Here is a 108,981-nt window from a genome sequence, read left to right as displayed (position 1 = left end):
CAACACAACATTTTAGAAAACAACCTGACATTTTTTAAAAAACAACAATTTAGAAAACACAACATGTTAGAAAACGTAACGTTTCACAAAACACAAAGATATGTCACAAATCATGTCGACAACATTTAGTGTTGTGTTTCCTGAAGTGTTTGTTGTGTTTTCTAAAATGTTGTTTTGTGACATGTCGCGTGTGTTTTATGAAAAGTGTTTTCTAAGATGTCGTAGCGTTTTGTGTCTGTGGGCCTCCACAAGTTTCTCTTGTTTTAATTATTGAAGAAATGTTGATTAAAGGTTAAAAAGTTGTTTACTGAGGTCTGACACTGTGATTGATTGATTGATTGGTATTTGATTGATCCCAGTGTGACAGCAGATGTGAGCTGGTGCTTTGTTCTCTCTGTGACCCGTTACTTGTGTCTGAAGGAGGCCTCTGGATAATGTCGGGACTTTGCAGGATTGTCCTGGAGTTGTGTCACGGAAGTGGCCGGAGTGTCCTCTGCGCCTCAGACCTGCGCAGTAGCGGACTGGGTGTAGTCTGGAGTCCCGTCTTTTCCTGCTGGAGTTTGGAGTTGGTGCATGGCGGCGGACACAAAGAGCTGAGGCCCGAGCTCACACACACTCTCACACACACACTCACACGGCACAAGCAGCCGGGACACGAGCTCTGGACGCGGCCTGGAGCGAAGACAATCCGCCGCTGCATGTTCTCACTCGGTGGCTGAAGCTGTTTCCTGTCGGTAACCGGATCGTTACCGCAAACTTTTGGACAAGTTCAGGGAGAGTTTTTTTTCTTGTGCTCGGAGACGGAGAGGACTGAAAAAATGCGGAGTGTGATCCGGGCTCTGGTGGCTTGGAGCTGGGTGGCGGTGGTGTGTGTGCGCGCTGCCATGGATGAGTGTTCGGACGAGCAGAACCGAGCGCAGCGCTGCATGCCCGAGTTCGTCAACGCCGCTTTTAACGTCACCGTGGTGGCGACCAACACCTGCGGCTCTCCGCCCGAGGAGTACTGCGTGCAGACCGGCGCCACCGGGGTCACCAAGTCCTGCCACATCTGCGACGCCCGGGACCCCAGGAACCACCACAGCGCCGCGGACCTGACCGACTACAACAACCAGCAGGATACCACCTGGTGGCAGAGCCAGACCATGCTGGCGGGCATCCAGTACCCGAACTCCATCAACCTCACCCTGCACCTCGGTAAGATCCCCCGATAACATCCCCTTCCCTCCGCGCGAGCTCCACCGCGCCGAATCTCACTGGGAAAATGTACAATTTAAGGTTTTCTCCTTTGTTGATAACATCATCCACACAGATCAACACTTTTACCTATATTTTATCATTTCTATCGAACCACTCTTTTATTCGGCACATACCCATTTACCCTCAAACCATACTTTCTGAAGTAAATTCCAACTTCTCAGAGCAGGTTTAAGCGCTGCCGCCTCACGTCTAGTTCACCTCAGCGGGCAGCAGTAACGCTGCAGAAGGGTTTGGTCTGAAAAGTTTACATATTCAGCGGCTTGTAAGTGAAGCAGCTGTGTGCCGAATAGAAGACAACGTTGTCACAGTTGAGAAATCACACGCAGTTGTGACATTAAGGGTGAGCACGGTTTCAAACAAGAGGGAACACTTTAAATTGGTGAAAGTTTTCTAAGGAGTCTGGTTTGACTTTCTGTTGTGCGGAGAGAAAAGCGGTTGCTTAACTCTTTCGGAGACGGTGCTCAGCTGAGCTTTTTTCTTACATGAAGGAAATGTGAAAGTCAAGCTGACAGAAGAATCTGAGCGAGTTTTGTGTCTGAACTTTACAAGCAGGTTAAAGTTTGAGCTGGAAATCAGTGATGTAACTTTGGGAATGAGGGATTTTTGCTGCCAGCAGTGTATCATGGAGGACATAGTTTTCATTGTTGGGGGTGGAGTGTGTGTGTGTGTGTGTGTGTGTCTGTGTCTGTGTCTGTGTGTAGGGGGTTGCAGCTATTTTCTGACCTGACTGTAGGGTCAGCCTCTCCCAGCAGCACAGTTGGAGCTCTGCTGCTCCTCCATCACACTCACTTTGTGATTTCCAGCGTTTGTTTGACAAACTGTTGAGACTGCGAGCTGCTCTGAGCAGGAGGTGTGAGGTTAGCAGACTGGTGTCCATCACCTCCACTCCGAGGTGTCCTCTGAGGACAGCTGGTCTCTCAGTGTCTCCTCGGGGACTGAAACAAGTGGAGTTGTCCTCATGAATCAGTTCCAACACATCAGTCAGTAGCAGAGGAAGTCTGCAGGCGGACGTATCGCATGAAAGTGTCTTGACTTTGGAAACAGTCGTTTGACGAGATGTGAGGAGGCGTTTGTTTTCCACAGTTACACATGATGAGTTTTAAAGGTCGATACTGAAACTTTGAAACTGAAATGATCTTAAGCTGAGTCCAGTTTTGACCCAAAAAAGTCACATTTCAATCAAAATGCCAAAAGTTTTAAACGTCCAGCTTCTCAAATGTGACGATAAATTTAACGTCTTCTGGTTTTGAACTTTTCGTTGGACAAAATGAGACATTCCCGTTTGGTTTGAGGGAATTTTAAAAGTGAGAAAAAGTAATTTTTAAACATTTTCTGACATTTTTAAACCAAATGATTCCTGGAAACTTCTTCAGATGAATCTGCAATGACATGATTTTCACTCGCCGCCCTGCGACTAAAATACATCAGATAAAACACACTGTCTTCGGTTTGTGGCGTTCTGCTGGGAGACTCTGGACTCTCTGAATATTTCTATCATCCTGCCTACAGCCTTGCAGAGTTCACTAAATGGTCTTTTTCTGGAGCTTTCAGTCACACATCATGGTCCTCCTCTAGCCCAGTCGTCTTGAGTGGTTACGTAAAAGAAAAAATGGAAAAATAAAGTGTCACTGTGCGACCTTTCATAAACTTCAGACTCTGCTGATGAAGGTCACAGCATGTGACTAAAAACTTAACAAGAAATCTAGTAAGTGGGCCTTGAGTTGAGAATCTGTCAAAGAGGAAGTGGTTTTTATCGTCGTGGTTGCAGCAGCTGCCTTGTTAGTCAGATTAAATGCTCAGGAATGTGAACAGGGTTTGGTTGGTGACGAATAAACACTCTTCGGTTTGTGGTGTTCTGCTGAGACACTCTGGACTCACTGAATATTTCTATAACCCTGCCTGCAGCCTTGCAGAGTTCACTTACTCGCCTTTTCTGGAGCTTTCAGTCACACATCATGATCCTCCTCAGAGTTTTCATGGAAGAAACGACCAAACACTTGCTGCTTTCCTCAGTTTCATATCTCAGCAAACTGAATATTTTTGGGTGTTAAATGTTGGTCAGACAAACTGAAACCTCTGAAGACGTCACCTTCGATTGTGTCGGACATATTTTTCATATTTGAAACGTCTTGTAGTCTGTACGAAGAATCCAGTCAGTCTTTCTGTGCAGCTCTTGTTGCAGCTCTGTTAGCCGTCGTCTTAGTTTTCCTGGAGCTCCGAGCCGGCCTTTTAAAAATACCTGTCTATTTGTGAAGCCGGTGAGCCTTGGGCCTCCCAGCAGCACTACTGTTTTTAACAGTGCTTGACATTCCTGAGTGGTTCAGTCATGCTGCCGGTCGGAGCTGAGCTGCTGTCTCTGTAGCCTCAGGTACTGAAGTCTGATTAGAGCTCAGCGCCTCGTTTTCAAATGGAAATGCGTTTAATTACACGCTGAGGTTTCTCTCCTCGGGGCCGAGTTTTCATTGTTGGGTCGCTGTTTGCTTGATAATTAGAGCTCAGGCTTTGTTCTGCGGCGGACGGATGATCTCAGAGGTGTAAAGGCAGAGCAGCTCAAGATCTGATTCAGCAGATCTGGAAGATAAAACTTAATTTATCCTGCGGGGAACCGTGGTGAGTCTGAACCAGTGCAAATGAAATCAACATTTTAAAAAGCAGCTGGCGTCTGAGGTCGAAACAGGAAGTGAGCGTCTGATCGCCACCAGCTGTGTCGTGGTCAGTTTGGTCACCGGTGGGAGAATCTGCTCCACACAGGAAGTCCAGAACTTTCCTCAGAAAGCTTCATGACAGATTTCTGGGTAGCGGAGTCGTCGTGGTTAAACTGAGAGTTTCCCTCCAGCTGTTGTCATTGTGTGATGACATCGTTCAGCGAGATTTCCTAAATATTTGTCGTCTGGACAGGAAGTGGTTCTGCAACAGTTTGCTGAAAGTTTAAGAGCTCGTTGAGTTTCATGTTTGCATCAAGAGTTTGTTTCCTGTTTGGGAGACGGTAAATATTTAGTCCTTTTCTGCCAAAATGATTTTTAACAGACGAACCTCAGGCGGTCAGTGGAGGAGGAAGACCCCCCGACGATGAAGGACACGAGTGCTTCAATCATTAACTCTTTGGCCAAGTATTTCATCTAAGTTTCCTCTGTTGTCACGTCGGTGAGGGCAGGCTTTGTTTCGTTGAGGCGGTCAGCCTCTGCAGTGACATCATGAGGAAATCCAGAGACAGATTTAGTCTGTCTATACAACATTTTTACAGGACGGATGTGTCGGGGCAGGAAGTGACCTTTAAAGTCGAGACACCTCAGGTGAAAACAGTTTTTTCATGCGCTGGTCAATTTTGAGTTTTTGGGTCATTTTGCTTCCATAAGGCGTTTCTGTCTGAATAAAGAAAATGTTCAAAATACACATTTAGGTTTATTTAGTTCTGATTTCTGCAAAATAATCTCCCGTGAGCTCTAAATAAATCTCCACTTCAGCAGCACTTTAAACGTTCCAGTTTCCTGTTTATATTCTGAGCAGTGTGTTCATGTGTCATATGTCACAGCCTGAGTTATAGACGATTTTATTCCTAAAGACATGGTGAAGTGTTTAATGGCTGTTGACAGTGTTGTCTGATTTATGGAGTGATAAAAAGAGATGTCCTGAATTCCCTCAGTGGAAACCTTTGACACGAATATGTCAACAAAATGAAACAAGAATTTTGAACCTGAAGTTTCTGTTCTGGAAAAGTAGAAATACAAAAGAATAATTGTCTTAATTCAAGTGTTCAACTGGAAAATATCTGTTAGTTAAGTTTTTCCATTTCACCTGTAACATGTCTCCTTAAATCATGAAACATCAGATCAGAGTCAACATGATCATGAATATGACAAAATATTCAGTTGTTTCCAAAAATCTCTTTGAGCTTCGACCTCACGCAGCAGTAACCAAACATGTCTCCACCCAGAAGGAAAGTGTTGGCGTTGTATATTTCTGCAGGTCACAGATACATTGGTACGTTTCAGACGTATCACATCAACGTTCCCAAAGTGACGCAGTATATTGGAGGAGGAGGCTGCGGACCAGCGACTGTTCAGCACCAACAGACAACACAATCATGATGTTTTGTCACTATGATCATGGCGTTTGTGCCTAAACCTCACCACACGTTAACCACAGTGTTGCTGGAACATTAAGAAACGTAAAGTTTCAATGTATTCGCCACATATCAACATAGAAATGTCACGTGACCATGGTTTGCAGAAACGTACGCCAACATTTATTCTGGTGTTTCGGTCGTTCACATCTTTGAGTCAGTGAGTTTATGTGAATCTCTGAAGCTGAGTCTTAGCGTCTCTGCTGCTGTGTGCATGATGAAGCTCACTCTGAGGCCTAATCTCAGGAAACATGATGTGTTTGTGGAGCTCAAGTCTGGTCGTGTTTCTGTGCGCTGGGGCTCTTTGATGCGGCAGGAAGGCGACGTGTCCGGACTCGTCTCAGACTGCAGAGTCGAGTCCGACATGAAAGACCCACACAGAAGAAACCTGCAGATGGACGGAGAGCGGCCTCCTGCATTCATCTGTGTTCAGCAGACACAGGAAACCAGCACTCACGCTCACACTACAGACGTTTACTAGTGTCAGTGGGAGTTTCTGCACCGACACTCAACAACTCACCCCACAAAGTAACTTCATCATTTCACAGAAGAAACCCAAGTTTTAAAATGTTAAATGCAGCTGCACAACGTACAGCCGAAAACCAGCAAGACTTTGAGTGAAGTCTGGTGTGAACAGAAAGAAGTAGTGAGCACGTTCAGAGCGGAGGAGTCGGTCCTGAACTGAAATCTAAACAAACACGTCAGTCACCTAGACTCAGGACAGAGTTCATGAAGACAACACTCATGAATCATTAAACACTGCAAAGCTTCAGACGCAAAGTTGTTCCCAATGAGGCGTCATTAAAGATCAAATCTGTCACATTTCTGCATTTAAATATGTTAAATATATTTATATATATATATATTCAGTTGAGTCCAAACGTTTGTTCAGCCACACAGATATGAACACGCTCCGTGTCATCTGGTCGCCTTCGCCTGTTGTTCACATGTCAGGGTCGTGTTCGTCTGCTGCAGGCTGTTATTAATCGACTTTATATCCAGTTTTAAGACACATTTTTAGATCGTTTTAATTCTGTGTTTTAACCAAATGAAGGATTTTAGTCGTCAGACGTCTGGATCTGAAGTTACCAGAGCAACAAGCTGAGCGAACGTCAGCAGCAGCTCGACTCCAGACCCTGATGTGACAAACTGCATCAGAGAAACACTGATATTTAACATGAAGCTGTTTTGTTGAAATCAGCTGGTGTGTTTGTGTCTGAGAGGAAGAGACCTCTGAGGATCATTCAGCTCCTGAACAGTCAACACTGAAGGAGCTGTGACCACGAGGAGCTGACGGCTTTGCTCCGCCTTTATATCTTCTGGTCGAGAGGCTGCTGCTTCCTTTACTCCCGTCAGCGCGTTGGTCACATGATCACAGCTTTCCAAAGTCTGTGGGTGCGTGAGAACAGCCTTAAAAACTACACATTCAATGTTAAAAAAAGTTTCATAACTTCAAACCGTCGGCTTTATTAACCCTTTAAAAACAGACGTCCGGCTGACGGCTGCAGGAGACATGATCTGATGGAAGCACAACCAACCTGGCAACAAAAGGTTGTTGTTATTAAAGGTTTATAACTGACGAGTAAATGATTTATTAACCCTTAATAAAGCCCTTAGTCTCAGTCTAATGAGAGTCTTGATTGATTCTAATGAAAGGTTCATTTGTCGTGAACTTTCAGTGTGTTTTATATTAATTACAGAGAAACTTAACAAATATGAGGTCACGTGAAAACAGCTGTCTGAGGGTGGAGGAGGAGGAGGAGGAGGAGGAGGAAGAGGAGGAGGTGTTACTCGCTCCAGTACCTGAGTGACTCTTTGAAGTCTTAACATGGAGGCAAAACATCCCGAATCCTTCAACAGATAAAAAAAGAACAGGAAGGCAGAAAGATATAAGATTAAAAACCTCTCAGATCTGTGGTTTGAATTCTGCTGTGAGATGTCAGGCCGACACGAAGCTGGAGGCGTCCACACCCGGAGGAATTTTAAGGGAAGTTTAAGGGTATTTTAAAGGGCTTCAGTGAGTCAGTCTCTGTCATCAGCTGCAATAAACCGTCAGTGGTTTCCACAGCCGATGGTCCAGCTGTGCAGCTCTCATAATCTCCTCACATCGCAGGTTCCCACGCTGAGCTCATTCCTCAGACTCAAAACAATGAGTCCCAACCAGATGACACCCCCCCCACGCCCCCCCTCCCCGTCCACACACACACACACACTCAGATTGGTATAATTTCCAACAGCTGGCCGCTGCAGAGGGACAGAGCATGGAGTTGTTGGGAAACCCTGAAGACGAGGAGAGAAACTCTCAGCAGGGTTTTCCCACACTGCACTGCTGCTGTCTCTGCTGTCTGAGACACACACACACACACACACACACACATACACACACACACACAGATAGACGTCTTCCTGTAAGACACGCTGCAGTCACATGAACACGTGAACGTCCATCAGCTGTTTCTGACAGAAAACCTTAATCAGATCCAGAAGCTTCAGTCGAACAGACCTCCACCTGTCTGACACACTCAGGTGTGTTTGCTCTGAGCACATGACCTCCATACTCGCCTCTGATTGGACAGTGATGTTCTGATGCTGCTGCACGTCAGAGTACTTTGTTTCCTGTTGTTCTTTAACAGAGCAGCTCAAAACTCTGCAGCACCTTTACTGCGTCTGCTGCTCCTGTTTGTCCTCCGTCCAGTTCTGATGCTGATCTGCACAAAGCGACGGTCGGTTAAAAAAAACATTTTCCAGGCCTTGAAATGGTTTGAAATGAACAGAATGTTCTGGAAGAGTTCTGAATAAAGATAGTTCTGGCTATAGTTTAAAATATGTTCATAAAAACCTCAAAACGTTGCAAAAATCTCGTCTGTGTTTCACTGAATTAAGATCTAGTGCTGCGCTGTGCGGCTGTTGAAACATCACAAGTATCACGTGATGCACACAGACCACACCGCCATCGTGTTGTCTCCAGGGCCACGCCCCCTTTTGGAAAAGAAGTATGCTGTCACACAAAGAAACTACAAAAGAAGGAAAGGACGTGACCTGTCGTATCTGTGCTGTTTCACCTCTGACTGGAAAATTCTTCCACCACATTAAAAACACATTTAACGTGACGCTGAGTGACGTTTTTATCTCTATGTGCACCTTTGTTTCCTTGTTACTGGTCTCCAAACCGATCACGGCTCTGTCCGTCATCACGGGAAAAGAACAGAATTGGAACCAAACCCTGGCTCCGATCCAAAATTGGAACATCGACACTGACGACATGTCGTTCCCTCCTTTATACTCTCCTTGGAGAGAAACAGGAAGACGCAGCCAGATAGCTGTGGTGTGGGTTTCCTCCGGGTGCTACGACATGTTCTCCCCTAGCCCCCTTGCACCCCATGACAGGACAATGAATGGATGAATGAATGAATGAGTGGTAAATGGATGAAGGGCACTGGTGACAGTTACTACTGATGGAGGGCTGACGTTAGCTGCAGCTCAGTCACACAGACAGACAAGTCGACTCCAACTAAATCTGCAGATCAGACAGCTGGTTATTTACAGACGACACTCAGCCTGACATCACCTGCTGAGTCCATCAGATATATATTTGATTGGATTGTCAGCCAATGATCTGGACTTCTATAAATGAACTATCTGCCCGCTGAGGTGGGACCTTTGGGACCTTTGGGACTTAAACGGGACATGACGGCGATCAGCCTTCTTTCAGTAGCGTGTCATGAACTCTCAGGTTCAGGCAAAGTCATAAAACATTCATCAGACATGTCTTTAAATCAAACATGTTTAACAAGAAATAAATCAATACAGATGTGTCAAATTGTGTTGACATCTATCTGCAGCATCTTTATTTTCTATCCCCCCAAAAAGGGGTGTGGCTTTGTCGTTTTGTGAGTGCCTGCGTGTGCCGCTTTGGTCGTTAAGCATAGACGTCTGAAGAGTGATCAGAGTTAGGAGGTGTCAGCAGTTTGCTGATCTGCAAATGACTCTCAATGTGTCTCTAATCTCAAACTTCTAACTTCACTAACTGGAAGTGACAACAGCTTTAAAACTGCCTTTTCTTCTTCTTCTTTAACAGCGAATTCCAAACCGGTATCGCCCAAAACCAAAACCCAAACGATACCCAACTCTAGTTTTGCGCGCACCAGTAGTACACTGCATTGTCCTGAGCTATGCAGTGTGAACACACTCAGTGCACGTCAAGTGTTTAGTACAGACACACTGACAAAGTGTGAGATTAATAATGTTTGACTCACTTTAAACCACACCAGTAAAGTCATGGAAACATTTTAATGGGAAAGTGATGGAAAAGGTTTGCAAATGTGTTTGATACTTTAGTGACTCTCAGACTTTGGTTTCAGGGCTGTTCAGTGTTTCACTCTTTGAAAAGTTGACTGAATGATGGAGAGAAAAATCAGCTGATTTTAATCTATCATGAAAATAATTGTCTGCGGCGGCCGTAAAGTTCAGCTCAGAGTTTTATTGTTTCAGTTGTTCGACCTCACAGACAGACAGATTTATGTTTGTGTCGTTCGTCTTCACGATCTCCTCCGGTGAAGCTCTGAAACGTTGCTGATAAAGTTCAGGTGATGGACAGTTTGTTTACGTCTCACTCAGGAGATTTTGACCTTTTGCACTCGTCACTAAAACTTTATGGAGACACAGAATGAGTCACGGAGTCGTCGCTGGGCGGATCAGCTTCAGACATGGTGTTATCTCGGGGACAGGTGGAGCATTCACCAGACAGACAGACAGACAGACAGACAGACAGACAGACAGACAGACCTGCAGCTCGTGCACTCAAACAGTTTGTTCTCAGCTTCCCGCTGCAGATCTTTCTGGAACAGTCTGGCTGCACTTGAGGTCTCCAGGGGCCTTTTATTGTTTCACTGACTGACACTTCAGGGGCCCCGAGTTGATCCCCGCCTCCATGAATATTCAGCCCTCTTCAGACGAGAGCTGCAGAACCCTGAGAGCTCAGATTGGAGCCAGCGAACAGCTTTTCTTGCTTCTTAATGTTCATGATGCTGAAACCACCGTTAACTCTGACCCTTTAAAGTCACGTCTGAAAAGACGGAGATCCTGATTTGTTCTGAAAGTTATTTTATAAACGATGAATGAGTGAAATGAAGGCAGAACAGTAACAGTGATCAGTTGCAGATGGATTTGTGTGTTGGTCCGTAGTGTCCCACTGTGAGGACAGTTTATACTCTGTGGGGCTGTAAACAAAGATGGCGGTCAGATCTCCTAGGCAGGAAGAGAGAGAGCTGCAGGTGGAATGTGAGGCCTTCAGGGACCCTCAGATATCTCTGTAACCTTGGAGCTTGTTGGCGTCTCAGGTCAGGATGACATGTTTGTCTGGTGCAGTCAGAATGAACATCATCAGCAGGGAGCAAACGTTTCTCTCTGACGTTGATGCTTCTTTCAGAGACCAGTGTTTGAAATAGTTTCAGACCCGAGGACTTCACAGCGAGCTCTGTCAGTCTGTAGAGCTCTGAAGGTCGACACGAATCCAACGTTTGATTCTTCAAGAGTTGTAGTGAACAGCAGCGCAGTGCTTTACTGTGTTCTACTAACTGAGTAATGTTGTTATTACTGATTTATCATTTGGTCTCAAAACAGTCGGGAAAGTGAAACTCAGAATTCTTTTGAATCTGAAAGTGACTCAGACTTCTTTAAAATGATTTCACATCAACACAAAGAAAAGCATCAAAGCTGGAAACGTCTCTGCCTGTAAAATATCTGTAATGATGAATCAATAATCAAGACGTTTGTCGATCGAACATGTTTGAGAGCCTAATAAAGTTTCATCAATAAACAGACTAATGAATTGGGGTGTAAGTTCTGCACACGCTCAGTAGCAGCCAGTTAATCACCTGTTTGATGATCCTGCAGGTGAATGAAAGCCCTGAGCCCGAGACGACATCACACTCTGTCTGAATATGAAACACTGAGTCACCAAACAAACACCTCCTCCTCACTGTGTCACCATCTCAGCCTGCAACTAACGAGTGTCTGTCGATTAATCAGCTGATTATTAACTCAGTCGATTAGTTGTTTGGTTAATAAAATGTTAGAAAACAAAGAGATGCAGTGTCCTGTCACAGGATGAAAGAAACTGGGAAATATTCACATTAAGAAGCTGCTGTCAGAGACTCAAACCTATTAACTGATCAGATTATTAGTCGGTGATTAACTCCATCGTTGAAATCAATAAATCGTTGCAGTTCTGTCACCTTCAGGTCTGAAACTCAAGTCAGGAATTCAGACTTTTCTTCAGAGCGCTCCTCCGTCATCAAAGGGAGGATGGTCTTATCAGGAGATCAGAGGCTCCTCAGACCTCACAAACCTCTTTGTCTTTGCTTTCTTTAACATGGAGGAGGAGGAGGAGGAGGAGGAGGAGGACTGTCCTCTGTCTTTGTTTCATCAGGTCCTTTTCATACAGAATCACAAACACCTAAACAAAAACCCTTTAGTGGAGAAAAATGGCTGAAAGTCTCCTGGTCGTGTGTGAAGTCACGTCTTCGTTTTGTTCTGTCCACACTTGAAGCTTCATTGACGACTGATGTTCTCGTTGCTCTTCTTACATGTGGAAGGAAATCCCTGCAGATTTGTCCTGCTGAAATTTAAACCTTAGAATTGTCCCATAAAGAAACTGCAACGCGCTTCTGCGTCCTTCTCTACATTTTGTTCTTCTTGTTGCTGAGTATGAAGACGTTTAGATGTGTGAAGTGGAAACTTCCCGTCACAGGAACTCTCAGTCAGGAACGTTTCCAGCTGCTGACGCTCCCCCGCAACAACAAACAGCAGCGTCCTTTTGTTGTGAGAGGAATCACCTCCTGATGTTTAACCTGCCGCTCTGTTCACTCATCACACGTCACTTTGAAGTACACACTACACATTCTTGTCACCGTGTGCTAATTAAAAGGCCTGTGGTGCGTTCAGGGTCACAGCTGGACCATTGTCATCAGGGCTGGATGATGCTGGAAGTTAAGGATTGGATGTTTTGTGTTGAAACCTATTCATCCATCGATGGTGATGATAGAATATGAACACATGACTGTGTCGAGCTGTGACGACGTGCAGCTTCACCTCAAACTGAGAGAAGTTGTGTTTAAATGAAACGTAAAGAGGAGCTGAGGCGCTGTTTCACACACTGAAGCGACATGATGCCGCCGTCGTTTGGTTCTTTGTGAAAATGCAAAGGCGGCGTAAAGACGGGACTTCAGCGGCTCTGTGGCGCCATCTCTGTGTAAGAGACACTAGTTTGTGGTTGTTGAAACTTTAGTGAGAAATACTGACGATTCATTGCAGCTTTGACGGGGGGGGGGGGTTGTAAATAAACAAGAGCATCAAATGATGCAACTCCAACAACATGACATTCGCAGTAACATCAGCGATGATCGCTAAACAAAACAACACTTTGCGAGATGGCTGAACTGTTACTTCCAGTTTTGAGGTGATTTGCACAGCAGTTGTGTATTTGTGATATTCCAGTTTCCCGCTGGACTTTACCGGCGTCATTTAGCGAATTTTAAAACAAATCCAGACACTTGATCTGTAAGCCCGTCACGTTTCAGAGGCGCTGACTGCTGGTGACTGACGTTAGATCAGAGTCAGAGTCACTAAACTGTCACTAAGTTAAAATGTTCTTGTCTGAGAAAAACTAAAAATGATTCACGCTGATGCACAATGATCGATGTTGGATTATTTTCTGATTATGAGATTTCTGGGATAATGTGTTGCCTAAATATGTATAAACAGGACATTTGAATACAGATTTTTTTTACGTCGATAATCATGACAACGATGGAAGATTCAAATTATTTAGGTCGGCCGTCCTTCCTTCACAGCATTCAGAGTAGAGATGGAAAATAATTGAAATAACTGAACACTTCAGCTCAGCGAGCAGTGACGTTAAACATATGTAAATCAGCATTTATTAAAGAGTGTGAGCATTTTATCATAGATGTACAAAGATTATAAAATCTATTCAACAGCAGTGTCTCCCATTAGAGCAACAGCTCCTCCTAAAAGTCCGTGTGTCAGCATCATGTTTATATTAATGTTATTATCTGTAACATCAGAATTCAAATCATATCCATAATATTAACGACTCATGCGGCACAAAGCAAAGTTTAGGTGAGCAGGCATCTGGAGAACAAAGAGGGGATTTAAAGTCCACTGGTGCTGACGGGGCTCAGCAGACAGACATGCTGCTCCACCAGAAACATCTGAAGGCTCAGCAGGGCGCCGATTCTACAGGTTATCACCTCTGATAGTAAAGAGCTTCATGTCAGCGAAGCAAAAACCGATCAGTCGTCTCTTCAACCATCGATACTCACCAATCAGCACGAGCCTGACATTTTAATTTAACTCATTTTAAAAGCAGCAAAAAGCATTCGGAGTAAAACTTAATTTAGTAGAATTTGTTTGTGATTACAGAAGTGTAAAACATCCCTATGGTGGAAAACCAGCAGCTATTGTGTCATGTTTTAATCAGTTAATTCAATCACTATTGATTAACGAGTCCTATAATTCAGTGTAAACTCACTGAGTCTTTGGAGTTTTGCCTGATGTGGACTCAGTTCAGACTCCGTTTGTTTGCAGATGACTTGTGAAACTCTGTTGGTCCCTGACGGACTCAAGGTCTCAGGTGACCTCAGCTGAGAGGAAACTGATCAGCGTTGGTTCATGTTTGAGCTCATCGGTTTCTTTGTGGCCCGTCGCTGTCGACCGTGCGACAGGTTGTTATTAAACCCAACTGACACCTGGATCAAACCTTGGCGGCGAGATGATGAAGTCACAGGAAGTTGCGAGTGCGGGTGTTCCTCACGACTGTAATTACAGCTTCATCTCCGCACGCTGAAACTTTTCCACCGGATGGATCCAGTCTGAGTTTATTGTCCCTGCAGGTCTCTCCTGGCTGGAGGCAGTGAACGCAGCACGCCCTCTGCTCACATGTTCATTTGGTCTGCAGGGAAAACATCAAATGACAGGCTGAATGTTTCAGTCATCGTCTGCAGGGTTCAGATCAGAACACACGGACGGCTGAGTTGTATTTGACAGCTGGAACGAAGCTTCGCCACGACCTCTCCTCCAGTGAGGAGCAAGAACATTCACAGTCCATTTTATAAAGATCCAAGTTGACATACAGACATTTAAGGTGTGGACATTTTATTAATGACATCAACTCTTGCTTCGAGTAAAGGGCCTGGTGCATCAGACCAGCTGTCAGCAGTCAGTCAGTGTTGAGGCGTCACCCCACTTCTTGCAGTGTGTCCTGCACCTTTGGCAGAGACGGCAGAGAATAAATCCCTCTGATTGTCAGGTCAGCTCAGCGCACCAGCAGAGAAACATCAGTGAGTTGATTAAAGGAGGAGCTGAAGTCCAGAGGGAGTGAGACCAGGAAACGTTTGTGCTGAAGAGAAAAATGATCTGACCTTATGGACTTTAGCTCCTCCTTCACTCAGCTCACTGATGTTTCTCTGCTGGTGTGCTGAAAGTCTTCATCTTAAAGTTGCATTTAATGTCACAGAATGAGGTGCATTCATTAGATAAGTGGTAAATAATCAAAGCTAGAGGACAGATTTAAGCGTCTCCCCATTAAAGGTGAAGTTCAGCAGCCTGAGGTTGAAGCCCGGGTGTCGGAGTGTCCTTGAACGCATGCAGAGGCAGTTTACAATGAGGTGTCGGCCTGCGGCAGTAACGTAGCTGCAACAAAGAGCTGAGTAAACACCAGAAGTCTTTCTCTCCGGCCTTGAGATTAGAAAAGTGAATGATGTTGGCTCAGACTAAACAGCTCAGATACAATCAGCTGGAGCTGAGCTGTGAGGGACGACGTTTGTCCTCTTATCAGGTTTCAGAGTCTCTGTGAACTTTGGTTTCTATAAAGGATCAGTCTGCTCCAGGAGGAACCGCAGACAGGAAGTCAGAGCATGTTGAAAGACGGACACATTGTTGGTTCGACTCCCTGCGAGGGATTTGTTCACAATTAGAAAAACCTCGAACAAGATCAAACTCATCCTTCACACAGACTCAGAGGAGAGACTGCTGGTTTCATTTTGTGAGGCGCTCACAGCAGGTGCGTTGGTGCATTCGAGGACCCTCCAACATTTTGAGAGTTCTGAGTGTCGGCTCTTGAAATTCACATGACTTGGTTTAGAGACATATTCCCCTCTGCAAAGCCCCTCACGGTCGCTCAAGGTCAGCAGCGAAGAGTGGACGGGCCCACATCTCCCCGAAATCCCAGAGATGCTGCGTTCAAGAGCAGTTAGTAGTTACTGGAGTTAGACAGGGATGAAATCTGGACGCTGTGCCGACCATGTTGTGATTTAAACTCTGGTTATTTTCCTGCTGACTCCACACAGCAGTTACATGTTCCAACAGTGTCACACAAAATGATGCAGTCATGTCTTGTTTAGGCCCTTTGTTTCATTACATGGTGCATCAAACACGCAGGATTCAAACAAGCAAAACTTGTTTTAAAAACACGTTTCATTACAGTCAGAAGCACAGTGAGCTGCACAGACTGAGGTAGAAGCCACACACACACACAAAGCCAGCGACCGACCGGAGAATAAAACCTCAAGGAACCAATAAACCAATAAAAAGATACAAAGACATGTGAGTCAGAAATAAAATATTAACACTAAAAGTAGAGCATTAAAAAGGAAAATACATGAGTTTAAAAAAATGAAAGAACTAAAAACAGAATAAAATAAGATGAACAGACCAATAAAAGCCGACACACGAGAAAACCACAGAAAGAAGACAAAATAAAGTGAAAGTAAAAGCACACCTGAATTAAAGCCAAATTAAAAAATTAAATTAAATCAAACAAAATTAAATTAAAAAAACGAGTCAAAATAAAAACAAACAAAAAAAAAAACCAATTGTGACAAGAAAATTCATCACCAAAATTTTGATAGAGACATTTTTTAAGCAAAAACATTCACTCTTGTTTTTCTGTTTTACATCATTATAAACTAAACGCTCGGACAAAACACGACAATAGATAAAATATAAATAACTTAAATTGGGACAGGGATTTTTTTATTGTTAATAAATCAGTGAATCTAGATTAATTTAAACTCCTCAGTTATTTGGTTCCTTGTAATGAGAGCGCCGCATATTTACACTCTGCTACAAACACCAGCAGCGTGGCGAGGCGCTGAGCGTCTGAGCGCTGCGTGTTTGGCCTTTTTTTTTCTGGTCGTCAAGAGCTGAAAAATGTTCAGCTTTGGGTAAAATGCTGCACTCGTCACCGTCACTTTTTAACCAGCAGTCCAATCACAGTGAAGGAGGGGCGGGACAAAAACCGCAAAGACCAAATGTCACATTTTATCACTCGCTCTTGAGAACAAAAGGACAAAACCTTTTTGGGTTTGTTAGGCTGGAAAATCAATTTTTAAGGATCAAAGTCTTGATTATTAAATGTTGTAACGGGCCGACCTCCCAGTGACTGAATGTGTTCTTGAATATCAGACATGACCAACGTCAGAGTTGGCAAAAAGTTGTATGTCTATTAATTTCACAACAGTCGTAGTGAGGAGACATTTTATTTTTCTCTTAATGCAAATCAAAAGACTCATTTTTAAACCATCGTTCCTCTTTAGTTTGGATTAAGAAGGCCTGCAGAGTCGACCTGTCATGGTTCAGACACACCTGATAGAAATATTATTTATTTATTTATTATTTTAACACATTTTGAATAGTTTAGAACTGTGAATGTTTGTCTGGCACGAGGCTGTTTTCTGACAGAAGTTAAATAAACATATATATTTTTATTAATCAGATTCATTTCATAGATATAAATCCTTTAAAAATAATGTTTCAACCAGAAACTAAACAAGCGAGTGGTTGTTACAGTGCAGCGTCATGTGACGAAGGTCCCGGCCTGACTCAGACCAGGTTGTGGTTCGTGGTCGACGTCGTAAACGTCTAACACAGTAGCTAAAAACGTTCTGTCGCCATCTTCCTTCAAAACGTGTTTTTCCAGCGTGGCCTCTGCTGCGCTCACTCACTCATAACTTCCTGTTTTGACGGAGCTGACGGTCTGTAGCGACCTTTGACCTTTGACCCGACTGTAAACGGACATGATGAAGTATTTCCTGTCCTGTGGGAAGAGAAACATGGCTGTGGGAATTGGGCTGGACACACTGGGCTCAGAGAGAAGCTGCTTCTGACCTCTGAGCAGAAGTGTGTTACGGCAGTGTGGGGGGGCTCCAGGGGGGCCGCGGTCCCGCTCCTGCTGAGACTCTGTGATTTGCTTTGCTCAGGAAGTGATTCAAGGCCCCAGGGAGAGCAGAGGGAGCAGAGAAGGGGGTTTTCTATTATTACAGACGGCGTAGAGTCTGTGAACGAGCAGAGATGCATTACAGGGACAAGCAGATGCATGCAGGGTAATTTTAGCCCTGCTCTGCAGGAGGAGGACCGGTGGTGGAGGAAGAGACGGAGTAAAAAGTGACTGGCTTTCAAAGCAGCGTGAGGGTAAACAGATAATTAGGGTGCAGACGTGTGGACTGATTTATGCTCCACTTGAAACGTGATCGTCAGGCCTTTGTTCATCTTTTTTCCACCTGAGTCTGACGGTTGCACAGAAACAGATCGTAGCTTTAAATCTGCAGAAACATGGCGGTCTAAAATGATTCAGCATCAACTCTTCGCTCCTTCGGCGCCAAGTTTAAACTCTTTTTTTCCCACTGAAACCTTTGTTAGAACTTCAAGACCGAAACCTTATTTTTCTCCTGGCCACACCTCCAGTCTGTGATGTCACATGAGTGACGACAGCCGAGGGAAAACCCCTCATGTGACATCACAGGTGGGTGTGTCCAAAAGTGAAACATGCTGTAAAGTTTTAACGTTACGTCAAAACTTAATTATCAAAGAAGACACAATCAGTTAATCATGAAGCTGTTGAAGAGCCGACAGTTTGAGTGAAATGTGATTTAATACACATGCGTTAAAAACCAAAAACTTGACAGCTTATCTTTTTAATTTACTTTATTTGCTACGTTTAACTTTGCTTTACAACTTTTATCTTTCCAACGTAATGAACTGCGTCTGACTTTACATCTTAACTTTGCTTTTAAACTTAATTTACGTTTGTAACTTTACAATTTAATGTATAACATTAATTTACAACTTCATTTACAACCTTTAACCCTACAACTTAAATAACAAATGAAAACATGATGACTTTTTGTGCATCTGTTTTATCTCATCAAAGCTGAGTCAGTTTTGAGGTGTTGGAGGAGGCAGTCTGTGTTTCAGGCGCGGTGCTCTGCCTCCACTGTCAAACACTGCGGGAAATCATGAAATAAAATACATGTAATATGAGGAGAATCATTAAAGTAGAAGGACAGTATCTCAACCTCCCAGCCTCTAAGGTTTGTGGTGGTGTCATCGTCAGCACCACTGTCACAAAGATGACCAGATCTCTTTGTGTTCTCCTCAGAGCGGAGCAGCGACACAGGACACACTGCATTTGGTTCCACAGTGACTTCAGTTCTTCCACCATCAGTCATTTCCTCGTGTGGTGATAATAACTGCAAACCTACACCGACAGTCTTTGGTGACTGAGGATAGCTCCCGATAGCGACCAGGGGAAATATAAGCACCATCCTCTTCCTGTTTTGGTCACACAGTGCTTGAGGCTTTGCCTTTGTGCCAGAAATGGAGCCTTGGTTCTCCCGGAGATCGTTCCTGGTGCCAGGCAGAGCTGAAGAGTGAAAGCAGGGAGCCAGTCTAAACACAGATGCCATTATTTTACAGCCATAACACTGTGCAATCCCTTCATAATGAGAAAGCAAAAAAACGTCTGCCTCATCTTTAAGGTTTAACAAAGCAATGCAGGACGAATGCAGCTGTTAGTGTGTGTCACTGTGTTGTCTTTGTGCTGAGCTTCCTCTCAGCGACAGTTTTGTGTAAACCTGCTGTTGCAACATAAACACGCGGCCACGCTTTAATTTGCAGGTTTTCACTCCTAAAACTAAACCAGACGAGTTCGGAGACGATCCAACTCCAGACACTGTAAATCAGGTCACAGAAACAAAGCTCACCACTTCATCACTCTTTATTTGTAAAGCAGAATGAATTATGTGCATCCTCAGACTCTGTAAGGCGGCCCAGACTTAATTAAATCTTTGATCACCTGGCGCCCTCCTTAGATTACACAGAGACAATCTGCGCCACGATCAGCGGCACATTTAGGTGTGTTTAGATTCCTTCTTCTCTCTGGTGGCAGGAGCAGCTGAACATCCTCAGGCATTCATTCATTCATTCATTCACTGATGAGGTTGTTTATGTCTCACAGACCTGAGACGCTCCACTGATGTGGGTTTTTATTTTCTGAAGAAGATTTCCAGATGTGTGTTTCTGTCTGCCGTGGTGGTTATTTCAGAGAACATAATGTTCCTGGTTTAATCCCAAAGACGACACGAGGTTTGGCTCGGGCAGACGGAGCGACCTCCAGCAGTCTGTTTCCTGGATGTCATGTTCAGGTTCATGTTCGTCCCCCCACCCCTCACAGCTATACACTAATAAAACCTGAATGAGACTCTGTGGCTGAAGAAGCAGCTCATGAGACTATGATAACAGTTTTTATTACATAAATAATTTCCTCCTGATTAAAGCGGGATATTGTTGAAACCTGAGTTGTGGTACCGACACCAAAACGCTTCCAGCAAAATGTCACAAAACTATTTTCTCTTGCTTGAAGCAAACCTGATACAGTTTATTAAACACTGATAAAATCTCAGTCCTAACTCAGCGTTTGCTGTTAAGGTCAGCGTGAAAATGAAACAATAAAGCTTCAGTTATCAAGAAACATGTCTTAAATTTCAGGTGTTCATTATTACGAGATATTCGCACTGTATGGAGACCAAAACGGTTACATTTATATTGTTGTATAAACTAGGGATCGGATCGGATATCGGCGCCGATCACGTTATTTTTACAAAATCGGTAATAAAAGATCGGAGGAATCAAAACAACAACAATGGCCAGGTTTTCATCTGTGTTGTTCACTGTTGCTTCCGCTTTCCAGTGTATAGAGTGTGGTGATCCTGTATATTTTATAAATATATTTTATATAAGACAGTCAGCTGATGGCTTGCTCACCTCCAGACACACCCACCGGTGCTGTCGGCCAGTGGGATGGCTCGATCAGCTGAGCCCAGGTAGACCGGCCCCTACATTATGCCGCTCCTGGCAGTATGGCGAGAGTCGCCGGCGAGTGAGAAATGAGCCAACAGTCCTCTGCGTATTCAGCCTACCACAGCATTTTACACCACTCAAAGTCCGCGAAATAGGTGCGCTTCCCCGTGGAATATCATCCATCCGGCCACCGGCCTCAACTCAAGGGATCCTACGGAGCCTCCACGCCCGAAACAATGCCGGAGCCTTATGGTATTCACACACGGTCCCGTGAGTTGGCAAAAGCCGGGGGTTACTTTCCGTTTCATTATTCCTTATTTGGAACATTCGGGCCGGGTTGATTTATCGTTTTGAGACTGAACTGAGTCAGAGCCAACAGTGGGTTTTCTTTACCTCCTTGGTTGCTGGAAAACCTGGGGTGGAGTTTTCTTTTGTTCAGCGAACTGTGTGGATTGAACTGAATTGAACTGTGTTATGTTATTCGGAAATCCCGGAGTGGAGTTTTTTGTTTGAACTGGATTGAACTGACTGAACGGAGTGGAACATTTCTTTTCTTTGGTGGAAAAAATATATACTTCCTTGAAACTGATTACTGTTGTATTTGTATTTTTGAGTATAATTCTTTTGTTCTACAGAAACCAGGTAAAAACAATTTAATTATGGTGTTGAGGGACCTGTTTTATGGGTTTTATGGTTTCTTTGTGGGGTTTGACTGAGTAAAAGAAAAATATTTGTTTCATGTGTCAAACCACTAAAAGAGATATAGGCCTATTTTGTTTGTTGAAGACAAGAAGAAGATGTTGACTTGGTTTATATTTTGTGCCGCTGAAACACCGATAAGCTTTTTGGATACTATTTAAATAAAAAACAAACCTTATGGGACGACTTGGATGCATTCATTTTTTTTCTTTCTTAATGCTTTGCAAAGTATCGGATTGGACTCGGTATCAGACTCGGTTTCAAAATAAAGGACTCGGTATCAGACTCGGTTTCAAAATAAAGGACTTGGTATCGGATCGGATGCAAAAAAATCAGATCGGGACATCCCTAGTATGAACACGAGCAGCTGTAAAAGAACTTTGACTAAAAGTGGAGAAATGAGAAGTTAGATCAGAAACTTTCTGATTGTTTAATGTTGATAGCCCCTTGGTGACGCAGATAGCGCTAGTGCTAATTAGCTTAGCTACCAAGCAATATATTAGTTATTGTTACATAAAACTTTCTCACTGTTGTAACTAATTAATGAATACTTTTCCTCACAAGTTAGTTGGATTTGTTGGATGTATTCATTAGTTTTAAACTTCCTGTGAATAAAATCCAATTAATCATGTGTCCACCTTTATTTTGTGTTTATCCTGTGTTGAGACTTTATTTTGAAAAGCAGAGGTGGTCACGTGTGTTCTGGGCTCAAAAACTGCTTCTTATGAACGATTAAAGGTAAAAATCAAACACTGATTGAAGAAAAATTGCTGCAAGGTATGAAGTCATTGGATCAAATCATAAATGGATGAAATATTTTTTCATTTATTCATTCGATCTTGACGCTGCTTTAATCACACATGAGTCAGACTGTGTGCAGAACTCAGATAGTGTGAAGAGTACATCGCTATCACGTCTCAGTTTTCTACTCGTCACTGAGACAGTTCGGCGACTACAGTGTGCAGAAATATTCCCTTGTCCAAATTTAGTGTCTTCACTGTAGTTTTAAATCTGAGTGCACTGAAACGAGTCTTTGAGGTAGTTTAGTGCCGTTCCAACACGTTCCTCTCTCAGCTGTTTGAACACTAACTTTTTATTGTATTTCGATATAAAAATGTGACTTTGACTTGAAGAAAAAGTGATTCTCAGGCTCTCAGCTGTTGAGAAATATAAATCCAGCATGTGACTTCACGTGCAGGGTTTGATATCAGCAGCTGTGGAGCCTCTGTGAGGTTTGCGGGGGGGCGGGGCCACTCTGCGTCCTGCTGGGACTCTTTGTCTCTGATAATGAGGGCTGTTTTCGTTTGTTCCTGACGTCCCGGTGTGGTGACACGTCTGGGCGGGGCGGCTGCTTCTTTGGTGGTCTCTGCTGTTAAATCTCTACCAAACACCCTGATGTGGGGGGGGGGGGGGGGGGTTCGTCCTCGGAGGAGATCACAGCTTCTCCCCCGCGTCGCAGCTGAGGCCTTAAGGTGGACTCCTGGACTTCCTTAAGTCTTGTTAACAGTAAACTTTCTCTCGTCTGTGCCTTCAAATGTAAGTGTGACTCTACTGATTTAACACATTAGCCATCGATCACATAATGAGGTTTGGTGATGAATAAATAAACTGTAGATATTAATTATGAGACAAAGTCAAGTGTCTCAAAAAGCTGAAGTGACAGAAAGACAAAATGCTGCCATCTGTAAATGTGAGAAATAAAACAGTGAACCTCTTCTTTATAAGTTTAGGGTGTATTATGGGCTGTCTTCTGGACTATATTCTAGAGCGTATTATATATTATATCATAGTGTATATTTAAAGGATATATTATAGAGTATATTACAGGGTACATTTAGGGTATAAAAGTGTAGTTTTGGCTTGTAATATAGGGCACATTATAGGGTTTATTATAGAGTGTATTAGAGTAGTAATAGTGTGTTATATATGAAATATTGGTGGGTACATTATTGAATGTAATAGAGTGTAGCGTATGTATGATGAAGCATATTATAGAGTGTATTAGAGTAATTAGAGGGTGTTACATAGGGTATATTATAGATTATATTATAGGATATATTATAGATTATATTAGATTATATTATTGGGTATATTATAGATTATATTATTGGGTATATTATAGGGTATATTATAGATTATATTATAGGGTATACTACGGGGCATATTATAGGATATAATATCGGGTGTATTATAGATTCTATAATAGGGTATAGGTATATTAAGCACCTTGTAGTGATTTCATTTAAACAAAAATTAATTTCAGCACTTGTTCAATACATAAATTGAATCTCATTAAAGATCAATTAACTGACTTTAGAGCTTAACTTCACCTTTGACCTTATTTCACAACATAACTCGCAATTTATCGTCCAGCTTAACGCTCCGGTAAATGTGTCTCAGTGGTCAGTGACACAGTTAGCACACACTCACAAAACAAAGATTCTGTTTTGAATAGAAATAATTAAAAACGTGTCATTGTCAGATCACATCCAGCGCAGTGTAATTCATCCTCTTACTTCACTCACATTAATGACCTGTGGCAGCGGTGAATGGATGAATGGGTGAATGATGACAGGGCTGCTCCTCAGCCTTTAAAACTATCTTTGCCTCCCACCTTCACTCCCTTCCTGCCCACCCTCCCCCTCACACATTTAATTGGAAATCCCCCCAGCACACACACACACACACACACACACACACACACACAGCATTATTCATGGCACTGAACACAATAACGTGTCTTTAAATGGAGATGTGAACATTTGTGAGTTTACTAAAGATTCACTGGATGAACGCTGGCGACGTCCCAGTTTTTATTTTTGGCTCAGATGTTGCAGAGGATCAAAAACCGTTTCCTAAATGTTGACGTGTGGCTCCATGGAGATGAAAACCTCACGATACTGATGTTTGTCTCCTGCATGTGTGCAGCGTCTCAGTTCTCTGGTGTTCAGATTAACAAACTTCTGACATGTTTTAATGACGGACTGAAGGTTGGTTTATCGTTGGGCGTCGGCTCTACGGCGTAGCCTACGCAAGTGGCCTACACCATTGTGAGCATTTATACTTGTGCGGTGGTGTGTCACTCTGCAGTTACACCTGAAACCATTTCCCTCAGTGGAAACAAAGCTTTGATTTACTTTAATTTACTTTAATTTCACAGATAAGAAACAATAAATTGTGAAGACAATAAAGCCTCCACACACTGTGTGTGATTTATCCTGGCTGAAATATGAGCAGAGGAAATCTCTGCTAGCTGCTAGGCTAATTTATACAATGTAAAATGCCATAGGCTTGTGCTAATAACGTTAGCATGTTGTATTTGTGGGGAAAACGTGTTTAGTATCAGACAGTTGTTTTGTCAGTGAACCTTGTGAGCTGTAATGGAGCTGAACTGTGTAACGTTACCTTTGTTAAATGTTGCTGTTGTCCCTGGCTTTACGCCGGGTGCACAACCTATTTTTCCTGTTTTAACGGAGCGTTTCTCCAACGCATTCCTCACCCCCACAACAACGCTGCGAGGTTCCGTCGTTTACTGAGCTGGCCAGATGCGGGCGGCTAGCTAGCGTGCTGTCTGCGAGAGCTGTTAGCGAAGTCACATCTGGCATTGAAATGTTATACTATTAAACATTTTAAAAGATGTTTAAAGGCTCAATTAATTGCTGCTTTATAGCTGGTTCTCTATAGCACTTTTGTCTTCGTTTGCTTACATGCTCATTCTTTGAATTTTTATTATTCAATATTTCTTTCATTACTTAAATGTGCACTATTTTAAATGGGTTGCTTGATGGGTTCTTTGTTGTTGTTGTTGTTGTTTTGTGTTTTTTGTTTGTTTGTTTGTTTGTTTAAATTTAATCCAGTGGTTTATTTAAATTTTTTAGGTAGAGGCTTCATATAAGCCTTTTTGGGCTTTCTGCCTCTCCCTACACTGATCTTTTTTGGTCATTTCTTTGTATTTATATCTTTTATAAAGTGCTAAATAAATAAATATAAATCTAAGTCATCTAGCAGAAGATCTAGCAATATCCTCCTGCGAAGATCTCTCATGTTGACTGACACTGTACCAACTGAACTGAGACGAGTTGAGTAGTGTACTATTGAAAGAGCTGATATATATAGAAATGAACGCGAAATTTGAAAATATAGTAATTATCAACCGCATAGAAATCAACCTATGGTCAACAATCACTTTTAATAGTGGAAAAAAAGCTTATGCTTATTTTTCTGTTGCATAAATAAATGAGATATTGTTCGTTTACAAACTGCGATTGCAATTTATTTCCTACTTCCGCCACCATTACGCTCCGTTTCTCCCATCTTGTCAACGCCCGAGTAGGAAAAATCCAACGCCTCCACGCACCGACGGTCAACGGAACCGCTGCTGTGCTGCGCGCTAGTCCGTTACTATCTGTCATTTTCACCTCCATTGGAATGAATGACTTCCGGTCAGCATCAATCCGTCACTGCGTTAGTATGAGGAGTCTGCTAGCTGCTAGGCTAATTTATACAATGTAAAATACCATAGACTTGTGCTAATAATGCTAGCATGTTGTATTTGTGGGGACAGTGTGTCCAGATGAAGACAAGTGTTTGTCTGTGAATGCTGCGAGTTATAGTGAAGCTGATTTGTGTTTGAAACTGTCTCTATGAAGCTTCGTGCTGCCAACTAGTGTTTTGGAGGTGTAACTGCAGAGCGACACAGACACACCACCACACAGGTATAAATCCCCCTTATGAGTCATCGTGACTGAACATTTGCTAAGTCGGGTCACAGCGCACGCGTCCACACACACAGCCTACACCGTGCATGGTGTTGATTAGGAGCAGAAGGATAAATCCCGTTCAACAGGAACGCAGCCGGGAGTCATTACAGGAAAAGACAGCTCTAAAATCAGAGCAGATGTTTAATAAAGGTTAGCTGTGATATATGGTTTAGATAATTTGCTGTAATGTGTTTATGCTTCATTAAAACAAAACCTCTGGTGAAACCCGTCAGCAGTAAATATGTAACAGCAGCTCTGTACCAGGTGTTGGCTTCACTGAGACTCTGCAGACTTTTATCACCTGAAGCTCTTATCGATGCAGAGCTGGAACCGACACACACACACACACACACACACACACACACACACACACACACACACACACACTATAATCTCCTCCAATCAGAGCGCACGGCCGGCGGCTGCTCTGTTTATCAAACACAGAAGAAGAGATTAAGGTGATATGAGCAGCATCCTGCAGACGCTGTACTGAGCGTGCTCACACTGCTGAAAGCCTCCAGCTTAAACTCCTCTCTGTTTATTTCCACATTCCAGCTGTGAGTGTGATTTATTCCTGCACAACGTTTCCAGATGCTCACACACAGATAAGTTCAGGTGTATGTACAGTATTCATGTTTCCTCGGCGCTGATAACAGTCTGACTGATATCCAGAGGGCCGCTCATGTGTGGAAACCAAACACACCTTTATGGTTGTGTGTGCATTCCTCTCTATAGGAGCAGGTTACACATTAACTGAGACATTAATGTGTAACTGACCCACTTTACATCAGCCGTGTTCACTCTGCTCACAGTCTGTAACAGGAGAATATGATTAAAATTCCTCTCAGGTTCATAAACGCAAGCGAGTGAGCAGCAAACAAGTTCATGAGAAACCAGCAGAAACAAACACATGACACCAGCGGGATTCTGGTGAAACTCTTAGTTCATGCACTGACTGGTTTACAAATAATAAAGAAACTAGAATAAGCCCTGTGGTTGCATGACTCCACCCAGTCCTCAGTAACCAGTCCTCTTCAGTCCAGGTGGACGTTTGTGCCAAAGAAAAGAAATTCCCTTGAGACGATTTTGAGATCTCATGTTCACAAGGATGGGGCGCACAGAGGGACAAGCCAAACACATAATGCCTTCGGCCTCGGCGTCGCTGCGGCCTGAAAACAACCAAGAAAAGCAGCAAATCCTTTCGTTTCATTATTTTAATTGTGATAGTCACGTGGCGCGCAGCACAAACACAACTGTAACAGAACGGTGGCACACGGCGCGGCTAAAGTACGTGTCATTAACATACAAAGAGCTGCACAGTAAACGGTTAACAGTGAAGATTATTCTCATTAATGTCGGGCTCTTTTGGCTTTTGCAGAAAGGTTAAATTCAAACTGACAAATTAATCCGAACACGTTGTTCTGCTGGCGTCCTCCTCGCTGTCAGGACGCTTCGCTGCTGATCTTCACATTTGTGGGTCAGAGTTCACCACAGTTCCTCTCAGCTTCACTCCTGCTGCGGCTGTTTGACTCCAACAAACTGATTTTACTCTGAAATGTTGCTGACGACATTTTACAGAGAAGGAAACAGTAGAAATCAAAGTGCGAGCCGCGCAGTGACTCGCTCCTCGTTTGAATGAAGTGCGTTTGACTCTCTGAGGCGGCGCCGGCGACCTCTGACCTCGGAGCAAGCGGACCGGTTCTCTGTGTGGGATCAGAGGAGTCTCATCAGTAAACTGTTTCATGTTCATGGAGTTTAAACTCTGCTCACATTCCTCACATTCCTCGCTCTGATTCGTTCAGTGTTTTTATCTTGTTGACCTCTGACCTCAGCACCTGCTCTCTGACGGTCCCACAGTGCTGCGCTGCTTCACTCTACTGCTCTGGACCTGACGTTGGTTTGATTTATCTGGTTTAAACACAGCTGGTGCTGAAATATTAATACATGGACTCACCCATGGAGTCAAAGCATTTGTTCCTCGTCTCTCTCTCAGCGTCTGATAATGTGAGACTTTGGTTTTTAAATGTTTGAAGTCTTTTAGACTCTTTTCTTGACCCCATTTCTTTTATCCTGTTTCAGGTTGCAGCTAACGATTGTTCTCTCCATCTGTCAGTTTGTCCGTCAGTTATTTTTCTGCATCCTGACTCTTAAACCTGCGCGTGTAAAAATCCTGGTCTGTCATTTTTCAAATCACATTTTACAACTTCTTTTTAGCAACTGCAACCCTGACATGTTTTGTTTGTCATGTGGGGATAAGGGCACCAAAGTCCCCTTTACACGTTTGGTAGCACAAATGCAGCTGGAAACACAGCTAGCTAAATGTCATCTGTTATGGTGACACAAATGCAGTGACAACTCGCTTGAAATCAACCATGTTTGGTGAAACAAACACTGCTGCAAATGTATGACAGCTTGTTAAAAATCATCCACATTTGGTTACACAAACACTGTTGGAAACACAGCGATGTGTTGCTAAAATTCCCCCATGTTTGGTGACACGAGCGGTGCTGGAAATGCAGTGATAGCTCACTAAGTGTCATACATTTCGTCTGACCCAAACACTATTTGAACTGCAGCGATGTGTCGCTAAAGATCACCCAAGTTTGGTGACACAAACAGCGTCGGCAACGCACTGACAGGTCACTAGAACTCACCCACGTTCAGTGAAGTGATCCTCATCATGCAGCGAGAAAGGATCCAAACTCCCTTTTAAAGTTCCTCAGTTTTATTTTGCGTCCCTCACAAATAACATGACTGTGATGAAAAATTTCAGCGTGAAAGCAGAAACAGCCGCCGTCAGACCCAAGAGTCATTTAAAGTGTTTGGACACTGACACATCTGAGTTTCAGTGCTTGAATATTAAAACATGAACTCAACCATCAAGTGAAACGTTTTGCTGTTCGTGTGTCTCACAGCTTTACAAATGTGTGACTTTAAATTTTAAACAAAATGTTTTCATCCCACAAACTTCTTCCTTTCACCCCGTAACGATTGTTCTAGTCAGTTGGTTTCTGTCACCATGTCTGTCAGTTATTTTTCTGCATCCCGACTCTTGAACCTGCACGGGTTAAAAACATCTTTAGAAATCACATTTTACAACTTCTTCTTTAAACAGCTGTGACCCTGTCATGTTTTGTTTCTCATGCAGACACACAGGCACCAAACTGGCTCTGAAAATTTGTCGGTTTTATTTTGCATCCCTGAAAGAATAAAAGGACACGACTTACATAACAGACACATGACATTTCTAATATTTTGTGTCTCCTGGACATTTCGGTAAAACAAAGAATCCAACTTTCTTGTATTTTAAGGAACAGCCATCTTCAGCGCCGTGTCGTTAGAGAGATGCCGTTAGCAGATTGTCAGAACTGATACCAAAACAATCATTCCTTTGATTTTAATAAGACTTCAAAACAAAGCAGGACTTTAGTCCAGTGTGTTTGTGTGTGATTAATGAGTTTTGTGCAGCTCAGAATAATCCGATTACTGAAGCACATGTAAACGCAGAGTGGCGACCTTTGACCTCTGCTCTGCTTGGTACCTGTTGTACTGTCAGTGGCGTCCTCGCTGTGAGTCGTGGATCCTCTGCAGATGATCTTCTCCAACTGGCCACTCGGTCGTGCCCACGCGTTCAAAAGTCAAAGCGGCCATTGTTCGTTCCTGAGGAGAAGAATGCGATGAGGTCATGGGAGGAAATTTAATTGGGCCGTGCTGCGAGCTGGGGCGTTCCCCCTGGACCTTCATCCCCTATCCTCCTCCTCCCCCCTCCACAACAACTGTAACCCCCCCTCCCAGCCCTCAGGCCGACCCCGAGGCTCCGCTCCACCGGCTGGAAGACGATTCACAGGAATGTACTGTGAAAAAACATCCGTACCAACAACTCGGTCTGAATGCAAACTGTAAGACTGATTTATTTTGAAATCTAAAACTATAAAAAGATGTCGGATCTGTGGTGAACTGGTGCCACGTGTTCCCACCGTCTAGAAATAAATCAGTGTTTTGAATCAGTCAAATCTAAACTGAATTAAATTTATGAAGAATCTAAATCAGGTTTATTGACAAGTCTTAAAGGAATCTGCCTCTGTGCTGCTGCTGCCGCATCAAAATGAAAAATATTCAAAGAAACATCAGAACAGAACCCAGACTGATTTTAATAATGGATAATAAATGGATCGGTTAATTAACGTAAAATGTTTTAGCAAGAAATCTAAAAAAAAATATTTTTTTAAGTGAGGGTTAGTTTTCTGTGTCATAAACTAAGTGTCTGAATGTTGTGTTGTGGTACTGCAGTGTAACTATGGAGACGTTTGTCCATCATCTCTGCTGATGACCAAACCTGCCTAATCACATAAGCTCAGCCAAATGATGCATCTCATCGATGACGTCAAACTTTATGTATCATGAGGGAAACAGCTGCGCAGCAGGTGTATTCGGTGACACAAACGATGCTGGAAAAGCAGTGACAGCGCTCTCTAACAAACACCCATGTTTGGTGGCACAGTCGTCATTGGAAACACTCACTTATATTACAGCTACAAACACATAAATGCAACGTACTCGTGGTCTGCAGAAACGTGCAATGCAGCTTTTCCTCCGGAGACTGTGCAGCTCTGCTCCTCTTAAATGTAATGTTGGTTGAATATTTATTGTTCTTCATGTATAAAGACTTTGGACATCATGTGATCTGACACACAAACTGCCTGGAAAGAAATGTGATGGAGTCTCGTACGTGTCGGTGAAGTCTCGTCTCCAGCAGCTGCATCTTTACATCGAAACCTTAAAGATTTCCTGTCTGACATTGTAAAGGACGGCAGAGCTCGTTACTTCCTCTCAGGAGTCGTGTTTGGACTCTCAGAGCTGAATGTGGTGTCTCTCCTCCTCCGTCCTAATCTGTCCTCCTCAAGGACGTCTTCCTCGTTAAAATAATCTGCCTCCTCTCCGTGGGAAGACAAACATCTGCTTCTCTGACCTCTGTTTATGGAGAGCAGGTCACAAGATTCAAACTCCACACTCATGTATAGATATTCTGTTTAAACACGTACACATGATTTGTATTAGTTCAGTGGAAAAGCCTGTAAAGTGACTCTGACCGCAGGATGATGGAATAAAAAGCTCACATTCTGTAGAAGTTATTAATATAATAAGGTTATAAGTTATGAAACATCGGCCACGTCCTGCCAGATGATCAGTTTCCTCCCTCAGCGTCGACTTTTAGTTCCTTGAAATGAATATTTGATGATTATTCCTCCAGCAGACCTCACTGAGTGTTTCCTCCGTCATTAATGAGCAGTATTTGTCCCATTTTGGACCTCTTGTGCGTTTGAGTCTTTCCATTATCAAACTCTTGTTCTGCTGATTGAATGAGCGTCTGGTCTGCTGAGGTTCTGTCCTCCCGGCATGTCTCGACACGTCGCTGTAACGCAGCTCTGCGGGTCTGATGACAGGACGGATGGCGAGGACCAAGAGTCGAGACAAGACGAGACATGTGGGACACTGCAGCTTAGCTTACTCTTCTCTAATCTCATAAACTTCTCATTTCCCCTTTTTAACATCCAGAGAAGTCGATTCACGGTTAGAAAAACAAAGATATCAGAGTTTAAATGTCTCATAAAGCTCTGATTAAATATATATCAGAATCTGTTTGTACATGTATCGACCAGGAAAAAATGACACTAGTAAAGTCTACGGAAGCTGAGAGAGGCCATGATGGTGCCAGTCAGGTTTAAATCCTGTTACCTGAAGCTCATCTTATGATCACATGTTCATGAACAAATTCAATCACTCGTCACAGTCGAACCATTTTGTAACGCTGTCAAACAAAAAGCCGTTTTCCTCCAAAATAACAACATCTCACTATCTTTCAAAACAAAAGATACATTTTTGAGATGTTTAAAATAAAGTGATTTTATTCATATCTCACTTTTCTAGTTTTACAGACGAGGAGGATTTTGTGAAAATTAAAAAAAGTAGAATACTTTTGATAAAATAAATAAATGATCTTGGACATGATGTCTTTGTTATACTCAGATAAGGAAACGGCATTTTCTTGAGATCCAAAAAACATTTTGTTTTCTCGTAACATCAAGATGATTATTTTTAGAAATTAAATCTCATTTTCTCAAGAAAATAAAATGTTTTTGTTTTTTTAATTCTCGTCTTGTAAAACTAAGAATATCTTCGGAAATGTTTTGTTTTCTTGTAAAATCAAATAATAAAAAAATTAAAGGTCATTTTCTTAAAATAAAATAAATGTGTTTTTTTTAATCTCATCAAAATGTCGTCGTTAGAAATAAGAATATGTTGAGAAACGATTTTCCTGTAAAATCAAATAAATAATTTAAAAACTAAAAGCCATTTTCTCGATCGTTTATTTCCTTTTATTTCTGTGATTTTCCTCAAGAAAAAATAAAATGTCATTTAAACAAAATTCTCTCTCACACACACACGCACACACACACACACATATATATATATATACATATATAATTATGATATATAATTCTTGTACAATCACGATAATTATTTAGAAAAGAAAAGTTTGTTTTCTTTATCCTTGCATCTGTTTTACCTTCTTTTATCTCAGTAATTTTCTCAAGATTTCTTCTAAATATTTTATTTTTTCTTTCTAAAAATGTTTTTTGTAATAATGAGAATGTTTTGCAAAACTTGATTTTCTTTTTTTTGGAGATAACCAGAAATATTTTTTCTATTTTAAGATTTTTGTCTTAAAATAAAATCTGATTTATTTATTTCATTATTTTTGTCTTTGCATTTTTTATTTCACAATAAAAACAAAAGTTGTTGTTTGTTTGTTTGTTTGTTTGTTTCACACACCCTGTAGTTTTTAAATGTAGGCGTCTACTAAACGATTGAGAGGTGACTTCATGGTGAAAACAGAAAGACAAAATCACAGTTACAGACCGACTACTGGCAAAATGTCAGCATATGAATATCTGTTAATTAGGATTACCAGTATGAACATTATGTCCGTGGATTTATTCCAGACATTTACTTTTTTTAACTTTGATTTTGAGATGAATGAATCAGAAATATATTTTTTCCTGTACAGTGAGTTGAGTTAACATCCATCTGCTCTCTGTGTGATGCGTTCAGGGGTCAGAGGTCATGTGACGCTGCTCACTTGAACCTCCTCCTTGGACAGAAAACCGCCTCATTCATCTGCAGCGTCCTCTGCTCAGTCGCTCGTCATGTCTTCCATATCTGGGCAGGAAAAATCTCCCAGCAGCCCCCTCTCTCTCTCTCTCTCTTTGACATGAGCAGCCTGTGTTGCTCGCTGGCCCTCTTTTCTCCTCTGTGGTCTCTTTCTTCCTCCGTCCGTCCATCGGGCGTCACTCTGCCCGGCGGAAACACATTCCAGCCGGTTCATTCCTGCCGTCACTGTGCCCCCCCCCCACCGTCCCTCCCCAAACAGCCTCAGAAAGAAAAGCTCCTTCCCCTGAACGACTGGAGGCTCTTTTCATGTTCAGACCTGAGTCCGGCCCCCCGAGGAGAGTCTCCTGGGGTCAGCGCTCCACAATAGACCGGTTAGCTCCGCTTAAAGCAAAACCAGCTAATTGACGACGTCGGCGTTGAGGTTCTTAACTCCAGCTTAAATCTGAAGAGAAAGAGAGGCTGTTCAGTGTTTGGCTTAAAGGTTGAGTTCACCGTTTCTTTAACAGACTTTATTACAGAGCCACTTCCTGTTTATCAGAAGAGGAAAACCGCTCGGAGAGCTGCGTCAACAACAACAACACTTTTCTTTTTCCTCCAGAAATGTCTCTGTGTTAAAGAGATGCAAAAAAATCCAAAGTTTAATTTCTACAGCAGAACTTATGACCTTTCACCCACAACAAGGAGCTTTAAGAGCAGCAACAAGTTCTTTGGAAAATAAATATGATCATTACAACCCAACGTTACACCCTTCATCCAAACATGCAGCCCAAACACAGACAAAATAGAAAAACAGAATTAAACAGAAGTAGATCAGATTTTGCCAGACTAAATGATATAACAATATAACAAAAAGTAAGAAAACTGATAAATAAAAGTAAAAAATAAAATAAATAGGGATTAAGAAAAAATAAAAACAATGATTAAACTCCAAATTAAAAGCCAGATTTAAAAGATAAGTTTTAAGTTTCCGGTCAAGTTTTGTCCAGTAAAATTTGTGGAAAACTCTCAGGACCACGGCGTGTTCTAGAAAATGATTTAAATGTGACACTGTTTAATTATTATATTATTTAATTATTATATTCCAATTTGTGGGCTGGTAGAAACAGTAAGAACAGCTGATGATGCTGTCTCGTATTCTGAGCTCATTATAAAGAGCGCTCAGTGTTTCTATTTGTCATTTTGATGTCTGTGATGCGTAATAATCCCTCTGTAGCTTCTTTTATTTAAATTTTATTTATTCTCAATAGTGTAGTTTTATCGTCTTCTTGGCGCTCTGCCAGGGCCGTGGACCTCACGTCGCCTCACGTCGCCCTGTGTCAGTTGCATTTGAACACACTACACGGACTACATCCGACGGCCAAGTAGCACGTACGTTCTGCGCCTGCGTGAGAGAGAGCGGAGTGAGAGAGTGGTACATCCTGTCAGCCGAGGGGTTTCCTATCTGTGCAGCCGAGCACCGCAGCACCTCCACGGACTATTACATCCAGACGGTCCCGGTGTTTCCTCCGCAGGCTCCACTTCACTCAGCTGCCCGATAAACCCGCTGCTTCTTCCCACTTTAACCTGAATAACAAACCAGGGCTCGGTGCTCCGGTTGGATCCAAACGGAGAGCCGGGGCTAGCTCAGAGACTAGCGGAGGCTAACTGGCTGTGCTTCCCTCCGGTCATGCTGCGGCTAACGCTCCGCTAGCCTCACAGCTGGCTCCGGTTTGTTATTCAGGTTAAAGTGTGAAGAAGCAGCGGGTCTGTGGGGCAGCTGAGTGAAGTGGAGCCTGAGGAGGAAGCACCGGTTAGCCCCGGTTTCACTACAGGCAGATTCACTCGCTACAGGGGCGAGGAAATAAAACCTGAACAGCCAATCAGAGTGATCTCTCTCACCGACAAGCTCCGCCGCCGATTCAACATGCTCAATCGGCTGAAAAACCGCCGACACCGAAGTGCCGACGGTGCGGGACACACTGCAAAAACTAGGGCGACAGACGCTCACAGACGGCCCGACTTTGGTCGACGGCTGACCGTCGGCTTGGTGTGTCAGGACCTTTAGGGTCTCATGTACCCACACAGATCTCTGTTTATCTGCTGACAGCCTCTCACCCTCAACCAGAGCTACAGACAGTACCCTCTGCCTCAACATGGCAGCAGCTACACACTGATTAACAGTAGATTGATGACACAGGAAGGTCAGGGTGAGGAGGTGATGGGATGGTTGCCTGGCAACAGTAAAAAGATGCAGCAAGTGTTTTTTTTTTTTTTCAATTGAAAAAAAAAATAAAAACACATTTTGGAGGTTGAAGGACGTCTGACTTCACTGTGACCTCAGAAACAACCTGAAAACCGTCAGCTGTGACTTTGTTCCTCTGAGCTGCAGAAACACAAAGGCACAAACACAGGCTCGTTTGTGAGCTTTTATTTTGGTAAAAACTTAAAACCATGGTGTCCTTTCCTGTTAACGTTCTGTTTTGGGGACTCAGGTTCATCCTGGCTGTGCTGCAGCTGTTAATAGAATGCAGTCTGGTTTAGAGTCCGTGAGTCTGTCCTGCAGTGCGTCCTGCCGGCACTCAGCGTTTCTGTGTTTTCTGAGGAGCTGCTGTAGAGTCAGCAGGTCGTCCGTTTCCCTGCAGAGAGTCTTTTTGTTCTGTCGTCATATGGGACGAGGACATAAATGCATACAGCGCGCTCTTTGTTTGCGCTCTCGACTGTAAAATTCTTCCTCTCATCAATACGCCGATTGTTCTGGAAGAAGAGACAGAATTCCTCGGGGCTTCACTTCTGCTGCAGACGGTCGGTCACATCGGCGAGACTCATGGGCTCACTCCTGACCAAGCTGCGCTGGAAAAACACAGAGATGAACAAACAGGGCGTCTCTCGTCCGTCTGTGGCTGTCAGACATGTCCTCAGCCTCTGGTTTACACCCTCAGGGTTGTGACACAGACTTTACATCAGGTGCATGATTTTAAAAACAATCTTCCTCTGGTGTTTGTTGTCTGACGGCAGCATCATTTCCTCCCGATCTCCTCGTCCAATCAGAGTGTCCCGTGGCCACCTGGGCTCAGAGCTGAATGTGTCTCTGTTGTTTGCCTCCTGATCACTGCGCAGACAGATGCTTTTGTCCTGTGTGTGAGGATGTGGAGGCGTGGACGACAGAGGGGCTTCCTGCCTGCTGGTGTCTGTCCTTCTCTCTGAGAGGCCGAGACTTTGATCTGAGGCCAGAGAGTCCTCAGGGGCGAAAAGACGCTTCAGATGTTCAGGAAGAAAACTCTTAAAACTCCCTTTTATTCTGAAACTCCTGCGAGCTGCCAACAAACCATCAAACACAGCTCACTGTGCTCCTTTAACCGAGACTTCTTTTCAAAGAAACCAAATGTTGAGTTTCAAGTCTTAAACAAGTCGTCAGTGTGCATGGACCTAAAATAATATCACAATATTTCAGGGTATTTTTGTGCCAACAGTTTTGTATATGTATATATGACACAACATATATATATATATATGTAACAAAATCAGTGATCTAGTTTTACAGTTCGCCTTTAAATATTCAGTAAAAACTAATCAGACGATCGGCAGCTCCTTCAGTCTGCATGTTGAAGTACCCTTGAGCAAGATACTGAACCCCAAACTGCTCTGATGGATCCACCAGTGTGTGAATGTGTGAATGTGACTCGTGGTGTAAAAAGCGCTTTGAGTGGTCGGAAGACTAGAGAGGATCTATACAAGTGCAGGTCCATTTACCACTTAGCAAGTACAACGTTAAACTGATGACTGAGGAGAAATCTGCACCAGCTGGGAATCACTGCTGTAATGTGAAAAGCTTGGTTCAGTTGCATTGTGGGAAATGTAGGATCCAGTGTTTGGGGAGTTCTCCCAACACAAGACAAGAAAAGTCAGAATATCTTCGACTCTGCTGCGACAGTGACACTTGACCATCATTTCAAGGAGTGTCGACACTCCGAGACTCGACTTGCTGCAACTCTTGATGACATCATTCAGGCAGGCTCAGCCAATCAGATGGCTCCAAACCAAGAGCACGTTTCTAGCACATAATTTAGTAACATGAACACAGTAATCAGAGTTTTGAAATCCAGTGTCAGAGAGAGGTCGAACGAACCTTCACACTCACAGAGCCCTGCTGGTTGTGCTGAGTCACTACTGGTTGTGCTGAGTCACTGCTGGTTGTACTGGGTCACTGCTGGTTGTGCTAAATCATTACTGGTTGTGCTGGGTCACTGCTGGTTGTGCTAAATCACTACTGGTTGTGCTGAGTCACTACTGGTTGTGCTGGGTCACTGCTGGTTGTGCTAAATCACTACTGGTTGTGCTGAGTCACTGCTGGTTGTACTGGGTCACTGCTGGTTGTGCTGAGTCACTACTGGTTGTGCTGGGTCACTGCTGGTTGTACTGGGTCACTGCTGGTTGTGCTGGGTCACTGCTGGTTGTGCTAAATCATTACTGGTTGTGCTGGGTCACTGCTGGTTGTGCTAAATCACTACTGGTTGTGCTGAGTCACTACTGGTTGTGCTGGGTCACTGCTGGTTGTGCTAAATCACTACTGGTTGTGCTGAGTCACTACTGGTTGTGCTGGGTCACTGCTGGTTGTGCTAAATCACTACTGGTTGTGCTGAGTCACTGCTGGTTGTGTTGAGTCACTGCTGGTTGTGCTGAGTCACTGCTGGTTGTGTTGAGTCACTGCTGGTTGTGCTGAGTCACTGCTGGTTGTGTTGAGTCACTACTGGTTGTGCTGAGTCACTGCTGGTTGTACTGGGTCACTGCTGGTTGTGCTGGGTCACTGCTGGTTGTACTGGGTCACTGCTGGTTGTACTGGGTCACTGCTGGTTGTGCTGGGTCACTGCTGGTTGTGTTGAGTCACTGCTGGTTGTGCTGGGTCACTGCTGGTTGTGCTGGTTGTGCTGGGTCACTGCTGGTTGTACTGGGTCACTGCTGGTTGTGCTGGGTCACTGCTGGTTGTGCTGAGTCACTGGTGGTTGTGCTGGGTCACTGGTGGTTGTGCTGGGTCACTGCTGGTTGTGCTGGGTCACTGGTGGTTGTGCTGAGTCACTGGTGGTTGTGCTGGGTCACTGCTGGTTGTGCTGGTTGTGCTGGGTCACTGGTGGTTGTGCTGAGTCACTGCTGGTTGTGCTGAGTCACTGCTGGTTGTGCTGGGTCACTGCTGGTTGTGCTGGTTGTGCTGGGTCACTGCTGGTTGTGCTGGGTCACTGCTGGTTGTGCTGGGTCACTGCTGGTTGTGCTGGTTGTGCTGGGTCACTGCTGGTTGTGCTGGGTCACTGCTGGTTGTGCTGGGTCACTGCTGGTTGTGCTGGGTCACTGCTGGTTGTGCTGAGTCACTGCTGGTTGTGCTGAGTCACTGCTGGTTGTGCTGGGTCACTGCTGGTTGTGCTGGTTGTGCTGGGTCACTGCTGGTTGTACTGGGTCACTGCTGGTTGTGTTGAGTCACTGCTGGTTGTACTGGGTCACTGCTGGTTGTACTGGGTCACTGCTGGTTGTGTTGAGTCACTGCTGGTTGTGTTGAGTCACTGCTGGTTGTGTTGAGTCACTGCTGGTTGTACTGAGTCACTGCTGGTTGTGTTGAGTCACTGCTGGTTGTGCTGGGTCACTGCTGGTTGTGCTGGGTCACTGCTGGTTGTACTGAGTCACTGCTGGTTGTGTTGAGTCACTGCTGGTTGTGCTGGGTCACTGCTGGTTGTGCTGGGTCACTGCTGGTTGTACTGGTCACCTCACCAATCAGCTCCCAGTTGATTCCAGTTTCATACAGTTAAATAGTCGTGGCAGTGATTGTTTGCACGGTGCTGTAAATCTCCACCCTGCAGCTCAAATGTTGCAGCTTCCTGTTAACCTTGACCCATCACACACACACACACACACACACACACACACACACAGCGGGAGGAGGAAGCCGGTGTGTGTTTGCAGTCGCTTCATTGTTTCCTGTAATAAACTGCAGCCTTTTGTGAACGTCCCCTCGGACCTATCAGCTGCTTCACCTTTATTTGCCGTGGACACAGAGGGGCCCCCGGGGGCCGGGCCCCTGTCAGCACACTGTTTACAGAGCAGATTCTTTGGCTGAGCAAACAGCCGTACCCCCCGCCGCCCGGCTCAAACATGGCGGCGTTCCTTCACACGCTGACTGACGGCTCCTGGAACATTTATTCGCCGGCCTGCTCAGACTCGTCAAATATGTGAAAGGGGGAACGACCAGCGGACACACGAGTGTCAGGAGTTAAAGGACCAGAGCGCCACGTTAGCGTGTTCCAACGACACTTCGCATTCCTGCCCAGAGTTTCCACAGTCGACACTTCTTAGAGAGACACTCTGCTGTGTCTCCAGGAACAGCAGCTCACACTGATCTCATACTTCCTGTGGAGACACAGTGATAACACGCCATCACAGCCAGGCCTCAGTAAACTTTACCTTAATGTCTGAGATGTGTTTTCATCTCGTGAACACGCAGCTGCTCCGTCAGCACGAACTGGAAACATTTCAATCTGAACTCAGGATCTTCAGTGTTTTTAACGTCACATTTTTGATTCAAGATGAGTTTCAGCTTTCAGCAGCCAATAGAAACGCAGCAAAGGAAATATGATGCACACACACACACACACACACATACAGAAGATATATGAATGAATCAAACCAGCAGCCAAAAACAAAAACAAACAGCTTCAGGAAGAATCGTCTTTTTCTTGGTTGTTTTTTTATGTTATCATTTGCAGTTTTGTCCACGTGACGACAGGCGACGTCCAAAAACCTGAAACAGATTCTATAATAACTCCAATAACTGTCCTCTGGGACTTTCTCAGGCTGGAAAATTATGTTAAGTTATATTCAGAGAAACATCATTCAGTTTGTGTCATTTTGTTGTCTCCTGTCCTCTGTCAGATAATGTCCTGCTTCCTCAGCTTCATGCGTCACTTCTCTGTAGAGCTTGGGTACGGCTGTGAGGGGGCGGAGTCACATACCTGGGTTCACGTGTTTTAAGCGTGTAACAAAAGCCTTGGTTTTCAACAGCGCTGTATGGACGCAGATCTTTGAGCAGGAAGTAGGTGATGGACTGTGTTATTTTCTGGTGGTAGTTGTGTCGAGCTCAGTGTGTCCTGTGTTGCGTGATTTTTAGCGTTAGCTTGGCCGTAAGCGGCTAACGCTATCTCTGGATGGTGGCCTGTGAGGTGAGCCCTCATGTTCGTAGTATTACAGAGTATTTTATTCTCACGTGTCTGATCCAAGTCCTGATGTGTCCAGATTTCTGATTTCTGTCTCTGGTGCCTCCATCTTTGTTTTGATGAACTTCCTGCTGAATGGCGCTGGCATCACATCAGCACCATTCTCGGACCAAAAGTTGGATTAAAATGTGTATTTGCAAAAATTAGTGATGTAAATAATACAGTTTGATACTTGGCGCCTGTATCGACAATATCGCCACGCAAAATATTGTTATACTCGGCTGTATCAACCCCACAGTAAATAACAAATAACTCAAGACGCCTTTCTTTATCCATTTTTGCTCACGGAGGTTTGTGTCTGCTTCCCATCCACAGCGTTACTGCTGCATGGCCTCCTGATTTCCCAAACTACAGGGTGGGCTGTGGGTCATAATTACAGACTGTACGTACTCTAATCACTCGTCAAAAAAACGAGTGGCGTTCAAAGGAATATGCGTTAACTTGTTGTTAACGTGTTATCTTTGACAGCCTTACTGAATTCATTATGTTCTCTAATCATGTCACAGACTTTCTAAGATAAATGAAACAGAAGTGTGGAGGTGCAGATTTGTCACAAGATGACAGGAAATAAACTACAGTACGCTGGAAGTCAAAATCTTCTGTAGTTCTTTAATAAAAACGAAGGAACTGAGCTTCATGATACTTTTTACATCCTTCGCTGTTTTGTTTTGAATTGTTTCTAAAAATGTTAGAAATATTAAATAATAAATAATAAATTTAAATTATAAATAATAAATTAAGAGAAAGTCAAAATGACGCCTGAGGATTAAATGTGTGATCTTCCTGTCCTCTGCAGGGAAGGCATTTGACATCACCTACGTGCGGCTCAAGTTCCACACCAGTCGCCCGGAGAGCTTCGCCATCTACAAGCGGACCAGCGAGGGCGGCCCCTGGGTGCCCTACCAGTACTACAGCGGCTCCTGCGAGAAGACCTACCAGAAGGTGAACCACGGCTTCATCCGCACTGGAGAGGACGAGCAGCAGGCGCTATGCACTGATGACTTCAGCGACATCTCGCCGCTCACTGGAGGAAACGTGGCCTTCTCCACACTGGAGGGACGACCCAGCGCCTACAACTTCGACCACAGCCCCGTCCTCCAGGTGAGCACTCCTCAGACTGACCGTGAAATTCTTTCCCTCTAAACTTCAGGAAAAGCATTTAATCAGAGAAACGTCTGGAAGATTTAAAAAAAAAAAAGTTCTTATATTTTCTCTTTTTTTTAAATTGTTTATATCGTTCTGTAGCCGTACAGTGTTCCTGATGGATCCAAATCCAAACATTCAAATTGTGCTCAAAGTGCGCACATTTCTGCATCAAAACACTTTCCCCCAAGTCCTTCTCAAAATGGTTTCCCACTTGACCTGACGTAGGTTCCTGTACGATTTCATTCCTACATATAAACCTACGTACTGCTGTGGGCGCCACGTTAGTCCCGCTGTGCAAGACGCTCAATAACACTAACAAACTAAATGATCGGGGCAGCAGTAAACCAGCAGCTCCCGTGTGCTGTGATGTAGAATTACTGTTGTTGTCAGTGGAGTCTGGTGGCTTCGAAGAGAGCGACATAACAGCTGCAGTTTGCTGTCAGACAGGGCTGTCTGACGGCACGGTGAAGTGGTGCACTGCTAACAGCTGCTGTTCTTCTTCTTTGAGTTAGCTGATAACTGCTAACAGCTGCTGTTCTTCTTCTTTGAGTTAGCTGCTGACTGCTAACAGCTGCTGTTCTTCTTCTTTGAGTTAGCAGCTAACTGCTAACAGCTGCTGTTCTTCTTCTTTGAGTTAGCTGCTAACTGCTAACAGCTGCTGTTCTTCTTTTTCTTTGAGTTAGCCACTAACTGCTAACAGCTGCTGTTCTTTGAGTTAGCAGCTAACTGCTAACAGCTGCTGTTCTTCTTCTTTGAGTTAGCTGCTGACTGCTAACAGCTGCTGGTCTTCTTCTTTGAGTTAGCTGCTAACTGCTAACAGCTGCTGTTCTTCTTTTTCTTTGAGTTAGCCACTAACTGCTAACAGCTGCTGTTCTTTGAGTTAGCAGCTAACTGCTAACAGCTGCTGTTCTTCTTCTTTGAGTTAGCTGCTGACTGCTAACAGCTGCTGGTCTTCTTCTTTGAGTTAGCTGCTAACTGCTAACAGCTGCTGTTCTTCTTTTTCTTTGAGTTAGCCACTAACTGCTAACAGCTGCTGTTCTTTGAGTTAGCCACTAACTGCTAACAGCTGCTATTCTTCTTTTTCTTTGAGTTAGCCACTAACTGCTAACAGCTGCTGTTCTTTGAGTTAGCAGCTAACTGCTAACAGCTGGTGTTCTTCTTCTTCTTTGAGTTAGCCACTAACTGCTAACAGCTGCTGTTCTTCTTCTTTTTTGAGTTAGCTGCTAACTGCTAACAACTGGTGTTCTTCTTCTTCTTTGAGTTAGCTGCTAACTGCTAACAGCTGGTGATCTTCTTTTTCTTTGAGTTAGCCGCTAACTGCTAACAACTGGTATTCTTCTTCTTCTTTGAGTTAGCCGCTAACTGCTAACAGCTGCTGTTCTTTGAGTTAGCAGCTAACTGCTAACAGCTGGTGTTCTTCTTCTTCTTTGAGTTAGCCACTAACTGCTAACAGCTGCTGTTCTTCTTCTTTTTTGAGTTAGTTGCTAACTGCTAACAACTGGTGTTCTTCTTCTTTGAGTTAGCCGCTAACTGCTAACAGCTGGTGATCTTCTTTTTCTTTGAGTTAGCCGCTAACTGCTAACAACTGGTGTTCTTCTTGTTCTTTGAGTTAGCCGCTAACTGCTAACAGCTGGTGATCTTCTTTTTCTTTGAGTTAGCCGCTAACTGCTAACAACTGGTGTTCTTCTTCGTTGAGTTAGCCGCTAACTGCTAACAACTGGTGTTCTTCTTCGTTGAGTTAGCTGCTAACTGCTAACAACTGGTGTTCTTTTTCTTTGAGTTAGGGTCAGCATCACTGTTTTCTGCTAACAGCTGAGTTACCTTTTAAAAAACACAGAAAAGAGCGCACGTGGACCCGCCCTTTAATCTTCCTGCGACTCCTCAGATTGAACCCGGGGCCGTCTGTTGGGGCCCCGACCCTCAGGTTGGGTCCCCGTGCTCCTGGAGGAGGTGATGAACAAACTGTTGTGCAGGATGAACGTGAGAATAAAATCTGTACCATTAGTGTGTCAGTGAGGCGAACGGCTCTGATGATGAGTGACGGAACACAGTGAGACTCCTGATCTGGGAACATGTGAGCGTAGACACAGTATCAGTCTGCAGGATCTGTGCGCCGCGCTGTGACGAACATCATGAACTGTGGAGAACATGTTCTCTGTTCTATCTTTAGATCCAGCGAGACACATCCCATCACAAGACAGTTGAGTTATTCTGTGCCCCTCAGCAGCGTGACTCCCGTTCACTGCTTCATTATGTCACTAACGAGGGATTCACACAACGCTCGGCCTTCATCCTATAAAGCTCGTTATCAGGTCGTTAAATCCAAACTGAGACCAAACGCTGAGCAGCTCCACATTTTTTATTTCCTCAACACAACTTTATTAACACCGTAAAAGACTCTGAATCGATTTAGGCTCGTCTGAGCGTCGCTGCAGAGCTCATCAGTCCACTTTCTGTCTCCTGTGTGGAGATTCCCTCCTCCTCGTTCTGCTCAGGAACAGAACCGTGTGATGGTAGTTGTTGTTTTTTTCCCAGCAGGCCGTTCTGCAGGTCAGGTTGCAGGTTTGATGCTGCCAAGTGTTGCGACATGTTGCTAGGCGACGCCCCCGGATTTCCCACTGCAGCAGCAGCTCCGTTTGGCTCGACTGACCTGCAGCTGGACCGCTTCTTTCCCCTGAGCTCTCGTCTCCTCCTCCACCTCCTCCTCCTCCTCCTCTTCCTCCTCCTCCTCCCTCAGTGTGTTTGTGTTTCCATGTTTCTTCACTCTCTATGGCTCGGAGGTTGTTGCTTAATAACTGGAAAGACTCTGTTTTCATTCTTCCCTCCTCACAGTTTGTTGTGTAACGCCGCAGCAGATTCTTGTCTCCTCCGCTCAAAGTCTGTTTTTTAAATGTGGAGAAAAACTTAATTTTGTTCCTCCACAGCAGAGACAAGAGGGAGCTCTGGATCCACCCAGTGTTTCCCACAGTTTACGTCAAAGAAAATATTCTCAGCATTAAAACATGAGTGGCATTAGAGATATTCAGTCCGCAGTGGGAAACAAGCGTCTCTCAGTGTTCCTGTTCATCAGACTGACTGCTGCAGATCTGCAGGGAAAAAAAACATACAAATACTTTCCATAGATTTTGCAGGTTTTTATGCCTCCGTACCACCGACAGCTGTCACCAGGGGCATCATATTTTTGGGTTCATCCGGCCGTCCCATTCTCATAAATGCGACATCTCTAGAACACCTCAAATTTGGCAAAAACATCAACTTGGATTCAAGAATGAACTGTTTAGATTTAGGTGGTTAAAGGTCACTGTGACCTTCCATCTGTCTGATTCTAATGAATGTGATATCTCAAAAACACCTTGAGGGAATATTTTTCAAATTTGGCACAAACATCCACTTTGAGCTAAACAATGAACTGAATATATTTTGATGGTCAGAGCTCAGTGTGACCTTCAATCTGTCTCATTCTCTCATCTCAAGAAGGCCTTGTGGGATTTTTTTAATTGGCACAAACGTCCACCTTGACTCAACAATTAATTAATTTAGATTTTTTTGGTCAGAGGTCACTGTGACCTTGGATACGTCTCATTCCACACCCACTTTGACTCAACACTTAACTGATCAGATTTTGGTAGTCAAAGGTCAGTGTGACCTCACAAATATGTTTTTGTCCATAACTGAAGAATTCATTCACTAATTCTGACCAAACTTGACATAAATGTCTGACAGGATAAAATAATGAAGGTCAAAAGGTCAAAGGTCAGCTTGACTGTGACATCATCATGTTTTAACGTCATATCTCAGGAACAGAAGGGGAGACATTTGGTCAGATACTGAATTGGTGACTCTAATCTTGAAACTGTGCTGATTGTATAGATCTTCTGTGTGTGAAGCATCCATGTTTTCACTGACATGGATGGAAACCCTGATATTGATTGTGTGTGTGTGTGTGTGTGTGTGTGTGTGTGTGTGTGTGTGATAGACCACTCTCTTGAATAAAGATAGGAAAACAGCTCCGTACAGCAGCAGTGATGGCGAGGCCTCCCTGGCTCAGATTTAGCTCTGCAGCTCAGCTGTAAACTTCCTTATTTGACTCGTCGGCATGAAGCTATTTATACCGAAGCTGGGACTCTTTTAGGAGGCGTCAGACGGCTGTTTGTCGCTCTCTCACATTCCCGCTGTCTGTCATCTCTGAGCTCCGAGTGGGAAATAACCACCAGCTGAGACAGTCCACCTTAACAACCAGCCATCCACCTTAACAACCAGCTCCCTCTGAGTTTTATTCTGGAGCTGCTCGTGACCCCTCAAAATAAAGGCGAGTCACAGGTGTCACATCTCGATGAGACCTCTCAGATTGTGTCATTTGTATAAATACTTCAGCAGTGTGGAGGAAGCACTCAGGCTGCAGTAAAATACTCCACTACCAGTGAAGGCCCTGCAGTAACAACCCGACTGAAGTCAAAGAAACTTGTGCGTCAGAATTAAATTAAAAACAAAAAAAGTGCAATAACAGTCTTAAATGTGGATTTATTAAGCGTCACATGGACCTGTGATGAGTTTCTGTCGGGTTGAGTTGTTCAGTTTCACAGACTCTAAAACTCCTCAGCTTCCCTCTGACCTACACTGACCCCTCATATACTGAACGCTGTACTTTACAGGGGGACTTAAACTGCCCACGAGGAGGCCTTTTTTGGATAAAAACCAACCTCCGTTCACACAGAGCCGTCTGACCCACCTGCACACAGGAATCAGCTCAAACTGCTTCACATGATTTGTCCTCAAAGTCACTGGTAACTCTGTTGGGCTGAACCCAAATGTTCGCACTTCTCCACACCTGCAGACTCGTAGACTTTGTGGGCGCGTTCACGGGAAGTCTGGGAGTGCTGAGGGCTCCAAAGCTACAATCCGTCCAGTCCACAGGGGCCTCAAGTGGACTTTCTGCAGACTTCACTGATTTAATGATTTAATTACCCACAGTTCATTGCAATACAGACGTGACATTGTAGGTTTTTCAACTGATGGAAAAAATGTGTTAAATAGTTATTGATAGTTAGGTCTGTTAAATGTTAATCACACACCACATGATGATAGAGACATGTATATGTACAGGCTGTAGAGGGACCGACCATACGTTTATTATCACAGCCTGTCAGACTGTGTATCAGGCTGTGATAGGCTGAACAGCAGATAATGAGACAAATAATTCCTGCACACTTCCAAACTGTCATGTCTCCAGCAGTGTGTGACAGGTTTAAGGGCTGATTTACGAGCACACACTTACTGATCATCATTTGAAAAGCTCAACATGTGTCTATTTATGCTCTCAACAAATAACTAATGTGAGCCAACTAGGATTTGTCCCCAGGTTCATTGTAAACTCTGACTTATCCATGTGACTGTTGAGAAGCAGAAACATAACTTGTTTCTTCATGTGCAACATGTTAGTCTGGAGGTTTAAACTGGTGTCCTCTCACAGAGTTGGTGATTCAAGCTAAACTTTCATCTCTGTCAGAGAAAACTGATCTGAGTTCAGACTGTTTACTTACAGCACAGCTACACTCACAGATAACTGAGCCTCCTACCTGCCTGTCAAACACCATCAACCCACAAACCTTCTCCAGTCCGGACTGAGTGGAGTCCTGCGGGGTGAAGCTGTGAAGGCTGCGAGTGGAGCTAGCTGCTAACAGCCACCGCTGCAACTAACAAACTCCACAAATCCATTCAGCAGCTCCACCATCCACAGTCAGACACACACGGCTGATTATTTACTGCTGAGTTACAGCTCACAACTCGCACCAACCCAAAGATCCTGGTGCAGACTATTTACTGGAGTTTACCAGCCTGTCGCTCATCAGGCATCTGAAGATCATTACAAGCTGTCAGTGTCCGACAGTCCACCACCAACAATTACATCACGTCTCGTCAAAATGAAACATAGATTTCTATTGTCAAGATTTAATGTGGCCCTTCACTCAGAAAACTTTGGACTCCTGTGGCATAAACCAGTGGGCTCTGAACCCAGCTGACTGCTGTAGTGTGTCATTTGGAGGTATAAATAATTATTATTAATCAACTAGTGATGTGCTGGTCGACCTGCAGGTTTAACTAGAACAGATCAGTAGTTCAGACTGACTAACCTCAGACTGAACTACTGCAGTAAATGTACTGGGAGAGTGGTGGACAGTGTGAGCTGGTTCCCAGCCTGCAGTCTGCTGCAGCTCAGCTGAATCTCTGTGATTCTCACAGGACTTTCTAACGTCAGGCAGCATTCTTCCTTCTAGAAAACTCACGTCTCTGCACAGAGCTGCAGATGATTGATGGCAAACAAATGTTCACTTCAGTTTAAACAGCGTCGACTCAGCCGAGGACCTGCACCAGCTTCCTGGACCGCTGCAGCTGCCGAACGGACGGACGATACGAGTGGATTCTTCATGAATCATAAAGAGAGACAGAGTCGGGCGTCAGCGAGCAGCAGGAAGCTTTCAGAGAGCTGCAGATAACTGACCAGCTGAGAAAGCAGCTGCTGCAGCGTTCTCAACAATGACCATCCTTCATCAGAGCCGCATGTCAACCAGGAACAGGATATCTGCCAGTAAGCATCAGAGTTTGGCCACAGACGAACTTCACACAGCTGAGAGCTGAGCTTTAACGCTCCCTCAGTCCTGACTGAACCCAGTCAGGACGTTGGTCAGATTCTCACTTTGATTTACTGATCAGATGTTTCCTGATTTAAACACCAGAAAACAGCGATCACACGCCTCCGGTCTGTTTTATAAAAGCAGTTTGTGAGCACATAGTGGCAGCATCGTGTCCCACCAGTGACTGTCACTCCCAAATTAAAACCCTGCAGAGCTCTCACATGTACAGCATTTTTCCTCGACCGGTAAAACGTGATCAAATGAGCGAGAGGACCTGAAGTCGCTGCTTGCATGTTGCAAATTCACAAAAAACATGATCTGAAGTAACAAACCCAGCGAAGTGGGCGACGGGCTCGGACTTGTAGTCGAGAGGTTCCACAGGGGTCAAGCAGACGCACATTAGTAGTAATAGTAGTACAAAGTAGGATAAACAGTTTGTTTTGGAGTATATCCAGAGACAGGGTGAGGTGCTCCGACATCCAGAGCCACAACACACCCCAACACACACACACACACACACACACACACACACACTCCCTCGTTGCAGTGATTGTAATGCAGTTGCTCTTCTATCTGTGGGTTCGTTCACAACACAGGAGAGTTAAGTCGATATGAGCTCTGAACGCAGCGGGGAAACACTTATCACTTGCAGCTGACAGAAGGATCATCACATCTGTGAAAAGGAGACCCAGGTTGTGAAGAGGTCACCGTATTCTGTCAGGTCAGCTTCCTGCTGAAGACTCTGGGTGAAGCGGTTCACTGTGAGTCACAGCTGAGGGCAGAAATCTGTTCCACATTCCCAGCAGTTATATGAAGATTTAACATCAGCGTGTCAAAGTCACAGGAGGAGGCAGAAGGCTTCCTGAGTAGGAGGATGAATGTACAGTACATCGGACACTGAACATATCCTGAACAGTCCTGCTGCGTCCTCTGTGACGTTTTACGGCAGATTTCTTTCCTTCAAACCGTCTTTTGTTTGAATCTGTCCTCTCTTTGAATCTTAGAAACAGATCTGACAGGAGGCCAGTCGGCTGGCAGCAGATATTTCAACACTTTGCCTTCGTTTTTATTTTTTGCAGAAGAGACATTTGGAAACTGTCACCATTAACATTAACATGGATTAACGTTTCTGCACGTGTTCTGTGAGCAGAGACGTCCGGACAGACCCGGTGGTTTCTGTTCAGATCTGTGTTTGTCCTCTAACAGCTGCTACGAGCTCTCACTCCGCTGAATAAAAACCTTCGGGGCCTGATAAGCTTCCTGCTGATACTGAACAAAGCTATCTCTGGCCTTCACTCCCAGTTTCCCATGAGCCTTTCACACAGGCGCGATGTTGAGTAACTTTCTTTATCCTCCTTGGCGATGGCCGAAACTAAACAGGTGTCCGGCAGTAAGTCTCTCCATCTGGCGCTCGTATCGTGACGCCAAGAAAATAAATTCCACTTCACTAAAAATGTCACAGTTTGAGTGTTTGCGGTGTTGCGTCAGTGTTTCCCACAGCCTGAGAACTCGGACCACCTCCCTGTTTGCAGAATCCTGATCCAAACTTTTAGCAATTCACTGAACGTCCATATCTGAAGAAGATTTTACACATCTGTGTTTGCTTCAGCTCCGGGGACAGACGTGTTGGTCGGCTGCTTGGCTCGGACCGAAGCATCCCAACAACTATTGGCTCTAAAATCTGATTCATCATTCATGTTCCCCTCAGGGTGAGAACTGTGTAAGAACTGTGGCCCTGACTTTCCATGCAGCGCCATCATCAGGTCAGCACGTAAATCTGTCAGACTCTTGAGTTTATGAGCAAATACCTGCAGAACTGACGACTCACATCAGCCTCAGCTGGACTTTATCCTCCTTTATCATTGTAAAGGTTCACTCTCTGTATTCTCTGCTTATACACTCAGTTATTGAGCTGTTTCTGTGAGTTCTGAACTCTCATCAGAAGTAATACTTGGATGCATCCATGTCATTATGGAATCTTTGATCCGTTCTGTTCTAAAGGAGGATGAGGCTCTGCTGCAGAGTGATGTCACAAGAGCTGATGCTACGTATTCTGAGTTGATGCAAACATTATGAAAACATGACGATGGTCACCTGATGGTGCAGCGTATACACCTACACCATGTTCTAGATTGCCATTAAACGTCAAATACAGAAGTACGCCTACCAGCACGGGGAAAAAACAACCCATGGAAGCCTCCACCCGTCAAAAAGAAGAGTTTTTTTCCTGACACTGGCGTATGTTTTTAGTGCTTTGCATTTACACTCTGCTACAAACACCAGCAGCGTGGCGAGGCGCTGAGCGTCTGAGCACTGTGTGTTTGGCGTTTCTTTCAGGTCGTCAAGAGCTGAAAAATGTTCAGCTTTTGGTAAAATGCTGCACTCGTAGCTGTCACTTTGTACCAGTCCAAATACAGTGGAGGCGGGGCAGGACAAATACCACAAAGACCAACCGTCACATTTTATCTTTCCCTCTTAAGAACTGGGACAAAACCTTTTTGGATTTGTTAGGCTGGGAAATCAATTTTTAAAGATCAATGTCTCGATTATCGACACAGAGTTTTATATTTATTCATGTCCCAGCAGTCGTAGTGAGGAGACATTTCATTTTTCTCTTAATGCTGATCAAAAGACTCATTTTTAGAAGAAGGAGAAGAAGAAAAACTTAATTGATCCCAGAGTGGAAATTCAATTTTTTTTCACTCTGTAGTCATATACACACACATGAAATACACACACACACACATACACAAACCGGACTTATACATGTATTAAATGGAGAGATGTCAGAGTGACACTGACCATGGCACCAGTCCAAGCTCCATACTTGATCCGGACGGGGACTTGAACTGGCGACCCTCTGGATTCCGAGCCAAGTCCCCACGGACAGATCTACCGCCGCCCATCAGACCATCGTTCCTCTTTAGTTTGGATTCAGAAGGCCTGCAGTCGACCTGTCATGGTTCAGACACACCTGATGTAGCTAAACCCTTTTGTTCCTCATCAAATCATGTTTTTGTAGAAATCTGACAGAGCTGACAAAAATCTGGTCTTTAAACAGTTTTATTAAAACAATGTTTTAAAGCAAAGACGATGATAGCAGCACATTTTGACACCAATGTTCTCAGTGCGTGCTGTTAGCTTTAGATTTTGGAGGCTTTCAACACATTTTTTATTAGTTTAAAATTGTGAATTTTTGTCTGGGACGAGGCTGTTTTCTGACAGGGCAAGTTAAGAAGTTAAATAAAGACAATATATTATTAATTGTATTCATTTCATACATGCAAATCCTTTTCCTCTTTTTTTTATGGGACAGTAAGGGCACAGAAATATGTAATATGTCATACTGAAGGTTATATGTGCCGCGTGCTCTCTGCCAGACTGTCTGTGTTTGCTAAATGACAGGCCTGGTGTCTCTAATGTTGTGTCCACGTTGTGTCTGTTGCAGGACTGGGTGACGGCCACCGACATCAGAGTGACCCTGAACAGACTCAACACGTTCGGAGACGAGGTCTTCAACGACCCCAAGGTCCTCAAGTCCTACTACTACGCCATCTCTGACTTCGCTGTGGGAGGACGGTAAGGAGAGATTTCATGAATGCAATCTGAAGTTAGTCTCTTTTGGGCGTCGTCAGTGACCCCATGAAGTCCATATTGTGATGAATTCTGCAGCTCCATGGTGCGTGTTGAGAGTTTTATCTTGTGAAGCACTCCGCCACCATGAGTAGTCCCACTGTGATTAGATTAACAAGTTTGAGCAGCTTCATGAGACCTGCTCAGACAGAGGAGACTCTCCTGAATGACTGAGTGTGGTCAGGTGGTTTTGTGGGTGCTGCTCTCGATGTGTCACTGTGTGGTCTGCTTCCCTGTGGCCTGGGCAGGAGTCCACACAAGAACTCCTTTTCCTGCACGTCTGGGGGAAAAAAAGGTTTCGACAGGCATTACAGGAGTGTTAGACAGGCTGCCGCTGCACAGCCTCCACAGCCATAATCTGTTTGAAATGTGGAGCAGATTTCCATTACACAGCCAGCATTCCAGGCATTCCTGGCCGGCAGGGCTGGATTACAGGGAAACCAGAATGGGGCGGACCGACCGACATGACGGGCGGAAGAAAAGGGAAGAGTCCTGAGCTGCAGCACCTGTCAGAGCTGCAGAATTCAGCCTTTATTTATCCAAGGAGGGGTTTCTTTTCCTCTGTTCGCTCCAGTGTGATTTACCTGAACTTGTTCACCTGGAAGCTGAGTGGGACAGCCAATCACAGCAGCTCTGACATATCCAGGCTCTCTGCTTCAAGACGCCCCGTAACTGTCCCAACATTTTTTAACTTGCAGCCCTGTGTTAGACGGGAAACTCAGAACAAGACTGGTTTTACTCTCAGTCTCTCAGCAGAGAGCAGAATCTCATCCAACCATCCAACAAAGATCATCAACCAACACACAAATAAAAGTTATGAATAATAACAGAAATGTGAAGAAACAACCCGTCGGGGCTTTATTCTTTTTTAACCCTGTGAACTCTGCTTTAGAAACTGGGCATATGTTGGTGTTTTTGCCTTTTGTGACGTCATTTTATTTTTAAATGCTTCATGTCGCTAAGATCTGCGCGACCTGAGCTAAATCGTTGCACAAGTCAATAAACCACAGTAACTGGTAAAAGTATTAAACTATGTCATAAATGTTTTTCCATCAGATTTTAAAAAATAAAAACACAAATCAAATTCATAAAAAAAGATTTCACACTCATTCCTAACAGGTGGGAACAACCTAACGCATTACTTTGTCCCACGGCCATGACGGGTCAATACGGTGGTGTCAGTGTTTTAACCATCTTTTTGACATAACATAATGATGTCATCACACACATACACGTGATGGTGCAAAAGGACGAAGTCTTAAGTTTCTGTTGCAAACAGAATGAGCACACCAGCTCTTACAGTTTATTTATTTTAGATCAGTTTAATCAGGATCATGAAATGACGGCACCCTGCAGACGTCTACAGTCCAGCTGCACAAAGAGGGACGACAGTCGTCTTTTCTTTTCAGGTGCGAGCTCTTCATTCTGCCTGAAGGAGGTTTATTAGCATAAAAACTCGACTGGAACTGCAGACGGTGACTCACGTAGGTTTGTGGCCGTCCAGCAGCACGGTGTTGACAGCCTCAGCTTCAGTCTTGCTCCTCGTCGTCAGTTTTTCCAGCACTCTCTGCCAAGAAACACCTGAGACAATAACTGAAGGTGGCTGCTGAGCAAGTCCTGTCCTGTAGCCAACCCCCCCCCCGCCCCCCCCCCCCCCCCCCCCCCCGAGGAGGGTTAGCAAAACATTTCCTCAGAGCCACCGAGCGGAAAAACCTCATCAGAACCAAAAACAGTATCACAACAACCACACCGTGTGCTCAGCGTGAACTCTGAGAGTTCAGATGTGAAATCTAAAGTTTTTAAAGCTCTGTGGTGAACTCTGTGTTGTCTGTGTTTGTGTTGTGTGTTTAACGTTAGCTGAAGGTGACCTTACTGCTGGTTACAGTCTCATGGATGTGTGTAGTCCAGGTGTAACAGGTGTGTCTCTGTGCCGTCAGGTGTAAGTGTAATGGCCACGCCAGCGAGTGTGTGAAGAACAGCAGAGGACGGTTGGTGTGTAACTGCAAACACAACACGGATGGCGACGACTGCAACATCTGCAAACCGTTCTACAACGACCGGCCGTGGAGGAGAGCGACCGCCGACAATGCCAACGAGTGTCTGCGTGAGTCTGCTGCCACTCAGCGGTGTCGCTGCTTTACTGCAGCTACTGCTGCTTTACTACATCTACTGCTGCTTTACTACATCCACTGCTGCTTTATTGCACCTGTGATTACTGCTAATACTAGTATGAGTCTAGTGCAGTTCACATATCCACCTCTCAAAGTACAGCCATGACTTCATCCACTGTAAATCATCAAACTTTTCTTCTTCGCACCAGCTGAACAAATCAAATCAGCAGCTTTAACGTCCAAAAGCTGCAACATGGAGACACAGAAACAGAAACAGAGGAGTAGAAAGTTCTGACCTTCAGAACAGATCACATGATGACGTCCTGCAGAGGGGAAACTTATTAAAGCCTTAGTCACGGCAGTCTCTGGGGGATTGTGGGAGCTGTAGTTCCTGTCAGCTCCTCCTTCACATCACAGTGCAGATGCATGACTAACAGGGTCCGGGGAATATTTTTCTCCCACAGTCGAGTTAATCTTTCCTGCAGCTCTCACGTCAGCACAGGAAGCTGCAGCAACCTGATCATACGTTGACATGTTGAAGAACAGCTGAGTTTTCACCTCATTTAACCTGTTTAATGCTTCAGCGCAGTTTTTATTCACGTCGTTCAGCACGCTCATACTCAGGCCTGTGTTTATGTGGTGGGACGACAACGAGTGACCCGACGGAACTGGATCTGAGACTGCTTTACTGCTGCTGAGACTGCTTTACTGCTGCTGAGACTGCTTTACTGCTGCTGAGACTGCTTTACTGCTGCTGATACTGCTTTACTGCTGCTGAGACTGCTTTACTGCTACTGCTGAGACTGCTTTACTGCTGCTGAGACTGCTTTACTGCTACTGCTGAGACTGCTTTACTACTGCTGAGACTGCTTTACTGCTGCTGAGACTGCTTTACTGCTGCTGAGACTGCTTTACTACTGCTGAGACTGCTTTACTGGGGCTGAGACTGCTTTACTGCTACTGCTGAGACTGCTTTACTGCTGCTGAGACTGCTTTACTGCTACTGCTGAGACTGCTTTACTGCTGCTGCTGAGACTGCTTTACTGCTGCTGAGACTGCTTTACTACTGCTGCTGAGACTGCTTTACTGCTGCTGCTGAGACTGCTTTACTGCTGCTGAGACTGCTTTACTGCTGCTGCTGAGACTGCTTTACTGCTGCTGAGACTGCTTTACTGGGGCTGAGACTGCTTTACTGCTACTGCTGAGACTGCTTTACTGCTGCTGAGACTGCTTTACTGCTGCTGCTGAGACTGCTTTACTGCTGCTGAGACTGCTTTACTGCTGCTGAGACTGCTTTACTGCTGCTGCTGAGACTGCTTTACTGCTGCTGCTGAGACTGCTTTACTGCTGCTGCTGAGACTGCTTTACTGCTGCTGAGACTGCTTTACTGCTGCTGAGACTGCTTTACTGCTGCTGAGACTGCTTTACTGCTGCTGCTGAGACTGCTTTACTGCTGCTGCTGAGACTGCTTTACTGCTGCTGCTGAGACTGCTTTACTGCTGCTGCTGAGACTGCTTTACTGCTGCTGAGACTGCTTTACTGCTGCTGCTGAGACTGCTTTACTGCTGCTGAGACTGCTTTACTGCTGCTGCTGAGACTGCTTTACTGCTGCTGCTGAGACTGCTTTACTGCTGCTGAGACTGCTTTACTACTGCTGAGACTGCTTTACTGCTGCTGAGACTGCTTTACTGCTGCTGCTGAGACTGCTTTACTGCTGCTGAGACTGCTTTACTGCTGCTGAGACTGCTTTACTACTGCTGAGACTGCTTTACTACTGCTGAGACTGCTTTACTACTGCTGAGACTGCTTTACTGCTGCTGAGACTGCTTTACTGCTGCTGAGACTGCTTTACTGCTGCTGAGACTGCTTTACTACTGCTGAGACTGCTTTACTACTGCTGAGACTGCTTTACTACTGCTGAGACTGCTTTACTACTGCTGAGACTGCTTTACTACTGCTGATACTGCTTTACTGCTGCTGAGACTGCTTTACTGCTGCTGCTGAGACTGCTTTACTGCTGCTGCTGAGACTGCTTTACTGCTGCTGCTGAGACTGCTTTACTGCTGCTGAGACTGCTTTACTACTGCTGAGACTGCTTTACTGCTGCTGAGACTGCTTTACTGCTGCTGAGACTGCTTTACTACTGCTGAGACTGCTTTACTGCTGCTGCTGAGACTGCTTTACTGCTGCTGCTGAGACTGCTTTACTGCTGCTGAGACTGCTTTACTGCTGCTGAGACTGCTTTACTGCTGCTGCTGAGACTGCTTTACTACTGCTGAGACTGCTTTACTACTGCTGAGACTGCTTTACTACTGCTGAGACTGCTTTACTGCTGCTGAGACTGCTTTACTGCTGCTGCTGAGACTGCTTTACTGCTGCTGCTGAGACTGCTTTACTGCTGCTGCTGAGACTGCTTTACTGCTGCTGCTGAGACTGCTTTACTGCTGCTGCTGAGACTGCTTTACTGCTGCTGCTGAGACTGCTTTACTGCTGCTGAGACTGCTTTACTGCTGCTGAGACTGCTTTACTACTGCTGAGACTGCTTTACTGCTGCTGCTGAGACTGCTTTACTGCTGCTGAGACTGCTTTACTACTGCTGAGACTGCTTTACTGCTGCTGCTGAGACTGCTTTACTGCTGCTGAGACTGCTTTACTGCTGCTGTCATAGTACTACTCTACCTGACCTGATAGAACCACCTCAGAACTACATCTACTTCACTGCTTTCCTGCCTCTGGTGCTAAAGTCTTACTGCTCACTTCAGTGCTGTAACAACAGAGCTGACGGTGATTCACAGTAGGCTGGACTTCACTATGACTCCCGTTAACGTTTCACTCTTTCTGTCTCTCAGCCTGTGACTGTAACGGGAAGAGCGCCGAGTGTTACTTCGATGCAGAGCTGTACCGGGCCACAGGTCACGGAGGTCACTGCAGGAACTGTGCCGACAACACCGACGGGCCCAACTGCGAACGCTGCCTCGACAACTACTACAGAGACCCGAGCAGCAGCCGCTGCCTGCCCTGCGGCTGCAACAGTGTCGGTGAGTTGACATATTAAACAACATCAAGTGCTAAAAATAGCTGCACAAAAAGGCAAATCATAATAATCCAGTGCCTGGTGTGGCTCCATCTGCTGTTATTTAAACGTTTTATAGACGTAGATATAAATGAGTTTTCTAACCTGTTGTTGAATCTTCTCAGTGTCCAGAGGAAGAACAGCAGCTCTCAGCTGTGACACCACACATCTTTGGCCTCTAGATAAACAGATGGGTCAGGATTAGGCCTGGAAATTAACCTGACCCCTGTCTGACTGCTGAGCATGGACATGGACATTTCCTGTGTCTGTCCTTTCAAAGTAAAGTTTTGATTTATTTTGACAGGGCACAGCTCTCACGTTTTACGTGAAAAATGAAATCTTGCAGACTAATGACCTTTGTGGTCGACTGTTAGGGGGCAGCCCTTACTCACGGCCAAACTTCGGTTTTATATGCACGTGTCCTGAGTTTAGACACTGACAGGATGTTTTCAAACCGTCACAGGGTCATACATGAACTCAGACTCTCATGTTGGAGTTTGTAGAAAAACTCCCACTGTCTGTCTAACCTGCACAAATAATGATTTTAATGCTGCAAGGTTTCCCTAACTTGACCTTCATCATTGGCCCGTTCTCTTCGTGAGCTCAGATTTGAGACAAATATGCTGCTGTGAAAACGAGGAACCATTAAAGAATGTGTCATAACTGTGAAAACACTCCTCAGCGTGTGAGCGAGTGCACATGAAGCACAGCGAGAGTGAAAACATGTGAAACCTCTGCTATGAGCTCTGTGGCTGTGGTGGTATTTAACCCAAGGCAGCAGCAAACCGCTGGTTAATGTGAAGCAGCTGCTGTGTGAGTCCCAGTTACACCAGTTGTAGCCTGTAATGGTTTGTTAATGGGAGCTGATTGTTTGCACGTGGTGTGTGTGTGTGTGTGTTTTCAGGCTCGGAGTCTCCTCAGTGTGACAACAGAGGTGTGTGTGCGTGTAAACCAGGAGTGAGCGGAGAGAAGTGTGACCGCTGCCAGCCAGGGTACCACAGTCTGACCGAGGCCGGCTGCAGGTAACAACAGCTGCTGCTAAACCCACTAATGACTGGGCTTTGATGATGATCAGGTGTGTGACGCTGATGTTTTGATGTCCAGAGAAAATGTTTCACAGTCCTGCTGTCGGACCAACGCTCAGTGATCCGGCTTTAAAGGAGCAGTATGACATTTCTGTAAATCCTCCACATCTCTGCCTCCAAATGCATCGGACGAGGAGAAGGATTTTAGTTTAGTCTGCAGCAGAGATGAAACCATTAATCACTCAGTCAGTCTACAGAAAATGTATCTGCAGCAATTAATAATCACTTAATCATTTGACATTTGAGTAATTCTTCTGAGCAGGAACAGTCTGTGGCTCCGCCCCTCACTTTTCTCTCCTCTCTCTGATTTTGTTCTGAACAAATTAAACAAGACGTCACAGTTAAACTGTACAATAAATAAATAAAGAGAATAATCAGCAGATTTATCAATAATCAACACAATGTTTAGCTGCAGCGCGAGCGTCCAGTGCAGAGGTCCAGGATGTGTTTAGCCTAGCTTAGCACAAAGACTGGAGGCACGGGGAAACAAGACGACACAAGTCACTGAAGGTTTCTGCATATCTGGACAGTTCACAGCTGTTTGGTGGAAACGTTATCACACACCCAGTGTTTCCTTTGGGTGTCCTAAAGCAGCCATTTAGAGTCACCAATTAACCTGCATGTGTTTGGACTGTGGGAGGGAGCTGGTGATGATGATGATGATGATGATGATGATAATAGAAACGTATGAATCAAAAAAGTCAGGTTTTGTCCCAGTCCTCAGGAACAAGAGATGAGTCGCTGCAGCTCTGAGATCTTTGTGTCAGATGAAAACAATGTTCCTGAACTATGTTTGATGTTAATCATGATTCACTCAGCACAGACTGAACTCTGAGCGCCCCCTGCTGGAACAATACAACATGTTGCAACATTATTAGATCTTCATGATTGTCTGCTGGGCCTCACACTCTCCTGATGTTTTATCATCTGGCTCATTGACTTCCTGTGTGTGTGTGTGTGTGTGTCAGGCCTTGTTCTTGCTCGCCATCTGGCAGCACTCAGGAGTGTGACGTCAACACGGGACAGTGTCGCTGCAAAGACAACGTGGAGGGCTTCAGCTGTGACAGGTAACACACACACACACACACACTCACACAGTGACGACATCTGCTCAGTGACGCCATGTAGCTGTCAGCGGGTTTTAATTCACCCTGTGATGTGCAGTTTATATATGATGAAGATGACAGTGATGATGATGTGACTCAAGTTTTATAATCAGTGTGTTTTCTTTAGTGTTTAATCAGCTGAAAATAAGAATCGTGCTTTTCGTTCCCTCAGAATGAGACGTTTATATCTACACAGGGAGCAGGTCCTCGTCTACAGAGATCACCATGTTGCACCGCCATGTTTCTACAGTAGCCCACAAGGGACAAACCAAACACTGACTCTAGATCAAGACATTCAGGTCTTGTATTTTCAGATCAGGCACCGTAGTTAGAACTCCTCTGTGACGAGCAGCATCTGAAACACACTGATTTTCTTGAAGGTGAAACGTTTTTATTCAGAGTGTTTCCTGGAGTAAATCAGCTGGTTGTAATCTGCGATCGTCACAACATGATAACACTAACACCCAAATTCCACCAGATGCGTGTTGGTTGCGTCTGCGCTCCAGAACGGTAGCGGCGCCAAACTGTTTCAATTCTAGTCAATGTGTGTGCTCCGTCTCAGCTTGTATTTTTGCCGGACGCTGGAGCACAACGCAGCAATTAGCACAGAGCAGATCGTGCGGGGCAGGAAGTCGTGCACAGAAACAAAATAAAACATCCGGTTAATTTTCAAAATAAAATACACAGTGTTCACGGCGGATCATATTTCCCTGCACTACACCTTGAAAATGTCATAATGGGCGGAGGCAGGCCTGAAGTCAACAGGTCAGAGGTTTTCAGATGTCATTTCACCCCGTTGACACCATGGACGAGGAGATGTTAATCATGGAGGTGCACCCAGATGTCTTCCTACGACTCTGGTTTTGTGTTTCTGTTCATAGAAACTACATCTTGTTGTATTGCCCGATTAGGCGTGAATTTGCGAGATCTCGTGGGTCCTCGTGACTCCCGCTGTCCTGTGGAGCTGCACCGCTCCATCCAGTGGAATTCCAGCGTAAATCCGACACACTGGACCTTTAGACTTCATAAAAACATAACCTGCAGACGGAGATATTTCTGTGTCGGGGTAAAGGTTAATTACTTATCCATTTTCACTACATTACAGACAGTAGATGTCAGTTTGGAGAAGCAGGCTGGAGTCTGACGTAGAAGCTAAACAGTATCCTGCTGTGGAGGAGTCAGCAACAAAACATATGTTAGCCACCTAAAAAAATCAGTTGAAGTGTACGCTGTATTTAGAATATTTTCACTGCTTCACCTGAATCATGTCAGACTGATTTACAACAGGAAAATGAAACCATTACATCGCTCTCCTCACAGCCAGACTCCACTGAGAAAACCAGTGATTTAACATGAGTGAACACAGAGCTGCTGGTCTGCTGCTGCCTCCATCTGTTAGTGTGTGTCACTGTGTGACTTTGGTGTTTAAAGGGTTAATTCAGATTCACCAAAGTCACACAGTGACACACACTAACTACCTGATGGAGGCAGCAGTCAACCAGCAGCTCCTGTGTTCAGTGAGCTAGAATTACAGGTTTTGTCAATGGAGTCTGGCTGTGACGAGAGCAAACCCGCTGCTGCAGCAAGGACGTTGCCTTCATATAAAAGACGCCTGCTCTGCCCACCAAGCCGCTGGGCGCCCTGACCGCTTGTATTTCAGATGTGGAGGGAGTGATGTTTGTCTGTTTCTCTCCGTCAGGTGTAAACTGGGTTACTTCAACCTGGACCCCAACAACCCTCAGGGCTGCACCCCCTGCTTCTGCTTCCAGCACTCGTCTGTGTGTGACAGCGCCGAGGGCTTCAGCGTCCACACCGTCACCTCCTCCTTCTACAGAGGTAACGCCCCCTGCAGGCGACACGCAGGGAAACAAACTGAGGAGAGTTTCTAAGTGTAACCACGGTGATGTGTGTTGCTGGTGTAAAGTGCTGTAACGTGTGTGTGTGTGTGTGTCAGATGATGAGCAGTGGAGCGGTCAGCAGCGTGATGGTTCCAGTGTCTCCGTCCAGTGGTCTCCCAGCGGACAGGAAATCTCCCTCATCTCAGACGACTACTTCCCCATGTACTTCGTAGCCCCAGGTACACACACACACACACAAACGTGTCAGTCGTGTGAGTCTGTAGCCGTCTCTACAGTTTGTGACAGAAGAGAAGAAGAACCAGCCGCTCCACCAAACTTTAACGCTGAGCTACACCTGGGAAACTTGAACCTGATGTGAGCACTCAGGTACTGGCCTCAGGAAAACTGGGAGGGGAGCTGAGATCAGAGATGTTTGCTCATTTTGAATATGAAAATCCTGCCTTTTAAAACATCACCATGGAAATTCCTGGAAAACTTTTCCAGGCCTGGAAACAGTTTGGAATCAACAGAATGTTCTGGACGCTTTTGGCTGCACATTATTATGGCTGTTGTTCAAAATACGTTCAAAATATGTCCAGCATCACTAATCTAAACTGTCTGACCATTTTGTTTTATGAGTATCACGTGACACCAACACGTTCTCATCCCAACTCGTCAAACATCATAGTTTTTACGCACTAGGTCTCCTCCTGCGTCTGTTGACGTTCCGGGGCGGCGTGTGAATGTACACCTCTTACATGTATCGTGTCTTTTCAAAATAAACTTGTGTTTTCACAGGAAATGTGCAGTTTCTGCTCGTTAGACGCAGACAGTCTTTTTCAAAATAAAGCTCTAACGTCAGTAAAACACAGCACATTCACGTTCATTTGCTTGTGCGACAGAAGCAGGTGGTTAAGTTTAGAAAAAAACATCTTGGTTTGGCTTGACATTGTTACAGAGTTAAGTCCAGCGTTTGTTGGACCCGTCCACCTCCTCTCCCGCCGGCCCTGTAGGGACCGTTAGCCTCTTATCTTACATTGTTACCGGCAACATTTCAAACTGATGCCATCTGGAGGCGTATCAGGAGCCGCTGAATGAGTTCCCTCTGAGCGCTAAGAAGTAAAACATTCAGGACGCCACAGTTTATTCCACACTACTGAAGCTGCTGCTGTTTTTGGAACCACCAAGGAGTCGCTGATCTTTTTGCTTTCCGTCATGCTTGTTGTTGCCGTTGGTAACAGTATGACAATATGTAAGCAAGTCCAAGTATCACAGTATGAATTTTTTATATCTTATTAAAAATTATTCCAGGATTATCATCATCAATATGACGTGGCACACCTCTGGATGTAACCACAAGTACCAATACTGTGTTGAATGGAAGCCGAAGTGTTGGCGATAATGCTCCACCGTCTGTCGGTAATTTGAGGTTTTTAAGGAGACGAAGAAGAAAAAGAGCAGAATGATGTGATTTGAGACTCACTCTGACTTTGTACCTGTGGAACCAGCAGTAAGTCTTCAGACATGGTACCTAGACCCTGGGTGTGTTCAGACAGTCCTCTTAAATGTGGGCGGGGTTGTTGTCACTCACTGCTCCGTCCAGCACTCGCTGTATTTCCTCATCAGCGGTGACACAGATGGAAGTCTGCACCTGGTTTATCGTCCACAGAACGAGGCTGCACGCCCACATTTTCACAACAAAATAGAACAGGCTGCAGTGAGAGTCTCTCTCCATGGGATATTTAAAAATAGCAGCTTTGTGCATTTAGTCCTTCTCAGGCAAGCTCAGGGGTTTAGTGTTGCTGTAGCCCACAGGAAGTGAGGATTAGAATATATGACCTTCACATAATCCGCTCCAAATTCATCTATATTTTTAAAGTCATTACTAAAAGTGTGTGTCATATAAAAACTAAAGTGATGGTCAAAGTTGTCACAGTGAAATTTAAGGTGTGCTGATGGATTCACGTCATCAACTCATGCATTGAGTAACATTACAAGTTAACGTTCCACCTTAAAAGTTGCCGGCAGTCGGCCCAGTGAATGAAGTTATTTTTTCTCTTTCATTTTATAGTTGTAGTTTACTGATGTATGAACAGAGGTTACATAAAACCAGAGTGACCGTCCTCTACTGACCAATCAGACTGCGGGGTTTCTAGCTCCACCTTTTAGTACCAGATCTGTGTGCTAGGTACCCCAACAGAGGGGGGACCAAACATGGGGACGCTAAGGAACGCTTCTGTTGGGACCATCCACAACTTTCACTGTGGGAACAGAAACAATGTGACTGAACTGAACTGAACTGAACTGAACTGAACTGCTCGGTGGAAACAGGACTTTAGTTTCATTGGATAAAGCTCTGTCGTCTCATAGCGAGAAGGTCGTAGGGTTAAAATCCACCTACAATCAGTGAACCACTGCCTCATTTGAATCCTAATCCTAACATTAATCTTAACCCCTGAAGTGCGGACCAGACATGACTGAAGACATAAAATTCGGACGTTTTAAAGTTTACCTGACCAGCTGATGTTCACTCAGTGTTTCACATCCAGGTGTTTTTTTTTTGTTCGTCACAGAGAAGTTCTTGGGGAACCAGATGTTGAGTTACGGACAGAACCTGAGTCTGAGTTTCCGGGTGGATCGGCGGGACACTCGGCTGTCGGCGGAGGATCTGGTCCTGGAGGGCGCCGACCTGAGGGTGGCCGTCCCGCTCATCGCCCAGGGCAACGCCTACCCCAACGAGAACATGCAGACATACGTGTTCAGGTGAGACCAGTCAGATTATCTGATCCGGTTTGGGCCGATGTTTGCAGTCGTTTGTTAGTCTGATTTTAAAATGTGGTGACAGATTTTTGGTCATAATCTGTGAATTAATCTGCATTGTAAAACATTTTAGTTAAATTATGTGCAACTGAATTAAGTTTTCTTTATATTACCCATTGTTCATCACTAGTCACGCGCCACCAGTTAGACTATATCTGGATTATTTAGTTCAGATTTAGGATGGATTTCAGACATAATCTGAACACGCAGTTTTAAAATATGATAATGAATTTGTTAATCTGGATTAAATTTGATTTTCTTTTCATGACTGATGTTTTAATGTGTTCTAATAATCTGTTACTGAGGATTTAGTTGTTTTTCTTTTTGTCATAATCTGTGCATCCAATTTAAAATTCTGTTAATCTCTACAAATATAATCTGGATTAAGATTCGATAAAACCATCTGTAATACACCACACAGATTGTTGTATGCTTTGTCTGTGTGATGATCTGATAATCTGGATCAGTTTAACAGATTATTGGCTATAATCTATTCATCTAGTTTTAGATTCATCTGTAATCTGGATTAAATCCAGACTCATAATCTGTGTTGTTGTTGTTTTGTGGTTCAGGCTCCATGACAGCACAGATTACCCCTGGAGGCCGACCATCAGCCACGCCGACTTCCAGAAACTTCTTCACAACCTGACCGCCATCAAGATCCGCGGCACCTACAGCGAGAGGAGTACGCAACACAAACAAACAACAACCAACAATATAAACATAAACAAACAACAACACCAAACACACAACAAAAAATACACAAACAGCACACACACAGTAAAAATGAATCCGTCTCTCCAGGTGCCGGTTACCTTGACGACGTCTCTCTGGTAACGGCGAGGCGGGGTCCAGGTGTTCCGGCCCGCTGGGTGGAGCGCTGCACCTGTCCTCAGGGTTACCAGGGGCAACACTGTGAGCAGTGCACCGTGGGATACCGCCGCGCCCGACCGGAGCTCGGAGCCTTCAGCTCCTGTGAGCTGTGCAACTGTAACGGACACAGCGAGGCCTGCAACCCCAACACAGGTAACACTACTGGTTATACTGGTTATACTGGTTACTGACTATAGAGGCTCCCACCTCTGGTTTGTTTACTAGTTTGTTAACTGTTTGTTTACTGGTTTATTGACTCATTTTTTGACTGATTGACTGGTTTGTTAACTGGTCTGTTTACTGGTTTGTTAAGTGCTTTATGGACTGGTCTGTTTACTGGTCTGTTTACTGGTTTGTTAAGTGCTTTATGGACTGGTTTGTTAACTGGTCTGTTAACTGGTTTGTTAAGTGCTTTATGGACTGATTTGTTAACTGGTCTGTTTACTGGTTTGTTAAGTGCTTTATGGACTGATTTGTTAACTGGTCTGTTTACTGGTTTGTTAAGTGCTTTATGGACTGGTTTGTTAACTGGTCTGTTTACTGGTTTGTTAAGTGCTTTATGGACTGGTCTGTTTACTGGTCTGTTTACTGGTTTGTTAAGTGCTTTATGGACTGGTTTGTTAACTGGTCTGTTTACTGGTTTGTTAAGTGCTTTATGGACTGGTTTGTTAACTGGTCTGTTTACTGGTTTGTTAAGTGCTTTATGGACTGGTTTGTTAACTGGTCTGTTTACTGGTTTGTTAAGTGCTTTATGGACTGGTCTGTTTACTGGTCTGTTTACTGGTCTGTTAACTGGTCTGTTTACTGGTTTGTTAAGTGCTTTATGGACTGGTTTGTTAACTGGTCTGTTTACTGGTTTGTTAAGTGCTTTATGGACTGGTTTGTTAACTGGTCTGTTTACTGGTTTGTTAAGTGCTTTATGGACTGGTCTGTTAACTGGTCTGTTTACTGGTTTGTTAAGTGCTTTATGGACTGGTTTGTTTACTGGTTTGTTAAGTGCTTTATGGACTGGTTTGTTTACTGGTTTGTTAAGTGCTTTATGGACTGGTTTGTTTACTGGTTTGTTAAGTGCTTTATGGACTGGTTTGTTTACTGGTTTGTTAAGTGCTTTATGGACTGGTTTGTTTACTGGTCTGTTTACTGGTTTGTTAAGTGCTTTATGGACTGGTCTGTTAACTGGTTTGTTTACTGGTTTGTTAAGTGCTTTATGGACTGGTTTGTTTACTGGTTTGTTAAGTGCTTTATGGACTGGTTTGTTTACTGGTTTGTTAAGTGCTTTATGGACTGGTTTGTTTACTGGTTTGTTAAGTGCTTTATGGACTGGTTTGTTTACTGGTTTGTTAAGTGCTTTATGGACTGGTCTGTTTACTGGTTTGTTAAGTGCTTTATGGACTGGTTTGTTTACTGGTTTGTTAAGTGCTTTATGGACTGGTTTGTTAACTGGTCTGTTTACTGGTTTGTTAAGTGCTTTATGGACTGGTTTGTTAACTGGTCTGTTTACTGGTTTGTTAAGTGCTTTATGGACTGGTCTGTTTACTGGTTTGTTAAGTGCTTTATGGACTGGTTTGTTAACTGGTCTGTTTACTGGTTTGTTAAGTGCTTTATGGACTGGTTTGTTAACTGGTCTGTTTACTGGTTTGTTAAGTGCTTTATGGACTGGTCTGTTTACTGGTTTGTTAAGTGCTTTATGGACTGGTCTGTTAACTGGTCTGTTTACTGGTTTGTTAAGTGCTTTATGGACTGGTTTGTTAACTGGTCTGTTTACTGGTTTGTTAAGTGCTTTATGGACTGGTCTGTTTACTGGTTTGTTAAGTGCTTTATGGACTGGTCTGTTTACTGGTTTGTTAAGTGCTTTATGGACTGGTTTGTTAACTGGTCTGTTTACTGGTTTGTTAAGTGCTTTATGGACTGGTCTGTTTACTGGTTTGTTAAGTGCTTTATGGACTGGTTTGTTAACTGGTCTGTTTACTGGTTTGTTAAGTGCTTTATGGACTGGTTTGTTAACTGGTCTGTTTACTGGTTTGTTAAGTGCTTTATGGACTGGTTTGTTTACTGGTTTGTTAAGTGCTTTATGGACTGGTTTGTTTACTGGTTTGTTAAGTGCTTTATGGACTGGTTTGTTAACTGGTCTGTTTACTGGTTTGTTAAGTGCTTTATGGACTGGTCTGTTTACTGGTTTGTTAAGTGCTTTATGGACTGGTTTGTTAACTGGTCTGTTAACTGGTTTGTTAACTGGTCTGTTTACTGGTTTGTTAAGTGCTTTATGGACTGGTCTGTTTACTGGTCTGTTTTCTGGTTTGTTGACTGGTTTGCTGTTTGAGCTGAAAACAAAGCTCAGGGTTTTGTCTGTCTGTCTGTCCAGGAGCGTGTGACTGTCGGGACAACACGGCCGGTCTGAGCTGTGAACGCTGTAAAGACGGTTACTATGGTGACGCCACCCGTGGGTCGTCAAGCGACTGTCAGCCCTGTCCCTGTCCGGCCGGAGCCACCTGCGCCATGGTCCCCAAAACCAGAGAGGTGGTCTGCACCAACTGTCCTGCAGGAACCACAGGTACGTCACCTGAATAATCCCACTATGACCACATCAGATCCAGAAACCCTGAGGTCACCTGTGACACTCTGATTCTGACGACAGGTAAGCGCTGCGAGCTGTGTGACGACGGCTTCTTCGGCGACCCCCTGGGTCAGAGCGGCCCGGTGCGAGCCTGCCGCGCCTGCAAGTGCAGCGACAACATCGACCCCAATGCCGTCGGCAACTGCAACCGCGAGACCGGAGAGTGCCTCAAGTGCATCTACAACACCGCCGGCTTCTTCTGTGACCGCTGCAAGGAGGGTTTCTACGGCAACGCCCTGGCCACCAACCCCGCCGACAAGTGCAAACGTAAGAGGAAGTTCCCAAAGGTTCATCCGTCTGCAGCTGTTGATACACGTTGTCTCCAGCAGCAGCTGTTCAAAGCTTCAGTCCAACAACATCAGACTCTAAATACTGTCCCGACCCCCACCAGAGGGCGCCAGCGCTTCACGGCAGGGGAGGGTGTGACACAGTACACATGGTGTAGTGTAACTAAGTGCGTTTAGCCAAGTACTGTAGAGTACTTAAGTAAAAACATGAGGTACTTGTACTTTGAGTATTTTCTTTTCATGCCACGTTAAATTTCTACTTTACCACATCTCACAGGGAAATATTTAAATTTATTTCCTGCTCTACATCATCTGAAAGCTTTAGTTTCTGATTACTTTACACTTTAAGACTTCAATAATTTTAAGGGGTTTTGTGTGGGTGATTTCTTTTAAATTATTTTGAGGATTTTGTCGGGGGATGATTTTTTAAAATAATTGACGGGGATGGTTTAGTTTAGTTGTTTTTCAGGATAGAAACTTTAAAATAAAGCTCACAGGACGAGGTCACAGCGAAGACCAGAACGAAACCGTGCGCACAAATGTTTCAGTAGAAATCTGAGATTCATCAGTGTTTTCTTACATGAATTTGTTCGTACTCTGCGAACACGCTGAAGCTGCCTCAGATCATACGTACGCTCAAGTGATGAAGGCCCGGCTGTCTCAGCAAATATGAACCTACACCTTCTAATGAAATGCATTTGTAATAAAACTGTTCAAATAGACTTTAATAGACGATAATATTTGAAACTATTAATCCGTCAATGCTTTTTGCTCTGAGCTCTCTGATTGGTTGGTTTCTGTCCTCAGCCTGCTCCTGCTCTCCGTTCGGTACGGTTGGTCGACAGACGAGCTGTTCTCAGGTCACCGGTCAGTGTCAGTGTCTCCCCAATGTGGCCGAGCGCGACTGCAGCGCCTGTCAGCCCGGCTTCTTCAACCTGCAGAGCGGCAACGGCTGCGAACGGTCAGTTTGCTGCACTGACATCACAGTTACATCACAACAACATGAGCATCTTCATGCTTCTGACCTCCTTCCTATTGGCTGTTCCTCCGCAGATGCAACTGTAACCCGATTGGCTCCACCAACGGTCAGTGTGACATCATCACAGGACAGTGTGAGTGTCAGCCTGGCGTCACCGGACTGCACTGTGAGCGCTGCGAGGTCAACTTCTTCGGTTTCAGCTCGTCCGGATGCAAACGTGAGCGCAGTGACATCATTGATGATGAAATAATAATAATATCTCAGGGTGTGTTTAATGACCTGTGTGTGTGTGTGTGTGTGTGTGTGTGTGACGTGCAGCCTGCGACTGCGACCCCGAGGGCTCCCAGTCAGGTCAGTGTAAGGAGGACGGGCGCTGTGAGTGTCGGCCCGGCTTCGTCGGCGCTCGCTGCGACATGTGTGAGGAGAATTACTTCTACAACCGCTCAGCTCCGGGCTGCCAGCAGTGTCCCTCCTGCTACAGTCTGGTCAGAGACAAGGTGAGGATGGACGTTAGAGACAGACAGAAGGACGGACTCGTGTGTCTCTGCACAGTGATGCATTCAGGTGTTGTTTGTGTGTCCAGGTGAACCAGCAGAGGCAGAAGCTGCACGACCTGCAGACTCTGATCGATAACCTGGGCTCGGGTCAGGACACCGTCAGCGATAAGGCCTTCGAGGACCGGCTGAAGGAGGCGGAGCGCGCCATCATGGAGCTGCTGGTGGAGGCGCAGACCAGCAAAGGTAACACCAGACTGATTGATCTTCTGAAAACCATAAAGAAAACAAATTTAACCTTAAGTTTAATCTCACAAACGTAGCCGCCATAAAACAATCAGAACAGTAACATTTTATTCATGAAGCCGACACCAAAGCCTGACTTTACCTGTAATGGTATCAGACTCAGAGAACTGCCCCCCCCCCATCCTAACATGGTCCTGAAGCGATACCAGAGTACTTCATTGTCTTATGAATGAAGCTGTACACGAGCTTACAGGACTTCAGAGGCTTCGTAAACTTTAAATGAATGAGAAAATGTTGTGCTCCTGCTGACATGTCAGGAACGACGTGTCAGGCACAAGCTCAGCCCTGAGATCAGCTGTTTAACTGACTTAAAACTGACTAACCCGACTGACCTTTGACCCTGCAGACGTGGACCGAGGTCTGCTGGATCGCCTCAACAACATCAACAGCACTCTGACCACCCAGTGGAACCGACTGCAGAACATCCGCAACACGGTGGACGACACCGGCACGCAGGCCGACCAGGCCCGCCACCGAGTCCGAGACGCCGAGAACCTGATCGACCGAGCCCGGCAGGAGCTGGACAAGGCCAAGGACGCCATCAGCAAAGTGGTGAGTGATGGCGCTGCTGTTACAGCAACCGTCTACCGAAACAGAGCCCTGATAGGTTACTAACAGAGCTGATGTTTGATGTCTGTCCGCAGGACATCAAGCCCCCCAGCGGCACCGGAGATCCAAACAACATGACGCTGCTGGCAGAGGAGGCTCGGACGCTGGCTGAGAAGTAAGACCGCAGACTGGGAGGGAATCGTGTCAGATGTCAAGTTTTTTATGAATGAAGAAGAGAGTTGAGATTAAAAAGCAGAAGCAACTTCACAAAGTTTTGATTCTCTGAACGGGGTAAAAATAAGATAAATATACGTCTCCAGATCAGAAATCTGAACACTGTATAAAGTCAGGTTCAAAACTCTTGTTTCATTTTGTTGACATAGTGGAGTCAAAGGTTTTCACTCAGGGGATCTGTTAGAATCAGAATACACTGTCAACAGTCATAAAAATCTGTCCCTCCAGGATCTGGTGGGCTGTTTTTGGGTTGTTGCCACCTGAAAGGTCTGATTCCATGGCAGTTTAGCAACAGTTGAAGGATCAGCTGTTCCTGCTGTTTGATGCAGCGTTAAAGGACCGTCTCTGTGAGCTGCTCTCTGCCCAGTTAGCACAAGCTAACACTTCACAACATGATTCATCAGCACTCATCATGTTTCGGCACTTGGGCAGAAGCCTCGCAGCAGCGGCTAACACGTGACACTGAGCTGTTAATCTCACACCGACATCGAAATGACTTGACTCTGTTATTAAACCTGTTCATAACCGTTGGGTAACGTTAGCCATGTGATGCTAATGCTGCATTCACACTATGAGCGACACGCAACAGGCTACAACTCATTTTCAGTAAAAGTCAGTAGCCCTTTTTAGTTGGAACTGTGCAAATTTGCAGGAAAGCCCAGTCAGTGTTTTTTCAGCATTGGCAGTATAAAAACAAAATCAGGGAGTGCAGCAAAATGCCGCCTACCTACTTTTGTTTATACAGAATGTGCCTTTTTCGGGGCAATGGGGGGCGTGAGCAAGTAACAAAACGTGTAGCTCAGCGTGTGACGTAAACAGTAACTAAAAGGGCTCCACCAATATGTCTACCCTACGAGGCAGAAAATTGGGCACCTCGGATCAACTCGCCAATCCGGCTCTGTGTGTCTAAACGCTCGCAGCTTGCCGGCAAAACGACCCAACATTCGTGGAAAATCTGGCAGTGTAAAAGGGGCTATAGACACAATGCTACAAACTGACGCCTGATACTTGTGGTCAGGTGTGACGTGCTACCATTGGAAGTTGAGCTGGCCTCAACCTTTTTCAGCGCTTAGCATCATTAAATCTGTTAATAACCGCTTGGTAATGTTAGCGGTGTGATGCTACAGTTAGCCCTGTCACTGTGTGCGTGACTGAGCTCATGATGGTGAACAGTGAGAGGAGCTGAGTGAAGCTCTGCAATAAAAAGACTTTACCCGTCAGATTTGTGGTGGTTGGACAAAAATCAGTTGTGCAGAATTCACGGGGTTCCATGATTGGTCAATATCACACGGACTACAAACAGCCTACAACTGGAAACTCAGGGCTCTTCCACTCTTCTTCTGGAGGCAAGATCTCTAGGGTTAGCCTACAGACTCTACATTCACTGAATGTATATAGAGACTAAATTTGCGTTAATTGTTGTGGTTGCAATAGTTGAGTCAGAGCTATACGGCCTGATGATAGACAGCAGGTTGTCAAACTGCCCCTGAGTCGTCCTAAAATCTGCCTGTAAACATCCATGATGGAGGAGAAGCTCCTGGACCAACTGGTGGTACTCCCCATGATCCAGCCTCTTTTTTAGGGTCTCATGTACCCACACAGATCTCTGTTTATCTGCTGACAGCCTCTCACCCTCAACCAGAGCTACACACAGCACCCTCTGCCTCAACATGGCAGCAGCTACACACTGATTAACAGTAGACTGATGACACAGGAAGGTCAGGGTGAGGAGCTGATGGGTGGTTGCCCGGCAACAGTAAAAAGTTGCAGTAGGGGTCGTCCACCTGTTGCGTCCTTTGTGTCCTCAGATTCAGTGTTTTTAATGTAGACGTGCAGCAGGTGCACACAAACGCCAGAGCGCCTGTTTTTCAGGGTGTGACAGCAGCGCCTTGAATATACAGAGTTCAACTTTTGGAACGCAGCAGCTTGCACTGCATGTCATGTGACGAGGACCAGCCAATCACAGGCCACAGATATCTTTCCTTCTTCAGTAAATATCAGTGTGTGATAAACATGGAGGAGGAGTTGATCATGTTAGTGCAGCGCTGTCAGAGCGTCACATCTGCTCCTGGAAGTAGATCAGCTCTGCACTCAGGATTTCAGGTAACAGGTTGTGATACGGTGCTGGTCAAGGTCGCTTAGCAACCAATCTGCCGCCGCACTCGACTGCGCCCAACCTCACATTTTCCAGGCGGTTAAAGACGCAGCATGTGTACGGCCCCCTAACTGCACCACAGGCTCTGTGGCAGCCGAACTGACTCTCTGTCTGTCATGTGTCTGTGCTCCTCTCAGGCACAAGATGGACGCCGACCAAATCGAGAAGATCGCCAAAGACGCCAACGACACATCGACCAAAGCGTATAACCTGCTGCTGAAGACTCTGGACGGAGAGAGCAGGACAAGTCAGGAGATCGACGAGCTCAACAAGAAGTACGTCTCCTGACGGCGCCCTCTGTGACCTCATTTATAAACGTGTTTCCTTCTGTCTTTAACCGCCAGCTCTCGCTGTAACGTTCAGGTACAACGAGGCGAAGGAGCTGGCCAAGAATCTGGAGAAACAGGCCAACAAGGTTCAGGCCGAGGCCGAAGACGCCGGAAACAAAGCTCTGAAGATCTTCGCCAACCTGACGAGCATCCCGCCGTTTGACACCAAAGCTCTGGAGGTGACTTCACATACTGCACACAGGAAGTGATTTTTATCACATGTATTTAGACTTCCTGGATGACTGAGTGGTCTGTTTGTATTTCAGGATGAAGCCAGTAAGATCAAGAAGGAGGCGTCGGACCTCGACAAGCTCATCGACAAGACGGAGAAGGAGTACAACGACCTGAGAGACGACCTGAGGGCTAAAGAGCAGGAAGTGCGCAAACTGCTGGAGAAAGGCAGAAGTGAGCAGCAGGTACATGTGACGGCGGGACGGGTGGCTTCCTTTATGCTAAGCTAACTAAGCTAACGGACACACCGACGTGAGACGTAATAGAGACATATGTTATATGTTTGGATGTGTTTTGTTGTTGTTGACGTCTGGCTTCCTGTTTCCTGTTTCCTGTCACCGACAGACGGCAGATCAGCTGTTGGCTCGAGCCGATGCTGCCAAAGCTCTGGCTGAGGAGGCGGCGAAGAAGGGACAGTCCACCTACAGGGAGGCAGAGAGCATCCTGGACGACCTCAGAGGTACCTGTCTGTCTGTCTGTCTTTACATTACATTATAACATTACAGGTACCCTTTAATATGTAGTGAAAGGACCTTTATGTTTTGATTGATGTGCAAATTTGGAATCAATGAATAGATGAATTAATATTATATATATAATACATTAATTTATTACTGGAACATCTCCTCAGTTTAAGGGTTTTTAAAGCAGCAAAACAAATAACACAACAGTATAAACACTGTCCTTTGATATAAACATTTAATTGTCTTAATTAAGGTGAACATTCAGGGATTTTCACACCATTGAATCAGTTTGCATTTTAATGGAAAATGTAAAGGCCTCTAATTAAGAATACGGTGCAAACGCAGCAGTTACTGTAATATTACGCTGTGAAACACAAATTTGTGATAATAGATCCAAGCAGAAAACCCCTTAATATATTATTCATAATGTTTCTATTAATTTAGACCAAATCTGTGAAATACGTGTATAAGAAACCTTAAGATATCATTAGGCCAAGGTCCCTTAACCTTAATAACATCATATACATTAATGGATTTGACAAATTTTTCACATTAATGTGTGAATTAAGGGGAAAGTCATCGAGCCTTTAAGAAAGACTTAAATGTACTGTTACTTAATTACTGTTTTAAGGGTTTTGTTTTTCAAATTAATGGACATCTTAAGAGATTTTTGTCTGCCAAACTGAACACCTCGTTATAAATGAAGGTGTTCTGGGTGAATTAGTGGTTTCATAGTGACTCAGTTACTGATGTAACTTGTGTTCTCGTCTGGATTGTTTTTGTTTCATTCGTAACTTCCTGCAGACTTCGACAAGAGAGTCAACGACAACAAGACTGCGGCTGAGGAAGCTTTAAAGAAGATCCCCACCATCAACGCCACCATCATAGCCGCTAACCAAAAGACCAAGCAGGCGGAGGCGGCTCTCGGCAACGCGGCCGCTGACGCCCGAGAGGCCAAGAACAAGGCAGAGGAGGCCGAGAGGATCGCAGGCAACGTGCAGAAGGTACGACGGAAACCCACCTGACGTCTGCAGGTTTAAAATGTGTTGATCAGGTGTGTGAACACAACCTGTGTGTCCTCTCAGGGCTCTGCCAAGACCAAGGAGGACGCAGAGAAGGCCTTCCAGGACACCACCAAGCTGGACAACGAGGTGAGCGACATGATGGACCAGCTGGACGCCGCGGAGCAGGAGCTGGCCAGGAAGAAAGCCGAGGCCGACCAAGACATGATGATGGCTGGAATGGTAAGAGCCGGTTCCAACAAGCTTCAGCGTGATCTGTAGAGTCAGTTTTTGTGTTGGATCATCACTGTTTACTTTTCCTCAGGCGTCAGACAACGCGAAGGAGGCGGAGGACAACGCCCGCAAGGCCAAGAGCGCCGTGAAGACGGTCCTGAGCACCATCACTGCCCTGCTGGATCAGCTGGGTAAGAACAGACTCTGTTACGCTCTGTAAAACTGGTCTGAAGTCCCAGTAAAGTGGTTCATTACCTCCTTGGTCTCCTCTCCAGGAAACATTGACAAGGTGGACCTGAGCAAACTGAACCAGATCGACGAGTCCCTGAAGAGGGCCAAGGGCAAGATGGGCGACAGCGAGCTGGACAGGAAGCTGACGGAGCTGAACGACGTGGCGCGGACTCAGGAGGACATGATCAACGACTACGACCGGCAGATCCGCGAGATCCGCGCCGACATCGCCAACCTCAACGACATCAAGAACACGTTACCCGATGGCTGCTTCAACACGCCGTCTCTGGAGAGGCCTTAACCCCGCCCTCCTCCACCTCCAACACTCCCCCTTCACATCTAACACTCTGGCGAACATGCCAACTTTTACCAAAACAGTTTTTAAACCTTTTTGTTTTGTTTTTTTTGTTGTTTTTTTTTGTTCTCAGATTCTTGTCTTTGAAGCCAACATTTCAAGCCACGTTCACGGTTTTTAACAAAAGAGAAGCAGCTGTTTTGTTTTGTTTTTAGTTTTTGTTTTGGAGACGCAGTAACGTGGTTACGGTAGAATGAACTAAGCGGCGTAGAGAAGCCGTGCAGAGAGGTGGAAGAGCCTCGGAGAAAAACCAGAACCACAAACCCGACGTGACTGCACCCGTCTGCACAGACAGGAAGTTCCTCTTACTTCGAGGAGTGTCCGCTCGTATTACCCATCATGCCCGGGACACGCCAGCTACTTTTACAGTTTTCAGCCAGCTGAATGCACGGCTACCCACTGTTAGAGCGCCGCTGTCCTCGGCGTTCTTTTTTTGTTTTGTTTTTGTTTGTTTTTTTGTTTTCATTTTTACACCAACCGTGTTTTCAGAAACCACAGTGAAGGAATCCTCTCTTCTTTTCTCCCAAAGCTTCGTGCCTGACACACAAACAGCAGAGGAAGAGTATTTTACTTCTCTTTTCTTCAACAGTATTTTCGCCTCCAGTGGGTTGTGATGTCGAGTAAAGCCACGCCCACGCCGCTGGCGAATATGAAGCCTCTGAAGCCCTGAAAAAATCAGTTTATAAATCTTGTGTGCACAAGACAATTTAGTTTCTTGTTCCTAAGTGTTCTGGAGCCGAAGGTTAGAAGATATTTTCTTGCGTGAATAGATATCAACGTGCGCACACAACTTTTGGATCGTGTGGGAACAAAATAGTAACTTGTGCATGCAAATGGGACGTAAAATGGTATCATGTGATCATCATACGGATCTGAGTTTAGAGTAAAAGATAATGGATTGTTCCCACAACATATGTTTCTTCCAAGGTATGGATCTTGAGTTAGGGTTGGCAGATACTGTCTTGCACGCTCAAGATATTTACCTGTTCCCACAAGATATGGATGTTGTGGGAATGATATTGTCTTGTTCCCACAACATCATTGTCTTCTTTCATATCTCATATCACAACCTGCATGTCTTGTGGGAACAAAATTGTAAATTGTCCGTAAAGGTTATTAAGTTGTATGCATAATATATGGATGTTTTGGGAACACACTAAAGGCCCGAACATACTCGGGCGTACTATAAGCGGAGCAGACTCTGCGAGGAATGTCCGCAGTCATTCGGGCTTTCATAGTCGAGCGCACTTCCGCGTTGTAGTTTCCTGTAAAAATGTCCGTGAAAAATCCCCGCGATGTGAAAAATACATGCCGAGCAGTCACTGGTGCGCAGAGCGGAGTCTGCGTGGTCGTAAAAATCTGAGCTTTGCGCGCACAGGGCTTGCGGACGTCCACTTTGAGTCCAAGCGGACCTCCGCTGAGTCTGTTCCGCGTATGTTCCGCCCGAGTATGTTCGGGCCTTAAGTGAATATCTTGTTACTCCAAGATCCCACGTGTCATTGGGTTAGGTTTATAAGTCATTATCTTCTATGCGTAAGACATTATCTTGGGTGCCAAGTTACTATTTGGTTCCCAAAAGAATTGGATGTCATCTTAGTGTTAGAGTTGCCCGTTGTTGTCTTGTACATGCAAGATATGAAATTGTTCCCACGGCGAACATATCTTGTGGGAACAAGATAGTAACTTTCTCGTAGAGGATATTAACTTGTATGCACAGTCTGTGGATGTTTTGGGAACAAGATGAGTGAATATCTTGTTACTCTGAGATCCATACAATTTAATATCTTGTTCCCACATGATGCAGGGTTACGTTTACAAGTTACTATCTTCTATTTGCAAGACATTAGCTTGTGTGCCAAGTTACCTTTTTGTTCCCAAAAGAAATGGAAGTCATCTTAGCGTTAGAGTTGCCAGTTATTGACTTGCGCACGCAGGAAATTTGCACCTCGCTGCACGTCGTGTGCACACAAGGTAAAGAAAAAGCTTTCAGGACGTCAGCGGCTCCGTAGGCGCGTCTTTCAATCAGCTCTGACACTTGTCACCGTGTTCAAACACCATTTGATGTTCTGATGTTTTAACACCACGGCCTTTTTCTTGTTCTTGTCCCAGAAGTTGCTGCTTATCACTGGTGTTTTTACCCATCACACATTAACATTTCTCTTCCAGGCTAAATCCAACACTATGCAACTTTGTACATTTTGCGTAGCGAGAATTTTATCTGATACACTGGTGCTAATAATTATTTCAAATGTTATATTTTTGTGTGAATGTTTTTTATTATGACTTAGAGTGAGGAATTTGTTATTTGTGTAAATATATGCTTAAATGATTCAGGACTGGCTGATTCCAAGAAATAAAACTCCAACATGCAAACAGCCACATTATCACAATCAATCAACTGAAACCTCCAGGTTAAATCTATATATGAATATCTATGATAACGTCTGTGGTATGTCATTATTATAATATGCTTGCTTGTATACAAGGCTCCGTGTTGCTGCCTCATAGCGATGCCAATATTTGTGTTTTATTGATTCTCTGTGAGTTTTCACAAGTTAATTCACCCTAACTGAATTTTTTTGTTATGTTTTGACCCTTTGACCTATCAGGACATCACATACTGAATTTTATTGGCTTGACTTCATGGAGATAACGAGAGCGCTCACACGTTGCTACAGTAGTTAACTGTTTTTAATTAGTGCTTTTGTGCCTTAATATAAAGTTTGGTTGTAATCACAGTCCCGTCGAGGGGCGTCCATGTTGTATCTCACAGATATGTCCTCGTCGTCTTCGTTCCCTCACGCCGTCTCCTCGTGTCGGTACTAAAGCAGGGTTATTTTTTTTAAATCAGGTCCTGAACACAGAAAACTGCAAAAAATCTTCACCGTCAGCTTCTGCAGAGAAACAGCTGATAAAACCTGAAAAGTGTCTGACTGACTGGTGAAAGAGAATCTGACATGTCGACCAGGAGAACTGGACTCTCTCTGACTTGTTACTGTCATTTTATTTTCCTCCCTCCATCCAGACGGCCGCTCTGCAGGACGTGCAGCTCACACACACACACGATGTATAAACAGTATTTTAAGTTATAATGTACCAGTTATTTGTATCGTAACCCCGTTGTCTTAGGCGGTGATGTGTGTGTGCTGCTCAGCCTGCAGGCGCCGCTGTGCTGTGTTTCGTGACGTCATTGTCTCCAGCCCTGTGAGGACCTGAGTGAACCCTGTCTGTCCCCATGTGCCTGTAAATCCAAACTTAACATTTGAGTAATAAAAATTACTACAGGAACCAGTTTGTGTGAACGTGTGGTGTGTGTTACAGATCACTGCAGTGTGAGTTCATCTGTTGGACTTTACAGCAGCAGGAATTATGACAGATGGAAGATAGCCTCAAGAAGGGACTTTAAGAGATCAGTGACTCGACTGACCTGATCTCCTCAGGCAGATTGTTCCAGAGCCTCGGCCCTGACAGTAAACACTGGCCCCTTTATTTTTTTAGCCTCTGGAACAGACAAAACACCTCTGCTGCCCGAGGACCTCAAAGTACATCCTTGTGTGTCGGCACTAAGAGGTCAGAGATATAGCTGGAAGAGAGGCCATGAGGAGCCGTACAAGTCATCAGTAAAATGTAAAAATCTCTTCTAAAACATTCTGGGAGCTGGTGTAAAGAGGCTACAGTCTGCAGCTGAATAATAGAGTTTTTATATTAAGAGGCTGCTGCAGTCGTCCAGGTGTGAAGAGATGAAGGCGGGTAAAATCCCTAAAGTTTAAATGGATCGTATTTTTGAAAGATTTCAAAGATAATGAAAACATGACTGCACAAGCTGCTCGAAACTTAAACTACTGTCAAACCAGACTCTGAGATTTGATATTCTCCAACAGGAGACCAGCCAAAGGCAGAATTTGTTGTGTAATGTGTCGGGGCTCGATGACAACAAGCTCTGTTTTGTCTGAGTTCAGCTGAGGAATTTTTTTTTTGATATCCAGCTTATATTACTATAAAATGAAAGAGAAAAAAATCACTTCATTCACTGGGCCGACTGCCGGCAACTTTTAAGGTGGAATGTTAACTTGTAATGTTACTCAATGCATGAGTTGATGACGTGAATCCATCAGCACACCTTAAATTTCACTGTGACAACTTTGAGCATCACTTTAGTTTTTATATGACACACACTTTTAGTAATGACTTTAAAAATATAGATGAATTTGGAGCGGATTATGTGAAGGTCATATATTCTAATCCTCACTTCCTGTGGGCTACAGCAACACTAAACCCCTGAGCTTGCCTGAGAAGGACTAAATGCACAAAGCTGCTATTTTTAAATATCCCATGGAGAGAGACTCTCACTGCAGCCTGTTCTATTTTGTTGTGAAAATGTGGGCGTGCAGCCTCGTTCTGTGGACGATAAACCAGGTGCAGACTTCCATCTGTGTCACCGCTGATGAGGAAATACAGCGAGTGCTGGACGGAGCAGTGAGTGACAACAACCCCGCCCACATTTAAGAGGACTGTCTGAACACACCGAGGGTCTAGGTACCACGTCTGAAGGCTTACTGCTGGTTCCAAAGGTGCTGGACTGAAAGGGTTTGGTGGAGACGGAGCTTAACAGTCAGGTACATCTCTGTATCATCAGCATAAAAATTATATATTTACCATCTCAGCTTAGCTTTTTGCTTGTGCTCCCATTTCTCACATGTTTAAGTTTAAGATCTAAGACTTTTTCATGCATTCAATACATCAATTCTCTTGAAATCTGTCAAACATTATATCAGTGGAAGTGAGCGCCTCCATCCAATCCATCCACCTGGCAGGTGCACCGTATCAAGATGCTGATTAAGTGAAATTCACCTCTTAAACAAGTCATACCCAGAGTGAACTGAAAGCCGTTCTTCCTCCATTTTTAGTACATGCATGGTCTCATTTGAAAGGCAACACCCTGAAGTTTTTTCCCAACAGTCATAATCACTGTGAGTGCGTCTCTCACAGAGTTATCCACGTTTCAACACACTGAAATAAAATGCTTAGATTTTTTTGTTTTATCTTCGCCTTAATATTTTCTTGAAAAAAGATGCTACAGATGATCAGAATGGGCAAGTATTAGCCGGAAAACACAATGGGACCATAGCATGAAGCCTCACACCGTCCAAGTTTAAAGTAGATTTTACATGTTTGTCTTCGGTGTTATTCAGGTGCTTTTCAAAGAAAAGAGGGTAAAACAATGAACTAAATGTGTGAATATAAGTGAAAAACTAATCAACACAGACAGACTGTTCATAAAAACACTTCTAGAAAACTTTTATTAATTATAGCTGCTGTGCAGCGATGGGTTGGGTCCGGGCATTTTTAGGCAATTCTGAGCAACCTCTGGAACCTAAGACGATCATCTACTGCTCTGAGCTAATTGGCAAGTAGCAACTCAACAGTGGCTTCACAAACTGAGTAAGCCATTCACTGTTGTGTAGGAAAGCATCCGTGCATGGAAAGGCAGATTTGAAACCACTGTAAAAAATTCAGTTATTAAGACAAAAATCTGAAAATACACATATTGCATCTAGACAGCATGGAGATGTTGGTAATTTGTTTGTAACAATGATTGATTTGCTCCATAAGTGAAAAACTGATGTTTAAAATTGCCATTTTTACATTGACTCCAATTGTTCACATTAGAGCAAAATTCAAAATGCTGTCAAAAATTCAGTTTGTGAGATAAAATTCTGAAATTTGCCACACATCATCTACCATGACTCTAGAATTTTGTCTTTTTTTCATGAACATTGAAGATTTATTTAGCAAGAATTTGCATGTATATGTTTACAGTACCGTTTACAGTCAAACATTTTGATGCACTGTAGGCTCAATTTTTGATAAATCAAAAATCTGAGAAACATAGTTTGTGTAGGACAGTCTGAAGATGCTCTGTAACAAGTTTGGTGTCAATTGAGCAAAAATTGTGGGAGGAGATAGGTTTAAGAAGTTTTACAGTTTTTGAAAAAGTCCCCAGAGTGAGACCAGAGTGCAGGCACTAGGACCCAGAGTGCATCTTACTGCAGGCACTAGGACCCAGAATGCATCTTACTGCAGGCACTAGGACCCAGAATGCATCTTACTGCAGGCACTAGGACCCAGAGTGCATCTTACTACAGGCACTAGGACCCAGAATGCATCTTACTGCGGGCACTAGGACCCAGAGTGCATCTTACTACAGGCACTAGGACCCAGAATGCATCTTACTGCGGGCACTAGGACCCAGAGTGCATCTTACTACAGGCACTAGGACCCAGAATGCATCTTACTGCAGGCACTAGGACCCAGAGTGCATCTTACTACAGGCACTAGGACCCAGAATGCATCTTACTGCGGGCACTAGGACCCGGAGTGCATCTTACTGCGGGCACTAGGACCCAGAATGCATCTTACTGCAGGCACTAGGACCCAGAGTGCATCTTACTGCAGGCACTAGGACCCAGAGTGCATCTTACTGCAGGCACTAGGACCTAGGACTAGGACACAGTGTGCACTCCTTGTGTGTGTTTTGAACAACTAGATAATGATTACCTGATCAGTTCACAGTGACACAGCTCAGTACTGTCACCTGACTGTTTTATCTCATCTCATCTATCTTCTTTTTTGGCTCATTGCCAGCAGAGTAAATGCTGTCTCCACTCAACTGAGTGTCATTAAACACACCAGCTTGAACCTGTATGGATGGATGACAGTTTTGGTGGGGGTCAGATTTCCCTTTGTCATACATTGGGGGTGGGTGTGACCCCGTGGAGATTACGTGCATGAGCTAACAAGTATTTAACAACTGAACACTGGAGTGTTTTCAGACGGGGAGCAGGTTTGAACTGAGGCTTCATTTGAAAGCAGGAAACAGAGTCCAAAGTGCTGCTGGTCTGCCTGGAATCAGCCCTCCCTCCTCTTCCTGCTCTCACACACAGCCAGCTCCACTCTGTTCCTCCCCTTCACATCTGCACTTTATAAATGGGTGGAACCAACATGGTGGTGACGTGACAGAGCTGACAGGCTGCATTCACTGCCTGATCACATGATGCTGAGATCAGAGCTCAGACTAGTTTCACTTCTCAGGAAGTGAGACTCACACAGTCACTGCCACGAGGTGAAATGGCGCAGCAAGGAGCTCAGCTGGACCCCCTAAAGTTCTCTTGTTCCATCTGTCTGGATCTACTGAAGGATCCGGGGACTCTTCCCTGTGGACACAGCTACTGCATCAACTGTATTCAAAGCTTCTGGGATGGAGAGGATGAGAAGAGAATCTACAGCTGCCCTCAGTGTAGGCAGAGCTTCACACCGAGGCCTGTCCTGATGAAAAACACCATGTTAGCAGATTTGGTGGAGGAACTGAGGAAGACTGGACTCCAAGCTGCTCCTGCTGATCACTGCTATGCTGGAGCTGAAGATGTGGCCTGTGATGTCTGCACTGGGAGGAAACTGAAAGCCTTCAAGTCCTGTCTGCAGTGTGTGGCCTCTTACTGTGAGAAACACCTCCAGCCTCATCGTGACTCGGCTCCATTACAGAAACACAAGCTGGTGGAGCCCTCCAAGAAGCTGCAGGAGAACATCTGCTCTCGTCATGATGAGGTGATGAAGATGTTCTGCCGCACTGATCAGCAGTGTATCTGTTATCTCTGCTCTGTGGAGGAACATAAAGGCCACGACACAGTGTCAGCTGCAGCAGAAAGGACTGAGAGGCAGAGAGAGCTGGAGGGGAGTCGACAAAACATCCAGCAGAGAATCCAGGACACAGAGAAAGATGTGAAGCTGCTCCAACAGGAGGTGGAGGCTATCAGTCGCTCTGCTGATAAAGCAGTGGAGCACAGTGAGAAGATCTTCACTGAGCTGATCCGTCTCATGGAGAAAAGACGCTCTGATGTGAAGCAGCAGCTCAGATGGCAGCAGGAAACTCAAGTGAGTCGAGTCAAAGAGCTTCAGGAGAAGCTGGAGCAGGAGATCACTGAGCTGAAGAGGAAAGACGCTGAGCTGAAGAAGCTCTCACACACAGAGGATCACAAGCAGTTTCTACACAACTACCCCTCACTGTCAGCACTCAGTGAAGCCACACACTCATCCAGCATCAACATCCGTCCTCGCCGCTACTTTGAGGACGTGACAGCGGCTGTGTCAGGAGTCAGAGATAAACTACAGGACGCTCTGAGGGACACATGGACAAACGTCTCACTGACAGGGACTGAAGTGGATGTTTTACTGCCACAACCAGAGCCCAAGACCAGAGCTGAGTTCTTCAGATATTCACGTCACATCACACTGGATCCAAACACAGCACACACACTGCTGTTATTATCTGAGGGGAACAGGAAAGTGACAGTAATGAGACAACAACAGTCTTATTCTAAACACCCAGACAGATTCACTGACTGGTGTCAGGTCCTGAGTAGAGAGAGTCTGACTGGACGTTGTTACTGGGAGGTGGAGTGGAGAGGAGGAGTTTATGTAGCAGTCGCATACAAGAATATCAGCAGAGCAGGGGATGAATGTTTATTTGGACACAATGACAAATCTTGGATGTTATATTGTGACAATAACAGTTACAACTTTTATCACAACAAAGTCCACACTCCCGTCTCAGGTCCTCGGTCCTCCAGAGTAGGAGTGTACCTGGATCACAGTGCGGGTATTCTGTCCTTCTACAGCGTCTCTGAAACCATGACTCTCCTCCACAGAGTCCAGACCACATTCACTCAGCCTCTCTATGCTGGACTACGTCTTTATTTTTATGATTCCACAGCTGAGTTGTGTCAAGTCAAATAGTCAGAAGTCATTTAAGGGTTAAACTCTGTGTTTGGTCTCCATGTTTGTTGCTGACAGCTGATTGTTGTGGCGTTTCTTCACTGCACACAGATCAGCTGTCAGTCAAACATTGTGGGCGGGACTTTGACATCTTCTCCTGAGTTGTTGTGTAAATGTTTGAGTGTGTGTAGGTGGCGCTCCTTCCTGTGTGTGTTCAGCCATGGAGGCTCTCACTGCTCATGATGATGTTTGTTGAGCTGAAGTGACATTTCTCTGCATGAAAATAATGTGGACTTCTCTGGGCTCTAAATGTCTGATCAATCTTTGTATTGATGTGTTTGTATGTTGTTGTGTGTGAAGAGAGAAAGCAGCAGAGCTCCTTTATCCTCCACACTTTGTTCTCTGTGCAAAGAAATGTATGCTCACATTGATTTGTTTGGCAGAGCAGAGGTTGTAGTTGTTGTTGATGATCCTGATCAGAATCAATAAGGAGATGATTGATTCTTTTCTTGTACATAGCTGAGATTCTTGTGTGGATGAAGTGAATGTGAACATGAAATCATCGAACAGACTTTACTGATGGGATGTGTGAACAAACTGAAGCTTTACATGATGAATAAACAAACATGAACAAAGTCTTTTCTTCCTGTCTTCATTCCAGGGTCTCAAACAAAGCTGATGGAGAAAATGTGACACTGATCTGAGAGCACAACTGACGCACTTTTCCTCCTCAAACACCACAAAGTCCAGTGTTGATGTTTACAGCAGAAGAGCGTTTGTCAGTCGCTCTCTGTCCTTTAACTTTCCTCACTCAAACAGCGTGGTCACACAGACATGACACCAGTTTTCTGAGGCTTTTTACAACCCACACTTTGTTTAGTCAGTGAAGAGGATTTATTACACACACTTCAAAGTCCTGACACACACATTAGACAACAGATACTGTGGAGCTGATTCTTTACATTTGCTCACAAGTGTTTCCATGTTGTTTGATCACAATTCAACAAGTCAGAGACATTTGAACGTACGGCCTCAGATCTCACATTCCCAAATACTGTTTTCAAGCTGAGAGCTGAAACTCTTCTCTCCCATCTTTCCCATGTCACCTGAATGCAGCATCAGTGTTTCAGGGTGTGACTCCTGTCAACAAACGCACACAGTGTGATATTACACATATTGAAATGTCTCTTTGCTGATGTTATGTGAAGCTGGACTTGTCTTCCTGCAGTGAACATCACAGCAGGTGATCAAGTGAAATGTGACAACTGATGCTCAACACAAGAGGGCGCCTTCATCCTGCTAACCAGGGAGGTAGAGGCGGTAAAAGCTCCTCAACTCACTTTAGTCCTTCTTACACAGAGATTGTGCAAGAAAGTCCCTTCATTACAACGCCTCTGTTTCTTTATCCAGAACCAAACACGTGGCATCACGTCGCCCTGCTGTGTCAACTTAGATAATATGTCGGCAGCCTTCATTTTGGCAGCTGTTCGTCTTTAGAGGAAACTGCTTTAAGTTTGAGTCACACTTTGGTGGTTTTTATCTTTCAGAGTTTCAGTCGACGACAGACGACAGTCTTTAACTGATGCGATTAGGCTGATGCAGAACCTGGAATCAAGGTGACAGGTTGTATGAAGGGTTGACATTTCATTGAGACGTCTTTATACTTTGAGTCATTGTAATCATTACAAATTACTCTCAAAATGAAATACATGACACATTACTAGTTACCTTCATTTTAAAGTAATAAGTTACTTTACACATTAGAGAGTAATAAGTTAAGTATTTCACTACTTTTGTGTAACTGTGACCAAAATGAGCTCAGAAGAACTGATGTTGATTTGAAATGGATGAGATCATGTTGTTTATTACAGTTCAGGTCTGACACACAGTCATGTGTTCACACACAGTGTTTATTACTTTGGATTAAATTCACCTGCTTATATTAAAAACAGTGTGACGATAAAGAACCATTAAGTAACTAAATGAATGTCCATGGACACAGGGGGGGTCAGGCAGAGGATCAGAGTCTGATCATTATGAGGTATGGATCAGTATCTGTGGGTCTATGATATGAAACACAACACACAGAATGGTGTGTGAGTCGTCACTGTGACGGGTGAAAATTAAAACACCAGAGGTTAAAGATCCACCTGCCGGTTCCAGGTGTGCCAGTCAGCTCCAGCAGCACCACAGAGAGAGTTATGTGTAAGAACAGGACTGTGTGTCAGCGTCACTCTGCAGCTGTAGGAGATGTGGAAACATGTTCAACATGTACTGACATCACCCAGATGTGCCGATCACCAGGACAAGGAAATAACAAACCGGAGCCCAGCTCCTGATCCCCGCTGCTTTCAGACAGCCTCAGGACGCAGAAGCAGAGGAGACACACAGGACAAGATAACACGCAGTACGCCATCACTCAGATGTGTCACTGGCACCCTTCTGTAATGTAGTCTGTAATCACATGACTGGACACAACAACCTTCGGATGATATTCTTTCTGGTGGCGCTCTGGTTGAAGTGGAGCGGTGTGGGTCAGTGTGGATGAATGAAAGATGAAACAATGAACAGTTTATTTCAGGTGGTAACTTGTTACGTGACGCTGTAAATGTAATAATATTACCCACAATCCTGTTGGTAACTCGTTATGTAACTTTGTTACTGCTCAAACATAATATATTACTGTAACACGTTACCCCAACACTGCATGTTGGCATCTTGGAAGCAAAGGAGACGTGATGTGTAACACAACAGCGCTGGTCTCTGATGTGACATAAACACATTAGCAGCACTTTATAAACAATAACAATGACGTCACATGTCAATAACAACATCATGTATGGTCCCCTTTACGTGGCGGCTGATCTCGTCCTCTGCTCGGATGGGAAGGAGCTCCTGGACCTCATTGTTTTCACTATTTGTGGACATTTTCTGCTGCTGTTCTTTTGCTGAGAGTTAGCCGCTAACTGCTATCAGCTGGTGTGTGTGTTCTATGAGTTAGCCGCTAACTGCTAACAGCTGCTTTTTAAATGTCTGCAGCGGGTCGCACATATAACACGTCATCAAAATGTCACACCCCTCCAGTCCATGGTCCTGTCCTGCCGACTCACACTTTTCACACTGACGCTGTTACTCCCTCCTCTGCCGGCTTAAAGGCGAGACACCTCCGTCCCTCCAGTCTGTGATCGTACCTTTTATACAGAACAACAAAGCAGAATAATGCTCTGACGTTCCTGCTTTGAACAGACAGTGTGAGAGGAGCTCTAATCTGCATGTTTTACACATGTGGTCTATAAACCACATAGGATCTGTCTAACTGTGTCATCCATCATGGGCAGTGGTGTCAAAAAGAACAGAAATATATATTTATTCATATATTTGAATGGTTTTATCAACATGTCTCCGACACAAGAGGAGCTGACTTCCTGTCGTTACCTGTAGAGACCAGCAGGTGGGGACAGAGTCAAAGTCAAGGACAGAGACAGGGACAGAGACAGACAGGGACAGAGACAGACAGGGACAGAGACAGACGTCATCAAACCCTAAATATTGATGTGCTCAGTGATCACAGTGCAGAAAAGTTCCACACACATTGAGTCAAACTGTTTTAGTTGATGTCAGCAGAGAAAATTAAAACCAGGAGGAAAATAAGATGTAAATAACTCCACAGATACACTGATATGTTTTATTATATTCTTTGATTTCATCACATGACAGAGGCTGACTGAACTCATCTTGTCTTTGTCATTTGTAGACGAGATAATGAGTCACATTTTGGACTCTGTAAGAAAAAATAAGACGCGTCAAAACTGTGAGACCCGTCCATCATCTTCATCCTCTTATCTGAGGTCAGGTCTCTGAGGCAGCAGGCTGAGCAAAGCACCAGACGTCCCTCTCCTCAGCTCCTTCCTCCAGCTCCTCCAGGAGGATCCTGATCAGATGTTGAACCACCTCAACATGAAGGAGCAGCGGCTCTACTCCGAGCTCCCTCCAGATGTCTGACTCCTCCCCCTATCTCTAAGGCTGAGCCCAGACACCCTACAGAGGAAACTCATTTCAGACGCTTGTATCTGTGACCTCATTCTTTCAGTCACTACCCAGAGCTCATGACCATAGGTGAGGGTTGGGACGGAGATGGACCAGGAAATGGAAAGCTTTGCCTTCTGGCTCAGCTCCCTGTGAACCACGACGGCCTGGTGTAGCACCTGCATCACTGCAGACCCTGCGCCACACCGCCGATCAATCTAACACTCCATTCTACCCTCACTATGAACAAGACCCCTTTCGATGCAAAGGAGCAGCTCTACTCCAAGAGATACAGATGCAATCCACCGTTCTCCAGCAGAGAACAATGACCTCAGATTTGGAGGTGCTGACTTGCTTCACACCGCCCCAGGTCATGCTGGAGGTCACGGTGAGATGGCGCCAACAGAACCACATCATTTGCAAAAAGCAGAGATGTGACTCTGAGGTCCCCAAACCGGACCCCTTCCTCTTCCCGGCTGCACCTCGAAATCCTGTCCATGAATATCACAAACAGCATCAGTGACAAGAGACGACCCTGGTGGAGCCCAACACCCACTGAGAACATGTCTGACTTCACACCCAGTATGTGGACGTAGCTCTCACTGTGGTCATACAGGGACCGGATGGCTCATAGCAGCGGGCCCGGTGCCCGGTAATCCCGCAGTACCTCATGTGGTCGTAAGCCTTCTTTAAGTCCACAAAACACATGTAGACTGGATGGGCAAACTCCCACAACCCCTCCAGGAGCCTCGCAAGGGTCAAGAGCTGGTCCACTGTTACACGGCCAGGACGGAATCCGCATTGCTTCTCCTGAATCTGAGGTTTGACAATTGGTCGGCGTCTCCTTTCAGGCACCCTGGAGTAAACTTAACCGGCTGAGCAGTGTGATACTATAGCCCCTTTTACACTGCCAGATTTTCCGCGGATATTGGGCCGTTTTTCTGGCAAGCTGCGAGCGTTTAGACACACAGAGCCGGATTGGCGAGTTGATCCGAGGTGCCCAATTTTCCGCCTCGTAGGGTAGACATATTGGAGGAACCCTTTTAGTTTAAACAGACCGAGGTGGCCTTCCACAACGGGAGGGGCTGTTGAAGACTTGTGGGAGGAGCTGTTGATGACTTGTGGGAGGAGCTGTTGATGATGCCGCACGTGCGAGCCACTGGCGGTGGATAAACAGGAAACAGCTGATAGCAGGAATTAGCGAGCAGCTAGTAGCAAGAGGGAAACACAAACCTGACAGACACTGTAAAGATGAGCAACTGGGGAGACAAGGAATTGTGCGCCCTCCTTGTCCTCGCAAACGAAGAGGCCATTAACCGTCAGATGACGGGGACGGTGAAGAACGGGCCGACTTACGAGAGAATCGCCGAAGGACTGACCAGCCGCGGCTTCCCTCCCACGTCACTGTTTACGTCACACGCTGAGCTACACGTTTTGTTACTTGCTCACGCCCCCCATTGCCCCGAAAAAGGCACATTCTGTATAAACAAAAGTAGGTAGGCGGCATTTTGCTGCACTCCCCGATTTTGTTTTTATACCGCCAATGCTGAAAAAACACTGATTGGGCTTTTCTGCAGATTTGCACAGTTCCTGTTTAAAAGGAGCTTCTGCTTTGGAGCACACCCTCCGGTGCACGTTTTTGGAAATGGGGACCACCACCCGGACTGCCACTCCGCAGGCACCGTACCCGACCTCCATGTGACACTGAAAAGGCGTGTCAGCCAAGACAGCCCAGCTGACGTCAAAATACATCAAATTCATGAGGAAGTAAATTAAAACTGAACGGTAAATTTCAAAGTTCTGATAAAATGATGATTTTGTGAATCAAAGTCAGGTGAAAGGAAATAAAAATGACATGATATTTATATGGATAATAACATGTAAGGCCGAAACTTTGCATTTCATAGTTCTTAGTGATCATGTCATATTTTTCCAACATTTTTAGGTCAAAATTTAACTTTTGAAATCATAATAAGGAGATGTAGGAAAAAATAAAGGCTACTGTTTTTAGCCTCAACAAAGTTTCTACTGATTCATTCAGTCAGTGTGAATTTAGTCACGGCACCAAATACATAAAAATATGCAAACTCAAACTTCTCATTCTAGGGTTTTTGAGGGGCCCCTCCCACTGGGGCCCCTGAGTACTAGAAGGAAGGAAGGAAGGAAGGAAGGAAGGATGGAAGGAAAGAAGGAAGGGATATAAGTAATATTCTGATATGTGACTTTAACTTCTACTAAAGTCATTTTCTGATAAGGAATCTGTACTTTTACTTAAGTAACATTCAATTACACGAGTTTAACATCTGATCTGTTCTTTTATCCAAGTAATAAGTAATAAGTGACTTTATCTTTTATTGAAGTAATATTCAATTATATGACTTAAACCTCTAGATCTGTACTTTTACTCAAGTAATATTGTAATATGGGACTTTAACTTCCACTAAAGTCATGTACTGGTTCTAAATCAGTACTTTTACTCGAGTAATATTGTAATGCGTTACTTTAACTTCCACTAAAGTCATGTACTGGTCCTAAATCAGTACTTTTACTTGAGTAATATTGTAATATGGGACTTTAACTTCCACTAAAGTCATGTACTGGTCCTAAATCAGTACTTTTACTTGAGTAATATTGTAATGCGTTACTTTAACTTCCACTAAAGTCATGTACTGGTCCTAAATCAGTACTTTTACTTGAGTAATATTGTAATGTGTTACTTTAACTTCCACTAAAGTCATGTACTGGTCTTAAATCAGTACTTTTACTAGAGTAATATTGTAATGCGTTACTTTAACTTCCACTAAAGTCACTTACATGTCTTAAATCAGTACTTTTACTTGAGTAATATTGTAATGCGTTACTTTAACTTCCAGTAAAGTCATGTACTGGTCCTAAATCAATACTTTTACTTGAGTAATATTGTAATGCGTTACTTTAACGTCCAGTAAAGTCATGTACTGGTCCTAAATCTGTACTTTTACTTGAGTAATATTGTAATATGGGACTTTAACTTCCACTAAAGTCATGTACTGGTCCTAAATCAGTACTTTTACTTGAGTAATATTGTAATGCGTTACTTTAACTTCCACTAAAGTCATGTACTGGTCCTAAATCAGTACTTTTACTTGAGTAATATTGTAATGCGTTACTTTAACTTCCACTAAAGTCATGTACTGGTCTTAAATCAGTACTTTTACTTGAGTAATATTGTAATGCGTTACTTTAACTTCCAGTAAAGTCATGTACTGGTCTTAAATCAGTACTTTTACTTGAGTAATATTGTAATGCGTTACTTTAACGTCCACTAAAGTCATGTACTGGTCCTAAATCTGTACTTTTACTTGAGTAATATTGTAATATGGGACTTTAACTTCCACTAAAGTCATGTACTGGTCCTAAATCAGTACTTTTACTTGAGTAATATTGTAATGCGTTACTTTAACTTCCAGTAAAGTCATGTACTGGTCCTAAATTTGTACTTTTACTCGAGTAATATTGTAATATGGGACTTTAACTTCCAGTAAAGTCATGTACTGGTCCTAAATCAGTACTTTTACTTGAGTAATATTGTAATGCGTTACTTTAACTTCCACTAAAGTCATGTACTGGTCTTAAATCAGTACTTTTACTCAAGTAATACTGTAATGCGTTACTTTAACTTCCACTAAAGTCATGTACTGGTCTTAAATCAGTATTTTTACTCGAGTAATATTGTAATGCGTTACTTTAACTTCCACTAAAGTCATGTACTGGTCTTAAATCAGTACTTTTACTAGAGTAATATTGTAATGCGTTACTTTAACTTCCACTAAAGTCACTTACTGGTCTTAAATCAGTACTTTTACTTGAGTAATATTGTAATGCGTTACTTTAACTTCCAGTAAAGTCATGTACTGGTCCTAAATCAATACTTTTACTTGAGTAATATTGTAATGCGTTACTTTAACGTCCAGTAAAGTCATGTACTGGTCCTAAATCTGTACTTTTACTTGAGTAATATTGTAATATGGGACTTTAACTTCCACTAAAGTCATGTACTGGTCCTAAATCAGTACTTTTACTTGAGTAATATTGTAATGCGTTACTTTAACTTCCACTAAAGTCATGTACTGGTCTTAAATCAGTACTTTTACTCGAGTAATATTGTAATGCGTTACTTTAACTTCCAGTAAAGTCATGTACTGGTCTTAAATCAGTACTTTTACTTGAGTAATATTGTAATGCGTTACTTTAACGTCCACTAAAGTCATGTACTGGTCCTAAATCTGTACTTTTACTTGAGTAATATTGTAATATGGGACTTTAACTTCCACTAAAGTCATGTACTGGTCCTAAATCAGTACTTTTACTTGAGTAATATTGTAATGCGTTACTTTAACTTCCAGTAAAGTCATGTACTGGTCCTAAATTTGTACTTTTACTCGAGTAATATTGTAATATGGGACTTTAACTTCCAGTAAAGTCATGTACTGGTCTTAAATCTGTACTTTTACTTGAGTAATATTGTAATGCGTTACTTTAACTTCCAGTAAAGTCATGTACTGGTCTTAAATCAGTACTTTTACTTGAGTAATATTGTAATGCGTTACTTTAACGTCCACTAAAGTCATGTATTGGTCCTAAATCTGTACTTTTACTTGAGTAATATTGTAATATGGGACTTTAACTTCCACTAAAGTCATGTACTGGTCCTAAATCAGTACTTTTACTCAAGTAATATTGTAATATGGGACTTTAACTTCCACTAAAGTCATGTACTGGTCCTAAATCAGTACTTTTACTTGAGTAATATTGTAATGCGTTACTTTAACTTCCACTAAAGTCATGTACTGGTCTTAAATCAGTACTTTTACTTGAGTAATATTGTAATGCGTTACTTTAACTTCCACTAAAGTCATGTACTGGTCCTAAATTTGTACTTTTACTTGAGTAATATTGTAATGCGTTACTTTAACTTCCACTAAAGTCATGTACTGGTCCTAAATTTGTACTTTTACTCAAGTAATATTGTAATGCGTTACTTTAACTTCCACTAAAGTCATGTATTGGTCCTAAATCTGTACTTTTACTCGAGTAATATTGTAATGCGTTACTTTAACTTCCACTAAAGTCATGTACTGGTCCTAAATTTGTACTTTTACTTGAGTAATATTGTAATGTGTTACTTTAACTTCCACTAAAGTCATGTACTGGTCCTAAATTTGTACTTTTACTCAAGTAATATTGTAATATGGGACTTTAACTTCCAGTAAAGTCATGTACTGGTCCTAAATCAGTACTTTTACTTGAGTAATATTGTAATGTGTTACTTTAACTTCCACTAAAGTCATGTACTGGTCCTAAATTTGTACTTTTACTTGAGTAATATTGTAATGCGTTACTTTAACTTCCACTAAAGTCATGTACTGGTCCTAAATCTGTACTTTTACTCGAGTAATATTGTAATATGGGACTTTAACTTCCACTAAAGTCATGTACTGGTCCTAAATCAGTACTTTTACTCAAGTAATATTGTAATATGGGACTTTAACTTCCAGTAAAGTCATGTACTGGTCCTAAATCAGTACTTTTACTCGAGTAATATTGTAATGCGTTACTTTAACTTCCACTAAAGTCATGTACTGGTCCTAAATCAGTACTTTTACTCAAGTAATATTGTAATGTGTTACTTTAACTTCCACTAAAGTCATGTACTGGTCCTAAATCTGTACTTTTACTCAAGTAATATTGTAATGTGTTACTTTAACTTCCACTAAAGTCATGTACTGGTCCTAAATCTGTACTTTTACTTGAGTAATATTGTAATGCGTTACTTTAACTTCCACTAAAGTCATGTACTGGTCCTAAATCTGTACTTTTACTCAAGTAATATTGTAATGTGTTACTTTAACTTCCACTAAAGTCATGTACTGGTCCTAAATTTGTACTTTTACTTGAGTAATATTGTAATGCGTTACTTTAACTTCCACTAAAGTCATGTACTGGTCTTAAATCAGTACTTTTACTTGAGTAATATTGTAATGCGTTACTTTAACTTCCACTAAAGTCATGTACTGGTCCTAAATCTGTACTTTTACTCAAGTAATATTGTAATGTGTTACTTTAACTTCCACTAAAGTCATGTACTGGTCCTAAATTTGTACTTTTACTTGAGTAATATTGTAATGCGTTACTTTAACTTCCACTAAAGTCATGTACTGGTCTTAAATCAGTACTTTTACTTGAGTAATATTGTAATGCGTTACTTTAACTTCCACTAAAGTCATGTACTGGTCCTAAATTTGTACTTTTACTCGAGTAATATTGTAATGCGTTACTTAAACTTCCACTAAAGTCATGTACTGGTCCTAAATCAGTACTTTTACTCGAGTAATATTGTAATATGGGACTTTAACTTCCACTAAAGTCATGTACTGGTCCTAAATCAGTACTTTTACTCGAGTAATATTGTAATGCGTTACTTTAACTTCCACTAAAGTCATGTACTGGTCCTAAATCAGTACTTTTACTTGAGTAATATTGTAATGCGTTACTTTAACTTCCACTAAAGTCATGTACTGGTCTTAAATCAGTACTTTTACTTGAGTAATATTGTAATGCGTTACTTTAACTTCCACTAAAGTCATGTACTGGTCCTAAATTTGTACTTTTACTTGAGTAATATTGTAATGCGTTACTTTAACTTCCACTAAAGTCATGTACTGGTCCTAAATTTGTACTTTTACTTGAGTAATATTGTAATGCGTTACTTTAACTTCCACTAAAGTCATGTACTGGTCCTAAATCTGTACTTTTACTTGAGTAATATTGTAATGCGTTACTTTAACTTCCACTAAAGTCATGTACTGGTCCTAAATCAGTACTTTTACTTGAGTAATATTGTAATGCGTTACTTTAACTTCCACTAAAGTCATGTACTGGTCTTAAATTTGTACTTTTACTCGAGTAATATTGTAATGCGTTACTTAAACTTCCACTAAAGTCATGTACTGGTCCTAAATCAGTACTTTTACTTGAGTAATATTGTAATGCGTTACTTTAACTTCAACTAAAGTCATGTACTGGTCCTAAATTTGTACTTTTACTCGAGTAATATTGTAATGCGTTACTTAAACTTCCACTAAAGTCATGTACTGGTCCTAAATCAGTACTTTTACTCGAGTAATATTGTAATATGGGACTTTAACTTCCACTAAAGTCATGTACTGGTCCTAAATCAGTACTTTTACTCGAGTAATATTGTAATGCGTTACTTTAACTTCCACTAAAGTCATGTACTGGTCCTAAATCAGTACTTTTACTCGAGTAATATTGTAATGCGTTACTTTAACTTCCACTAAAGTCATGTACTGGTCTTAAATCAGTACTTTTACTTGAGTAATATTGTAATGCGTTACTTTAACTTCCACTAAAGTCATGTACTGGTCCTAAATTTGTACTTTTACTTGAGTAATATTGTAATGCGTTACTTTAACTTCCACTAAAGTCATGTACTGGTCCTAAATCTGTACTTTTACTTGAGTAATATTGTAATGCGTTACTTTAACTTCCACTAAAGTCATGTACTGGTCCTAAATCAGTACTTTTACTTGAGTAATATTGTAATGCGTTACTTTAACTTCCACTAAAGTCATGTACTGGTCTTAAATCAGTACTTTTACTTGAGTAATATTGTAATGCGTTACTTTAACTTCCACTAAAGTCATGTACTGGTCCTAAATTTGTACTTTTACTCGAGTAATATTGTAATGCGTTACTTAAACTTCCACTAAAGTCATGTACTGGTCCTAAATCAGTACTTTTACTCGAGTAATATTGTAATATGGGACTTTAACTTCCACTAAAGTCATGTACTGGTCCTAAATCAGTACTTTTACTCGAGTAATATTGTAATGCGTTACTTTAACTTCCACTAAAGTCATGTACTGGTCCTAAATCAGTACTTTTACTTGAGTAATATTGTAATGCGTTACTTTAACTTCCACTAAAGTCATGTACTGGTCTTAAATCAGTACTTTTACTTGAGTAATATTGTAATGCGTTACTTTAACTTCCACTAAAGTCATGTACTGGTCCTAAATTTGTACTTTTACTTGAGTAATATTGTAATGCGTTACTTTAACTTCCACTAAAGTCATGTACTGGTCCTAAATTTGTACTTTTACTTGAGTAATATTGTAATGCGTTACTTTAACTTCCACTAAAGTCATGTACTGGTCCTAAATTTGTACTTTTACTTGAGTAATATTGTAATGCGTTACTTTAACTTCCACTAAAGTCATGTACTGGTCCTAAATTTGTACTTTTACTCAAGTAATATTGTAATGCGTTACTTTAACTTCCACTAAAGTCATGTACTGGTCCTAAATCTGTACTTTTACTCGAGTAATATTGTAATGCGTTACTTTAACTTCCACTAAAGTCATGTACTGGTCCTAAATTTGTACTTTTACTCAAGTAATATTGTAATATGGGACTTTAACTTCCAGTAAAGTCATGTACTGGTCCTAAATCAGTACTTTTACTTGAGTAATATTGTAATGTGTTACTTTAACTTCCACTAAAGTCATGTACTGGTCCTAAATCAGTACTTTTACTTGAGTAATATTGTAATGCGTTACTTTAACTTCCACTAAAGTCATGTACTGCTCCTAAATGTGTACTTTTACTCAAGTATTGCCTTTGTTTACTTCATCCACCCCTGGCAACGTATCCGATTACTTCCTCCACCGCCGCTCGTGCTTCAGTCAGACTTTGAGGCGCGCTCCCGCCTCTCCTCTCACACGGGAACGCGCCCGGTCGCGGGCTCGTTCACGGGTCGGTCGAGTGGACTCCGGGAGCAGCGGTGGTGAGCGGCAGCAGAGTGAGGGGCAGCCAGCCGGGGACACACCGTGAGTCCGCTCACTTCCAGCGGCTCGTACAGGATCTAACAGCGGCTTCTGGGTGGACGCTTGTGGGGCAGGACGGAGAGGGGCTCCCCACTTGTCCCGGACGCCAGTTCGTCGGGAGTTGAACCCCCGCTAAGCTAACGTGGGAGAGCGGAACAATGAGGGAGAGCCAGCCGGGCTGCCGGACCGCCGCCGGCTGCTGCCGCCTCAGCTAACGGCTAGCTAAGAGCGACCAAACTCTCCAGTAACGGATTACACACCGACTTTTTTCGCTTCACCGCGACCACCAAACACTTTAACTCACATTTACCGGGTTAACGTCCACTTCTGGAGGGTTTATTTCAACGGAAACAAGTTTTCTTTTTGGATATGGAGACGGACTCCGTGTCAGGCGACGTGGAGTCTCTGCACGGCGGACTGAGCCTCCTGGATCCCCTGGTGGACCGGATCCTGGTGGACACCGTGTCCCAGCAGCAGGGATGGCTCCGGGTTTACGGTAAGACTAACCCACACACCGGGGAGGGCAGGGCAGCTCGGAGCCCGTGTTACCGAGCGGGTTACATGAAGGGAGTCAGCAGGTAGTGTGGAGGCTGGTTACCGTCTGGAGAGCCAGGTAACAGCCGCGGGCCAAGGCCGAGGTCATGGCGGCCACCGGCTGGATGGCTGAGAGGAAACCGGAGCTGCTGCCCGGTGTGTCTGCTTCTTCTTCTTCTTCTTCTGCTGCTGCTGTTATCACTCACACTGCCAGCTCTCAGTCCTCCAGAGAGGTCAGGGGTCAGACACAGAGCTCGGGTCAGGGTTTACTGCTTTACCCCTAAAACACTTTGAGGGGTTTGGACCCCTTAAGGAATCCCTTAAACTTCAGTTTTCATAGACTCTCCTCACACTTATTTATTCAGTCCGTATACCAAAGGTTTTACTTCTGTTTAATAAATTCTGTATTAAATTATAAATCATCACTTTTATCTTAATCAGTGTGTTTGGTAGCCAGAGATCCTTTAACTTGTCCATTAATAAACCCCTTAAAAACATGACTGTAGTGTGTGCATGACTGAATGTACACACCAGTTTGTGACAAACACCATTAATGATTGATGAGTTTAAGGTGCTATCAAGGTTAAGGGAATTTGGTTTAGGTCAGGGTTTGGTTTAATTTCAGCTGCAAACTTAATGAGATTTTAGGGGTATTTCCCATGTTTACCTGATTTGGAACATATTATCTTTGTAATGGTTCAGAATATGTGTGTATTGAGGAATATTGGAATTTAAATGAAGGAGAAACTTGTTTATCTACCTTTTGTGATTAAGGTAAGGCAAAAATAATGAGATTTTAAGGGATTCTCATTGAGGAATATAACATGTTAACCAGATAAGGGACACATTAATGGCTTTTATAATGATTTGGAATATGTTTTTGTTTTGTGAGGGGTATTGTAATTTGAATTAAGGAGAAACTCATATCTTCTTTTGGAATTAAAATAAGGCAAAATTAACAAGATTTTAAGGGATTCTTATTCAGGAATTGAACCAGACTTGGAACACGTTAATTTCATAATGGTTCAGAGTATGTATCTTGTGAGTTTTTTTTTAAAACATCTGTGTATTTACTTATGGAATTAGGGTGTTATAAAGGGGTTAAAGGGGGTAAAGATGCAACAGGTGTGAGAAGGCATTAATGAGATCTGGAAAGTTTATTAACATCAGAAAGTATTAAGGGACTTAGTTTGGTGAGCTCATGGTGCAACACAAAAACATTTAGTCTCCAACTTTTTGACTTTTTGAACTTCTTTAGGATGATATCTTTAGTTTTGAAGATTGCTGCACCCCTCGTTTACACGATGATTTGTTGTTTCCATCACTGTCCCGACCTCTGTGGTGTTGTCTGCAGTTTAAATGTTTAACACAAGCATTATAAATGTTAACATTGCAGGAGACGGCAGCATCTTTACTGTCATCAGTTTTAACAGCTCATAGATATTATTCTCATTTTCTTATAGACTTGTGTAATTTAATGATTTCTTCTTCAGTGAAAATAAGAGACTAATATTTCATGTGGAGGTTTAGATGTGAGCGTGGTGCCAGAGGAAAGGTCAGGGGTCAGTTTTTACCTCGTCAAAATGTCCGTGTTTCAGCAGACGAAAGCTCCTCGCGTCATTGGGATTGTAAGGAAAATATGACATGTGACTGACCTACAGGCTGAAAACTGGGTGAAGTGACTCAGAGTTTTGACCTCTGCAGTGGACGCCAGCTGCTGTCTGTTGTTCCCCTCCAGAACTTTTGTTCCTTCATTTAAAATCAAAGTTTCCGAGAGCTGTGAGACTCGTGCCGAGTGACAGTACCTTGTCGTGTTTCCCCGTTTGGTTCAGCTCGACAGGAAGTGAATGAACTCCGGGTGACTTGGCGGTGGTGTTGCTCAGAGTCTGAGAACACAGTGAGTCACAGCGGGTGACTGCAGTGGTGATGTAAAGCTGTTCTCTCACACACACACACACACATCTGACCAGTTCACCTACAAACACACTCGACCCACACAAGAGACTCACGTCAGGAGGATACCTCCACCTGTGCTGCACAGTGTAGATATTGCTGTTGTAAAATGTGAGCGTGGAGGTGTCACTGCTCCTCCTCAATAACAACTGATGGACCTCCCAGTTGTTTCGACTCTTGCAATGAATGTGGACGACAGACTGATAAATATTAGCTTATTGCAGGTGAAGTGATGGAGGTGTGTCAAAGATGCATTTGAGGTCATTAAGAATCAGTTTTTAGGTTTCAGTTTTCTAAACTATAAAAACTATTTGCACATTTAGTCAGAGGGCACTCTGTAACTGTTAAACTTGGTTTGTACTTGTGTTTGAATCTCTTTCTTTGTACCATGTGATTTGCTCTGTGTACTGCTGCTGTGACGTGAATTTTCCCTTGATAAGTCATCCATCCATCCATCCATCCATCCATCCAGCCATTGTACCTTGTTTATTTAAGCAATGGTCAGTGTTTAAAAAAAATAATCACTTTGAAAATAGGTCTTAACCTGTTGATGCATATATTAATCACACCGTTTGTTCCTTGGTTTTTATATTAATTGATTTGTCTGTAAAATGTGAAAAACAGCGTACATTTTCCTTTTTAATTCTCCAGAATCCGAGGTGTTGTATTCAAGTTGCTTTTTTTTATCTGGCCAGCAGATTTCAGTTCACTGTTCAGTCCCTCCAGGGTTTGTTGAACCATTTTTGGGATTGTTGCAGCCTGAAATGTCTGATTTCAGCTTTTCTAAAGAGCAGATCAGGAGGATCAGCTGTTGCTGCGCTGAAGGACCGTCTCCGTGAGCGTCTCCTCCTGCTCTCTCTGACCAGTTAGCACGAGTTAACACAACCCAGCGTGACCTCATCACTACTCGTCATATTTTGCCTCTTGGGCTGAAACCCAGTGTCACGTAACACGTGACACAGGGCCCTTTAACTCACACCGACACCAAAATGACTTGACTCTGTTATTAAACCTGTTCATAACCGCTGGGTAACGTTAGCCATGTGATGCTAATGCTGCATTCACACTATGAGCGACACACAACAGGCTACAGCTCATTTTCAGTAAAAGCCAATGACGTGATGCTACAAACTGACACCTGAGACTTTTCACAGCATCTGCGTCGATTCTAGAGACCTATGCTGTAGCTTGTTGTGCACCTCCTCAGAAATGTAACTCCACATCAAAAGCCCTTTTTAGCTTGGAATTGTGCAAATTTGCAGGAAAGCCCAATCAGTCTTTTTTCAGCATTGGCAGTATAAAAACAAAATCGGGGAGTGCAGCAAAATGCCGCCTACCTACTTTTGTTTATACAGAATGTGCCTTTTTCGGGGCAATGGGGGGCTCAGCGTGTGACGTAAACAGTGACGTGGGAGGGAAGCCGCGGCTGGTCAGTCCTTCGGCGATTCTCTCGTAAGTCGGCCCGTTCTTCACCGTCCCGTCATCTGACGGTTAATGGCCTCTTCGTTTGTGAGGACAAGGAGGGCGCACAATTCCTTGTCTCCCCAGTTGCTCATCTTTACAGTGTCTGTCAGGTTTGTGTTTCCCTCTTGCTACTAGCTGCTCGCTAATTCCTGCTATCAGCTGTTTCCTGTTTATCCACAGCCAGTGGCTCGCACATGCGGCGTCATCAACAGCCCCTCCCACAAGTCATCAACAGCCCCTCCCACAAGTCATCAACAGCCCCTCCCACAAGTCATCAACAGCCCCTCCCACAGGTCATCAACAGCCCCTCCCACAAGTCATCAACAGCCCCTCCCGTTGCGGAAGGCCGCTTCGGTCTGTTTAAACTAAAAGGGTTCCACCAATATGTCTACCCTACAAGGCGGAAAATTGGGCGCCTCAGATCAACTCGCCAATCCGGCTCCGTGTGTCTAAACGCTTGCAGCTTGCCGGCAAAACGGCCCAACATTCGCCGAAAATCTGGCAGTGTTAAAGGGGCTTAAGAAAAGCTACACAGTTTTGGCATCTTTGCTTCAAAAGTGACCAAAACAGTTAATCGATTAGCAGAATAACTCACGTACCTTACTATGTTACTAGCAGTCTGTAAAAGTTGTCCGCACCGGGACCACCGGGCAGCACGTGGAAAACAATTCAAGAATTTTGTGCACAAAAGAGTTAAAGTATGAAGACAACACTCGGCCTCCTGCAGGATTTACAGTTTGGGTTTGAACTTAAATTATTTCCTGCGAAACGTCTTATTCAGAAAAAAAGAAAAACTTGAGACACAAAACAACCACTTAGTTGTTTTACATGTGCAGCAGTGTTTGTTCCCACGCCCCCTGAACACAGTGCTGGTATCTGTGGAAGCAGGACTGTGTCAGGATGTTTGCTCTGCCTCCCTCTCTCCCCTCCCCCCCCTCGGTGTTGGCAGAGTGTGATGTCAGCAGCCAGTTTGTCCGGTGATCTCACCCGGCAGGACTCCGGCTCGCTGCCATCCACTGCTCACATACCTCAAATACATCCAACAATGGCTGCTGCCTTCAGGAGCACCGTGCTCAGTCTGAATGTACACACAAGGTCTCTGAGCTGTTGGTGGTTCAGTCACATCCACACGTTTCTGAGGTCAGCAGTGATGATGATGATGATGATGATGGTCATCTTCCTGCTTCATCAGTGTGAGATCATCATATTTACGGTAGAGGTGGAGAAAACATCAAGATGAGGGATGCTTATTACCGACCAAATTTAATCCTCCAAAATTTGCACGTGTGTACGTTTTTTTAAACAAGGTTAAACCTGCTGAAAATATGTGATAGACTCATTTCCCTCCGTCTGTAGCTCAGAGCTGTGTGCAGCAGATGAGAATGTCTTTCTGTGTGGCTCATGGACGGGCCTGGGAACAGGTTAGTAAACAGTAGAAGGTGGGAAAACTGTTAGCCTAGCTTAGCACAAAGACTGGAAGCAGGAGGAAACTGTTAGCCTAGCTTAGCACAAAGACTGGAAGCAGGAGGAAACTGTTAGCCTAGCTTAGCACAAAGTGGAAGCAGGAGGAAACTGTTAGCCTAGCTTAGCACAAAGACTGGAAGCAGGAGGAAACTGTTAGCCTAGCTTAGCACAAAGACTGGAAGCAGGAGGAAACTGTTAGCCTAGCTTAGCACAAAGACTGGAAGCAGGAGGAAACTGTTAGCTCATCAAAAGAGAAAAGTATCCACCCTCCACAGAAACGTTAAAGATAGTGATCTTCCAGCTTTCTGTGGTTCATGTGGAGATGAACGTGTGATCAACGACCTTCGCTGAGCTTCACTGTGCAGAGTGTGCGTGCAGTTTAAATCCATGTGTGTGTCGGCTCATTGAAAGCTCCGACAGAGTGTGTTATGTGGAGAAAGGCTGCAGTATATAAGCCTATTAAAGCTGACTGCAGCTAAACACAGGATTGATCCTTTTTTCTCCTCACCCCCCGCTGACTGTGGGCGTGAAGTCATGAGAACATATGTTGTCTCGTGACTGACTTAATCCTGAACCCTGATGTGTTCTGTCACTTTAAATATGAAGCCGTGAATCTGACAGGTGTGTTCACAGTCACCCGACACCTGACCGTAAACATGATGATTAAACGTCACACTGGAGATCAGAGCCGTGTCGTAGCTCTGATATAAAGATTATTAATGTTTTAATTATAAATTATTTCTCTGCATTCACAGGTTGGATTTAACTGTGTGATTGATTTGTTTTAGCAGCTTTCATTGAAGTTTGATTCGATATGTAGAATCATAATCCTGACATTTTTAAAAATGATTTCTTCCCAGCAGTTTGAGGATCTCATTCCTCTCTGTTTCTGGCAGGTTTGATTTGAACCTCCTGACTCACAGCAGCTTTTAAAAGGACTGAACACATGTAACTTATTGTTTTCTGTCTTTCTGTCAGGGTTGGAAATCAGCTCCAACCAAATGCTGGTAAAATATGCAAGTGGCTGCTGGATTTGCGTCACTTACCAGACCAAAAATGTAATCTGTGGAGTGGTTGGTAGAAGTTGAAATCCACCAGCCACATTAGCAGGTGGAAAATTAAATTTCCAACCCTGTTTTCTGGACTGTAAAGTTTATTGAGGTTTGTTACCAAAATGCTGAAAGGTGCCAAGCAGCACATTAATGTCAAGTGAAAAAATACCAATCACAACTTTACAGAGTCCAAAGTGACGTCTTCAGATGTCTCATTCTGTCTGGACAAAAGTCCTCCAAAGTATTCAGTTTACTGAGACAGACGACAACAGAGGCAGAATATCCCGTCATCACAGAATCTGAAACTTCATTATTTTTGTTTGAAAAATGACCCAAAGGATTAATCTGCAATAATCTGTACGGCTCGCGGCGTTGATCTGAAGAGGCTCCAGACTCCCTGTGGAGGGTCAGAGGTCAGGACAGGAAGGTTTCCCTCCATCTGTTGTGCAGCAGGATGCCGTTGCTGGAGCCCGGCAGCCTTCACATGTTGGAGCTGACAGAGGATGTTGGATGTTGGATGTGACGCTGCCCGCTGAGATCCTCCGCCGTCATATTGGACGGGGGATTGTGGGAGTTTGTTGTCTTCGGGCCAATTCACACCTGAGATCTCTGCTGGATGTGACGCGTCCGGCTGGAGGATTGGACCGCAGCCAGACCGATGCTCGCTGCGTGTTTCCTCTTCACTCTGTTTACTGCTGTTTTCATTCCTCTTCCTCCGACATCAGGATTAATATGAACCGTTAGAAAGCCGTGTTTTTAAAGGTCATTTAACCTTCTGAAAAGTTTGGTTTAGGAGGCTTTAATTTAAATACTCATTCCTCAGTTAATGTAAAAACAGCTTTAAGATAAGATAAGATAAGATAAGATAGATCTTTATTCATCTGGTGCGAAATTTCTGTGCAGCAGTTGCAATACAGAGTTAAAGGAGAACTGATACGTGCAGCAAGTTACACAAGGACTAAAATAACATAATAGAGAAGCATCATCATCAAATCAATGATCTTGATCCCAAAAATTGAATCAACTATTATTCATCTGATGCAGTTTGTCCCAACCTGAGGGTCAGGACTCCAACAAGTGTTAGAAGATGATTAACAGAAGAGAAAAGCAACACAAAATTATGCTTAATTTGTTTTTTCAGTAGCTCAGAGGGTAGAGCAGGTGCCCGTGTACAAAGGTAGCCTCTCCGCACCTGGATTCAAACCTGTGGCCTTTTGCTGCACGCTAACCCTAACCCATGATTGTACTTTTTATTAAGAACGGCGAGACGACATAACGGCGTGAGATTCCCACCTTAAACATTCTGTGTTAGAGGGGCTTTAGTCCTTGATCAAAGAGAAATTTGTCTTTATATTCTGAAAAGATGTTTGTCTCTGTTCTCCAGCCTTTCTCTCGGCAATATCCCCAAAATTATTGTTGCATTAATATCAAAATTCAATAATTTGCTCATTTCTTTTTGCATAACTTCCCAGAACAGTTTTAACCCTGAAGGGACTAAACAGTGGCATGATCTTTTTGCTCCACAATTATTATCTTGGTCCTGCGTGTCGGCCCCGTGCAGGTGAGTGGGTTCAGGTCTTCGGGACAATGGGGGCTGATCAGTGGAGGAAATGGAAAGTTGCTCACAGGCCTGGCTGTTATCAGGATGATGTGGGGGGTGGGGGGCGTAGAGACAGGATTTCCCCTCTGAAACAAAACAAGAGTCGAGCTTCACTGGACAAAAATAAGCTGCTGTCTATTTCAGGACAGGCAGTGGAAAAACACGGGCGGAGGTTTCCTCTTATCGCTCAGGTCTTTATACGTGTAGGTCCACACCAAGATGAACTCCTGAGGCTGCCACTCAGTTTAGTTTTTATTTGTTTGGATGTTTGGATGTTCATATTTCTGAAACACATGACGTTAATCAGCTCGAGAAGTTCTGATTTAGCCAGTTGATTTAGTTGAAATTAAATGTGTGTGCTGTGATCAGGTAGAAACAGAACAGAAAGAGTTTGATGTAAAATCTGAGACTGTAAAAAATCTACTGTAGTTAAACTGAGCAGTGAGCGCTTAATGCACTAAATAGTTTATCGTCGGACCACCCTGATCCAGAGCTGCCATGCAATAAATAAATTAAATAAAATAAATAAACAAATCTATGCGTCTGTGTCTGCAGCAGCCGGGGCCGGAGCTGTTATGTTTTCAAGTTTTCCGAAAGTCTATTTGTCCAGCCGTCTGTCCGTCCCATGTTTGTGAACACAATATCTCAATAATGCCGTGAGGGAATTTCTTTAAATTTGGCACAAACGTCCACTTGGACTGAATGATACCTCACAAAACATGTTTTTAGCCGTAACTCAAGAATTAATACGTTAATTATGACAAAACTTCACACAAATATCGAACAAGATAAAATAATGAATAATATCCAAAAGATTTGTTTGTTTGTTTGTTTATTCAGATCCCCGTCAGCTTTTGCTTTGCAGCAGCTATTCTTCCCGGCTCTACACAGTGACACAGTGACAATACAAAATATACAATCTCACTACACAACACGATACACTAAATCACACATCATAAAGCACATCCACCGTGAATGAAACAGTCAGTTCACAAACAAACATGAAACTCTATCAGGAGCTGCGCCTTGTCAGAATAAATCCAAACCTATATGACTGGAGCATGTGTGAGTTTACTTTGAAAGGACAGACACAGGAAGTGTCCACGCTCAGCAGTCAGACAGGAGTCAGGTTAATCTCCAGGGCTGGTACCTGTGGTTATTCCACAGGCTAGTTAATAACATGTCGGGCAGGAAATCCAAAGTGTGGGATCATTTTGAGAAGGTGAAGGACGAACCCAAGGTGATATGTAAACTCATCTTCATTGGTCGACTACAAACATGACGTATCATGTGAAACATGGAAGTAGCTACATGCCCATTAGCCCACAGCGTCATTAACAGGCGGCTCGCTCAGTGTGTGACGTGCACTTGGAGATAAAATATAGGCCTATATTAATGAAGGTTCATTAGTACGGTTTGTATTTCTCTGTAATGTAGCACAGTGTTAACAATGTTACTGATACTATTCTTTCTCACACCTTCAACTCAAACCACCAAAATATATCAGTTAATCATTACATTCATATCAGAAACATGCAGGAGACTAGTCCACTGATGGACCCTGATGAGGACTGTTTGTCCACTGATGGACCCTGATGAGGACTGTCGGTCCACTGATGGACCCTGAGGAGGACTGTTTGTCCACTGATGGACCCTGATGAGGACTGTCGGTCCACTGATGGACCCTGATGAGGACTGTTTGTCCACTGATGGACCCTGAGGAGGACTGTTGGTCCACTGATGGACCCTGAGGAGGACTGTACCATCATTAGAATAAAAATGAATCTAACAAATAAAATAAAACAATAAAATAATAAATCAGATTAAATGTTGTGAATAATAGTGTCTTTTTTAGATTATTGTGTTGTATAAGTTTTTCATTTGGCATCTTCCTGTTACATTCTTGTTTACCTGTGGTGTCAGGTATCAGCAGGAAGTAATCAGATTACTTGAGTGTGCGCTGTATCTAGAGGAGCAGAAGTGGATCAGTGTGATGGTGACGGGCTACAGATTAAAGGTGTGACTGTAAAGTGGATTAGATGAACTGTGACTGTCCTCTAACTGTCCAACACTGCTGCTGCTGTCTGAAGGAGAACTGACATGTCCACACGACTTTTAAACCATCATCTGTATTTTACAACACGTCACAACTCACAGTGAAGATCTTAAAGTGTCTCTTGTGTTGAAAAAGAAAACCGGACACACTGATCTCCACTGTGTGTCCCTCTGAGTTTGCCGTAGGACAGATAAAATTTTTGGGGAACTTGTGCAGGGAAGCTGTTGTGTAGAGGTTTTGGTCAAGAAATAAAAAGGCAGCAGTTGCTGTTTGAGGTTTTACATCATTTTCTATCCCGTTTATTGTTATCATTCATATTAATTATCCAGTTGGGCCGAACACAGACGCTTGGCTGCAGTTTTTGAAGTCGATCAACAGGAAGTAAATCTGCCATTTTAGACGAAAAAATGCTAAATATTCTTTTTGAATGTGATGATTTGATGCTTTTCTCTTTTCTGTTTGGTGGTAAACTGAACCCTGAGGAGCTGTGAGCTTCAGATTTCTTATAAATTAGGAAATATAATATAACCAGGGTGACTGTTGGCTGCAGGTGTTTGAATCAGACGAACTCAGACATTCATCCTCAAACTGCAGCGTTTTCTTCAAAGCTGATGTTTTGGCAGTTCAGAGCTCTTCGTGTTCCTCACAGTGACGTCCGCTGAGTTTAAACTTCCTGTCTGTTTTTTCTGGAAGTGTCTTCTGTGACGGCAGTGAGCGCCCGGTCGCCCTCCTGCAGAGACTTGTGGGAGATTTACCCAGGATTCCTGAGGGCCGTGTCCCTCCCTCGGCTGATTTATAGGTCTCTTTTATGGCCGCTGGTTATTTTTAGCCGGAGGCTGCTGCTGCTGCTGCTGCTGCCGGGTCTCCTGGTTTCCGGCAGGATGGAGATGAGAAGTCGACAGAGCGGCTTCTAATGGAGCAGCAGATTTAGTTTCTCTCCTCGTGCATCACAGACTCTGAAACTCCTCTGTCATCCTCTGACTTTCCACCTGATTAACTTCCTCCCAGAGTCCCTGTTTGTCTCGTGTTGTTTCCTCCCGCCGCTCACAGTGATGTTCAGCTGCAGGAATGTTTGGGATTCATGCCAGGAAATGTTTTAGATTCCAGATTTTCAGTCAGATTCAGGCGGGGTCAGAGTCCTGCACGAGTCCAGGTGTACCCACCCTCCACCTGCAGAGAGGACTGCTGGTGCAGGCAGTTTCCTCAAAGATTAATCTGATCTTAAAAGATAAAAATATCCAGAGAGCTCCTGTAGAGGGGAAATATCCGGGAGATTCCCAGGTGAAGCTGCAGGTGTGAAGAGGCTGAAAGCAGAGGTGTGAATGATGTCTGCTGCCTCTCGGTCCTTTGGGGAGTCGCTGCGTCCTGCTGCCTCCTCAGTCTGCACAACATTTGTCTTTTGTTCTGTGCAGCAGCAGAAATATGGTGATTATGGCAAAGGCTGAGCCAGGATCAACTTTTTGGATGCTTTGAGTTTTAGAGGGGTGGGGGTGGGGGGTGTAAACCTCGTCTCTGCTGGCAACTACAACTGCATCGTGTTTTTGGCTTCAGGCACCCAAGAAATAAAAGTCTGATGTTTTGTGACTCACAGTTGAAGCTTTGATGGACATGAAACTGTCCTGGCTGAATCAAAAGATGAACAACTGCACAACATAAAAACTGAGACAGAGAGATCAACTACAGCTCCCAGGGTGCATTTTGGTAAAAAACATCCAATCACAGAGCTCAGAATTCTCCTTCGTGTGCCGCTAATGTGTTAGAGATTAAACACGTTCTGCAGATTAAATTAATTCACTTTTGAATTCTTTGCCATGGTGCTGCTTTTTGTTTTCCAGCTGGAGCGACAAAATGTTTTGAGCCTCTGAATGGCTTCCTCTCCATGGCAACGGCAGCCGAAGCTTATGGGTATTGTAGTATTTAAAGCCACCTAACGGACAAAACATGATCTTTCTGAAACAGCGCTGAAATCAGAGTCCTGCCCAGGTCCAT

The 108,981-nt window shown here is 43.9% G+C and overlaps 3 protein-coding genes across 5 annotated transcripts in view; all 3 read left to right on the top strand.

Moving 5' to 3' along the window:
• The first annotated feature begins 517 nt into the window (after nucleotides 1-517).
• On the top strand, nucleotides 518-78,471 carry lamc1 (laminin, gamma 1). The gene is made up of 28 exons (XM_033650568.2): nucleotides 518-1,194; nucleotides 41,200-41,504; nucleotides 51,630-51,760; nucleotides 53,752-53,918; nucleotides 56,775-56,963; nucleotides 57,903-58,020; nucleotides 59,052-59,150; nucleotides 60,889-61,025; nucleotides 61,144-61,266; nucleotides 63,601-63,790; nucleotides 64,420-64,532; nucleotides 64,652-64,873; nucleotides 67,083-67,271; nucleotides 67,356-67,601; nucleotides 68,429-68,582; nucleotides 68,675-68,817; nucleotides 68,919-69,097; nucleotides 69,184-69,340; nucleotides 69,747-69,952; nucleotides 70,045-70,124; nucleotides 72,476-72,613; nucleotides 72,702-72,846; nucleotides 72,934-73,083; nucleotides 73,244-73,358; nucleotides 74,167-74,366; nucleotides 74,448-74,606; nucleotides 74,689-74,788; nucleotides 74,873-78,471. Exons 1-28 carry the CDS (start codon nucleotides 819-821, stop codon nucleotides 75,127-75,129), a joined length of 4,788 nt encoding a protein of 1,595 aa, XP_033506459.2. The 5' UTR covers nucleotides 518-818; the 3' UTR covers nucleotides 75,130-78,471.
• Nucleotides 78,472-81,960: 3,489 nt separating this feature from the next.
• Nucleotides 81,961-84,590, top strand: LOC144464952 (tripartite motif-containing protein 16-like). Its single transcript, XM_078172796.1, has one exon. The coding sequence runs from the start codon at nucleotides 82,312-82,314 to the stop codon at nucleotides 83,974-83,976; it is 1,665 nt and encodes a 554-aa protein (XP_078028922.1). The 5' UTR covers nucleotides 81,961-82,311; the 3' UTR covers nucleotides 83,977-84,590.
• A 12,202-nt stretch (nucleotides 84,591-96,792) lies between these two features.
• The window catches only part of rasal2 (RAS protein activator like 2), a 113,630-nt gene continuing 101,441 nt past the window's right edge, over nucleotides 96,793-108,981 (top strand). For 2 of the 3 annotated variants that reach the window (XM_033650570.2, XM_033650569.2), the window contains exon 1: nucleotides 108,486-108,981. This exon is cut by the window's right edge and continues 3,809 nt beyond it. Coding sequence is in view for 1 of the 3 variants with exons in the window: in XM_033650571.2 (XP_033506462.2) it covers nucleotides 97,239-97,365 (127 nt within the window). In the remaining 2 variants the exon portion in view is untranslated. Of the gene's footprint in view, nucleotides 97,366-108,485 lie in introns of those variants that run through there. The other variant, XM_033650571.2, reaches the window with a different exon arrangement.

Source organism: Epinephelus lanceolatus, chromosome 12 (assembly GCF_041903045.1).
Source record: "Epinephelus lanceolatus isolate andai-2023 chromosome 12, ASM4190304v1, whole genome shotgun sequence".
Taxonomy (NCBI): Eukaryota; Metazoa; Chordata; class Actinopteri; order Perciformes; family Serranidae; genus Epinephelus; species Epinephelus lanceolatus.
The sequence above is the reverse complement of the archived record's forward strand: the minus strand, read 5'-3'. Positions and strand labels throughout refer to the sequence as shown.

What these genes read in the sequence shown, in the direction of transcription:
- lamc1 (XM_033650568.2), top strand. Translation starts at nt 819, where the DNA reads ATGCGGAGTGTGATCCGGGCTCTGGTGGCTTGGAGCTGGGTGGCGGTG. An exon ending in ACCACAGCCCCGTCCTCCAG is followed by an intron (nt 41,505 to 51,629) that starts GTGAGCACTCCT and finishes TGTCTGTTGCAG; the next exon opens with GACTGGGTGACGGCCACCGA. An exon ending in GGCCTGCAACCCCAACACAG is followed by an intron (nt 64,874 to 67,082) that starts GTAACACTACTG and finishes CTGTCTGTCCAG; the next exon opens with GAGCGTGTGACTGTCGGGAC.
- LOC144464952 (XM_078172796.1), top strand. Translation starts at nt 82,312, where the DNA reads ATGGCGCAGCAAGGAGCTCAGCTGGACCCCCTAAAGTTCTCTTGTTCC.